At 41.1% G+C, this 136,377-nt stretch overlaps 22 protein-coding genes, 1 long non-coding RNA gene, 3 other non-coding genes and 2 pseudogenes across 30 annotated transcripts; 12 read left to right on the top strand and 16 right to left on the bottom strand.

Moving 5' to 3' along the window:
- Window positions 1–2,509: 2,509 nt before the first annotated feature.
- On the bottom strand, window positions 2,510–8,858 carry LOC120288824 (annotated as a pseudogene).
- A 2,248-nt stretch (window positions 8,859–11,106) lies between these two features.
- Window positions 11,107–14,946, bottom strand: LOC104422799 (la-related protein 1B). Its single transcript, XM_010035225.3, has 6 exons — window positions 14,484–14,946; window positions 13,391–13,793; window positions 13,183–13,312; window positions 12,997–13,087; window positions 12,176–12,247; window positions 11,107–12,060 (listed from the first exon to the last, which is right to left on the bottom strand). The coding sequence occupies exons 1-6, from the start codon at window positions 14,736–14,738 to the stop codon at window positions 11,968–11,970; spliced, it is 1,044 nt and encodes a 347-aa protein (XP_010033527.1). The 5' UTR covers window positions 14,739–14,946; the 3' UTR covers window positions 11,107–11,967.
- A 4,788-nt stretch (window positions 14,947–19,734) lies between these two features.
- LOC104422800 (peroxidase 64) lies at window positions 19,735–21,773 on the bottom strand. The gene is made up of 4 exons (XM_010035226.2): window positions 21,514–21,773; window positions 21,225–21,413; window positions 20,543–20,705; window positions 19,735–20,409 (listed from the first exon to the last, which is right to left on the bottom strand). Exons 1-4 carry the CDS (start codon window positions 21,715–21,717, stop codon window positions 20,015–20,017), a joined length of 951 nt encoding a protein of 316 aa, XP_010033528.2. The 5' UTR covers window positions 21,718–21,773; the 3' UTR covers window positions 19,735–20,014.
- A 1,704-nt stretch (window positions 21,774–23,477) lies between these two features.
- LOC104422801 (aspartyl protease family protein 1) lies at window positions 23,478–28,053 on the bottom strand. Of its 2 annotated transcripts, XM_010035227.3 has the most exons (10): window positions 27,679–28,050; window positions 27,015–27,150; window positions 26,051–26,286; window positions 25,492–25,716; window positions 25,214–25,349; window positions 25,053–25,126; window positions 24,881–24,977; window positions 24,725–24,785; window positions 23,953–24,024; window positions 23,478–23,875 (listed from the first exon to the last, which is right to left on the bottom strand). In XM_010035227.3, the coding sequence occupies exons 1-10, from the start codon at window positions 28,005–28,007 to the stop codon at window positions 23,685–23,687; spliced, it is 1,557 nt and encodes a 518-aa protein (XP_010033529.2). In that variant the 5' UTR covers window positions 28,008–28,050; the 3' UTR covers window positions 23,478–23,684. The 2 variants fall into 2 exon arrangements, with proteins under 2 accessions (XP_010033529.2, XP_039159933.1); XM_039303999.1 differs by having other exon boundaries at window positions 25,053–25,349; window positions 27,679–28,053.
- Window positions 28,054–31,014: 2,961 nt separating this feature from the next.
- On the bottom strand, window positions 31,015–35,007 carry LOC104423993 (annotated as a pseudogene).
- LOC104422802 (NEP1-interacting protein-like 1) lies at window positions 34,875–37,353 on the bottom strand. The gene is made up of 5 exons (XM_010035228.3): window positions 36,679–37,353; window positions 36,012–36,190; window positions 35,811–35,894; window positions 35,540–35,713; window positions 34,875–35,417 (listed from the first exon to the last, which is right to left on the bottom strand). The coding sequence occupies exons 1-5, from the start codon at window positions 36,842–36,844 to the stop codon at window positions 35,295–35,297; spliced, it is 726 nt and encodes a 241-aa protein (XP_010033530.1). The 5' UTR covers window positions 36,845–37,353; the 3' UTR covers window positions 34,875–35,294.
- A 7,081-nt stretch (window positions 37,354–44,434) lies between these two features.
- Window positions 44,435–50,914, top strand: LOC104422803 (aconitate hydratase 1). 2 transcript variants are annotated; one of them, XM_039303245.1, is made up of 20 exons: window positions 44,435–44,803; window positions 44,945–45,052; window positions 45,612–45,772; window positions 45,863–45,955; window positions 46,125–46,301; window positions 46,496–46,657; window positions 46,830–46,974; window positions 47,077–47,219; window positions 47,296–47,352; window positions 47,438–47,517; window positions 47,599–47,674; window positions 47,923–48,108; window positions 48,281–48,348; window positions 48,428–48,546; window positions 48,652–48,773; window positions 49,025–49,123; window positions 49,227–49,706; window positions 49,901–49,999; window positions 50,091–50,333; window positions 50,422–50,914. In XM_039303245.1, exons 1-20 carry the CDS (start codon window positions 44,800–44,802, stop codon window positions 50,500–50,502), a joined length of 2,703 nt encoding a protein of 900 aa, XP_039159179.1. In that variant the 5' UTR covers window positions 44,435–44,799; the 3' UTR covers window positions 50,503–50,914. The 2 variants fall into 2 exon arrangements, with proteins under 2 accessions (XP_039159179.1, XP_039159178.1); XM_039303244.1 differs by lacking the exons at window positions 44,435–44,803; window positions 44,945–45,052; window positions 45,612–45,772 and having other exon boundaries at window positions 45,868–45,955; window positions 46,125–46,311; window positions 50,422–50,913.
- Window positions 50,915–50,950: 36 nt separating this feature from the next.
- LOC104422804 (probable prolyl 4-hydroxylase 10) lies at window positions 50,951–54,931 on the bottom strand. 2 transcript variants are annotated; one of them, XM_010035232.3, is made up of 8 exons: window positions 54,500–54,931; window positions 54,291–54,375; window positions 53,596–53,693; window positions 53,379–53,476; window positions 52,497–52,626; window positions 52,203–52,390; window positions 51,901–51,989; window positions 50,951–51,228 (listed from the first exon to the last, which is right to left on the bottom strand). In XM_010035232.3, exons 1-7 carry the CDS (start codon window positions 54,709–54,711, stop codon window positions 51,916–51,918), a joined length of 885 nt encoding a protein of 294 aa, XP_010033534.1. In that variant the 5' UTR covers window positions 54,712–54,931; the 3' UTR covers window positions 50,951–51,228; window positions 51,901–51,915. The 2 variants fall into 2 exon arrangements, with proteins under 2 accessions (XP_010033534.1, XP_010033532.1); XM_010035230.3 differs by having other exon boundaries at window positions 50,951–51,380.
- A 3,087-nt stretch (window positions 54,932–58,018) lies between these two features.
- Window positions 58,019–59,505, bottom strand: LOC108955808 (probable prolyl 4-hydroxylase 10). Its single transcript, XM_039302991.1, has 3 exons — window positions 59,300–59,505; window positions 59,108–59,192; window positions 58,019–58,132 (listed from the first exon to the last, which is right to left on the bottom strand). The coding sequence occupies exons 1-3, from the start codon at window positions 59,503–59,505 to the stop codon at window positions 58,019–58,021; spliced, it is 405 nt and encodes a 134-aa protein (XP_039158925.1).
- A 1,690-nt stretch (window positions 59,506–61,195) lies between these two features.
- LOC104422805 lies at window positions 61,196–62,046 on the bottom strand. The gene has a single exon (XM_010035233.3). It carries the CDS (start codon window positions 62,034–62,036, stop codon window positions 61,380–61,382), a length of 657 nt encoding a protein of 218 aa, XP_010033535.2. The 5' UTR covers window positions 62,037–62,046; the 3' UTR covers window positions 61,196–61,379.
- A 1,478-nt stretch (window positions 62,047–63,524) lies between these two features.
- On the top strand, window positions 63,525–64,226 carry LOC104423994 (uncharacterized protein At1g76070). The gene has a single exon (XM_010036402.3). The coding sequence runs from the start codon at window positions 63,525–63,527 to the stop codon at window positions 64,224–64,226; it is 702 nt and encodes a 233-aa protein (XP_010034704.1).
- Window positions 64,227–64,925: 699 nt separating this feature from the next.
- Window positions 64,926–68,301, bottom strand: LOC104422806 (pentatricopeptide repeat-containing protein At3g46790, chloroplastic). Its single transcript, XM_039303246.1, has 2 exons — window positions 66,169–68,301; window positions 64,926–65,253 (listed from the first exon to the last, which is right to left on the bottom strand). Exon 1 carries the CDS (start codon window positions 67,973–67,975, stop codon window positions 66,395–66,397), a length of 1,581 nt encoding a protein of 526 aa, XP_039159180.1. The 5' UTR covers window positions 67,976–68,301; the 3' UTR covers window positions 64,926–65,253; window positions 66,169–66,394.
- Window positions 68,302–80,966: 12,665 nt separating this feature from the next.
- On the top strand, window positions 80,967–84,016 carry LOC104422807 (serine/arginine-rich splicing factor SR45a). Its single transcript, XM_010035238.3, has 8 exons — window positions 80,967–81,109; window positions 81,204–81,223; window positions 82,036–82,152; window positions 82,271–82,300; window positions 82,432–82,528; window positions 82,620–82,769; window positions 83,384–83,453; window positions 83,544–84,016. Exons 1-8 carry the CDS (start codon window positions 81,107–81,109, stop codon window positions 83,765–83,767), a joined length of 711 nt encoding a protein of 236 aa, XP_010033540.1. The 5' UTR covers window positions 80,967–81,106; the 3' UTR covers window positions 83,768–84,016.
- A 1,364-nt stretch (window positions 84,017–85,380) lies between these two features.
- On the bottom strand, window positions 85,381–85,575 carry LOC120289268. Its single transcript, XR_005547192.1, has one exon. It is a non-coding gene; the product is annotated as a U2 spliceosomal RNA (small nuclear RNA).
- A 1,965-nt stretch (window positions 85,576–87,540) lies between these two features.
- On the top strand, window positions 87,541–90,563 carry LOC104422808 (thiol-disulfide oxidoreductase LTO1). The gene is given in 8 exon segments (XM_010035239.3): window positions 87,541–87,724; window positions 87,876–88,161; window positions 88,677–88,741; window positions 88,743–88,934; window positions 89,032–89,144; window positions 89,416–89,563; window positions 89,910–90,047; window positions 90,325–90,563. Coding segments are annotated over 8 exon segments (1,137 nt in total). The 5' UTR covers window positions 87,541–87,610; the 3' UTR covers window positions 90,406–90,563.
- A 358-nt stretch (window positions 90,564–90,921) lies between these two features.
- On the bottom strand, window positions 90,922–91,072 carry LOC120289272. Its single transcript, XR_005547196.1, has one exon. It is a non-coding gene; the product is annotated as a U4 spliceosomal RNA (small nuclear RNA).
- A 1,136-nt stretch (window positions 91,073–92,208) lies between these two features.
- LOC120289271 lies at window positions 92,209–92,358 on the bottom strand. The gene has a single exon (XR_005547195.1). It is a non-coding gene; the product is annotated as a U4 spliceosomal RNA (small nuclear RNA).
- A 351-nt stretch (window positions 92,359–92,709) lies between these two features.
- LOC104422809 (putative F-box protein At1g65770) lies at window positions 92,710–94,551 on the bottom strand. The gene has a single exon (XM_010035240.3). The coding sequence runs from the start codon at window positions 94,437–94,439 to the stop codon at window positions 93,255–93,257; it is 1,185 nt and encodes a 394-aa protein (XP_010033542.2). The 5' UTR covers window positions 94,440–94,551; the 3' UTR covers window positions 92,710–93,254.
- A 2,374-nt stretch (window positions 94,552–96,925) lies between these two features.
- LOC104422810 (putative F-box protein At1g65770) lies at window positions 96,926–98,089 on the bottom strand. The gene has a single exon (XM_010035241.3). It carries the CDS (start codon window positions 98,087–98,089, stop codon window positions 96,926–96,928), a length of 1,164 nt encoding a protein of 387 aa, XP_010033543.2.
- An 8,714-nt stretch (window positions 98,090–106,803) lies between these two features.
- Window positions 106,804–107,763, bottom strand: LOC120288893. Its single transcript, XR_005546800.1, has 2 exons — window positions 107,641–107,763; window positions 106,804–107,528 (listed from the first exon to the last, which is right to left on the bottom strand). It is a non-coding gene; the product is annotated as an uncharacterized LOC120288893 (long non-coding RNA).
- Window positions 107,002–108,511, top strand: LOC104422811 (ganglioside-induced differentiation-associated protein 2). Its single transcript, XM_010035242.3, has 3 exons — window positions 107,002–107,445; window positions 107,696–107,960; window positions 108,089–108,511. Exons 1-3 carry the CDS (start codon window positions 107,322–107,324, stop codon window positions 108,306–108,308), a joined length of 609 nt encoding a protein of 202 aa, XP_010033544.2. The 5' UTR covers window positions 107,002–107,321; the 3' UTR covers window positions 108,309–108,511.
- Window positions 108,512–111,743: 3,232 nt separating this feature from the next.
- Window positions 111,744–123,614, top strand: LOC104422813 (putative F-box protein At1g65770). The gene is made up of 2 exons (XM_010035244.3): window positions 111,744–111,933; window positions 122,320–123,614. Exon 2 carries the CDS (start codon window positions 122,334–122,336, stop codon window positions 123,483–123,485), a length of 1,152 nt encoding a protein of 383 aa, XP_010033546.2. The 5' UTR covers window positions 111,744–111,933; window positions 122,320–122,333; the 3' UTR covers window positions 123,486–123,614.
- LOC120289202 (putative F-box protein At1g65770) lies at window positions 111,912–113,702 on the top strand. Its single transcript, XM_039303860.1, has one exon. The coding sequence runs from the start codon at window positions 111,948–111,950 to the stop codon at window positions 113,085–113,087; it is 1,140 nt and encodes a 379-aa protein (XP_039159794.1). The 5' UTR covers window positions 111,912–111,947; the 3' UTR covers window positions 113,088–113,702.
- Window positions 119,181–120,353, top strand: LOC104423995 (putative F-box protein At5g60060). The gene has a single exon (XM_010036403.2). It carries the CDS (start codon window positions 119,181–119,183, stop codon window positions 120,351–120,353), a length of 1,173 nt encoding a protein of 390 aa, XP_010034705.2.
- A 943-nt stretch (window positions 123,615–124,557) lies between the features above and the next one.
- Window positions 124,558–126,728, top strand: LOC120288825 (putative F-box protein At5g60060). The gene is made up of 2 exons (XM_039302992.1): window positions 124,558–124,706; window positions 126,239–126,728. Exons 1-2 carry the CDS (start codon window positions 124,558–124,560, stop codon window positions 126,726–126,728), a joined length of 639 nt encoding a protein of 212 aa, XP_039158926.1.
- Window positions 126,729–128,514: 1,786 nt separating this feature from the next.
- On the top strand, window positions 128,515–130,486 carry LOC104422814 (putative F-box protein At5g60060). 2 transcript variants are annotated; one of them, XM_018864348.2, is made up of 2 exons: window positions 128,515–129,706; window positions 130,085–130,486. In XM_018864348.2, exon 1 carries the CDS (start codon window positions 128,557–128,559, stop codon window positions 129,118–129,120), a length of 564 nt encoding a protein of 187 aa, XP_018719893.2. In that variant the 5' UTR covers window positions 128,515–128,556; the 3' UTR covers window positions 129,121–129,706; window positions 130,085–130,486. The 2 variants fall into 2 exon arrangements, with proteins under 2 accessions (XP_018719893.2, XP_039159706.1); XM_039303772.1 differs by lacking the exon at window positions 130,085–130,486 and adding an exon at window positions 129,887–130,062.
- Window positions 130,487–131,482: 996 nt separating this feature from the next.
- On the top strand, window positions 131,483–132,586 carry LOC104429020 (putative F-box protein At5g60060). Its single transcript, XM_010041925.2, has one exon. The coding sequence runs from the start codon at window positions 131,483–131,485 to the stop codon at window positions 132,584–132,586; it is 1,104 nt and encodes a 367-aa protein (XP_010040227.2).
- A 1,797-nt stretch (window positions 132,587–134,383) lies between these two features.
- Window positions 134,384–135,943, top strand: LOC108955805 (putative F-box protein At5g60060). The gene has a single exon (XM_018864347.2). It carries the CDS (start codon window positions 134,425–134,427, stop codon window positions 135,535–135,537), a length of 1,113 nt encoding a protein of 370 aa, XP_018719892.2. The 5' UTR covers window positions 134,384–134,424; the 3' UTR covers window positions 135,538–135,943.
- Window positions 135,944–136,377: the final 434 nt, after the last annotated feature.

The raw sequence follows: 136,377 nt of genomic DNA on the forward strand, positions 1-136,377 counted from the left end.
TTAATAGTAATTGCACTATTCATTAATGAAAAAATCTAAATATTCAATAATAACTTATATATATTATATAAGTTATCTCGTTCATCATTACATAAATATACTAGTATAAATATAATATTTAAAAACTCATAATTATTAATTAGTTTAATGAAATATATATTTCAATATGATTCCAAAATAAATAACTAGTACTTTTTAAAATTTTAAATTATACTAATTAATTAATAATTATTATCTATGTTATTTTATTTAATAATTTTTTGGTTCAAAAGGGAAAGGAATGGGCATTCCTAAATGAAAAGCCCATTCTTTTCAACCAAACATAACGTATTTGTAGTTCTAGAAACAAGGTCAAGTCGTTTTGAATAAATGTTTAGCTTGTATTTTAAGAAAAACCAAACTTATATTCAAAAGTTATATTTGGAATGAAAAATATATAGTTGTGCAAACAGTGCTCTCATTCTTATTCCGCATAGGTATAAACAGATTCATGGCTTTGATCCTTCTCATTATCTAATATAAGATGATCTTTAATTGATTTTGGTCGACTAATTTTGGAGCTGAATCAACCCCAACGATGAGCTTTTTAAGCTGCTCATTTGGGCCTTATTTGCTATGCACTTACATGATCATGAACGAAGCCCTCGATTTTGCTCAGGTTTTTGAACTAAATGTTTCATAGGGAAATGCCACCTTGTCTCTTAATCAAAAAATTTTGTTTTGACGACAGATTTCATCACCGTATGCTGCACCATTATCGGAGCAGTGTTCCTAGCAGACAGCAAAGGTATGTTTGATAATCATTTTATTTATGGAAATAATTTTTGCTCAGAAATAATATTTTCTGATTTTGTTCTTGGACAGGTTTATGAGCATTTGAAAACTTTAGTAACCATCCAAAATTTTTATTTTGAAAATAGAAATTTTTTTAGTATAACCCTCAAATTTTTTTGTACCTTAGAATTTCTTTTAATTTTTTAATAAATTTTTATTTTTTTTTTTTATTTTCCCTCTCTTCTTCCTCTAACTAGTTGCTGGCCACTAGCAAGGGTCAACCTCATGGTAGCTGGGTGAGGCTTGCCTCACTAGATCTGGCGAGGCTCTAGCGAATTTGCCGAACCTCGTTTGGGCGAAAAAGAAGAGGAGGAAGAGAAAAACATAAAAAGAAAAAGGAGATAAGAAAAGAGAAAATAAAAAGAATATGTTTTGGGTTTGATTTTGGAATAAAGAAGTATTTATTTTTTTTTTTACTTTTTGATTATGTTCTAAATCTATTATAGGGAACAAAAAAAAATGTTATTTAATTTATTTATTTATTTTTTTTTGTTCCTTGGACTGAAAGAATAAAATTAGATATTGTCTGACATGTTACCAAATATACCCAAGTGAGTTGATAGTCTTACCTGGAAACATTTCAAATGAGGAAATCAAATATTCCAATTCACATCTGCTAAAACTTTAGCTAGTCAACCTCAAGAACAAATGAACGTCTATAAACATGAGAATGAAAAAATCAAGTTCAACAACGTAGATTTCATTAAAAAAAGGCATGAATTCCCATGACTCTATCACGAGACAAACTTTTGCGTAGGCAAGTATCAAGATGGGGCAAAGATGAGTAACCCAAAAACTAAACAACACAGTAGAATGACGAAGAATAATTTGAGTGATAGAGACGCTTGATAAAAAACAGAGCAGTTCATTCAAGCGACAGAATGTTTGATCAAAGAAAGAGCAGTTGTGTGCCCTCTTGCAACATGAACTAGAAATGTTCCATCCCTTGTTCTCGTGAAAAAGCATGTATGGACCGCATTCGCAAGAAATGTATGGACCGCATTCGCTTTCTTGCATCTTTTGGCATTGTATCTTCAACTTCAAAACCAGAGGAAATTTGCCCCAAAGATCGAGCAAAGTAACCATCCAAGGGGCGAAAAGTAGGTCCCAAGATGACACATTAACTTCAACAATCATCATCCCAGTATGCATGTCCTCATCACTCGCTTGACCAGCTATTCCTGCCATTGGCCACTGATCCGCAATTCATAAGTCTTGTCAGTCCCTATTCTACCATTCCTTTGTTTGTGTCCCTTCCTAATTAAGCATCCATCCATAAAAGTATCAAGAAACAATATGGCATCGCACAAGCACAGCGATGGTCAGTAAAGCCCAGATCATCGAGAGATATGATTTTGTGAAATGCCCAAGTACTCTACTGGACTGGAGGGCTAGTGTCACTGAAGACCTTGCAGTCCCAATGAACAAGCCATCTCTCCCAGTCATCTCGCTTTCTAACCATTTCGCCCTAAAGAACAACATCGAATAAAAGAAGAATCCACAATTATATCTAAAATGGCGTGTAACTGTTAAAAAAAAATGGCGTGTAAAGAAACGTGGAGGGTTTACTTGAACAGGAAGGAAGCAAACTTCAGATAAGGCAGACCAAGGAAGATGGAAAAAATGTAAATGTACAACTAATTGAAAGCGAATGAATAGGGTAAGTCGCAACAAATCCAACAAGATAGACATTTAATTGGTAAAGAGCTTATAGCCATCCCTAGAACATCCCAAACACTTCAAACCCTAGAAAACGAAATATTTACTTGCCTCCATGTACAGGGTTAAGAAACAGAGCAGCAAGAGATGAGAAGTATCGAATGCTCAGGACTGTTGCTGAGCATCCATGTCCCCACCGGCATCAGCAAGAGCCATCTCTCTCTTAGCCAATTCAATGTCCTCGTCGACCATCATCCTCACCAACTCCTTAAACCCAACCTTGGGCTTCCAACCCAGCACCTTCTTGGCCTTCCTAGTCGACCTCCTCCGGCCCGAGGTACCTCTCATCCAATACCACATGGTGCTCCCAATCCAGCCCTGCATACTCAAGCGCCTCGTCCAAGAAATCCTCCACCGTGTGCGACTCCCCCGTCGCGACCACGTAGCCGTCCGGTCTTTCGTGCTGCAGCATCAACCACACCGCCTACGCGTAGTCCCCAGCGAACCCCCACTCGCCGTGGTCCTCCAGATACTCCAAGTCCTCCACGACCAGCTCGCGCCGCAGCCCCACCTTGCCCTGCCTCGGGGAGTCGTGATTGAACAGGATCGCGTTGCACGCGAACAGCCCGCGGGCCTCGCGGCCGGTAGGCGGTGCACTGGGACACGGCGTAGAGGAACGGGGATGTCTCAGACAGCGGCAGCGGGTTCTGTCCGCTCATCGCCCAGGACCCAGATGCCCTAGACCGCGTCCCGAACATCTCCGAAGACCCAGCCTGGCAGTAACGGATGTGGCCGAGGCCGGTAACGGGGACGTGAGGGCGCGCTCGGCCTCGAGGAGCCGGAGGGCGACATCGGCGACGACGTCGGCCGGCGAAGGAGACCGCCACGTCGGGCTGGGCGGGAGATCGTGTCGATGCAGCGGCCGAGAGAGGGGGCGTCGGTGAGATTGGCGTAGTGAAGCTTCATCCGGGCGTTGTAGGGTCGACGTAGATGGGGTCGGTCCGTCGCCCGACCTCGTTAACCTTTGTCGAGCAAGAACTCCGCGAGGTACGACCCATCCTGGCCGGTCATGCCGGTGATCAGGGCCACCTTGCGGTGGTGCTGCGGCGGCAGGTCTTCAACGATGGCTCCGGATCCGGGTTTTGGGTGCGTCGTTCCGGGTCGCCATTGCTGCGGCGGCGGGGGCTTCGCACTTGGTTTTTTTTTTTTAATGGGGTAAGATTGGTAAGTTTTTGGGAGATTTATAAGAGGCGGGAGAGGAGATTAACGGAGTAGGGGCAGTTCAGTCATTTTAACTGAACCTCCTACCTTTTGCGCGCCTTTTTTCTTGCTGACTAATGAGATCGCGCCACGTCGGTCCGGAAAGATAGTTTTAGTCGGTCGATATGGAGAAGTCGGCGAAGACTCCGGAGATGGGGATCTGGTGTTCCTTGAGGGCCGGATTTACCGTGCGACGGCTAGTGCGGTGCATTGTGAACCGTCGGATGAATGCTTCTGATAAAACAACGGCCTGGTATCCTAGAAAAATCCAAATTTTAGGTGCGGTCCCAATTTTAGGTTAATACCCTGAAAAACGCCAAACTGATACACCTATGACAAATTTACTAAAAATTAATTTTTTGACTAAAAAAAACTTTAAATTAATATACCTTTGACAAATTTATCTCAAACTGATATAATTGTGATAAATTTACCTTTTGTTAGTTTTCGTTAAATTTTATTATTAAATTATTAAATTAAATAACACGTGATAGTTGATTAGTATACTAATTTGGGATTTTACTTTCCATTTGTCACAGTTTACAATTTTTATGATTTTTTTGGTGATATAAATCCAATTTAACATGGGGTATATTTGTTATACATGTACCAATTTGTGATTTTTGACAGTTGAATAAATTAATTTGGGGTAAATTTGTCATAAATATACCGGTTTAGAGCTTTTTATGGTTAGTTGAGGCAAATTTGTCACAAGTGTATTAGTTTTGGGTTTTTCATGGTCAAAAAAATAATTTGGGGTAAATTTGTCACACGTATACTAGTTTTGGGTTTTTTAGGGTATTAATCCCCCAATTTTATCCTATAATTTCTTTTGTCCCATAAAAATCCTAAACTTTGGGTTTAGTTCAAATCATTTTTTAAACTTTTTTTCTGTCTCATGAAAAACCCTCCTCTTTAGGTCATGTCCCATTTTACCTTCTAATCCTAATTTTACTTAATTATTTTTTTCATAATAAATAATAAATTGTTACTTCAGTGACATATTTGCCTTCCTTAGCCCTTTGTTCAAAATTTTTCGTTAACAACCAAGAGATGAAAAACTCTCGAGCATGAGTTATTTGAGTGTCCAAAGGGAAAGCTTTTTGATAGCAAGAAATGGAACACTCTCAATTTTACTATGAAATTTTTTTATCCTATAAAAAACCCCAAATTTTATCAATTCCAATTATTTTCTAAACATTTTTTTTTGTCCCATGAAAATTTTGCAACTTTAGATCATGTTCTAATTCTATCATCCAATCCCAATTTTTATGTCTCATAAAAAGCAACAAATTTTCACTTGAATCACAAATTTTTCGTTGACAACCGAGAGATGGAAAACTCTCAAGCACGAGTTATTCTAACGTCCAAGGGTGAACTTTTTGACCGCGAGGGATGGAGCCCTCCCAAACATGAAAGATTGAAGATTGAGCGCACAACCGAAGATCCTGAGTGATATGAAAGGAAAACTCTCTTAAAATTAAGAGCATATTAATGGAATGTCATTTTGATTATTCTAAGAATAATTAATAGAATGCCATTCTCATCATTCTAGTTTTTATCAGAATATCATATCCAAGATGACGTTATTTGGGCTGGTATAGAAATCCATCTCCAAAGGACTGTTTCTTGGATTTGAAACTTGGTGGAAAAAGTAGAGCAATAAGATCACTAAGGGTGAAGGGTTAATGGGGGCAGAGAGCAAAAACAATCCTATTAATCAACCTTATAAAATTCCTAACACGTGATATCAATTGCAATCAAATTCCTACATATTAATAAATGTAGGAGTTTTCTAGATGTCATACTTAGGTTTTCTCGGATATTCTAGAATATTCTAGGGACGGGTGATACGGTAATTATACATTTATGTAATAAATGCAGATCGTTTGATAGATGGGGATGCAATTTCCGCTGTTAGATCAAGGAATGATCTATGGCTACAATTAACCTTGAACTTATATATATATGGATATCATCCCCTTCATTTGTATCTTTTTCACAAGTGAAATACAATTTAGAGATACTCTAAAATCCTTATGAGCCGAGTTATTAGCCCCATGAGTAAAGAATCGCTAGATTCATCAACCCATCATTCAAGAAATTGAAAAAAGTACCCGTCATTCATGAAATCGACAAAAGTAATAATTCATTTAAGAAAAATATGACTTCCCATGACTCTATTATGATACAACTTCTGAGCAGGCAAGTATCAATTCGGAGCAGGCAAACATCAATTCGGACAGATGAGTGCCTCATTTATGAAATTGACAAAAGCCATTCAATTACATGTGCCTCATTCGGAGAAGGAGTAAAGATGAGTGAATGATAAGCTAAAGTTGGAACAATGAAAGTTATTCAAGTTGACAGGGCACTGCATATCGCTAGTTGTAGCATCCACTGGAACTATTCCATCCCATGTATCAACCAGGCTCGTTATCTTGCATCATTTGGCATTGTATCTTCAGCTTCAAAATTGGAGCAACCCAAAGATCGAGCACAAATAACCAAGAATGAAAACTCGATAACACATTAACTTCCACCACCATTATCCTGATGTGCGTCCTCATCACTCATGCTATCAGTTCGACCAGCTATTCCTTCCATTGGCTGTTGATCCACAATTCATAAACTTGTTATTCCTTTTTTAATTTTCCTTTGTTTGTGTGCTTAACAAGAATCAATGTTCCATACCCTTCGGGCAAGGTTATTTCTAAAAGGTAAATTACCTGCACAATATATTTTTCCAAACTCAGACCAATCAAAACAACCTGGGTCTCTCACATTACAACGCACTTACGATGACTTGGATCTAACAAAGATGATGACCCAGCTGACTTCCATTTGGGTATCGACCCGAGTCCTCATTCTGATGTGACTGCGATGTCTGCATCAACCATTTCGATAATCTCGCTGACCTTGAGTGCATAAATTGCATAAATCGCTCCTCCCTCCAAAGATTTGTGCATCTAGCCTCCGCCCAAATGGACTTGTAGCCTTGTGAGATTATATGGGCAATTTCTCTGGAAGAACCTCTCACAAAGTCTTTTTCGTTCCTTCAGTTCTGTTTTCTTTTTCTTATTTTTGGTTTTTTTTTTTTTTGGTAGAGGTAGACATTTCACGTTGCAAAGCCAGGGATGTGAACCTAACTTACTTTACTGGACGCTGCAGGATATTTTACCAGAAGAAAATGTTCATAAAGGCAACTAAAGAAAGAAAAGCAGAGGAAGAAATTGTCTCGACTTTTATAAAAAATACTGAGGACATTTTTAACTCCGATTTCTTACAATTAAAATTTAGTATAAACTCATGCACATATCACCCGGTCCACATCCCTTGGGTCAAGCTCTTGATAAAGTACCGAGGAGCTGTCGTTTCAATGCGACTCTCAACTTATGTATCCATCCCTCTTCATCCGAAGTAGGAATGGGGATCTAAGAAATTTCTTGCCCCTCCTAAACAGAACAAGGAAGCGCAACCGTTTCAGACATCCTGTACATTAGCTCTTTAGGATAACAAAAAGAGAAGGACACTGTTAATATTCAGTAGAATGCTCGACACTGCTTAATAACTTCAGAGTGAGATGGGATTCTCCAGAAATTTTCTTCCATTAATAGAAGAGCACAAAACAAACCAAGTCTTTTCTCTGTTGATATGAGGATATCTTCCATAGGCACAGCTAAGCCCAGTTTCAAGTTCCATTATCTCCCGATGCTATATATCACCCCGCAAGACAGAAACTATAGAACACAACAATCAATTTCAAACCATCCAAACCATGTCTTTTCTCTTGTTATGAGCACTGGGGTGTCGAGGAAGGCTCGATTGGATAATACTCCGTATCATGTTTGTTCATTCGTGTAGTTAACGGTATTCTTTTCATCGAGAAGATACAAGTTACCCTGACATAACGGTCAGTCAACTTCCTTATTGAAGTAAACGTGCTAATCAGCCTTTGCGAAGACAAAGGATGACATTGGTAAAAGCTTGGAAACAAGAATTGTGTGGAGGTGGTTTTTTATGGTTCGACGAGAGTGGAGACGTTTGGTTTAACTTGGCGAAACTATTTGTGTTTTGTACTTTAGCCTCCTCTCATACTTAAAACTGGTGTTTTCTGGTCCTCCATCAAGACAGGTGCAACAGAACATCATTAATCTTGCGTTTCTTTGGATTTGCATTCTCGTTTGCATCACATTGATTTAGCACAAGAACACATTCATCTTATTATGCTGTCCCTACACCAAATATAGATCAAGGCCAGGCCAAAAACATTTCAAGTACCATAGCACATTCATCTTTTCTTTACACTGTCCCCAAGAGTTAATAAAATCAAATTCATGCCAACCAAAACAATTCCGGGTACTGCATATTTTGTGCAGTCAGACCCCACAGCATAACTTGACTTCTTCGCCAGAAAAGCTAACCAAATGGAAGCATCGTTGAAAAGGCCAAGACAAGTAACTAAGAAATTCCTCAAATTCACCGTGTAAGGTGTAGTTATAGCCTATAGTTCCGACCAAAGAAAAACATAATGTGTACTTATAGGAACGAGGTTAATAAAGATTGTAGTTACAGATTATCACCCATGACAGATAGGTTGGGGACTCAGATTTAATATTTTTTTTGTGGCCTTCCTAAAGGAACTTTTCGGACAAACGCTTTTCTCAGCTCACTAGAATTTAAGCAGATCTAAAGAAAGTAAACACGCAGGCTTAGACTCATCCGAAGCTCATCCGAACTTGAACAAGAAGGTGGCAACTTCAGATGAGGCGAACCGAGGAAGATGAAAATGTCTAAATGTACTGATCGAAAGCGAATGAACAGGGTAAGTTGCAACAAATCCAACGGACATTTGAGCGCATTGGTCTACCCAACAAGATAGACATTGAACTGGTAAAGAGCCAATAACCATCCCAAGAACATCACCAACCCTTTATACATTAAAAAACAAAATATTTACTTGCGTCCAGCTGATCTACTAAAAGCAAAACTAAAATGGAGCACAGGGTTAAAAAACAGAGCAGCAAGAGACAAGCATTCTTGTGCCGACCAGAATCAGCAAGAACCTTCTCTGTCTTAGCCACTTCAATGTCCTCGTCGACCATCATCCTCACCAACTCCTTGAACCCAACCTTGGGCTTCCAACCCAACTCCGTGTTTGGGCGCGTCGTTCCGGGTTGCTATTGCTACTGCCTTCGCAAAATAATTAGAAATTATTATTATTAAATTTTTTTTAACAACAATTAGAAATTATTGTGCAACTTACTTTTTCAAAAATTTTATTGTTAATAGTAAATTGTTATCCTCTACTTAAAGACTAGCAAAATACTGGGACAAGAGAGGTCAGTTTTTGGCAGACTTTTAGGAGGCGGGAGAGCAACGGAGTAGGGGCAGTTCAGTAATTTTAGCTGAACTTCCTACCTTGCGCGCCTTTTTTATTCTACTAATGAGATCGCGCCACGTGGGTATAGAAGGATGGTATAGTCGGTCAACATGGAGAAGTCGGCGAAGACTCCGGAGATGGGGATCTGGTGCTCCTCGATGGCCGGATTTACCGTGCGACGGCAATTGTGGTGCATTGTGAACCGTCCGATGAAGGCTCCCGGTAAAATAACGGCCTGATACCCTAAAAAAAACTTAATTTTCGGTTGGGTTAATACTCTTAAAAACCGCAGGTACACATTTTACCAAAAAAAAAAAAAAAAAAAACCGCAAGTACACGTATGACAAATTTACTCTAAATTATTTTTTTGATCATAAAAAATCATAAACTGGTATATATGTGACAAATTTACCCCAATTAACCATAAAAAATCCATAAATTGATATATTTATGACAAATTTACCACAAACTAATTTATTTGACGGCCAAAAATCCCAAACTGTAACAAATATACCACATGTTAAATTGGATTAATACAAAAAAAATTACAAAAACTATAAACTGTGACAAACAAAGAGTAAAATCCTAAATTGATATATCAGTCAATTGTTGTCATTTAACTTAAAATTTAACGGAAACTAACAGAGGGTAAATTTATTACAGATGTGAACTAGATAAACTAGATACTGATTGGTTTGGTCTAGTTCGGGCGGTTCCTGATTTGGTTGATTTCTCTTGTTTATCCCTAGTTTTTACTTAAATTTCATATTTAAGAAGATGTTATTTGTGCCAATATAAAATCCATCTCCGAGGACCGATTCTTGGATATGAAATTTTGGAGGAAAAGTAGAGCAGTGACGTGAAAATGTCACGTAAGATCACTCAGGAATTTTTTTGAATAGAGTTTTTTTACAAGACAAAAAAATTTTAGAGTAGCATTGAGATTGAATTTTTTTGAACAGAGTTTTTTTACAAGACAAAAAAGTTTAGAGTAGTATTGAGATTGGACTTAAAGTTTAGGATTTTTTATGAGATAATTTTTTTTTTTTTAAAGTAGAATTGGGATTGGACCTTAAGTTTGTGATTTTTTTTTTTTTTATGAGATAGAAAAAAAGTTTAGGGTACATTTTGGTACTGAAGTTAAATTGGAAGTTTTTTAGGATATTAGGCCCGTTTCATAATAAATACTAATTAATAATTAACAATTAATATTGTCTATGTAATTTTTTTATTATAAATTTTTGGTTAAAAAAAAGTAAATGGGAAGCTCGTTCCTTCCAACCAAACATAGCATAAGAAATAAAAATTCCAAGTTTGAAGTTTTAGAAGCGAGGTCTAAGTCATTTTAAATAGATTTTTAGCTTGTATTTGATGAAAAAACCAAAATTAGAGTCAAAACTTACAGTTAAAATGAAAAATATATAGTTGTGCAACGATACTTTCATTCTTATCGTGAACATGTATAAAAATCAAGCTTTTCAAACTTCACAAAGGCTTGATCATTTTTTTTCCTTTCATTGAAGGTATGAATTTTTCCTAAATTTGAATTCCAAACAGATCCGTGGCTCTGATTCTTCTTTTTGTCCGATTTAAAATGATCTTCACTTGATTTTGGTAGAACAATTTTGGACTAAGTAAGAACATTTCATTCAGGGTAATTCCTAGCTGAATCAAACTGAACAATGAGTTTTTTAAGCTGCAAATTTGAACCTCGTTGCTAAGCAATGACATGAACGAATCTCTTAATCCTGCTCAGGTTTATGGACTGAATGTCTCATTGGCAAAGGGCACCTTGTCGCTCAATAAAAAACATTTAGTTCTGACAGAGAATTCATCACTGTATGTTGCACCATTCTCAGAGCAGCAATACCAACAGACACCGAGTGTGTTGATAATCTTCCAGGGAAACATTTCAAACGAGGAAACAATATCCTCCAACTCGCATCAGCTAGAACTTTAGCTAATCGACATCCAGAATAAATGATGTATATAAACATGAAAATGACAAAATCAAGTTCAATTACATGTAACATTTCATTAAAGGAAGGCATGACTTCCCATGACAATTAAAAGACTAACTTTTCAGCAGGCAAGTATCACACAGGAGCAAAGATGAGTACATCATAAGCTAAAATTGGAATGATGAAAAGTTATTCGAGTTCCCAGGGCACCGCACGATCCAAAACATTGAAGTTTTGTTGCCAGTTGTAGCATCAACTAGAAGTGTTCCTCCCTCCTTTTCCCATGAAAAAGGATGTATCAACCAGGGTTCGCCATCTTGCATCTTTTGACATTGTATCTTCAACTCCAAACCGGACGAAGATCACCCAAAGATCGAGTAATGTGAAACTCAATCCCAATATGACACATTAACTTCCACAGTCATTATCCCGATGCATGTCCTCATGTTATCAGCTTGACCAGCTATTCCTTCCATTGGCTATCGATCCACATAGCCTTGTTATTCCTTTTCTAATTTTCCTTTGTTTGTGTGCTTATCAAGAATGAATGTTCCATACCCTTCGGGCAAGGTTGTCTCCAAAAGGTTGATTACCAGTCACAACAGATTCCCCCGAACCCATACCAAGCCAGACCAACCAATAAAAAGCTTCCAGTCTCAGGTCTCTCACATCACAGCGCACTCCCTTTTTCAGCCGAAATACAGTGATTTGGATCTAACAAGGACGACCCAACTGGCTTCCATCTGGCTAGTCTTTACACAATGAGGATTTATCCAAAAAAGTATCAAGAAACAATATGGCATGTTACAAGCACAGCGATGGTCAGTAGCCCAAATCATCAAGAGATGATTTTGTGAATGTCCAGTATATCTACTGGACTGGAGAGCTTGTATCACTGGAGACTTTGAAGTCCTTAGGAACAATCCATGGCTTCCAGTCATCTCGCTTCCTAACCATTTCGCCCTGAAGAGCAATATCGAATAAAAAAAGAATTCACAATTATCTAAAAACGAAACAGATTATATATAATGTACATAATTTAAACTCAGCTCATGCATAGAGAGTTACTGAATTATACCTGTATTTCCAACATGGTTGAACTTCGAATGGCATCTAAAATAAGATTAATATCTCTCGTCATACTTGAAACCTGTACAAAAGGGCACAGAACATACTGTTTATTGACTCAACGTATTGGGAACAGAATGTCATGTGGAAGAGCCCGGCAATATTCATGCATTCATGAATATGATACAGTTTCGCACTTGACTTCACAACATTATCACATCCTGTGGCCTAGATTAAGTGAAGAGTGGGAGTGTAAAATGGAACCCGAACGCGAGAAAAGAGTTTTGAAACTGAATATGTGGGTGGAGCATAGAGTAAAAATCCAATTTCGGTGTCGGAATAACTTTTAAACTCTATGGGATGGCTCTACTGGTAACTGAATCTGACTAGACAAAAGTTGATTGACAAGATTGGAAGGTCTCCTTTTCTCAATCTCAGTTGTTCCCTCAAGTGCGTATTTAGAAAGTACGACAGAACTAATTTCTTCACCAAAAGACATTATACTTAACTACGGGGTTAAAGATCCAGACAATATCAGAATGCATGCTCAAGCACATGTGCGCACGCAAAGGTATCACTCTTTTTCTTGTTAAATTTGTAGATACTTCTGTTTTCATATGATCTGCCTACACATAAATCCGAAAAACCGCAAGTCTGTAAACCCAAAAATTTGCAGAAAACCCATAACAGAGCAACATGATTAACATTTTGCTTCTCCATGCTTATATACCAAAATAAAGAATTGGATCTAAAAGCAATATAAGACAACACTCAGGTAAAAAAGCAGTATAGAACCGTGCAAACAATTAAATCATCCCAAAATAAACTCACCTTCTTAAACGCTGCTATTATTGAAATGTGGACCCAGCCCTGTTCATCCCATTCCTTCCGAAAGTGGAGATCTTTTATTAAATTCTCCTTACTACAAGAACCGAATTGAATGACAAATAGAGTTAAAACAACTCAAAGGAAAAGTACAGCTCAATCAAGAATGATGAAAGAGAGAAATATAAGTACCTGAAATAATACTCTATCTGCTTCAATATCTCAAAATGCAATGGAGAATAGACAGGAGGAGGCGGCGCTGAAAAGGGACCGCTGGCTTGTATATCAGGATGTGGGGTCGGGAAAAAATGAGGTGCCATCTCTGACAAATTATCAAGATATCAATAACCAAACATGTAGCGATTTAGAAGAGAGGACAAAAACAATTAATTTGGCTTACCAGGATAAGCTAAGGGGTTACCAAATGGAAATGCCTGTGGTTGGATTAATGGTTGATAAGGAGGAGGAAAAGGGAAAGGGAGTGGGAGTTGCAGCACCGGCCTCATGAACCTGGGATCAAATCCTCCAACTTGACGAGGATGCCACTCTCGACTCCCTCGCGGTTGGTCATGCCTAAACATTTGCTGGTGAAAACCAGCAGCACGCATATGTTGCCCGCCGCTACGGTTTCTGAAAGAGGAGCTCCGCGGCTGCTGATGCCCATTCCTAGAAGCTGGGCCAGTTTGCTGAAAGTCAAAAGGGCCTGTTGCGATGCCACTGGTCGACGGGCCATTGCGCCTCATCGATCTTTGGCGTGTGGGCATTATGTGGTTTGGAGTCTCGACTTTATTGGTTTCAGTCCCCTATACCATAAAAAGCAGAATATTAACTCAAATAAACCGGACAATACAGCATGGCAAAAGCTACACCCACCTGAATAAACCGATACAGCTGATCAACAAAACCAGAGACAGAAAAAAGATAATAATCCTGGACCACATAAACTGTAATTATGTCTGTCTGTTTCGTAAAGAATGGATTCCATCACCGCCATACACATAGAAATTTGTTTCCATAATTATACATTCCTATAATCAAGACGAAACAACAATCTACCTCCATCTCTCTCACCGCCCCCCCGGGTCCCAGCAAATTTACCAGACAATTCAGAAAAGGTTTGTGACTTTGGTTATGCTTATGTTTAAGCAGTTCAAGAAAAGGGTGGGGGGCAAAACTCTACCTTTTCCCATCCACTGCAACTTCCCATTAATCTGCTTCTATGCATTCAATTCAATTATACGCATTCACCCACGCTCTATTTTAAGACGTACAAGATCTAGAATTCCAGAAGCATATATATCTAAACGAACACACGGCAGAAATCCAATACATCGCATCATGCTCCCACACTCTCCAGTAATAATCCAGTAGCGAAAAGAAGATCGCCATCACGTCCAGATTAATACGAAAACTTGTCCTACGGTAACCAAACAGAGCAGCGAAAAAGACAATCGGAGAGCCAAAAAAAGAGAAGAAAAGAGAAAAGGAATCACCTTCGATACGGACAGTCCCGACAACGCACCAGCTAACTCCTCGGCGTGGGGCTCCGGCGACGACTTCGGCGGGGAAGAAGCGGAAGCCCTAGCGGGCTCCGGGAGGGCGGGCCGCGCGCCCGGCCCGAGCAGGCCGCCCGCGGCCTCCCCGCCGGCCGGCTCGCTCCGCGCCGGGGCGCCCCCGGCATTGCCGCCCGATCTCTCCGGCTCCGCCGCGGGAGACGGCGAGGGGGACGGTGGCGCGATCGCGGCCATCGGCGGCTGGAGCAGGAGCGATCACTCTTGCGGGAAGAGAGAGGGAGGGAGGGAGGGAGGGAGGGAGGGAGGGAGAAGGGCGACGACGACGACGACGACGACGACGACGGAGAGAAGGCGACGACGAGGGAGAGGAGAGTACAGCGGGGCCGCGTCGGGTTTTATATGAACCGCGACAACGTTTGTAGGACGAGGATCGCGACCCTCTGTCCGAGTCCGATTCCGAGTCAGCCTGGTTCAGGATTTTGATGCAAACATTCTTTTTAAACTTTTCAAAATCCACACACACACACACACACATATATTTATATATATTTATATATATTTCATGTTATATAGTTTGCATATATCAACGATGGAGATATAGACTTTTGATAGGTTGAACAAATCTAGAAACAAATCTATGTGAGGTGAAATTTGAATTGATTTTTTCTTTGAAAAATTATATAGTTTCAACATCCGATGGATATCCTTCCTCAAACGGGCGATGTCCATTTAAATGCTGGACGAAAGATTACTACTGTGTAATTTTAAGAAGCGTATACTTACTATCTACGGTTGATTCGGATATTTAAGCCGGTATAAGTATCGGATGTTAAATTATTTTTTGAATGAATTTACTGAAATGTTTTTTTTTTCTATATCAACTAAACCGTTTAGGTATAGGGTGTTGCTATTAATAGTAGCATACCCTATTAATTCATTGTTTAAGTGATATAGAAGATTAAAAAAAAAAATATTATTATTGTTATTATTAGTATTTCATGAAGTAGACACATCATAAAATTTATCACTATTATTTTTAGGAAGTTTTATTTTTGCCGCTTGAAAAACTTGGCGAACCAAACGTTGTCTTATGCAAATTGAAGGATTCAATTTTAGAATATTATTCTTGTAACATGTGCTACACACATATATAAAAGAGATCATGAATCTCAAACTTTTAGGGTGACAATTTAAAAAAAATTCATATCGATCGTGAAAATGATCATAACTATATATCGTAATATAATTGATATATTTATATAATTTAACAATATCAATATAAAAACCATATCATCTCAAAATCTTTCACTTGTTCAAAAATCATATTTAAATTTCATTTTTCGAGTGAGAACTAGTTCTAGAACATTCTTTCCCTAAATTAAATTTAAATCTTCGGACCTTATCTTTTTGGGTACTACTTATTTTCCTTTCTTTTTTCCAAATTCATACTTACATATCGGTAAGGGTGGTAGAACATCTATCTAAATTTATATTGACCCCAGTGAGGTGCATAGTAACTAGGCAATATCACATGCCATGATCTCATCACCATCATCATCTTATGCCAAACTTAGGAGCGGCCTTGGGTTCGTTTGAAGGGTCAAGACCATTATGGAAAAATGGCTTTCTGAAGTTCGTGTTTGCGCCGACCCTCATCATGATCAACGATTTAAGATAGTAAGATTGCGCATTCTCAGGAGGCCTAATCTCGTGATTTGGAGATTAGAGGAGCTTTTTTGACTTTGATTATAATGGGGATTATGCAACCTCTAATCACATGATTAGCAATTAAGACACTGGTGGTGGTGGTGGTGGTGGTGGGGGTGTGACGTTGAGGACATGAATTGAATTGGGTTCAATTGCGTGTAGACTTAGACCACGTGTGTGAAAGGGATTTTGGCGAAATTTGCTGTTGACCGAGACCCCCGGGGGACGATCCGGTCGACGGGCCAAGAGCTAAAAGCTGCGATTCGATTGGGCAGCGAAATTGTCGCTGAAATTCTTAGGTCTTTCGTTCCTACACGTTCTTTTGTTTTGTTTTTTCGCCCATCACCAAACATAAAGGTGCTGAAAAAAATAATAACATAAATTCTAAGAAGAGATGGAAACTCTAAATGTCAATTATTGAAGTTACAGTGCAATTCCCCCGAAAATGCGAAGCTAGGAATACGAATTCTTATGATGTCCCATGTATTCAAATTAGTACGTCTATACTTTTCATATTGACCCGTCAAACGGATAGGTTGAATCAGATTGGATTTGGGTTGTCTCAAAATTGAGTTAAGAAATAAATTGATAGAACTACTTTTTTAGTAAAGTGAAATCCTATCGTGGAACTTAAGGATGACTTGACTTACTAATAGTGATCATTAATAGTCGTGCCGCATGGCTAGAATCAAACCTGCCTAAAAAAAAAGATAAAAGAAAAAGAAAAAAATGCCTCTATAGTAATCGCAATAATTCAATGTACCCCCACTAATCTCAGGTTAATTATATATGTGGCCTCGAACAAATAGTCCAATTAGTCCTCAACCTATTATGCGGATACCAATTTGATCGTCAACTACTCAATTTTGCTAATTTAGTTCTAAAACTTTGCGGAAAGGTCCAATGTATTCATTTTGAAAAGTTCTCACAAAAAATTACCAACATAACGGTGGTCGTGGTTGATGGCCAACAATAATTGGACCGCCAAGTCGGTGATTTCATGTGAAAATTTGTTTTAAGGACTATGTTGGAATTTGGTATAAAAATTTAGGACCAAATTAAACAAAATTAAAAAGTTTAGAACATAATCGACATATTACTAAATTGATATCGTTACAATAAATTCAGAATTGAATGGGAAATTTTCTCCGCATTTTTGCAAACGAGCTTTCGTGATAATTATAAAAGCTAATTTCGATTATATCAAAGTTAATGTGATCGACCGTAAAAAGTGAATCTGGAGTCACACATCGATGAGCTATTTGAACCTTCCTGACATCGAGGGAGAAATCTGAGGTTGGAAGAAGCCCAAAACTATAGAGTTAAATAACTCAGCGGGAAGATTTGACAATCCACGACAAGATTATTTTTCTAGAAAGATAAGGTTAATAAGATTTTTTAGGGTACCCAATTTAAGTAACTAAACTTTCTTATTTTTAAAAATATTGGATTTTTTCCGGCCAAAAAATTATTAAGAAAAAGGAGATGCTGGATTTTCTCCTTTGATATGGCTTGCACTTGAAAATCCAGCGTTTGCTATAAGCATGCTTTAATTTAGTGTTTCTAGGGTGCGATAGTTTGTGGGACATCTGCAATTCGGAGAACTTTTTCCTAAACTGGACCGTAGGTACCGCGTACGAAAATAAACTAATGGCGATTATTTTGATCGTGGACGAAAGTGTTTAACCATAGATCATCGTTGAAGATAAGGGGAGCATTTGTCGACATGATCTGCGCTGGACATGCACGCGAAACGGGGATGCTGTCTTATTCAGGCATTAATGAGGTAAGCATTGACATAATTGGGTTTAAATTTTTGGAATGGACCATTCCAGAGGGGTTAAATTTGTTCCTAGAATAAAAAAAAAAAAGAATAGAAACGCGTTTATTTACAATTTTGTTTCTAAGAACAAAAAATCTATTTTTTTTTTTTTTTGTTCTTGAGAACAGATTTGGAACAAAACAAGAAGTAGAAAAAAATTATTTCTTGTTCCCGGAAACAATTCCGAAAAATACTTCTTTTTTTCTCATTTTTCTTCTTCTTTTTATTATTCTTTTTCTTTGGCCAATTGCCGGCCTCAGTCATGGTCGGTGACCTCGCTAGAGTGTCGTCGGCCCCGGTGAGGCTTAGCCTCGCCTTGGCCGGGTGAGTTCAAGCTCACCTAGATCCGGCGAGACCGAGCTCGCCCAACCACCGGCGAGGCTTGGCCTCATTGGGCCACCGCTAGGTCAGCGTCGCCTAGCGGTGGCCCAGTAAGGCCGAGCTCAAGCTCGCCTAGGCGAAAAGAAAAAAAAAATTAAAAAAAAAATTAAAAGAAATAAAAAAATTATACAAGTTTACCAAACGTGTTTTTGTTCTTTTTTTATTCTAGGAATATAAATTTTGTGCAGTTACTAAATGTATTCTTTTATTTAAAAATTGTTCTCCAGAATAAAAATAGTTTTTTCTATTTCTATTCTCATGAATAATTTTTTGAATAGAATCACCGTCGCAGTAGCTTCACTGGATAAGGCCCCGCCGATAATTTCTTCAAAAGTGAAGGGTTCGAAATTCAGTGGAAGTGCTTGGCGCCTTAACCGCCGTCATGGGGTGGTGGTTTCCTCGTGCGGCCTCGGGGTTTGTCCCGTCGTGCGCCGGTGTACGGGGGTTTTCTGGATCACTAAAAAAATAATAATAATAATAATAATAATTTTTGAATAGAAATGTTACCAAATAATTTTTGAATAGAAATTATTCTCAGGAATATTTTTTTCTTTACCAAAAAAAAAAATGTTACCAAATAAAATCTAAGCAAAAAAGAGAAGAAAAGATCACGTGAGATTCAATGCAGGACTTGACGCGGATGAAAGGACTGTATTCTGAGTGTGGCTTTGCTTGTGAGTCCATTCCCATCATCCTGTAGCTTGTACTCTCTGTCAGCAGCTCTGTTTGGCCATAACAAAGACGGGAAACTTGCAATGAACCGCAAATCAGATGTGTCACTTGTGACTTTCGAAAACCGCACCCAAAAATCTTCATGGCTAAAACCTAGGACATAATAATGGAGAAAAAGAAATTTATGCACTTGATCTGGAATCCGCATAATATATCACTCATACTCCTCTAGATTCTTTAATTCCATGGATGGTATCGCTATCAAGATCAATATAGTCAAATTATGTCTCTCCCAGAAGTTAGTTAGCTACCTTTCATTATGTTCTAGGATTCTTTCTATTCATAGGTCATTTATGGCATGCGGGAAGGGCTTATGCAGTTGCAGTTGGATTTGAAAAATAAATTGATTGTGATTTTGAACTTGTTCTATTCATGACCCCCTTTAATTGAAACATAAGTCCAATGTTTGAAGTCAGAATCAATTCTTGATGTGGATGAGGATCTCAAATACTTTTTCTTTATTGCCTTCTGTATAAATTGTTCAATGAGACCACTCCTCATATTTGTGCATCAAGGTAAGAGGGTAGAGTTGAGCACCATTTATTAAGTCTTAGGCCGCATGCCCTCTCATCACAGATTGAGCTTTTCTTGATCCACACTAGCCAACCCATATTAAAAAAATTCTTACATCATCCACCATTAGAATGAATTTATAGAGCTCATGGAAAAAGATTAACTGCTAAGCTTTCGTAAAATCTAGTTCATCTTCTATAAGACATACTCTCCACTTCCGTTTGAACTTTAGGCCCTTTAGTCTTCAGGCGTATATTTCCAACAAATCTTATACATATGCTTAAGCTGGCTTTTCACCTTAAATTGAACAGAGAAATATGATTATCCAGATCATGCAGCAGATGATCCGAAACCCTTAATTGACTACCCTGCAGTCCTTCCTAACTTCCCCTCCGCCTGTGATGCTGCTCATCTTGATCATGGACTTGACGAATGCATCCGTGAATTCCTTGTGCGAGCCTGCGAACTTCTCGACCAGATCCTTCGTCTTGGGCACTGCCAGGAGGGCCTGGTCCGAAGAGAACAGGCCCTTCCCCTGGAGGATCAGCCTGTAGTACGTGTTGTCGAAGGTGGTCGAGGAAGGGTCCATGGTGGTCCCTGCGTTTTTTGGCCTGTTCTTGCTCGGGCATACGCCTCTTAGGCTCGCTGCCAGGGATGGGTGCATCGATGGGTCGATGTCGTGCGTGGTGTTGAAGTTGCGGATCCTGCCTGCGAAGGAGGAGCAGTGGGAAAATCCTAGTGTGTGGCCTCCTGCAAGGGGAGGGATAGAAGTTGAGATCAGAATCAGCACAGGTGAAAAACCAAAACAAATGAATGAATCTGGCAGAGTGAATTTCTCGACAAAACACCGTCATATATTGGTCCGTTTGATTATTTGTTATACCCGAAAGAGCGACGAGATCTTCCATAGAGAGGCCTCTCTGGGAGAAGCTCTGCTGGAGCTGAGAAATGTTGAAAAGTGGTGCTGGGAGTTGAGTCGTCTCGCTGGCTTTTGATGTTCTTCCATCCTTCCTTCCCTTGGGCACATCCCAAGTCGGACCTCCGGACTTTTTTACGCATCAGAAATGAAAGAAAATCTCAGTGAGATACGCAATATGCTGTGCACAAGGGAACCTTCTAGTCGAGAAATTACGGCTAAAATTGCTACTGGGGGAAGGGATTTGTTCAGTGGGCATTGATTTAGCTTCCAGTAGGCCGACTTCCGTTTGGTCCTGTTTAAACCTATTTATGCACATATTGAGTGAATATGTATCTATCCAAATTCTTGCGGTGCAAGCAGACATTCCCAAGAGTTGGTAGCTTAACACCGTCCTGCTTGGTTTCTCTATTATTTTCCAGGATAGAGACCTGCGTGAAGACTGTCCAGGACATTGCGCAGTAAGCTCAGGATTGGACAGGATCCCTACACTTGGCCCTAAGATGTTTCCAAGACATCAGCGTTTATGTTTTAGACGGTTTAGGGTGGATTTTCAGGACAATCTCAGTGACAAGCTATGCTGGAGGGATTGGTTGGTCGTGAAGAATCGGGATATACACGTAACAAAGTGGATGAGGAGAGATTTTACCAGTATGACGGAATCTCTAGCAGCTAGTGCCAAGATGTCCGCACATGAAACCACGCCAGGGCAAGAAGCTTCCAACTCCTTTTTGGCATTGTCGATTACAAAAAATGAGTGCAGAGAGACATTAGGAGGTCCATCCTTCTCCACTTTGTTGCTTCCTTTGGAGTTTAAAAGCACCGACGCATCGCAACCCTGAAACAGATAGAGAACTATCTGTTGAGTTCTGATAACTAAGGAAGCTTTGTGTAAGAACTCTGAAACAGATAGAGAACTATCAGACACGTTTGCTTACCCTAATGAAACAGTCGTGAAAATGCATCCGCAGAAGAGCAGCTGGAACGGTTTTGTCCTTCATTGCCGCATTCTTGACAGCATTTGCGACGATCAACTCAGCATTGGGACAGGTCTCGTCGTAGTAATTGGAACTTAGTGAAGAGATTGGAGAGACAAATGAAAGTACAAGAAGCGAGCTGAAGAGTGCAACACCGATGGCCATGCCTAGTATACTTCCTAACTTCAACAAGTTCTGTCAGGCTTTGAAGGTAATTTGCACATCGAATGGATATAAATAGTCTGAAAAAGGAAGATTTAGTTGAAACTACAGATAGCGATACGACGGTGGCCACCTAAAGTGGGTGTGTTGAGCAATTGATAATGAAGTAGTGATCTTGAAGCAACCCTGGGACTACAAGAGGTTCCATTTGGGCAGCACTCCCAATTATACGTCTGCCAAGCACAATTTTCCTCACATAAAGTTCAGATAAGAGTGGTGACAACGATATGCCATTACCTTACCTTTCTTTAACATGAAGTTTATGATGGTTTTTGGTACTTGGTGGGCTCGGGTTAATAAGATCTCGGTCAAAGAGTGGATTTTGATGGTAAATCCCCGATTAACTTTCCGCAAACATCGAGCCACTCCGTAGAAGGGACATTGAAGGATGGTCTGCATGTATATTCTGGACTGGACGGGCAAATCTCTTCTGATCGATGATTAATGAAGCTGTGACCATCATATGCTTAAACTAGGAGTCATATGCAATCTAATAAGCTCTTGGGATTCTTCATCTTTTTCTTCTTCTTCTTCTGGTGGCTGGGCCATTCGGAATTGTGTCTTTCACCATGGGATCTACTGAATAGAAAATGGTTTTCTGTTCTGAGGTGGTTAGGATGGGCATGTCAAGGGTGCAATAGCTCTGATAAAAGCTTAATTCCCAAGTTTCAACTTTGTTAGTTATGACGGTCGGATCCCTTTTGATCTGGTGGGGTTACCGTTATAAATTGGTCTGTTGGGGATTCTCTGGAGAAATCAGGGCTCCCTGGCAGAGTGTCGGCATTTGGCTCTTGGTATGAGGTTTTCTCCCCATTGTAAGACATCATTCCAATAGAATGACACGGCTGGTGAATGTTTTCATCTTGTCGTCTAATGCATTGGGATACTTGGAGAAAAATTAAAGTCATGATGTAGGTTGTTAGTAGACCTATTAAACGGATGAGTTGAGTCAGATCTTTTTTTGGTTTGATCCAAATTGACTTATTTAATCTATTTACGACTCATTTATCATAATACAAATTTATCGACCCATATCTAACTCAACATATTCAACTTATCGACCAAACCTATTTAACCAAATTTAGAATATCTTGTTTGTTATGATTTTTTCTGAAAAACCACTATTGCTAATATATTTTCATGCAATTCAAATTTAGTGGGCATTTTTATAATTTTTTAAAAATAATTGAGGTTCTATTTGTTTCTTGGAAAATATTTTCCAACAAAATAACAATATTTTTATGTTTGTAAATAAATATTTTTTTTTTTTTTTAAAAATTGCTTTTTACATTATTTTATATTTTATTATTTTTTCTTTTTCTTCTTCTTCGGCTAGTTAGTTGCCAACCACCAGCCACCAACGAGCTTGACCTTTGCCTAGCCAGCCGATGGAACAAGAAAGAAGAAAGAAAGAAAGAAAAGGAAATAAGTTAAAAAGAAAAAAATTATACTTATAATTGTAATTCGAATTTTTTTTTTAAATTTTTTGTGAGACTGAAGAGGGAGAGTGTGTGTGTAAGCATTCGGTTGAAAATGGGTCATAAACTCAACCCATTCACACCAATTTATTTTACCCTTTAAAATTTTAAACCCATTTGAAGAATGCTCTACAAAATTGAAGTGACCCAGGCCTAATTTAAATCTATTTTGATGGGTTTAAGATCCATTTTGACAGATCTAGTTGCCAACACGAGAAAAAAGGCTTCAAACATAAAAATGTGATGTCGTATAATGAGCAAGCAAGAAATACTTACAGTGGGATGTCCCTCATAAGTATGCCAACAAACCCAATAGGGAGCGCATGTATCTCTCTCAATAATGACGTATTACCTAAACAAATGTCTACTATCGATATACATGATACATAGGATGAGAAGGACCCGGGATGGGGAAAATTGATCAAACAATGGCTATAATGGGAAAAGAATCATCACGAGTGTATAGATAAAAGGAATCAGATGTCGAGAACGGTTCGACATAGAGGATGGAGTGCCTCCTACAGAATTATTCCCACCGCCTGAAGTATCCTGTGGATTGACGGCCATGGCGGGAGGGAATGTTGGGCTGATCGGTAACGTGCTGGAATCTGTTGCATCATAACCTGCGAAATGAAAATACAATGTAAGCACTCTGACGACTGACAGCAAGCAAATCCAGCACAGCTTGTATTCTACTCACAGTTGGATGACTTCCAGCCAAGCACCATTCTCTCTCGATCGAAAACTATGTGATAACCCGTCATGAAGTTCTCTGACAAATAAAAATAAAAATAAAAAAGAGGGAAAAAAGGAAGATGAATACTTAATGACAGCATAGACAAGTAGTGGGAGCAATAAATCTGAGTCCTCAAAAAAAAAAAAAAAAAGGGGAAAAAAGGAAGATGAATACTTAATGACAGCATAGACAAGTAGTGGGAGCAATAAATCTGAGTCCTCAAAATTAACGTTTCACAAGTTCCAATCATATCAGTTCCAAGGAAAAAGGTTCAACACCAGGAAGAAGCAGCCACACCGTGATTGCCATGCCAAACCTTGTTTTCATCTAGATTTTAGAGTTGGACTAAACGTTCCTAGAAAAACAGAGTGGGGTTGCAGCTGTTCTTCTGTGCACGCAGCAAACATGTTGGTTATTCCACAGGAAAGAGCTTAATGTAGCATTGATTTTATTTGCTACAGGCAAGAACTTAATACAGAACGGGTTTTATCTGTAATTAGTATCCAGCCTATCCTCGCAATAGTTACCATGATATGAAAGACAAATCTGTAATGAATTCTTTGATCTGTTAGCATAAAAAAAGGGCAAATCCGCAGGAAGGTGAAGGATGAAAACTGACTGCGCAAAAGCAGAATAAGCACAAGTATGCACTCTGAGTAACATAGAGAACTTGAAGAGGGGGACAACTTTTCTTGGAAATAAGCAAGACAAATATTTCTGATGAGTAGATACTCACGTCCAATTATATTTACATCTCCACTTTTGACTAAAGCAAGACAATATACGTAGGAGGAGCCCTGAAAAAAAAAGAAAAAACTAGTGAGCATGTATTTTACAGGAAGGAACATACACAAATAGAGAGGAAATGTGACAATCTAACTTTTGAAAGTACCTGAGATATTATTTCTATGGGACTGGTGACATAGAACTGATCTCCACCCTTCATGGTCAAATTCAATGTTGCGGTTTCGAAGCTACTCTGGTTTGGGCTGCACATAGATTCAAGTTCAGCATTACAAGGAAAGAAATTCATTGTATACGAGTCTGTCCATAGATGGGCTAACCTCAGATCATAACAGTATTCAAATGGGATATCGGAGTCCGAAGAATGTCGCTTTTCTTGGGCCTTGGAATTGAACTGCACAAAACAAGTACTCTGTAAACATGCTGAAGAGAGGTAGGTATGTCCATATGGTAGTCTGAAACAGAGCAGTGAAGAACTTACAGTCTCCCCAATGAACGTGTAAGCCGGGTCGTTCAAATATGTGAAGGAGGTACCAGAGTCAAAAATTGCACTAAATTCGACATCTTGAGCAGTTCCTCCCACATTTATTTGAGTAAGGGTAATGTTGTAAGTTGGGCTGGTAAAAGTTTCAGCGAGAGGAATCATTAGAACTGGCCAAGAAAGGATAGAAGAGATATGCTGCAACCCCATGCCATGAGTTGGCAACATAAATCTAGGCAATCCAACAAGATAACTTTTCTTCCCACAGAGAAGCTTACTGTGATTCCGCAAGGTTAAATGGTGTCTCTCCTTGGTCTGAGCTGCCTTTGTCTCCAAAACTAATTCTTCCAATACCATCAGCTCCAAAGCACATTGAAAAAGAATTTGAAGTAAACCCATCTTCAGCCAAAATGCTAGGAACAGATATGTTATTCATGCCAAGCCCAAAGAGACCATTTGGCGCAGCACCATCTAAGAAAGAACCAGTTTGAATCTGACCACAACTGCAAAAACAAGCATATCTAGCTCAGACATCAGCCACTGAACTTCTGACTACTGGGAACCTAGTGAAAGCATGAAAAAAAGTAATGCTAAACCAACAGTTAAATTCTTTAAACTTCTCCTCAATTTTTGGCTTAAATAGATCCAAAGCAAAAGCAACAACTTCACTGATCCAGACAGTTAAAAAATGTCAATGTTCACAGTCCGTCCTATAAAACCTAGCTCACCAACAAGGGCAAGTTGAGCATTTCTTTTATTCTGTAATCACACCAACAAAAAATTCCTGAGTTGGTTCCCCTAATTTGCTCAAACAGTGCTGGAAGACAGTATACCTACCCAAATGTGATTTTAGCATCGACAGCCTTCGATTGATCGTCGTCCGTTGTCAAATGCAATACGTCTTCCACCAAAATCCCACTAGATGAGGTACCATTAGAAAGATAAATAATCTGATAGTCACAACTGCTAAGAGCTGAAGAGCATTGCGACTTTTGTCCGCATGTTGTACTGTTGCAGGGTACTTCTGCACTTGTTGATGATGCATTAGGGCTGTAAATGTTGAAATCTATTTTCTGGTTGACAAGAAGAGTAAGGAGAGAAACCTGTTAATTCTAGTGATCTCACTTAGACAAAGGACACAACATAGACAGGCTAACTATAATTCTTTTTCCTGTCTCTTCCTTCCATTTGTGAGAAAGTCTTTCCAGAAGTGGCTAAATTTTTCATGTCATAACAAAGGGAAAATAACAAGATCTCACGGATACACTTGAACATAATGGATGTAGATATAAATGTTGAAATATTGTACAATTTTCAGTTTTTTCCTCCGTCAAAATGGTTTAGTTTCTTGTCTCGCCCATTTTGTCGTAATCACACACATAAGGGCACCATCGACAATATGGTTTTCTATTTCTGACCAAAATTAAAAAACAATATGGTTTTTCAACCTCTAAGACCCTGCCTTGATGCTCGAACAGGATGTCAGATGATTAAATGGCATGATCATGCCTAATTTCTTCATGCACACACCCACGTCAAACTCTATCATATACAACTATCATGTTAATCATGGTAAGTTGCATATAAACTTCTATCCATATTACTCTCTCACATTTAACTTGTCAACCAACAGCTCAAGATGTCAACAATTATCCACCGCATTAACTTCTCCACGACACTAGTCCATGCATTGCATCCGGAGTTACTAGAACTACACTAATGCGCACGCCCCAGATAGCACATTAAGCTTGGACTTTTGTAATAAGCAACAGAGACAAAGCATTCCTATCCAGAAGGATACCTTTCCAGATGATGTCTGTACACCTCGTACGCAACGTGTGCAATCACAGGGTAACCAGAACAAATCACTGCCAGTGTCTAGAGCCACCAAATAGGATAAACTCGGGGTCCCGACTGAAACATTGGCATAGTGCAAACTGAAAGGCCGAGAAACAAAAAGTAGCACTTTATCAAATTTCGTCGATCCACTCGAGCAAAACTTCAAAGATTCTGCCTTGTTTGGTTGTCAATAAACAGAAGGCATTGTGAAGTATCCAAATAACAATAATTCAGGGGAAATTCCACTTCAAAGCCGAAATAAATAAATAAAAAAGAATAAGGACAAATTCAGCTCGCACAGGGTACGGCAGAATAATAAATGAACAAGAAACGAGCCACAGCTGGAAAAGGAAACGCAGTCCCAGATTATGCACACAAGAAAACAGATTGAGCTGATCAGCCTTATACGCGGGGATTGAATGATCGAGCTGTGCACAACTTCCGTAAATCACACACAGCGAAACTGGCGAAAGAGGAGCAGGCAAAATCCGATGCTTCCGTCATGTATCTTCACTTCACTAGCGAATTCAGTAATTGGAACCGCAAATATCTCCAGAAGAGCAATCGTGCTATCCAAGAGAAGGCGAGCGGAAGAGAGAGAGAGAGAGAGAGAACGCAATACGTACTATCCAAGCGAAGGCAACAGAACCGTGTCGTTGCCGCTGGAGAAAGTCAGGACCGTCTGATTACCGGACGACGACGCCGCCGAGGCGAGCCGGCGGCCGTGGACGGCGCGGTCGCGGAGGGCCATGACCTGGTAGTACTCCAGGCTCCCCTTCTCGGGCAACCGATCGACCCCGAGCACTCCCTTCACGGGATCCGAGAACCGGTGGTGGACGTCGAACCCGAACGTCCCGAACCCGCGGCACCCCGGCGGCAGCGAGGCCAGGACCACCGCCAGCGCGGCGAGCGCGGCCAGGAAGGCGGCGCCACCGGGGGCGCGCGGCGGCGGCATGGATCGGGAGGGTAGGGGCTAAGGGAGGGAGGGAGGGAGGGAGGGAGAGGGAGAGGGAGAGGAAGATAGAGAGAGAGAGAGAGAGAGAGAGAGAGAGATGGCTATATAACTTGCCAATGTTGCCATTTCAGTCAAAAGTCCTTCTCAGGTGTAGAGAGAGAGAGAGAGAGAGAGAGAGAGATGGGAACTCGATTGTTTGGTGCGAGGGAAGGTTGAAGGAGACGGGACGGGACCCCACCGCGACAGTTCCCCATTTCCACACGAGTGATTTCAACGGCTCGAATTTAGAAGAAATCCCGGCTTTTTGCACTTTGGCCCTCCGTCTTCGCGGGACTTCCCCTTTCTCATCCCCCCACAATTGACGCTCCCCGTTCCCTACATCCGCACCGCGTGAGTGGGGGCGATTGCGAAGGACGGCAACGGATGCCATCGGAGCGAAGCGAAGGATCCTCTAGGTGGGGAATCGCTCGGATCCAACTGAACTGGTCGGTTCCGTCTGATTGTCAATTCCTATAAGTGGAATTGGTGTCAAGTTGTCCGATTTCTGATGACTGATTAAATATATATGTTTTTTTTTTCAAAAAAAATTAGTGGGTTTAGTTTATTATTTTCGGAGAAATATGAGCTTGTAATTTGACAATAAGATATCTAGATGGAAGCATAGATTTGTCTCGAGTTTTGAATTTGTTCCTAGTCATGCTTAGCACAATAAAATATCTGAATGGTAATATGAAAGAAAATAGTGATCGATTCAATTGGACCAGTCCGATTCTCGATCCTAGGACCAACCAATCCAATCCTTGCTTCCCAAATGTTCCCAATTTTAGACATTAAATTAGGAACCGATCACCTCTAACTCGGGTAGAGCTTGATTTTCCCAAACCTTGCTTGACTGAAGTTCCAATCAAGCGAGCTTTTCAAGCACTTTATAAAAAATGAGAAGTAATTTAAAAGGAGTCTGAAGATCCCTTTTTGTACTTAAATTGAAGAAATTTGAGAAGGGTGGGCAAAAATGCAAGAAGAGAAAAAGTGAGGATGGAAATGCAAAGTGGGAAATTATCGTCAATGATAGGCTTGCTTTTCCAAGACCTCATGTGACTGAAATTCGAATAAAGCGAGCTTTCCAAGTACTTTAAAAAAGTGAAAACTAATTTGCGTTGGCAATAACTTAAAAGGAGTCCAAAGGTCCTTTTTTGCACTTAAATTGAGGAAATTTGAGAATGGTGGGCAAAAATGCAAGAACGGAAAAGTAAGGATGAAATGCAAAATGGGACATTATCGTCAATGGTAGGCTGGATTTTGCAATACCTCATTGTGACTGAAGTTCGAATCAAGTGGAGCTTTTCACGTATTTAAAAAAAAAAGAGAAGTAATTTGTAATAGCGATAACTTAAAAGGAGTCCGAGTGTCCCTTTTCGGGCTTAAATTGAAGAAAATTGAGAAGAGTGGGTAAAAACGCAAGAACGAAAAAAGCGAGGATGGAAATGCAAAATGGGACATTATCGTCAATGGCATGTTGGGGGGAAAAGACCGTTGACGTTCCAGAACATTAACGGTAGCCGCAAGAAAACAAAAACGAGGCGCTGACAAGTGGCGAGATCCCAGCCGTTCATTTCGTGCTACGAAGGTTGTGACCTCCCCACGGTACTTTTCTCAATTTGCTACATATTTTCATGGAGTCATCACACAAAAATAGAAAATTTTCTCTAGTACATCGTGTCTGGGGGCGGTGCCCGAGCTAGTTCAACTAACGCCTCTCTACTCAATCTATTTGTTCTTGCGCATGCACCTCCATCGCATATCATTGCACGACATAAGTCATCGGAATTGTCGTCATGCGAAATTATCGATTATTTCCATTTTTGAACTCCGGCCATTTAGAAAAGCTTCATTACACGGGCATGTGATTGAGTGGAGAGTAGTTGGTAAAGAATTCTTAAAAAAAGGACAAATTTAAATTTTGTTGAAGTCAAAATATAAAAAAAGTCTAAACACGCAGAATTTTGAGCCTTCAGCGGTGGGAATCGTGGACAATTTGGCTTCTTCTTCCGAGCTTTGCTAATCAGTCCCCATCAATTGACGAAGACCTCTGCTTTCCTTTTTGTCTTCGATGATCTCAATTTTTGTCAAAGTCAAAAAAGAGATATAAAGAGGAGGCTGACAAACTAGCCGATTTTGGGCCAAACAAATCAATCGGCAATCAACCGGAAAAAAAAGGGCCCACCTTCGTGTTGATGTTCATAATCCACAAGAAATCGGCAGTGAGTTTTTTGACAGGGAGTTAATAGGAGTAGATTTGAAAATAAAATAAAAATCAGGTTTTTTTCTAGATAAAAAAAAAAAGTTCAGGATAAGATTGGGAGATCGGACCTAGAGTCGGGTTCTTTGTCTTTTTTGGGAATTAGGCCCTTTTCTCCACACTTTTCATGTTCAGAAATTTCATTTTTGCAAAAAAGGCCACGAATCTTTGGCCGGAATCTTTGATTTTTTTGGAATGAAGCCTTTTTCAACACTTTTCATGCCCAAAAATCTCGCTTTTGCAAAAAGGGCCCCGAATCTTTCGATATTTATTTACACTTCTGGCCACGGCAATTTCAGAGAATTACCGAATTCATTAATCAGTCAGGATCGTTGCCGAATCTATCGGCGGAGATGGAGGAGGGATACGTTTAACCGCAGATGAAGGGAGGGGGGAGTCCACATGGGCGCCCTTTCTTCGCCCCCGGCTTCCGCGTTCGACGACTTCCGGGCACGCCGTGATTAGTTGACCAATGTGAAAAGCGCGTTATCGTCAATGGTCGGCGGCGAGGGAGGGTGGAAGCTTCGTCGGGGAAGAGCGTCGAGAAGAATCTTTGTTTGGACAAGGGCTGTGGTAATTTGATCAACATAAGATATCTGTGAAATCATTTGCATGATCAAGCTCACTACCCGCAGAGAGATGACGATTGTAGATCATGGACAGCAAATTGGTCGCCTCCATTCATGGTTAAACTCATGCTTGGTACGAAGTTGGCATTGCCACCAGGACTGTCCATCACCAAATAAACTAGCTTTCAGTACATTACTGTAATGAAATTACACTGACATTGTCTCCGGAAGTCCCAAAACATCACCTCATATGATATTCAATACTCGAAAGGGATTCTCCAGTGATGAAGGCGTCACTTATTGTGTGCTCGTGAGTGAAACTGCAACAGAAACGACAACATCAAACAAAAAATTACATGAGCTAGTCATTTCGCGAGCGATGTGATTCTGTGTCAAAGAATGTAGCTTACTCTTTCTGACAGCCTGGTATAAGCCGGATCAGTCAAGCACATGAAGGAGGTCCCGGAATTGAAAAGAGTGGCAATGTTCATGTCGAATTGCGTCTCTCCTATCTGAATTTGAGTCGCTGTGACATTATAGCTCGGTCTGCAAAAGGAGTTCAGGGACATGAGTTGCAGGATAAGTTTCTTCTTATGGAAAAACAACTCTTTATCATGCTGAGAAGTCACCACTTACTTTGATGGGTTTGGATTAAAATAGGTCTCATCCTGGTCGGGACTACCTTTATCCCCAAAATTGGTCCTTCCAACTCCATCGTGACCGAAACACATAGAGAACGAGTCTGCTATATAGCTCTCCCTCGACAAAATGCCAGGAACTGATATCTTCCCCACACCGAGGTCGAGTAAGCCACTGGGAGCAGCAATATCTAGGAAAGAACCACTCTGCACCTGTCCACAACTGCATTTACATTGCTAATTGAAACCGATATCGAGATATACCTTACGCAAATAAGCAAGCAAAATATGATTGCAAGCTCCTAATAGCATAATCTGTTATATCGATGTTGATCAAATGAATTGAGAGGCTGTGAAGATAAAGATGTGATTCTCAAGAACTTACCCGAAGAACTTACCCGAATGTTCCATACATCTCAGGCTCAATGTATTCATGGCTTTCGTGTCCTGTGACTAAATGTAGGATATCCTCTACTGAAACTCCAGAACTTGAAGTTTCAGCTTATACATAGGACATGGAATATGGGCAACTGCTGAATGCTCTGACACAATCGCCATGCCATGTGCAAAGACTGTTGTTGCAAGTCACTGTTTTGCTTGTCAATGATATCAAAGGGTTGTGAGTGCTGAGATTATAGCCCTGCATCAAAAAATTGTAATTCATATTGAGGTTATGATACAAGGAACTGACAGCTACACCAGCACACTCATGCACTTTGAGCTTGGAACATTGTAGTTCTCCATAATGCGAGAGGACATCTAGTGCCATAATGATCCTAGATTTCCCTGATTAAGAGAAAAGAAGTTCATTCGGTCATTTGCCGGCTTCAGAATCCAATTAAATTTGCTGTTGAAAGAAACATCTTTTGTGTTGTATGTTGGATGGAGCGCACGCACAGGGAAAAGATCCAAAGATAAAGAGGACACAAGAATGAGACCGGCATACTGATGCATGAGCTGTGCCTAAAATAGACGCACATCCGTAGCGATCACATGGAACCCAGAAAAGGTCACTGCTAGTGTCAAGCGCCACCAAGAATTTCACTCCTGGCATACCAATTTGCATTGTCGTGTAATGCAGACTGCAGGTAGCCGCCAAAGAAACCCAGAATAGAACATACTTAGCAAGATTGTACGGTGAAATGCTCTCTATCCTCTTTCAAGAAACAGTTCTATTCAAGTACCAGAAAACAAAATCCTCTTGCAACAGCTAAAACACTAAACCAATTGTTTCCAGAAGCCCTAATACACTGTGTCAATTTACTTGTATACACAATTAGGAGCACCTCTCCCAGCATATCCATACAAGACATGCTTAGGCTGGTCGAGGACCTATCAAGGACAACCAAAGATTGAATTATGTATGACCAACGTCCTGTCTTGCTGCTACTTTTTGCTGTTCTACAAGAGGAGTGAAACAATGTATCGAGTAGTGACGTGTCTGCTTCAATGAATCTGCTAGCAAGGCCTCCGGACTCGGTTGCGGTGGAGACTGAGTTTGAGGAAAGGTACTAGATCAGCGTCGGCAGTTGTATACGTAACCCTCCATTGAATGTATACAAGATGATGTGGAGATATGACCGACGCTAGACGACAGATCGTCAGTCAAGTTATTGCACGGCAAGAATTGAGCAAGATTAGTCAGGGGGTTTTTATTTTCTGGGTTAGGTATTGCCAGTGTCTTCCTTCGTTGCTCCTTCATAAGAGGCAAGTGCCTGCAAAAGCTGGACACGAATGTTCAATAGGTGGGGCAGGACGAGATACTAATAGTGGTGGACAGGGCTGATTACAGAATCGCCAGAGTGAGTGGCTCAAGGGTCATGGCCGTGGCCTTGACGGGGACTAGTCTCTGCACTGTTATTCAGTGTTCAGTGCAGTAAATTCAGGCTTTCTCGGGCCATTGATTTTCTGAAACATTGTCCCTATTACAAGCCTTGGGGCAAGTTCCCAGAACAAGTTAGGTAGTGTAACGATCATTGCAACGTGGGAAATTTACTTTTCTTGTGTACGGAAAAGAAAAGGACGAACAAAGTCATAACTTCGGCGCCGACACTTTTTTTTTTTTGGTCGAATCGGCGCCGACACTAACGTTTTATGTAAATGCAATGAGAAATTATCAATAAGAGGGAGTAAAAGACGTAAAAAAAAAGGGAACAAGTGGCTGATTGCTCAAGAAGCAAGACGTTTGATAACATTTCGTTTAAAATTATTCTAAAAAAAGAAATAAAAAAAATATTTTTGTTGTGAGGAATAATTTTTAAACAAAAAAAGGCATTTGATAAACTCCGTTAGGAAATAAAAATGAACAGTAAAACACGTTTGGTAAATTTGTATAATTATTTTATTTTTTATATTTTATTTTTTATATTTTATTTTTTATATTTTTTTTTTTATATTTTTTTTTTTTTTCTTCTTTTGGCCATCGTCGGCCTCGCCCATGGCCGACAACCGGCCGACGAGGGGCACCCAACCACGGCGGGCCGAGCGACGCTCCGGTGAGGTTGCCGGGGCTGGCGACACACTTCGGTGAGGCCCTCGCCCTCAACGGTTCGCGCCTTAGCCGAGGCAGGCGACCAGCCAAAGAAAAAAGAAAGAAAAAAGAAGAAGAAAAGAAAAACAGAAAAGTGTTTCTAAATTTTGTTTCAGAAACAAAAAATAACTTTTTTTTTTGTTTCTTGTTTCTATTCCACATTTGTTTTTAACAAAAACAAAACGCACACAAACGCGCTCGTTCCTTTTTTCCCAGGAAAAAAAATAGAAAAAGTGTTTAGAAACAGAAAAAAGAAATAAAAACAAACGCCCCCCTAAGGCTACAAATACTTTTGAAGAAAATTTCTTCTGCTAAGAGTTTATCACATGAGTCGGATATAGCATTCCTCAAACAATTTTGGGACAAAAGAAAGAAATGATGCCGTAGTAACCGAGCTTTAACACGAAGCGCGGAATTACATGGTTTCAGTGTCATTTGTCATGTCTAAAATGGTAGTACTGAGCCGACCTAAGTTTCTTCCATTGCCGTGCAGGTGAGAAACAGCATTGAGAGGCTATTGTGGAAGCAATCTTCAATTCATATTCACATGGTGTATTTTGATGGCCGGCCGTAATGTGTCCCCTGAGGTACTCTGGTGGTCAAATTAACATGGCACCACGGGGTTCTTTGGTGGCCAAATGATCTTTTGCTCCCGCCTTCTAATTTTCACCTCACGCCAATTAAGCCCTGCACAATTTTGTGTACATACTTGATTTGCTTCTTCTGGAAAAGTCGCACAAATCCATCTCAGAACAGCACTTCTGTCACAGAGAGCCAAAAAGCTGGTGCGTTCGATACTGATGTTCCAGAAATAAATGAACAAACAGCTTATGCACCATGGCTCTTGTAACATGAAGTAATTCCAACGAACCTCTAAATCGAACATTTCAAAGTGCACGAGTATTGAATCTCAACACACAAAACTACATAATAAAGCAGGTACTCAAATTTCATGCACCGCCATCTCACTATCCAGGTTCATCTTTCAATACATGATTTTCTCAACCATCGGGAAAGGGAGATCTTCACATACCATAAGAATTAGAGTAGGAGATCAAAATTCTGTACATAAGAGTCATCCAAAAGCATCTAATGGTCAGGGTATATAGCATGCTGACACTACCAGAGCAACTCTACAAAACTCGGACCTATTCACTGCCTTGTTAAAGGGTCAATCCAAAACAAGCACTGAAGACAATCAGCGCAGAGGATGAAGATAGCTACCCTTTTGTTGTTATAGAATTTACAAAATTAAAGATCCCTTCGGCACAACGGGCAAGAGCCGTGTCTGATGAGCCACTTATCGATGCAAGGTAGATGAAACATGTGACGACAATGAGGCAAGCACCGAACCATCTCTCCAAGCTGAAAGTCCTGGAATTACATATGACAAGCAGAGTCAAGTTTGATGAGTTCCTTGTGCTGAGGCCCTTCTAACTCTATCTATTTCATGGCCAAAAGCAGAAGGCCCTGCATATAAGACTAATGAGATTTACCTGAAGGCACACTGAACAAGAGACCTTCTCCCCAGAAGAATCGACATTATTTTCATTAGTAATCGTAATTTTGGGTATCTTTTCGACTGAATCTCCAGGCAAACCTCGTGCCCCGTTGCCGCCAGTGTCAAAAATGTTCCGAACCTCCTCAAATCTTGGTTCCACAGCACTCATCTGAATCAAATTCGGCGCCATAATGAGTATGGATTTTGTTATCCTCAGGCTAGCAATTTAATTAATTACCACTAATCGTAAATCTCATCTGAGGTACCTGACTTTGCACGGCACTCAGCATTGCAGGGCCAATGCGCTCACGAACAAGTCTGCCGCTTAAAAGGCTTGCAATGACATCGATCTGCGATTGGAAGGAGGGGCAAGGATGAATCATGGTCAGTGAAATCTGTTTGAGGATGAAATTAAATGGTATAGCTCAATCGTATCTTCAATCCGAGTATGAAGCTAAGTGACGCACCAGATAGAGCAGACACCCCACACCGGATTCATCTGATTGCCAGAGAACAAGAGAATACTCAAAGACTTCAATAGAGAAGACAGCCCCAGAAATGGCTCCAACAGCGGCACCGCGAATGAATCCGCTCTCTGTCTCTTGGCCGATCAAAGCTCCAGTCATCGCTCCAAGTAAGGTACCCACTGCAGCGACAGGGTTTTCATCCATTATAGTGGGCCAAAAAAAAAAAAAAAGGTCAAAACACACGGTGTCGGCATCACGTCATGTTTCGAATTCATTGAGCCACTCATGCTCAGGTGCATCAAGCTTCATTGAAACACCTCCAAGCACTTCTCTTCGTGACAAACTCTTTTCTTTTCCACTGACAACATGAACCAGACTCAGCCTCAGCAAAATTACTATGTATTTAAATCACAAATGTCCCCTTTTAACCCAGACATCGTCGATTAACATCGGAAATGGACACAAAGAGAACTTGCATAAAATCCACCGCATCCCAAAATTACAGAGAATAGACGAAATCGCCAGATAAGCAAACCGCGAGGGGGGGAAGATACAGTCATTGGCCAACAATACAAGAACAAATAGCAAAAATCAAGAAATGCTTCGGTGGAAACAAGGAACCAGAAAAGAAGACGATCCAGAACAAAACCAAGAGAAACGAACTCACCAACTGCGAAGAAAAACGTGAAGATCGCGGAGAAGACGTTGCCCAGAACCGCAGAAACCGCCACGCTGCACATCTCTCTGACCCTCTCGACGAGATCCGCGGCTACGGAACTCGATGGCAGATGGAACCGAGGCCGAGGCGATGATGGGTGCTCGTAAAACGCCATTTGCCCTCGTCGAACATTAATGGGTCGTGCGCTCGTGATTTACGAAAGGGTCGGAGCTTCTTCACATGAAAAGAGAGCTTTTTATATACGGGGAAGACGAGCTCCGCACGCTTAGGCCCCCAAAAGAGACAACGAAAAGAGACCACGTCCGACCTACCCGCATTAAAAAGACATGTCCTCTTTTTCTGGTTATGGTTTCTTTGTCCACTCCCCCGCTCTCTCTCTACCCGTTTTCTTCCAAGAACTGGTTTTTCTACTCCTCCCTCCCTCTCTCTCTCTCTCTCCTCGTGACGATGAATCAAAGAAACACGAGAGAGAAAAAGGGGGAGAAGGGGAAGAAGGAGGAGGAGGAGGAGAAGAAGCTTCCTTTGAAAAGTCGGACGCGCACGCAGACTCGGACGCGACAGCCGACGGATCTTGACTCCTGCGTTATCACCCGTTTTGCAAAGGGAAAAAATGGGAAGCTTTTGTCGACGGGTTTTCGTTTTGGCCCTTTTTCCCGTTTCTTCCGACCGAAGCGATTGGCCGCATGGAAGAGGGGATGCTGCTACATGCCAATCGCTAGTCGTACCAGATTTGAGGCCCGCCTGTCTATCTTCTCACGTTCACTTCCGATGCGGTCCACACAAGTTTTTACTCGGTCCCTCCCGTTGAAAATATCTCCTCTCCCTTTGGCCTTGTGAATTCCCCATTTTGCTCACCCGAATTTTACAGTAGCCGTCGCGAATCGTTACTACCCGACATCTTGAAATCAGTAATTAGCTCCCCACCCCGACCTTTCGAGTTTTGCAATTTTTCTGCTAAAGTTTAGACATTGGTTGCGGCGTCCCTTCTAGCATTGACTTGGGCCAACTTTCGTAAAAGGACTACACCTTTGATAATCCTTCGACTCTTGCCCAAAAATTTAACAATAATCAATCGCATAGCCATACTATCGGAGCTATAATGCGTGATCAACCAAAATTTGTATATTGATTTAAAAAGAAAAAAAAAAAGACTTCTAGGGCTTGCATATAGGGTAAGACGTGAAGCAAATTAAGAAATGCAAAGGAAGATCCAACGTTATGGGACACATTACAATTTGTACGACCTGTTAATTAGCACAATAATTAATTGACGAGTTTGCTTTACAAGCCATCTCTATTTTCTTTTTGTTAAATAAAAGATACGATACTTTAGTGCTAACATTGTTTTAGAAGAAACATAATTCAAGTATCAAATGCTAACCGGACATGATGATGTGTCGAGTTTTTAATTAGAAGCTTCAACCTTAAACATACCTACCTTAAGTTCTCGTGTGAGCAAAACATTTATGAATTAGAAAAAAAAAAATTTTATAAGTTGAGAGAGAGAGAGAGAGATCTCCTGCTGGAAATATAGCCTTGCTGCCGAAGTACAAAGGATTTTGGTGCTTGCCGTGACTGCAAACTTTAATTAAATGTTTGCCATTGGAGCGTACAGAACTTGGTGAGCATGCGCATGCACCGATCTTGCGTTTGCGAGCATTCTTCTTCTTGAATGATTATCATTCATTAAAGATGGAAAATTTTGGTGTGAACCATTCGCGTTGATTTGACACATGATGTCCCACATAAAACATCCCTCCTAATCGCCATAAGCCATAATAGAATACTACAAAGGGCTAAAAGAACATACCGTCTCCATAGGGACTCAAGGCCCGTTATCCTATTCATATAGATCACGATGACAAAGCAATTGTACAGATTCAATTCTTTAGGAACGTGTCATTTTAGATACAAGATAAAAAATCGGGTCTGTTATGATTATCGAACTTGATTTTTCCTAAACCACAGAGGTAAGAATATGCCCCACCACCTTCCTCTAACTATTGTGTCAAATTTATTGAACAAACGCCTAAATTGGAGCATGTGGCTTTCGAAACTTGAACTTAAAAGTCAGTCTGTACTGTCATCAAGTGTGTATTGTGCGATATAATATAAGAGTCACGGCACTTATGGTCCATCTATTCAGTAATTGCTGGTGTGACTAGCTTGGTACAATCAAAAAATAAAATAAAATATATAGATTACGGAGCCTCTGCATGGGGACCTAACTCAATTCAATTGATGTTATTCCAGAGCAGCAAACTCGGAGACATTTAAGGATGAAGAGATGGTACATGATTGTGCCTTGTACAATAAGAAATTGGGGCCACTGAGCAAATCCTCGTGGGAAATAGGATTTGGCCAATTGGTCCCTCTCTCGTCATCCCATGATGCCCCTGATAATTCACCGCCTCAGAGGTTTCTGTTCATTTACATATAAATATATTTTATGACTCTGGCGTCGCTTAAAGGAAAAGAAAAGGATTAAAAAAATAAAACTCTGTTTCTTTCGTTAGAAATTCTTAGTCAATGAAAAATGTTTTTATTATTAATAGTAATTTATATCTAAATGTTTTCATAAACGATAAAAATATTTTACATTCATTTATTATTGTAAACAATACGTGCTATTATTTTTAGGGAAATATTATTCAAATAATTCATTTCTTACAAAATAAAATGGAGCCTGCAAGGTTTAAGAATTCTTAGATGGCTACATTCTTTAAAAATCAAAATCTCAAAGCCAATCTCACTTCTATACCGAACTTCTTTTGTTTAAAAAAAAAAAATCAGAAACTTTCATTGTAATATCAAATTTACTCCCACATCAAAAAATGGCAACTAGTTTCTTCGAAATTATCAATATTAAAACTAGTTGGAGGTTTATTTTCAAGACTAATGTCTTGGCCAACACTCTCACTTTTGTATGGAAGGGAAAAGTACCAAAAAAGTTTTAAATATATGGTTTTGATACCAATTCAATCATAAACCTTTCAATTGAACCAATTTAATTCTAATTTTTTTCACATTGATACTAGTTCAGTTTATCCAGCCAATTTGGCCCGGCTGCCGACTTGGACACTAGCCAACCAATGAACACTAACATGACAATTTTTAAATATTTTTTAAAAAATTTCTTTTTTTCCTTTTCCTCTTCTTCCTCTTGGCCTCTTCTCCCGCAGTGGTTAGCAAGCCTCCAGTGGCTAGCAAAGGCTCACCGGCCCTCACCGGCCCTCACCGGCCACCTTGGGCTAGGCTGCAAAGCCCCACCACCTTGGGCTAGGCCTGCAAAGCCCTCACCGTTGGTAGGCTGCGAGAGAAGAAGGCCAAAAGGAAGAAGAGGAAAAAGAAAAAGAAAATGGAAAAAAATAATTAAAAATTTGAAAATAAAAAATTAGTTAAATATTATCATATCAGCATTTGCTAGCTAGTAGCGACCTATTAAGGATCCAATGTTATAGGACACATTACAATTTGTATGACCTGTTAATTAGTGCAATAATTAACTATTGAGTTTGCTTTACGAGCCATCTCTATTTTCTTTTTGTTAAATAAAAGATACAATACTTTAGTGCTAACATTGTTTTAGAAGAAATATAATTCAAGTATCAAATGCTAACCCGGCATGATCATGTGTTGAGTTTTTAATTGGAGGCTTCAACCTTAAACAGACCTACCTTAAGTTCTCGTGTGAGCAAAACATTTATGAATTAGAAAAAAAATGATTTTATAAGTTGTGTGTGTGTGTGTGTGTGTGAGAGAGAGAGAGAGAGAGAGAGAGAGAGAGAGAGAGATGTCTTGCTAGAAATGAAGTCTTGCTGCCGAAGTACAAATGATCTTGGTGCTTGCCATGATTGCAAACTTTAATTAAACGTTTGCCATTGGAGCATATAGAACTCGGTGAGCATGCGCATGCACGGATCTTGCGTTTGCGAGCTTTATCCTCTTTGATCATTCGTCTTCTCAAAAGTCTATTATTGATTAGAGAAGGAAAAAATTGGTGTGAACTATTCACGGATTTGACACATGATATCTCACATAAAACTTCCCTTCTAATCGCCATCAACAATTATGGAACACCATACACATTCAATGACCCTTCAAAAAAAAAATTAATGTGGAAATAATTTGAAATGACGAGTCGTCAAAGTTTAGCTTTTTTTTAGTGTGAAAATCATTGATATTCCCTACCTCGTGGGGAAGAAAAATATTTACAGACAATTAAAGGTTATAATTTGTGCAGGTATCGATATGCTAAAACAAGAAATGTAGTTTTACTAGGCACTCCACAAGATGAAGACTACTGGGGACAGCCCTTGTAGGTGGTAAAACCTCACCCCTCCTTTCCTAGCACGGGCTCCTCAACCAGCCCAGGAAAAGTGAGGCCCTCGGTTGATTGAGGGGCCCTCTTGATCATTCGTCTTCTTAAAAGTCTATTATTGATTAAAGAAGGAAAAAAAAATTGTGTGAACCATTGACGTTGATTTGACATGTGATGTCTCCCATAAGACATCCCTTCTAATCGCCATCAGCGATCATAGAACACCATAGAGGGCTAAAAGAACGTACTGTCTACATAGGAACACATGGCTGCCATCCTATTCATATAGATCACGATGACAAAGCAACTACATTGACTCAATCCACTAGGGAACGTGTAATTTTAGATACAAGATGAATTCTCTCTAATACGGGTTTATTATGATTATCGACCGCAATTTTTCCTAAACCATAGAGGTGAGAATATGCCCCAACACATTCCTCTATATTGTGTCAAATTTGTTGAACAAATGCCTAGATTAGAGCATATGGCTTCCGAAACTCAAATCTTAAAGGTCAATTTGTACCTTCACCAAGTGTGCATTGTGCGGTATAATATGAAAGATGTGGCACTTATAGTCCATCTATTCAATAATTGCCGGTGTAACTAACTTGGTACAATAAAAAAATAAAATAAAATAAAATATAAAGATTGCGGAGCCTCTGCATGGGAGCTAACTCAATTTAATTGATGTAATTCCAGAACAGCAAACTCGAAGACATTTAAGAATGAAGGGATGATACACGATTGGCCCTTATACAACAAGAAATTTGGGGCCACCGAGCAAGGCCCCGTAGGAAATAGGATTTGGCAAATTGGTCCCTCTCTCGGCATCCTATGATGCCCCTAATAATTGACCGTCTCAGAGGTTTCTCTTCATTCATGTATAAATATATTTTATGACTTTTGGCGTTGCTTAAAGGAAAAGAAAAGGATTAAAAAATTAAGATTCCATTTGTTTCGCTAGAAAAACTTAGTCAATGAAAAATATTTCTATCATTGATAATAATTTATGTCTAAATATTTTTCATGGATGTATAAGGTTTAAGAATTCTCAAATGGCTAATTTATTTAAAAAATTACAATCTAATAGACAATCTCAATTTTGTCCCGAACTTTTTTTGTTTAAAAAAAATCACAAACTTTCATTGTAATCTTAAATTTACCCCCACGTCAAAAAATAGCGACTAGTTTCTTCAAAACGATCAATATTAAAACTAGTTGGAGGTTTGTTTTCAAGACTAAGGTCTTGGCCAATACTCTCACCTTCGTATGGAAGGGAAAAGTACCAAAAAAGTTTTAAACACATGACATTGATATCAATTCAGTTCTAAAATTTTTAATTTGACTAATTTAATTTTAAACATTTTCACATTAGTACTCATTTGGTCCATTCGGTCAATTTTGATCTAGTGTTGACTTGGACATCAATCAATCAATGAACACTAACGTGGCAATTTTTAAATAATTTTTTTCCTTTTCCTTTTATTTTTTCTCTTCTTCCTCTTGAACTTCTTCTCCCACGGTGACCAATGAGCCTCTAGTAGCTAGTAAGGGTTTCGCGGCCCTCGCCCACTACTAATCTAGGTGAAGCTGCCTCACCCACGATGTTGAGCGAGGGTTGCAAATCCCTCACTGTCGGTGGGTTGTGGGAGAGGAAGGCCGAAAGGAAAAAGAGAGAAAAAAAAGGAAAATGAGAAAAAAAAATGTAAAAATTATTTAAAATTTGGAAAAAATAAAAAATTATATAAAAATTGCCATGTCAACATTCGTAGTAGCCAGCGTCCACGTTTGCATCGACCGGCCAACATTGATCGAATGGAGTAAATTTGCATCAATATGAAAAGATTATTGACTAAATTGGTCAAATCAAAATGTTTAGAATTGAATTAGTACCAATGTTATAGATTTAAGACTTTTTTCAAAACTTTTCCCTTGTATGGAACAATAGAAGCCTCTTGATGTGGGTAGATTTGAGACTGGAATGAGACTTAGTGATTTTTTATAAAGACAAAGAAAAGTTTGGGGCACTATTGAGATTTGAACTAAAGTTTAGATTTATTTTAAGGGAATTAGGCCATTTCTTGGTCATTGGTAAAGGCGTGACATCTTTTTTTTGATGGGTTGGGTCATAGGTCCATATAAAATTTCATGGGCGTGGGCTTTTCTCCAACTATAATGTCCATAAATATTAGTCTAAGTGATTTTTCAACTTTTTATATGCCGTAACTTAAAACGTTTGTACTAGTACTAACACGCGCTAGAATGCTTCCTAGATAAGTTTCTTCATTATTATTATTATTTCTTTTTAATAATCAGTACTTGCCAACTAATTAGTCATATGTGTGTTTAAAATGACTTTTACTTCTTTTTTTTTTTGCTTGCTCAATATTTTCTTACTTTTTTTACCCAAAATACCTGTAATTTTTACTATATAAGTGTCAACATCTAAATTTAGATGAAACTTTTTTACGTTTTGAATAATTAAGGGAAAATTCCAAAATGGGACAAAAGTGCTATCTTTTTCTCAAATAAGGACTTGAAGTGGATCTTGTTTCAAATAAGGACTTGAAGTGCCATCACTTTCTCAAATAAGGGCTTGAAGTGGATGTTGTTTCAAATGAGAACCTAAATTGGTTATGTTTGTTACAAATAAGGACATGACTTTTTGGCGATCAAGGATATTTTCGTCTTTTGCCATTTTCCGCCTTTTTTTCTTTCCTTTTTTTTTTTATTCTTCTTCTTCCTCTTCTCTAGTGGCCGGCCGACCACCGACGATGCCCATAGAGGGTTGGGCAAGGGCCACCCACATTGGCCCTTACTAGTAGCTAGCGAGGGCCAACCTCGTAGATGGCCCCTAGGTAAGGGTCGCCACACCCAAGCGACGCCATCCCTTGCCCGTGGCTAGCGTGGATGGTCCTCACCGGCGAAGGCGACCCTCACGCCAGCTCTTTGTGGGCATCGTTGATGGTCGGCAGCCATCGACGAAGAGGAAGAAGAAGAACTAGAAAAAAAAAAAGAAAAAAAAAAGGAAAATGCTAAATGACGAAAATACCTTTGACCGATCGAAAAATTTAAGCTAGTCAAGAACTGGCGAGATCGGGTCTTTATTTTGAAACAACCAAAGCCACTTTAGGCCCTTATTTAAAATAACCAAAGTTACTTCAAGTCTTTATTTGAAACAAAGTCCACTCCGAACCCTTATTTGAGAAAATAAAGACACTTTGGGTTTTTTTTTTTTAAAATTTTCCCAATAATTAATTATATACTTGATTTCGATAAAAGCAAACCAAAGTTATGATGTTGACTTCTGTAAACGGGCTCTAAATATCTTAATTTATGGATATGTTTTATGGCCATTTACGGAGTGTTTTTGCACCGCAAAACAGCAAAACAAGGAAAAAGAACAAGAGAAACAGGGTTTTATTTTTCAGTGGGCTAAATGGCGTCTTGTCTTTAGGAGATGCTTCCCATGGAGTATAATGTGATCTGCATGCAGGAGCAGTTTGAGCTACAGATGTTTGACATAAGGAGATGCCAAAGAGCAGAGCAGAGTACGTTGTCGACTGTGATTTCGTCATGATCAGCTTCGTGTCTCGCTCAGGAAGACCCTCCCATAAAAGCTCAACAAGTCACTCCCGGCTTTCTTTCAGTGCGCCTGCAATGGACATCACGACAAGAACTCACCGCTTCATCTGAAAAACAAAGTTGAAACACACCCAACTTCAACCCCCTCTCTCTCTCTCTCTCTCTCGCAGACCCAGTTGGTGTGTGTGTCGAATTCGATCATGGGTAATCTTCGAGATATATGATCCAACATGCGTTTCAACTGTTGTCTGTCGAGTTCTCGAGACGAATTAAGCGCGTTCGGTCGTGTGATTAACGAGCTCTTTCTTTTATTTGCTTTTGGCCCGTTTGTACTTATTGATGTAGGGAGTGAGAATCCATTCGAGAAAAGCATTTTGAGGACGCTTGAGAAGCCTGACGGTGGTGAGTTTGGCAAGTACTACTCTTTGCCAGCTCTCGACGACCCTCGAATAGGTCGAGTCCCTCTTTTTTCTTCTGTTTAATGCATGTTTTAGTAGCTGATGATTTGTATAGTATCGATGTTTGTATGAAGATCAAAATGACTGTCTTTCAACTTTTCTGTCATAAGCAAACAGGAGCAACAATTTTCTGTCGTTTTTGTTGGGCATCGTTATTATTCTTCACGTCCCGAGTCTTGTCTTTTCATTCTTTATGTAAATAATCTAATTATTAGAAGAAATTATTAGGAATCGAGCTAGGTGAAAGGTAGGCCGAGCGAACCAACTGGTGCAGATTTTGGTTAATCACTTTCCTATTCATTGCAAAAACTCTTATTTGTGTTTGTCAATGTCAATGCCTATTGTATTACATGGAGAACAGAATCATCTGCTTAGCTCTGTTGATTAGCACTCTTAAATAGTAATAGATCAGAACCAAGGGAAGTTCTGACACCTGTTGTTGTCTCCTTTTTGGGCTTTGTACAGTTTACGATATTCTGAAATAGTACCCTTCAGAACGAAGACAGATGTATGCTAAGTCATGTTTTGATGGAGAGTGAGTTTTGACAATGCAGATAGGCTCCCAATATCTATTAAGGTCCTCCTTGAATCGGCAATCAGAAACTGCGATGAGTTTCAGGTCAAGTGTGAGGATGTTGAGAAAATCATTGATTGGGAGAATACTTCTTCAAAGCAGGTTGAAATTCCCTTCATGCCAGCTAGAGTATTGCTTCAGGTGAACATTGTCGACAAATTAATTAAGGTACCTTTCACCTGAGACTTTTTAGTTACCACATTTTATGATAGCCGTTATCTTTTTCCTTAGGATTTTACAGGAGTGCCTGCTCTTGTTGATCTGGCTTGCATGCGCGATGCTGTCAAGAACCTTGGAGGAGACCCAGAAAAAATCAATCCAATGGTAAGCAATGAGTGCATGCGCTAGACCAGTGTTTTGTCTCACCTTGGAACCCAAAAGCCAAAAGGGGATAACGAATAGGGTGATTTTAATAATCGGACATTTAGAGGACAAACTCTATTAGTCTTCATGTAGATACTTAGACAGCTGATGCACAGTTTCTGTTATGCAGGTTCCAGTAGATCTTGTAATTGACCACTCAGTTCAAGCTGATGTGGTGAGGTCGGAAAATGCAGTGCAAGCGAATATGGAACTCGAGTTCGAACGTAACAAAGAAAGATTCGGTTTTCTCAAGTGGGGAGCCATTGCATTCCATAACATGCTTGTTCTTCCGCCTGGAGGTGGGATTGTTCCATCAGGTGATACAAGATAGTGCATGCATTTTCCAGGAGTCAGAAAGAAAGAGTTTATTGTATTCTATACCAACAAGTACTGTGTACTATGTTGAACACACTAGTGATTAGAGACTTAATCTAATCTCCTCCTTTTCTAGCATGTACTTTTGTTTAGACAAAAATTGATTTTGTTATATCTAATGTGTAGGTGAATTTGGAACACCTTGGCAGAGTCGTGTTTAACACCAATGGCATTCTATACCCTGATAGCATCATCGGCACCGATTCCCATACGACCATGATAGACGGGTTGGGAGTTGCTGGCTGGGGAGTTGGTGGAATAGAAGCTGAAGCTGCAATGCTTGGACAGGTGAAGAGTCCTGTGCTGCTCACGTAGAATTGGTTTTTGAAGTCCTTAGTAGAAGATGCAATTAGTCTTGCTAAGTTGATGATTTTTGCTGAAATGTCTACCTTCACAGTAGTTGACTAGTAATTGCTACACCTAGTTTTGCTTGAACCACCTCTGCCTGCTGAATATGCAGCCAATGAGTATGCTTCTTCCGGGGGTGGTTGGATTTAGATTATTGGGAGAACTGCGAGAAGGTGTGACAGCCACTGACTTGGTGTTGACAGTAACACAAATGCTGCGGAAGCATGGTGTTGTTGGCAAATTTGTGGAGTTCTATGGTATACAATTTAGCTATCTAGTCCACTAATGTGCAATTTTTCCTTTCTGGTTATGTTTACGTTTTTCCTTTATAATAATATTAGTGCCACTCCACTGTATAGGAGAAGGCATGAGGAAACTATCATTGGCAGATCGTACCACAATAGCTAACATGTCTCCTGAGTACGGCGCAACCATGGGATTCTTTCCAGTGGATCATGTCACTCTACAGTACCTCAAGTTGACTGGAAGAAGCGATGAAACTGTATGTTATTTCCAAACTACTGTGCGAGAAGCTTTAGCCGTATTTTCTCATCGGGACATCTGAGCTTACTGTGTAGGTTTCCATGATAGAGTCTTATCTGCGGGCTAATAACATGTTTGTGGACTATGATGAGGTAATGAGAAAGCTTTTTATCCAATTTCATTGTGCCACGCTAGTTGATATTGGTTATTTCTGACTGGAGTTCTGTATAAACAAAGCCTCCGGCAGAGAAAGTTTTCTCCTCTTATCTAGAGCTTGATCTTAAAGATGTCGAACCCTCTGTATCAGGGCCAAAGAGGTACAATCCGATGAATGTTCATGAAATGAATGAGTGCCTATTTTGTATCTGTCTCTTCTTGTGAGAATTAGGTTGTTTCAGGCCACATGATCGAGTTCTCTTGAAAGAAATGAAGGCGGACTGGCGTGCATGCTTGAACAATAAAGTAGGATTTAAGGTGCTCTTCTCCATGCTCTTATACCTTCTTTTTGCGCTATTACCCACCATACCGCATAGTTAGCATGTTCAATGGTACTAAGGCCTCTCAGGTTTTCCACGACCTTCACCATCAGGCAGCAGCAAAGTCCTCTTTGAGAAGAATTATGTGGTGTAGAATATTGATATTTCAAACGTTGGAAATAAGCTTTGGTCTTTCATACTTCTTTTCATCTAAAGCTAAGTTGGCCAACTTCAGAGATCTTTCAGGGATTTGCGATACCAGTGGAAGCCCAGAGCAAGTTTGCAGAGCTCACGTTCAATGGAACTCGAGAAAAGCTTAGGCATGGTGATGTTGTCATAGCAGCTATTACCAGTTGTACTAATACCTCGAATCCTAGTGTAATGCTTGGGGCTGCTTTGCTTGCTAAGAAGGCCTGTGAATTAGGATTAGAGGTTAGATGTTGTTCTCATCTAGCTTTTCCTTCTTTAAAATTTTGGCGGAGGAAATTGCCTGATTATGTAGAGGCCCTTGAGTGATTTTACATGTAGAAGGTTACTATGATAAACCATTTGCTCAGAGAACTGAGACAAATCAGTTGGTTTTCTAATTAGAATCTTCTGGCAGGTTAAACCATGGATTAAGACAAGTCTTGCTCCTGGTTCGGGAGTTGTGACCAAATATCTGACAAAGAGGTGCATATACTTCAATCTGCAAATCGTTTCCCAAGATTCTTGGTTATAGACACACTTGACTAATGGCTCCTTGCTGCAGTGGCTTGCAGAAGTACTTGGATCAGTTGGGCTTTTACACAGTTGGCTATGGATGCACCACATGCATTGGGAACTCAGGAGATCTCCATGAGGCTGTCGCTTCTGCAATTACTGATAATGGTGATCTCTCTGCTCATTCCTTCTCTTGGTTTCCACTATTTCTTCACCACGTATGTCCTAGAAAATCCTTCTGAAGATAGCCAGTTGTTGGTCTCCTATGACCAGATATTGTTGCAGCAGCTGTACTCTCTGGCAACAGGAATTTTGAGGGCCGCGTGCATCCCCTTACGCGGGCTAATTATCTAGCTTCTCCCCCACTTGTGGTGGCCTATGCTCTTGCTGGCACTGTATGTATTTTGTTGGTTCAATTCCTCTTTTTTTCACCATGGTAAGACAAAGAATGTTTTAATGAGATTTTGAGCCCCATCTTAACGACTGGCTAAGAGTGGTTGCTGCTGGCCACGCCGACTAGTCCAATGCTTTAATTCACCCACCGTGATAAAAACAAAAGCAGTCACTTTTGGCACATGGTCTGCTGCACTTGACAATCCAGTGGCTAACTGGCCATTGTATCCTGAAGATAATTTTTGTTCGGCAGGTTGACATTGATCTTGAAACAGAACCCCTTGGGCGCAGAAAAGATGGAAGAAGTGTATTTTTGAAGGACATTTGGCCAACAAACGATGAAATAGCAAAAGTGAGCAACTGGCCTGATTGAAAAACCATAAAGTATGGCTTAAGTCTTTCCTCCGGAATTGGCAATGTAAGGGCTAACTTATACTGGCCCTTCTATACTGCAGGCTGTGCAGTTGAATGTGCTTCCAGATATGTTCAGGGCCACGTATGATGCAATAACCGAAGGAAATCCTCTGTGGAATGGATTACTTGTGCCTTCTGGAACTCTTTACGCGTGGGACCCAGCCTCGACTTACATTCTTAAGCCACCTTTCTTTGAAAACATGACGATGACACCTCCTGGCCCTCGCAGCGTGAAGGATGCATATTGCTTGCTCTATTTTGGTGACAGCATCACGACTGATCACATATCGCCATCCGGTAGCATCCACAAGGACAGTCCTGCTGCTAAGTACCTGGTGGAACACGGGGTTGATAGGAGAGACTTCAACTCTTACGGGAGTCGCCGTGGCAATTACGAGGTGATGGTGAGGGGCACTTTCGCCAATGTCCGAATTGTCAACAAGCTCCTGGAAGGAGAAGTCGGGCCTAGGACGATCCACATACCCAGTGGGGAAAAGATGCACGTTTTCGATGCTGCCATGGTAACTTTTCGCTTGCGTGCATCTCTATTAACTTCTTCAGCTTGAACTGATAAATGCTCGATTACCAGGGACTTAGCAGTGAAATCAGTTGACTCAAGCCCATTCAACTTTGTTAATGAGTACAACTACGTTCTCAGCTGTCAACTGCTCTTTTTGGACAGCTTCACTAGTGTTTTTGTTACTTTCTTTCTCAGAGATACAAGAATGAGGGCCAGGACACTATTGTCTTGGCTGGTTCTGAGTACGGTGTAGGGAGTTCCCGGGACGGAGCTGCCAAGGGTCCGATGTTAGTGGTACGCATACCTTCAGAGGACTCTTTTCTTTTTCCTGGTTATATGCTTTTGCTGTCACCACTGATATCCTTGCAACAATAAAAAATTTTAGGGGGTGCAAGCGGTCATAGCAAAGAGCTTCGAGCAAATTCACCGCAGCAATCTAGTTGGAATGGGAATTATCCCGCTCTGTTTCAAACCTGGAGAGGACGCCGAGACGCTCAGGCTAAATGGCCACGAAAGATACACGATCGACCTTCCAAACAAAGTGAGTGAATTGAAACCCCGTCAAGATGTGAAAGTAGTGACGGACAACGGGAAGTCATTTGCATGCACATTGCGCTTTGACACCGAGGTAACTGGATTTCCCAGATTATACTTCAGCCATTCATTTATACTTAACCTATATTCTTGAATGTTGAACCCACCCATGCCTTGTGCAGGTGGAGCTGGCTTATTTTGATCATGGTGGTATTCTGCAATATGTCATCCGGACCTTAGTCGAGGATAAGCACAGAAAGTGATAGCCCCTATGTTACGGAAACTGGAAATTCAACATGGGTATTATATTAGACTTGGGAATCGAGCACGATGTGTGTAAGTTATGGAATGAACATCCATTGATCTTGAACTAAACCTGGGAGTGATGTTTAGCCAAAAGAGAGACAGTCATGAAAAAGTTTCTTGTGCTTGTTAAGGCTATTCACGGTTCCATGGGAAGTAAGTGGAAGCGACCAAATTCAAGTGATTCGACAGAACAGCAAGTATCGAGAGCACAGGGAGAGGCATATGCAAGTTGGTACATGTTTATGGGATCAGACCTGACTATAGTTAGGACAATTTAAGTATTCCATGTACAACGTACTCTTGTTCCGTGCGAATATCTCATTGTATGTGTCTGAACTTGCAGAGTCCCAAGGAAAAAGAAGGTTGATGCGGTCAAACTGAGTAAAATCGAAACAGGTGCTCATGGATACAAAAGAAGAAAGAATATCACACCTCGCATTTGTAATCTCGGTCATTCTCGTCAGCATCTCAAGCACTACAGTTCCTTCTAAGAGAAATTTTTTAATTTAACCAAAAAAAGAAGAAAAAAAAGAAGAAAAAGGAACAGAACTTATCTTCCCTGTGTCTGTTCTACAGCTCTATCTCAAGTTACAACAAGAAAAGTAGTCGCAGTCAGCACAAAGGTAATGAACCAAGATCTACAACATGGAAGGATTGTCTGCTCGCACAGGACCATAAGTGATCTGAGACAAAAGAATGATGATTCATCTTAGACTTCTTTCCAGTATGATAACAGCATCACATCACGAACTTCATTAGAACATGCAAGTGTAGGACAATGTACTGGAGCGGTCAAAGTGATCAGCTGTGCTCTAAGGACCGAAAGTAGTCCCTCCTGTAGGTGAAAGGATGTATAAAAATATGATACAAAAAAGCTGCTGTCATCAGGGTAGCTTTAAAATGCTAAGAAACCAAAGGAAGCAATGGACGAAATTTAATCATCAGCTTCCCGAAATGATCAGTTTTCAGTCTTCTTCATAGTGAAAGAAAAAGAAGTTTTCAGTCTTCTTCATAGTGAAAGAAAAAGAAAATTGACTAAAGAACATTCCGTATCAGAAACTTCTTTTCACATGCCTGGCTAATATTAAGCCTGATGGTTCGAAAAGTCAAGATCGAACAATTGTTCAATCAGATAAGACAAGAATTTGCCAGAAACCGGCAAATCCTGAAATGTGGAAGACTCGAGTTCGGGGAAGGTGGTGAAACAAAGGCGACATCTTTTGACAGCCATTTGTCAGGACACATTGGAAAAGGACTCAGATGCTTTTGCTTTCACCAAATTTTTTTCTGCCAGACAATATGATTATATGACAATGTTAATTAAAAGGTGCATAGATGATAAGCAGAAAACTCACCTTCCGTACGATAATTCAGACCTTGTACTCATGGACACGCATCCATTTGGTAGATGACCACTTATTACCCTTAATCACAGGGCAACCACCTGAAAGCAAAGGGACGAGCTTCTCTCAGTCAGCATTCGACAGTGCCGGGTTTGAAAAATATAACTTTAGGGAAATCCTCGTGCATTCCGGCTTTTAGATTTTTATTAGAAGCATGCCAAAGTACTGGAAAAGAGCCTTCTTCTAGTGTCAGCATTATCGTCATTGGTGATGAAATCATTCTTATAACCTGATCAGCAAGTATTACAACTGACCGTGCAAACTAGATTCATCCAATGTGGCATCAGGTCTCATGCTCCAGAAGAGCAAGGCATCCCCCATCTTTGGTTTAACAGACAAACCCTTCTTCCCACAATCAGATAGCTCATTCCACCAAGGAACAGAACTGAAATTCCCTTTGGCAGCAGGAAATACTGTCTCACCTCCTTCCTCAACATCTGAACTGTACCATAGAGCAAACAGAAAAGTAAAGGATGATGAAATATTGACCTAGACAGCCAGGAAGATCTCAGGATCAACAATACAGTAGATGCAAACAATCTACTTACAGGTACATGAGAAGTGTAGCCATGCGCTGACCACCATTCCTGGTATTATATTCGTCAAGGAAGTAATCGAAATGTGGCTCATACTTCTGCCCAACTTCATAGTGCAGAACTTGAAGTCCTTCTCCATTCTCTGGATTTTGGAATTGTCAAATGATTAAGGCATAAATCTAGATATAGTCCAGAAGATATTTAAGGAGGTATAGAGTGACAAAAAGGAATGCTATAGTAACATCTACTTTAAGACAAATATCAACAAATCTCCTTGGTAACTGTAAAACAAATAGGTTAGTAGGTTCAAACTGTTTATTCTCAAAATTTCTCCACATACAGCTCTATGTACAGAAACAACAGCTACCTCACAATATTTCACAAGTGCAAAATCCTCTAAAACTCTAGAACAATGCTCTAACAAGGCTGAGAACTTACTCTAAATGAAATCTAAACTCTCATGCAACACTCACAAGTTCTACAAGAGTTCTGTATACACACTCATTGAAGCGTTACCCTAATTCTTCTTCATTTGTTTTTTCTTTTTCATTTTTTGTTCTTGTAAGAAACACCCAATGTCAATTATCCTCAGGAGCAAGTATGATCCTTCGATTAGATACACATATTCCTCTCCACATCTGTAATACTTGGGGAAATTGCCAAAATACAGGAGCTTTATTTTTGGCCTGTACCTATATATAGGAGCTTACTATACTCAATTACTCCCACGGTTTCACAAAAGCATATCTTTGTGAAGCTAGAAAAAGGAGCAAGGAAGAAGTGACAACAGAACAGGTAAAAAACACTACTCTGAAACTTGGTAACGGCAGCTGAGAAAAATGTTGAAAATGGGTATCCACCAGAGCAAAACCTTAATGCCGCTGAGCCTCTTACCTACAGGTATGAAGGTGTAATCTGCAATTCTTTTCTCAATGTCTCTAATTATTTTATCACGTCCTCTCGCCAGAAATGTTCCATAGCTCGTGCGTACCCTACATGAGGAAGTAGGAGCTTCTTATGATTAAGTATAGCTAATAATTCAAACTCGCAGTACTTGGAGATTCAAATTTTGTCCACGCGCCATTGAAGATGGAAAATTTCGGGTCCATACCTGCTATCTGTACTCTTCCCAGTTTCACTATCTACCACTGTTGACTTCTCCATGTTAGGCGCTGCAAGTTCAATGAGGTATTCACATTCTTCCTTAGACTGCAAACAGGCAAAGGGTGTAGAGTCGTGATGTGCAAATGGACTTGCCAGCCATAGACCACTATAAAAATGACAATTTCTACCAATTTAAGCAAATAAAGGCAGTTTGCGGCAGAAAATGTAGAATAAAGTATTTTAATTGATCATTAAGTGCACCAAAACCTGGTGCATAAAATGGGGAAAGAACTGAATCATGGGTTGAATGACTCATCAACAGGAACTCTCTGTCTAAAATATTTGTCATTATTGTCTTTTCTTCTGGGAAGGGATCCACTGAACTAGAGAAAGAGAGATATTCAAGAATCTCACGACATTCCGTCACGATGCATCCACAATTGCTTACAGCGATCAAGAGATTCAAGAATTCATACAAGGATTATGCCGATGCACATTTCACCTAAACAGACACGCTAAAAAAATAAACTTTCAGCTAAATTAATTAATTCCACCGGAGTTACTAATAGCTTCTTACACAAGAGCATCGGCATATAGATCTAGCCTTGGCATTGAAACTTTCCTGTTGCAATTGCAATCTAGACCCCCTCAACAAGAAGAAACGATACATTCCCAACAGCGACAAGATAAACAGAGACTCACCAGAAAGTTGTGATATACAAAAGCTCTAGGCTCCCACGATATGACCTCCACCCACTGCTCCGCTCGACCTTCATCCCCCTTGCTCCTGCAAACGCCACGCAACACACAATTCGCCTCCGATCAAATCAACATTCCGCCGCACACCACGCCGCATCAACAAACGCAATCGAAACGCAGTCGCAGCGAAATGCGAGCAAGAATCCCCGCACCTGTCGACGGTGTTCCTCACGATCGAGGCCAGATCGTTGGCCTTCCGCCGGTCGCCGCCGGCGGAGGAGCCGCCGGGCATCGAGAGGATCCCGAGGGCGAGGAGGATCAGCACGACGAAGGAGAACACGAGGAGCAGCGTGAGGATCAGGGTCGAGGACGGCGAGCCCGCCGCCCTGCGCCCCGGGAATCGCGAGGTCCTCTGCTTCGCCATCCGGAAAGCCGATTCGCGAGAATGCCAAGTTCGATTTCCGTAGAGAGAGAAAGAGAGAGAGAGAGAGAGAGAGAGATCTGGGGAATCGAAGACTCGATCGCGCGTCTGCTGTCTGAAATTTTTATTGCAGGGATGTCGCGAGAGGTGGCGCCGGCAGGCCGTTGAAGTTTTGGGGACGTACAGCGTGCTTCTTATCTAATGTTTCCATGTCCCTAACGACTGTTCATGGAAGAGCGGTCGTGCTATACTTTAATTTTATAGTCCTTTCATTGCGTAGATTAATTTATCGTGAGATCTGGTTGCCTGGAGTACTTGGATGGATATGATATATTTGTGAATAATTTGAGTTATTAAAATCGTTTTATAAGTAAATGACATAAAATAAATTTTCAACTTTGACCCGATGTGTAATGCCGTTAATAAACGTTACATTTATTTAATTTGATCTCTGAACTTTCGTTCAATATGCAATGTGACCCTTAAAATTTTAATTTGTTTAATGTGATTCTCTAGATTTTTTGTATATGTGTAATTTAATCCCTAAGCTATATTAAAATGTTCAATTTGTCTATGAATTTAAATTTATGGAAGGATAATATTGAGCATTATTATACAGTATAGGGACTAAATTGAGTATGTAAAAAAAGTCAATGAATCACATTAAGTAAAATAAAAGTGTAAAACACCACATTATATAATGAGCTAAATTTTATGAATCATATTAAATAAATTAAAAAATTTTGAATCACATTTCATATTAAGCCAAAGTTCACGAATATCATCATTCCTTATTTTATCATCTTTCCCGCTTAAAGTCATGACTAACTCACATAACATTATCATGCTCAGAATCTTTGAGACATTTTGCCGTGGAATTCATGATTTTCTAAATTTCTATAGAATGACTCTCGGTTTCGATTTTTCAATCATGTATATGAAGATCACGCATGTCCAAATTCGCATCGACCAGGGACGAACTACGGTGGGATCCATATATGATCCATTCATGGGGAGACGACTTTTTCTTAATAAGCTCCTACCGACAGGAATCGGTATTTAATTGCGATCACATCATCCTCAGTCCACTTCTAGGCCTGCCTAACTATATATAATAAAAATAACAAAAAAGATAAAATGTAAGGAAAAGTCAACGATAACGACTGAACTTTGCGTGGCGTGGTCGTGACAGAGATAGACGCATCCGCCGGGAAAGTTCAAGAGAGATTATTGACCATTCGTTCAAATCTCAAGCCAAAGAAAGTTCACATGATACAAAGCGGACATGCACAGAAGCTATCGAAAATTAAGGAACTTTAACCTCAAAACATAAGAATTACTTCTTCAATTTTTACCATGATCTACGAGGGATCACCAATAGCAATCCGCAAGTGAACATCTTGCCTCCTTTTTTTAACGAATAACTGTTTCTTCTTGTGCTTAACCGTCGATGATGCATCACCAACAAACACAATGAAATAAGAAAAGCCGAGTCTTGCAAACTGCAATCACATAGACCTTGAAAAAAGAATAAGAAATTTTAAATGTGATTTGCGATTGAGAACGCCTCTAAACTTTTTTTATATGTGCGTGATTTATTCGGTTTGGGTCAAGAGCTCTGCCCCAAATAATAGGGAAACGTAGGCAAATTAATTTTCAGATCGACCCTACTCTTAATTTGTAAAATTAACTTTATTTTTTCACTTATTTTCGGCAATTTAAAGTTTAATGAAAAATCTCCCAACTATCACGAATTGCTTAAATACAAGCGAATTCCTATAGAGAGAAACTCTGAATAATACTTGTATTGCTGAAATGTAGTGGATGATGCAAATGAGAGGAATGACACCCTATTTATATAAAAGTCGATCTATTTATAATAGTTGATCTTCTATACAATCTAATGGTAGAGAATGCCAATTATTACCTAATTGATCCGACAATAGAGATGCTTTTGATCTAATAGAGGATATTGATCCTTATTGCATTAATCCGATGGTAGATATTAACTCTATCCAACAATTCAGGATATCAATCATTGTCAAGTAAATCCAATGATAAAAATTGAGTTAACTTCCAAAAAGGTTATAATCGTGCAACTTCCAAATGTAAATAGCCAGAAAAATAGTCCTAAGAGAATTGCGAATACTGCATTGACCGAGAGTCCTCTTCCCTTATAACGACATGCTTTCAAATCATAACCATGTGGGCAATGGTTGGTCGACTCACAAGCTAGGTCACATCCCCTCCTTTACGAAAGCTCTTTCTCTGAGACAAAACTTGAGACCGATGGGTCAAATCGAATAATTTCTCGTCGGCTCACACAAGCGGACAAGAACGAAACTTAAAATAAATAAATAAATAATACTAAATAGCATGGGGGACGCATTTATTGTGAGTTTTCACCAAAATTGGAGCGATCTAATGTCAGAAAGATAAAAGTATCATAAACTCTTCTATTTCGACGAGTCCCCAACGTGATTAGACGTTTCTAAAATCATGGAAAAGTCGGAAATAGTTTTCGAATAACAATCAATCGAGAAAATCTCCACTGCAAGTAAATAGAAGTTGTAATCATGTAAATATAACTCTTGTATTTAATTTGAATTTTGTACACGTCGTAATTTTCAAATTTCAAATTAATATAAGAATACGTAAATTACCCTTGCTGCATCACCGACAGAGTCCATTTCATAATGAATGCATTTTGTCAAAATCATATCCGTTGATCTCGTGTTGATGCCCTTCATGTGATCAATGTACTCTTAAACTCATTAATTGCAAAAATAATAATTTTTTTCCACCAGGGCGATTTTTATTTTTTTCTTTTTACTGTCTTGATGTAAAAGGTGTCAATTTAAATAAGCAGTGTCGGAGTTTCTTTTTCTAGATATCTAACATATTAGAAATTCTCTGTGTTGGTAATGAAAAATTACTAAACAATGTTTTCAAATAAACGACCCATTCATAAAATTTCGAATAGAAAAGATAAAATTAATATTTTATTTTCCCCTTGCTAAAAGATTATTTATGAAATAAGAAAATTTAATAGAGATAAATCATGTACATTATTATTCTCCTACTTGGCGGAGGAACAGGTGCAACAACAGTGAATCCTCAGTTTCGGTTCGACCAAGGCTCTCACGCAGTCTTCCAAATCCTGACCACTCGCTCATGCTAATGGACATTCATCGTTCCTGATTTTTCCAGTCGCCTTTCGGACGTGAGATTGGCAGGTGCTTTCGGCCTTGGTGCTCGCAGACCGAGTCACGGCACCACGGAGAGTTGCATACATTGTCAAAGCCTCTCCTCATTCATCAAAAAGAATGCGCAGAATGTTGACAGAGAGTGGCTTGTGATGTTCCATGGAGACCCATGCATCTGGTGGGCTCACGAGTAAAGCTGAAGCACCCTTTCGTCTCCACTGCAATCAAATTCTAATTCAATAGAAGGGCATATAAAGGCATCCATAACAGAGACTAGTACAATTACACGTACCTGTTGGAACGTTGAACGTTGCAGGAGCAGCTTGAGCCTCCAAAAAGATACATGCCCAGATCATAATTGGGGAATTTGAGCAGAACTAGTTTCTTGCAGTGAAGCTGGTCCGGGCTAATGGCGACTACGGTGCACCGCTGAAGTTGGGAAATTTCGGGTCCATACCTGCTATATTTACACTTGCCAGTTTCGCTATCTACCACAGTTGACTTCCGCATATGAGGTGTTGCACGTTCGATCAGGTACATTCACATTCTTCCTTAGACTGCAAACAGGCTAAGGGTGTAGAGTCATGATGTGCAAAAGGACTTGCCAGCCATCGACCTCAATAAAAATGACAATTTACTGTCAAATTGAGCAAATAAAGGCAGTTTGCGATGGAAATTGTAGAATAAGGTGTACTGTCATCATTAAGTGCACCAACCTGGAGCATAAGATGGGGAAGAACTGAATCATGGGTCGCATGACTCATGAACAGTAACTCTAAGTTCTGTCTCAATATTTGTCCTTACTGTCTTTTTTCTTTAGAAGGCAGTGTCCTTTTAGTATTCCACTGAACTAGTGAAAGATAAACTGTTAAGAATCTCATAGCATTCCGTCATGATGCACCCGGGATTGCTTAAAGCAATTGAGAGATTCAAGAAACCATACAACAATTATGCCAAAGCTAATTTCACCTAAACAACATGCTGCAAAAAGAAACTTTCAGCTAAAAAATTAATTCTACCAGAGTTATTTTAAGAGCTTCTTATACAACAGCATCGGCATATACATCTAGCCTTCTTTAAGCCATTGAAATTCTCACGTTGATGCATGTTCCAACGACCCAAAATTGCAATCTAGACCCCTCAGAAGAATAAAAGAAACATTTCCAACAGCAACAAGATAAACAAAGACTCACCAAAAAGCTGTGATATGCAAAAGCTCTTGGCTTCCATGATATGACCTCCACCAACTGCTCCCTTCGACCTTCATCCCCCTTACTCCTGCAACGTCACAGAAACAATTCGACTCCACTCAATCACATTCTGCCACACATCACATCACAACGCAATAGAAACCAAATCACAGCGAAGTATAAACAAAATTCAACCTATCAACAGTATTCCCTACGATTAAGGCCAGATCGTTCGCTTTTGGCCTGTAGCCAGAGGAGCTGCCGGGCATCAAAAGAATCCCGAGGGCGAGAAGGATCAGAACAACGAAAGAGAACATGATGAGCAGCACGAGGATCAGAGTTGAGGACAATGAAGCCGCCGACTTACAACCTGGGAACTGCGAGGTCCTCTGCTTCACCATCCGAAGCCAATTCACTAAAATGCCAAGTTCAATTTTGGTGGGTGGAGAGAGAGAGAGAGATCTGGGAATCGAAGACTCAATTGCAGTCTATAAGGGGCCAATGTAAGATAGTGAGGAGATGAAATGGACCAAGACGCACAGACTGTTTACCGCTATGCAAAAGCCATTCAGATAGATATGCTGCAGCAAGCGTGAGAAATTTGACAGGAATTGAAGATTGTAACGGTAAATTACCATTTCACAGAACTGACATTTGCTCAGATCAATTAGTAACAAGTAAAAAATTATCCCATTCGATCCAGTTACTTTCTGGTGAATCAAACCATGGTTTCAATTGCTTAAGCACACAAGAAGCTAAGATGAAAAGCAGATCTGAACATTGAAATTACTTGAATTAAATTCATCAAGTCTGCTTCAGTACTCTGAGATAAACCATATTAACTGGTCCATAACATTTTTGTATTTTGGCCAAGACAGGCTTCAATGGAGTGACTTCATTGACCTTAACAGATCTTTGCCAAAGCAAGGAATAGGTACAGTGAAGCAAAATGATGTATGAGCAGTGTGTAGTATTTGACAGTAAATTGAAGATCAACAACAATGATCGAATTTGACCAAAAAAAGAACAACAACGATCAAACAATATTGAGGTCACACATGAATAGCAATGCAGGAAAAACATGATGATCTTTCAATATATTATATGGGATTGGGGAATGTATCAACAACAGCAGCTATGCCTTCCCCAATAAGTAGGCTCAGCGACAAGGATCCTCTTATGTCATTACATTTTACATATCATGATATCAACATGAGAAAAACAGGTGAATGGAATAAGGAAAAAGGAAAAAAGAAACATGATTTGAAGATTCCAATTTAACATGTCGTCAAGCACCTAAGCCCAACACAGGTACTCAGAATCACATCAAACACTCCCACTAACTTAAATCAAATCAGATGCGGTAAGAATTTTCAGCTGTATCCCCCTGACTATAAAGGGTTTAGTTCCCAATCTTCCATTACTTCACAACGGTCCCTTCTCCACAAATCAAAAGAACATCCTAGAACAAGTCAAGCACAAGATGCAAAATTATCAGATTCCACCTAGAAATCTATCTATATGCGTGTATATAAAGGATAAAGATAATCAAGCACTTCCCATTAGTATTATGAGTTTTCTGAATTGCCAAGGGCAACAGAATACAGGGCTTGTTTTTTCTTCAGTTCTATGTGATCTTGTATTTCAAAGTCAATCCACAACATGGTGTTGTATTCACTTAAACGCCTCTTGCTCCAGAGACCTCCCACAGAAAGGAAACAATATACAATCTTGTATAGAGAAATGAGAGACAAACATCAGCCCAGCCTCCAAATTATTGACAATTCACCTCAAGAATGGTTAATGGTACAACAGTGCCCCCAGGGTAGCTCACTTTAGAATGGATTTCTATCACAAATAGAACATATGAGATTATACATATTTTAATGCATACTATTCACCCACCATGCCTCCCAGCAGCATAATAATAATCTAAACCGATCCCAGGTAAAGCAAAAGCTGAAATCAGATAGCAAAACTCCACCGAATTAAAAAGCATACATTTCACCCACCATGCTTCCTGACTGCAAGATAAGAATCTAAACCAATCCCGGGTAAAGCCAAAGCAAAAATCAGATAGCGAAACTGCACTGAACCAAGAACTTAATTCATAATTTTATTGAACAAGTATAGAACAACACCATCCCGGGTACTCTGTTTTACACATTCCACTTCTATGAGACTATCATAATCCGTATACAACACAATCAGCCAGTCCACACTATCAAACGTATACCAATTCCCCCAACAACAAGAACACGCGGAAACTCTCTCATCAAGTCTCGGAAGTCACGTGCAGAGCCTTGTTCTTAAACCGATACCTCGGCGCCCTGGGGATCACCTGGCTCGGCCCCATGTGGAACTGACCCGTGCCGCTCATCATCGGGGGCCCGTCGTCGTAGACATGGCCGACGAGGCGGCCGCAGGAGTTGCAGATGATCTTGGTCCGCTTCCGCTGGATGCCCCAGTAGTCGAGGGTCTCGAAGAAGGGCCTGATCTTGTCCTCCTTCTCGAACCGGAACTTGGAGGCGTCGACGGCGGAGAAGGAGACGGAGTCCTTGTTCCCGGCCTCGAAGTAGAAGTCCGGCGGGTAGAGGTGGTGGGCGCTGAGGTTGAGGTTGGCCCCGCACTCCTTGCACGTGTAGATCGACGCCATTGACGACGGCGGCGGCGGCGGGCGGCGATGAAGGGCTGAGCATGCGAAGAAATGTTGACTTCGCCGGGGGCGGACGGAGATCGAATTGCCTTTCGTCTTCGGCGCGTAACGTCCGGACTGGTTTATTATAACCGAAGACTCTTCTCGGAAGCGGCCGTCCACCCACACGACGCCGTCGGAACCGTCTAGAAGATTGGAACGACGTCGCATTGGCCAAAAGAAAATTCCAATTGGCAGTGGGATGTGGTGTGGTTTTCTCATGAGCAATACCCCCATTGACTTTCAATTTGAACCGATTTCTAGAGATAATTTTTGTAATTTGTATTGAAGTGAAAGCTTATCCAAGGCTCCAACTATTAAAATATTTGATTGTCCTAATTCAACGAAATCTAACAATTTCGAACTCGAATCAACGCCGAATCTCCAATTAGAGATAATATAACTAATGAGTTCTCAACATCATGCATATGTCATTATGACGGTATATAAATATAACTAATGAGTTCTCAACATCATGCGTATGTCATTATGACGGTATATAAATTGGTCAATTTGTTACAATAGGAAATATAGGTATACCTTAACCCTGCGAAATATTTCACTGGCACCACTAATCAGGCAGGTCATGAGCAAAAACCCATGTGGGTAAAGTCGAACGCGAATTCGTATGCATTTTTTGTATTTTGGGGATCGAATCCTTACATGACCCGACCCGACCCAGCCCGGCCCGGCCCAACCCGCCAAACACGGACCGACTTTGGGGCTATGCTTTTGGTGGCAAAGGAAAGGACGAAACGACATTGACAGAGCAAAATTCAAATGAAAGCGGAAGCGAAAGGGCTTTTCACTTGAGGGACGGCTCGCAATCTGGCGGCCTCCCCAAGCCGAAGCTTTGCAGATCCAGAATATGACAAAAACAGACGGCTGGCTTGTCTAGACGTCCGACGTAAGATTCAAGGCCTGTAGATTTGAATATGAATGATGTCAAAGAACAAGAAAAACGGAATCTCTCCTGGTTTTCGCATTGGTGATTGCTCTTAGACCACGAAACGATAAAAAAAACATAGGTGCTGCATCGGAATCTCCAAGATACTATGGCAATCCGGGCTATACGACGAGGGGGTCGAAATGACGTATTAGGCTGGACGCAAATTAATGCACACGAAATGACTCTTCGAGAGCCCATAACGAATGGCTTTGGCGACATGTAAAAGAAGTAATCATCCCGGATCATCATTCGCTATAGATTCAAACGGCCATCATTCGCTCCAGATTCGAATGAGTCAAGCGTGGTCCGGAAGGATTTGTTCTGTTCCGAATCTACGTCCAATCTAAGCATGGGAAACTGAGTGATTGGTCTCCAATGAAGCATGCTTTCTCGCTTGATTCCTAAGTCGTTACCTGGACCTGAACGAGCATGGTCTGCTAATTTCTTATCTAATTTCAGACACAATCATCATAAAGAAGGCCAGGTCAATCCTTACATACCTACCCACAATGATTGGTGAAGACCCATTACTCAATCCCGGCCGGCCAAAGAAAGGTCATTTAGCTGTGGAATTATTATTCTGTCAACCACTCCAATTTTCTCTTTTTTCCTCTGTCATGCCTACTTAATGAAAAGGTCAACTGACTCGTTCTCCTACTTCCTAAAGCCTTAGCTCTCTTGTTACCGCATTCTTCATATATATATACATAGTCTGTCTAGGACAAGAATCACGGATTCAAGAACCATAAAATTGCCTGACCAATAGTGCAAACCTGATGGAGAAGGGGAAGCCATCGAAACTGAAAGGCATGTTGCTCAAGTTCCTGCCGAAATCGCCGACTGCAGTTACATTCCAGAGTCCGCCGATCAGTCCCAGAAAGGCCACTCCGGGGAAAGCGCTCTTGATTCCAGCTGCGTCGATAATCCCAAAGGATGCTAGAAGAAGAATGAAGAATGGAAGCTTTGATGCCCGAGAACCTGGCTCACCAATGGTCTCGTGCATAGGACAAGTGAAGAACAAGAAGAAAAAGACGAAGCTAAGGCTCAACAGGCAGGACTTGCCTCCAATGGGAGAAACCAGATTGGAAGAGAAACGTCCCAAAGAGGTAAAGAAAAATAGTCATTCATCTTCAAAATTTCAGCTCTTCAAGACAGCAAAACGCGGGCAAAAATCTGATATTGCTGACAAGAGTAAGCCTTTGGGTCTGGAGAAAGTGCCCTCCCTGGCTGATGTGAAGAAATTTGCAAGTGGACGCGGTGTACTGACCAACTTCGACTGGAGGGATCACGGTGCAGCAGTGGTTCCAGATTGTTCGGATGATGAAGAAATAGATGGGGTGAAGAAGAAGATCATACCCCATTCTGCACCCATTGTGCTTGGCAGAAATGAAATTGTACTAGAGCCCAAGAAAGAGATAAACTTGTGGAAGAGAAGAACCACGGCTCCTCCACCACCGCTTCAGCTGAAAATCTGTTAGATGATTTGGTGAATCTGGACCATATCACAATATGTATACTTGTTAACATTATATTTGTACAAGAATTTGCAAGAAGGCACAATTAAGTGTTTGGTATGATCATCTCAAGAGGTGCACATACCATGCTTTTTGTTTAGTTATACTTATTAGAGCAGTCCAAACACTTTCTTTAAACTCAGAGTAGCATGAAATGTTCTTAAGTATATAACTTACCATTTTTCTTTTTTGCTGAAAATAGTAGCTTTAAAGTTACCACCAAAACAATGCACCCAGATATTAGCAGCATAAAAAGTTTATTTCAGCCAAGCATTTCACAGAGTGAAATGGAATAGAAAGCATTTTGGCCATGCTTTTCACAGAGTGAAATTGCATAAAACTCAATATCAGCTGCAACCAGCAACTTGACGCATAAAACTCAATCCCATTGCGAACTAAAGTGTACAAAATTAGTCCGTGCACATGATCCAACTGTTGCAGACATTACAAAAGCTCTCCTCTTTAATTGTTCTCAGAACTAACTAGGATTTGATTACAGCTTGGTTCGCCGGTGAATAAGTAATCAAGCTTCCATAGTCAAGTGAAAATCCAAGCTCAAAAAGTATATAATTGAAATCAAAAGTAAAATATCCAGAGGAAGTCATAACATGTGAGTTGACACTCTAACAAACATTGATCCGGCAATATAAGAGAAGCTTTGAATGAGTTAACTATGAATATAATATTTTACTCTGATTTCATCATCTGAGGTCATAATATGCAAGATAGAAATTGGAAGTCCCATGACCATTTAAACAATAGATAAATAAATAAGAGATTTGGTGCGATGCAATACGTTCAATGATGAAGTTGAAAGGAATATATCAGAACTTGAAACTGTCTCAAAGACATAACTTTGGCAGGGCTTCCAACTAAGAAAGGAGTGATGAACAAAAATAACTGCTGCGGAAAAACATTTCTCCGAAGTACCCAGGAGGAAAGCACTATCTTCAGTGTTTGCTTTGCAAATTTCTGCTTTACATTTCTTTACCTATAAAACAATAAAAATAGAAACATGAGGTACAGACCAGATCTTAGAAAACTGACAATGTTTTGATGATTTTTTTAATGCATCAGAACTGGTAAAGAATGCAAGAACCTTTCAAAACATAATGTGCTGAGGTGACTCATTAACTGTTTATAACTATCCTTCCAATCACATGCTTTTGACAAAACTTTTTAAAGTCCTCAACTTCAGCTGGGCAAATAACGGATCAAATTTACTAATATTAAATAATGGAGGTAAGGTTGATGAGATTAATCACAGAGTGTCCAAAACGAGGTGGGTGAAGTAAACCAAAATAATTGGGCAGAATTCGTTGACCAAAGGATGAAGACCAAGAAGAAAGACTGGATCAAAAGTCAAAAGACCTCACAAATAAACAATAACAGGAACCAGAGTAACCAACACAAGAAATAGATGAGCAAAATCCAAGGTTATATGCTGATGAGGTCAACAGGGAGTCAGACATGATGGTGCTCATGTCTATTTTTTGTTGGTCATACCCAAAATTCCAGAGTTTGGATTGCGATACAGGTGCACAGAGGAAATGCAAAGGTTTGAAATGAGATTCTTTTGCCCATCCTTCACTATTTTGCTTAGTTTTTGGCATGATTTTCCAAAAGGAAGTTGAAGTTCTGTAATCCTCAACAGTAAAGTCCATTAATGTGCAACGGCTTGATCCTGACCAATATGTAAAACCAGCAGACACTTTTGCTCATCCTTTACTATTTTGCTTAGTTTAGTAAGGAATTACCATAGGAAGTTGAAGTTGTGTAATCCTCAAGAGCACAGACGTGCAATAGCTTGATCTTTACCCGTGTGTAAAACCATCAGACAGCATTCAATATTTGCCAACTAAAGATGACAAAAATAAAAGCCAAAGAAGAAGATGTTGAAATAAACCTCAAATCGAGCAACCGGGTCATTTGTTAAATGTCTCCACTGTATCCGCATATGCATAGCGGCGATGGTGAAAGGGACAAACCAATCCTTTTAGTCATGTATGATCGAAACAAAGACATATAGTACTCTGCTCTGTCTTGCTCATTGAACGATGAAGCACGAAAAGTGGTTTGAAGTGATTGTCTCTTGATCTTAGAACATCGGTAAGCCTCATTTTCCCGTCTAATCACATGTAAGTCATAACTAATTCTTCATCTTCCATTCCCTCCAAACTCCTGAGAGTTTCAAAGATCTCCTGCGCACATGGGTGGGACTCGTCCTGAACACCAAAAGTGTGGTGAAAGCTCTCGATCTCAACCGAACTACAACCAGTTGGCTTCCTAATCTCCTTCTCTTTCACCAGCTTCCTTGCTCTGGCAACATCCTGCCAACGCCCAGCATCTTCGTACATTTTTGCTAGTAGTATGTACCGGCCAGCATTATCAGGGTCCAGCACAAACAATTTCTCTGCCGCTTTTTCCGCAAGTTCTATATTATTATGCACCCGAGAAGCACCAAGCAGAGCACCATAGACATGTTTCCCTGCAGGAATGGGCATAGTTTCTATGAGTCTGGCCGCTTCATCAAGTAACCTGGCCCTGCCCAAAAGATCAACCATGCAAGCATAGTGCTCCTCAGCCTTTTGAATTCCATATGCTTCCATACTGTGAAAAATTTCCCAGCCTTTTGAGACAAGTCCTGCATGACTACAAGTAGATAATACACACAAGAACATCAATCCATCAGGGCACAGGCCAAGCTCTACGACTTTCGAGAACATGTTGAGCGCCTCATCTGTGCGACCGTGCATACCATAGCACCTTATCATAGCATTCCATACAACAATATTCTTGTCGCAAACTTGATTGAAAACATCTCTTGCAATTTTGACATGCCCGCAATTTCCATAGATTGAAATGAGCCCACTAGCGAGAAAAGCATTTACTTCCATACCCGACTTCATAATGTAAGTATGAATCCAAAATCCTATGTGTATTGCTGCTGCTTGAGCACATGCAGGTAGAATTCCAACAAGAGTTGCGTTGTCAGGCATAAAATTGTGCTCTTGCACCATTGCACGAAAAAGCTTTATTGCTTCACCGGCATATCCATTTGAAGTATAACCAGAAATCATGGAATTCCAGCTGACAATGTCCTTCCGAGGGATTTCACCAAACACTACTCTAGACATTTCAATGGCCCCGCACTTGGCATAAAATGCCAAAAGAGCATTCCCAACATATAAATCCAAGTCAAACGCCAACTTCACGACGTGGGCATGAATAACTTTACCTCTCTTCACGCATTTCATGGCACCGCAAGCCTTCAGCACGAATGGAAACGTGTATCTGTTAGCAGAGACACAACTTAACCGCATGTGGCGGTACACGTTCAATGCTTCCTCGAAAGGACCCAAGTTCGCATAACCCCGGATCATCACATTCCACAAGAAAACATCTCTGTCCGACAATCTATCGAACACCTTACGCGCGTCGCCCATGTCCGGCGCGCCGTAGTCGCCATAAGCCCCGACCAGCTTCGCCGCGAGAAATGGGTTCTGCTCAAATCCCCCGATCACGATCTGGGCGTGTATCTTTTTGAGGCACGAGCTGCTCCTGCAACGTTCCAACAGGTGCGTGTAGTCATACGAGTCTCTGTTCTGGATGCCTATAGATGCCCTCCCATTGAAGTAGAATCTGATTGTTTCACGCGTCGCAGTGGAGCCGAACAGATGCTTTAGCATCACTCGTGAGCCCAGCAGATGCATGGGTTCCGATGGAACATCACAGGCCACTCTCTTTCGACATTCTGCGCATTCTTTGCGATGAATGAGAAGGCTTTGACAATGTACGCAGCTCTCCCTGGTGCCGGGCTTCGTTTGCGAACACCGAGGCCGAAAGCACCCGCCAATCTCGCGTCCGACAGGTGACCGGAGAAATCACGGACGATGAATGTCCACTCGCATGAACGCGGGGTCAGGATTTGGAAGACGCTGCGTGGACCTTGGTTGAACCGAAGCTGAGGATTCACTGTTGTCGCACCCGTTCCTCCGCTAATAGCGATGCTTAGCCCTGTTTGTTTGTGTTGTTTTTTTTTTTTATCGTCATGAACACAATTCCTGTTCTTTTTTTGTTCTTTGCTTGCGTTTTTGTTCTTGGGACTTATTTATGTTCTAGAGGATAAATTTAGAATAAAAATAAGAAATAAAAAAAACTTATTTTTTATTTTTGAAAACACTTTCGAGAAACAATTTTTTCTCTCCTATTTTTTTTCTTCTTTTTATTTTCTTCTTCTATTTTTTTTGGCCGGTCGCCGACCTCTGCCATGGCCAATGATTGGTCGTCGAGGGTCGGCGGCCTCACCAAAGCGTTGCTAGCCCCCGGCGAATGAGACGTTTTAGGTATAACTCACGCTAGCTACTTCTTGATTTTGCCATTCACATCCCGAGCACATTTGTTTTGCCTGGTTTTTTTTTTTAAAAAAAAAAAGAAAAATGCTTGATGGCTCATAGAGGTGCTTGAAAGAGACGGTGAACGGGGTTTGGTCGTGGATGGTGATTGTGTGGTGGTCGCTGGATGTAGCTTGTGGTTGTGCCTGGTTTACTTGTAAAAAAATGTTTTAAAATAACCACACAAAAATAAGAAAAAAAATGCACATAAGAGGGGGAAAAGAGGAGGTTCGTGATAGAGCAGGTGAAGATTGAAGTAGCTTCGGGTCAACAAGTCAGTCAAATGTATTTATATTTGTATCAGGAGTTAATACCCTAAAAAATTCCAAACTGATACGCCTGTGATAAATATATTATAAACTAATTTTTTGATTACAAAAAACTCTAAACTGGTACACATATAATAAATTTACCCCAAATGATTATAAAAAACCTCAAATTGGTACATTTGTGAAAAATTTACCTTAAACTAATTTGTTTGACCCCCATAGACCCTAAACTGGTATATTTGTGATAAATATATTATCTGTTAAATTAGATTAATAATACAAAAAACCACAAAAATGATATAACTGTAATAATCATATAGTAAAATCCCAAACTAGTATACTAGTTCATTGTTTTATTTATTTTTATTTTGGTAAGGTAAGATATGTTTTGACTTTTAACCAAAAGGCTTATACAACAAGGGGTCTCAGCATCAAAAACTTACACTTATGATGACAAACATGTCATAACAAGTAGAAGGGTGTCAAGAAAAAGGGAAAAGAAAAGCCAAACAATGGCAACCAAAATGCCAAATGGCGGCAACGAAGTAGCCAAATAGCGGCAACAAACAAGAAAAGAAAGAGGAAAATGAGGGAAACCAGACAGCAAACAGCGGCAACCCTCACAGCAATACAAGTAGGAAACCGACACCTTAGAAAGGAGGAAATAAGTCCTCGACTTTTGTAAATCTTCCTGAACTTCAGAGTGTCTACAACGCGATTAAAGGTCAAATGATAGCAACCTCCAAAGAGAAAATAGTTGAATCTAGCCCCCAAGTTCGCTAAGTTCTCCTATTTCTTAGTGTATTTACAACCTGGCTGAAAGTGAGAGCCTTGTCCTTTATGACTTTGAAGAGGTGATTTTCCAAAGCAGGCACAAAAAGAGCTTGGCCCCGAAATAAAATGTTGTTCCTCGTCTTCTAGATTAGATAGCAAAGGGCTCCAAAAGAAAATATCGCAATACATTGTGAAAAGTCAGTGCCTGAGAGACAATCTAAGGTCCAGTGTAAAATATCAAACCATGACCTATTTTGCTAAGTAAGATTGCATTTCGCAACCCAAAACAAAACGAGGCCAGCAGTAATCCGGCAACCAAAGAAAAGATGATTAATAGAGTCCGGCTGGCCTCGAATTACAAAAAGCACATAAACCATCCACTATCCTACCATAGGAGAGTAAAAAAACCTGGGTAGGAAGCTGGTTCCTAATGATGAGCCAGAGATGGATCTAGTACTGTGGGGTAAGCGTTTTGTTCCAAACAAAAGAGAACCATGGAATCAAGTTTATTTTTTGGTCGAATGGCTTCCCAAGTTGAAGTAGTCGAGAAAATACCTGAGGTGTATCCAAGCCATTGGAGACGGTCATTCTCATGGTTGAGCACCGGGAGAGGATCTCCCCAGTTCGCAAGAGTGATAGAAATAAGTGATAAGGGGTCAGAAAAGGAGAGTCCAATAGCAACTGAAGCCAAGCGCGATTCTCCAGACCAGTATATTTCCGTATTAGAGAAAAACCTGTCGAGCGAACCTCTGGGGTGCCAATGATCAAACCAAAAGGATACTAAGAGGCCATTACCAATGTGCCACAAAAAAAGCTACTAAAAATTTTCACAAAAGTCAAGCAGCTTCTTCCATGCCCAAGAACAAAAAGTAGGACACGAGACAATCCAAAAGTTTTTCTACTTTAAGGAAATAGAATAAATCCACTTGCAACCATAAAGACTCCTTATCAATAAAGAGGAGCCAAATATGTTCGAGCATAGCAGCCTTATTACTTTCACGTAGTGTATGAATACCTAGGCCACCCTCATTTTTTTGGCAAGTAGACATCATCCCAAACAACTTTAGCACCCCCAGAACCTAAATCCGGGCCTTTTCATAGAATTGCCGGAGTATCAGTTTTATACGGTTGAGAATCGAGCAGGGTAGAATAAAGACGCTAGCTCAATAAACCTGAATTGAATGAAGTACTGACCTGATAAGCTGCAAATGCCCCGCAAAGGAAAGGAAACGTTGAGTCTAGGATTGTACTCTAGTAGTAATAGCATTTACCAGGGAGATACAATCAGCCTTCCCTAGTTTGGTAGCAATAATAGCCACTCCGAGGTAACGAAATGGCAAAGACCCCAACTAGAAACCCAAAGTGACTAAAATATTGTCTCGAAGAGTAGAGGGGCCTCCAGATAAGAAGATTTCACTTTTCCTTATGTTTGGAATAAGGCCACTCCAATTGGAAAATCTGTCAATCCCTGCCTTGAAGAGATTGACCTTTGCAAAAAGGAGCACATCTTCTGTGAAGAAAAGGTGAGAGAGCCTAGTGGACTTACATCTCCAAAAGAAAGATGTAAGGAGAAATATGGTTCCTTTGTCGTATACCCGACCACTAGGAAAGAAATCACGCAGTTTATCATTAAAAAAGATGGAGAATTAGGGAGAATGTATGCACACCATAATACGATCGATAATCTCAGAAGGGAAGCCAAAAGCTTACATGGTTAACTTAATGAAATTCCAATCAACCGTATCATATGGTTTTCGAAAATCAACCTTAATGACACATTTCGGTCGGTATGGTTCATGATGAAAGTCACAAAACAACTCATGGGCTAACAAAATGTTGTCACTAATACGCCTATCTTTAACAAAGGCATTCTAAGGCAAACTAATAATAATGGAAAGCACACAAGATAATTGGTTGGCCAGAATTTCGGTGATGCACTTATAGATAGTGTTGCAACAAGCTATAGGCTGGAACTCATTAACATTAAAAGCGTTGGGGATCTTGGGAACTAGGGCTAAAATAGTGGAATTAATCTCCCACAAAAGTTTACCAGTCACAAAGAAATCTTTAATCGCCATTATCACCGAAGGTCCAATAGTACCCCGGGATTTAAAAAAAAAAAATCCACATTAAAGCCATTTGGTCCAGGAGCTTTACTAATCGCAAGAGAGAACATAGTATTTCAAATCTCCAAATCAGAAATAGGGTGAGAGAGAAGCCACGCCTACTCATCATCAAGTGTTTGGTCCAAAACCGCACGGAGCTCCTCAACAGGTGGCAGAACATAGGGAGTAGAAGCAGCCAATAAGTTCTGAAAATGCGTGACAAAAAGAAGCCGCACTTCACTAGGGTTAGAAATAATATTGTCACCATCAATGACGGAGATAATTTTATTTCGAAGGTGCCTTCTATTTACGGAATGATGAAAGAATTTAGTGTTGAGATCACCTTCCTTTAGCCACCGTACCCTGGATTTTTGTTTAAAGAATGATTCTTCTTGGAGGCGCAGATTAGAGAAGATCCAGAGGTGTTCTTTTTTGTTGTCAACAAACAACTGATTGAAGGAATCCTATTGTAGGGCATCCTAGGTGGCCAATAGAGCAAGCCTTGCATCAGTAGTCCTAAAAAACAAATCTGACAAAAATTCTTTGTTGAGCTATTTTAATATGCATTTGAGGAGTCGGAGCTTACAACAAAGAACGTACATTGACGTTCCAACGATGGTTGTGTCCCAAACCCGAGCAACCAAGGTGAAGAAAGTCAGATGAGTCATCCAAAAGTTGAAAAACTTAAAGAGTTTTGGGTATTAGAGGTAGACATGATCTTGACAATTATAGGAGAGTGATATGAAATTCCGAGAGCCATGAAGGAAGCTTAAAAAAAAGGAGAATTCAACATTATAACAAGAATTCACTAGGATTCTATCAATTTTCCTTTGCTTTCGATTGTACCCCGAGAAGGTCACCTATGTGAATTTGTGGTCGATATATCTAAGATCATCCAAGCTTGCTTGGTTCAAATAGTCACCAAATTCGTCGAAGGCCAAGATCCAAGAGTTTAAGCTCCCTACTCTATTAGATGAGTCTCGAATAGCATTAAAATTGTGACATCCCGATTTTTCTCAATTTTATTTTCAGTCAATTGAGTCGGGCAATTCATCTATGCATGTAATTCGTCCCTCAGAGTTGGCCACTCACGAGGGAACTAGTCTATTGAGCGAAGTAATTAAGGAATTTTACCGCGTTAGACTTGGGGACTGATCACCCTCGGGTCGGATGTAAGAAAATTTCCCCAAAAGCTACTCAGTGGATTAGCGCGCTGAAATCGCACCAGATTGAGTTCAATCGTAAAAATTGAGATGGAATTTAGAAGTTGGAAGCCGGTCATGTCACATACCTTATTAGGAACATTGGATTAATTTATGGGCTTTAGTTTGGACTCAATTGGAAGAGAATTGATGGAAATTGAAGTGATTGAATGTACAAGAACTTGGACCCCGGCGGAAAATGAAATTGAACCTATTGGACTAAAGTTGTGGAAGGTTGGAGTTAGTGGATGATGACATCACATGTGAGGTCATGAATGAGGCAAGATTGGCTAGGGTGGTGACAAGTGGAAGGTGAGGATGAGGCCTTGGAAAGGTGGGATGTCACTTCCCCATTGTCTCCATCATCTTCAAGCTTGGGAGGAGAGAGATTGGGAGGGAAAAAGCAAGAGGCAAAACCAGCGAAACCGAGCTGCTCGTCCGCCTTCGCCCGCTCAACCGCCACCGCTCGTCGTTCGCCGCTAGAGCTCGCCGTCGCCGCTCGCCCACGCGCGACCGCTCGCCGTCCCGTTCCGTACCGAGCTGCCTTGTCTCCGTCCGCCGAGCCTCCCGCATCATCGTCTCTCCAAGCCAGCAGCTGTCCGATGTCGCCGCGCCTCACCGAAGCCTCCATCGCCGCCGTCCGTCGCCGTTAGCTGCCATCCCGAGCCCTAGCTGCCTCCGCCGGTTTTCCTCCGCCGTTTCTCCGCCCGTTCAGCCGTCGTTCCATCACCCTTCAAGCTCGGTTAGTTGCTGGAAAAACCAGCAAGAACCAGCTCCTTCCAAGCTCGATTTGGCTCCCTTTTGGTCCTCATTTGGTGTTGATCCGTGCAGGTTTGTCGTCGGCGTCGTCGTGCTCTTCGCCGGAGACTCGTCGAAAAGCGATTCCGGTGAGTTTACCTCACTAAACCGTGATTAGCGAGTTAATGACGCCTTAAGTATGTTTAGTTTAAGTTGGTTGAGATTAGGTGGTTAGATTAGTTTAATTAGTTATGGATTAGATTAAGGTGATTAATTAAAAGAAAGAGTGTTTAGTTTAAACGTTAAGTATGTTTATTTTAAAATAAGCCTTGATGTGACTTAAAGGAGTTTATTTATGATTTAAATAAATGCTTCGAAATTATTGGATTATTTAATAATATATCATATTCCGAAATTCATTAAAATATTATATATAAAAAAAACTTGAAAAATTAATTTTGATCCTAGTTGTTCAGAATTTTGTGCCGATCGTTGCTATGCATGTAGAATTTGAAATTGATGATTTGTTGTGGCGAATTGAGTGTGATTTCGATTTGTGAGGATTCCTTATAAAATCCTAAGTGTGGATATTCCGCTGGCTGTGATGAACGTCATTTTGGGTGAAGGCGTGGCGGATCTTCCTGGTGGTGGAGTGATCAATGCCTCGCCTCCGGCCTCTTGGGTGACAGATCCTGAGGATGTGGGATCGTCGAATGGGGCTGACCAGTAGTCTTAGGACTGTTGATTTTCTTTTGGCGGACTGATTCATGTTATGTATACCAACCCCCTTTTTAATGCACATAAACTCTAACCCATTTTTGGTGCATATAGTCTCCGGATCTTGTTGGTGTATGTAAGCCCTGGATTGATAATGATGTATGAAAGTATGTTTGAATATGTAATTAATTTTCCTGCTGTCTTATCCCGTACGTTTTTGTCAGGGGTTTCTTAACACGTTCCGCATTCGCATAATAATTTTAGAATTGGGGTCGGCGACACTACCTGGGAATGTCGCATTTACATGACCATGGTGGTGAGTTGTTTCACGTGTCTCGGGGTTCAGGGCGTGACAAAAATTGTCGGCAATAATCCATGGGACGTTTGTGCAAGCAAGGCTAGATGAATAAGATTCGCCCATAAAGAGCATCTCAATACAAATGTGTGCTCAATGTAAACCACTGTAAGGTAGAAACTCTTTTTGATGGTGAGTCATACTAGACGACTATGGATAGCTGCGTCGAGGATGAAGACATAACAAACGTTATAGTCAAATGGTTCCAACTCACCCAAATTCTTCCTCTAGGAGAGTGATCATAATTAGTACACCAAATCCAACCAGAAAGTAAAATATCAGACACCGAGTGAAACAAAGAAAATGAAATCTTCTTATCCAAGACACCAATACAACTCAGGTTATTAGTTTTAACAAAAGTTCTTACTTCCGTCTGTTTAAGAGGGTGACCAATATATATATATAGAGGAAGGAGAGCGATCACCGTTTTTTTGCACCTCGCTTTTTCCTAGAGGTGGGTTTGGGCTTAAGGTTGGAAGGAGGACTACTAATAGGGTTTGCAACTTGTAGAATTTCTTCTTGTTGAGGAAGGATAGCCGAGATGGTAACGGGAAATATCAACACCTCTTGGGGCTGGGGGACTTCCTCTAGGATAGATGAAGGCACCAGGGCAAGGGAATCAACATTACTACCAACAAAACTAGCTTCTTCCACTGATTCTTCCTTCGAGGAGGAAGGCACCATTGGCACTGGATAGGCTGGAATCAGAGCGGGCATGCTGGAGTTTGGTAAGGTGTAGTACCTAAATGAACTTGCAAATAGGAACGAGAGAGTCCACCATTTTTCGGTAAAAGATCTCTTTAAGTGCTATAACTTGGCATAAATGGATACTTAAATGCCATAATTTACAAAATGTACATTTAAGTGCCACATTTAAAAAAAGTGGGACACCTGAGTGCCACATTCGGTGAAGCCGGCCGGAAATCATACGTGGTAATTAAATGTTTATATTTCTCGCCGAGGTGACTTGCTTGGGAGAGCCGATTCAGCTCTAATTCACAAAAACGACGTCGTTTTGGCATAATTTGAATTTTAATATAATATAAAAATTAATTAAATTAAATTTAAAATAAAATAATAATATAATTTATATTTATTTAAAAATAATTTAAAAAGCAGAGAGAAAAAGGAAGGAAGGATCGGACGGCGAGGGCCGAGCCCTTGTCGCCGCCGCCTCTCTACCATCGTTAGAAGATGGGGGAGGGTTGGTTGGGGCCGCCGAACCCGGCCGAGGGCGGCGGCCCCAACCGATTGGCGGCGAGGGCTTGCATGCGCTCGCCCCAGATCTAGGTGAGGGTTGCAGCCCTCGCCGAGATCCGGCAAGGGTCGTCGACCGAGCGAGGGCATGCAAGCCTTCATCGCCGGTCGGCTGGGGGTGGGGGCATGCAGGCCCTCGCCGTCGGTTGGCTGGGGCCGCCGGCCCTAGCCCTCGTCGATGGTTGCCTCTCTCCTCGAGGGACGTCTATGCAAGCAAGGCTGGATGAATAAGATTCGCCCATAAAGAGTATCTCAATACAAATGTGTGCTCAGTGTAAACCACTATAAGGTAGAAACTCTTTTCGATGGTGAGCCATACTAGACGACTATGGATAGCTTGCGTCGAGGATGAAGACATAACAAACGTTACAGTCAAATGGTTCTAACTCACCCAAATTCTTCCTTTGTGAGAGTGATCATAATTAGTGCACCAAATCCAACCAGGAAGTAAAACAGTAGACACCAAGTGAAACAAAGAAAATGAAATCTTCGTCTCCAAGATACCAACACAACTCAGGTTATTGGTTCTAATAAAAGTTCTTACTTCCACCTGTTTAAAAAAGTGACCAATATATATATATATATATATAGGGGAAGGAGAGCGATCATCAGTTTTTTTGCACCTCACTTTTTTCTAGAGGTGGGTTTGGGCTTAAGGTTGGAAGGAGGACTACTAATAGAGTCTGCAACTTGTAGAACTTCTTATTGTTGAGGAAGGATAGCCGAGATGGTAACATGAGGTATCAACACCTCTTGGGGATGGGGGACTTCCTCTAGGATAGATGAAGGCACTAGGGCAAGGGAATCAACATCACTGCCAACAAAACTAGCATCTTCCATTAATTCTTCCTCTTAGGAGGAGGGCATCATTGGTACTGGACAGGCTGGAATTAGAGCAGACAGGTTAGAGTCGGGTAAGGTGTAGTACCTGAATGAACTTGCAAATAGGAACGAGAGAGTCCACCATTTTTTTGGTAAAAGATCTCTTCAAGTGCTATAACTTTGCACAAAATGACACTTAATGCCATAACTTATAAAAGATACATTTAAATGCCACATTTTAAAAAAAGTAGGACACTTGAGTGCCACCTTCGGCGAAACTGGTTGAAAATCATACGTTGTAATTAAATACTAATATTTCTCGCTGAGGTGGCTTGCCGAGAGCCGACTCGGCTCTAATTCACCAAAACGACGTCGTTTTGGCATAATTTGAATTTTAATATAATATAAATTAATTAAATTAAATTTAAAATAAAATAAAAATATAATTTATATTTATTTAAAATAATTAAAAAAATAGATGAGAAAGAGGAAGGCGACCGGCGGGCCGAGAGCCGAGCCCTCGTTGTCGCCGCTGCCTCCCTACCATCGTTAGAAGGTGGGGGAGGGTTGGTCGGGGTCACCGAGCCTTGGGCGAGGGTCGGCGGCCCCAATTGATCTGGCGGCGAGGGCTTGCATGCCCTCGCCCAAATCTAGGTGAGGGTTGCGGCCCTCGTCGAGATCTGACAAGGGTCATCGACCGGGCGAGGGCACGCAAGCCTTCACTGCCGGTCTACTGGGGCGAGGGCTCGGTGGCCTCAGCCCTCGTTGATGGCGCCTCCCTCCTCCTCCCTCCCCCTTTTTCCCTCCTCTTTTCTCTTCCTCAATCCCCGCTATCTCCCTTCTCCTCTTTGCCCCCTGCCAGATTTGGGCGAGAGTTGACCCCCAATGGGTGGTAACCCTTGGCCCGGCCGAGAGAGGGCCGCTGACCCTTGCTAGATTTGGGCGAGGACCGTGACCCTCGCCCTAGATTGGGGCAAGGGCTCAGGCCCTCACCGCCGGTTGACACTTAAGTGTCTATTTCGCAAGTTATGACACTCTAAGGTTTGCATATCTTTTTGAACAGAGGTTTGGCGTTGCACCACAACAGGAGGGTAGGCATCTATGGGATTAGGTAGAGAGGATTCAACATTTTGAGGTCGCTATGAACTTTGCTTCCCACAAACTTCACACCATTCACCAATAGGCCGGGTAGGAGGAACTTTAGTTGCCACTGGTGGAACATTTAAGGAGCTAGGAGTAATGGAGGCATCCACACATATGTGGCCAAAGGTACCACAAGAAGGACAAAGAGTCGGCTTCCATTCATACTGAACTACAACAATTTGAGCTTCCCCATTCAAAGCAACATTAATAGTATCTGGAAGAGACTGTTTAACATTAATCTCAATGCACACACGAGCATAAGAGATCTTATTCATATGCTCAGTTTGGCTGTCAACATACAGAGGCTTTCGATGGCACTCGCAACCATACTAATACCCAAAGTCGACCATAAAGAGTATGGAATGTTTCTGAGTCTAACCTAAATGGGGACTAATTTATGGCTACCTCTCTTTAGTTCCATCATAGGATGCCATTGTTGGAGAATGAGGGGAACTTTGGCAATGGTGAGCGGTCCCCCATCCAACACCTTCCTACGGAATTCTTTATCAAGTAAGTGGAAGAAGTAGAAATCTAGATCATTAGCCAGAACATCAATCAAATGGTGGCCCCAAGCATGCTTGAGCACTGACTTTATAAGCTTAAATGGGAGTCTTTTCCCAATATAGTACCCCACTAGGCATTCATTCCACCTGGGGTCCCCGGCTTGAAGGATTTCTTTAGAGATTTGAACAACCACTTTATTATCGATAATCACTAGCAAAACAAAAGATAAATTATACCCCTTTGCAGCAAATCTGGCAATCGCTGCCCAAGAACGAGCAAGGGGATGAGCAGCCTCACGAGGAGGCTCTTTTTAAAGTGGAGGAGGCTTTGTTATGTATCGTTTAACTCAATATTTTGATGGTAAAATTCAAAGAAAACTAATATATGGTAAATTTGTTACAAGTGTACCAGTTTATGGTAAATTTGTCAAAGGTATACTAGTTTGGGATTTTTTGTGGTAAAAAAATTAATTCATGATAAATTTGTCATAAGTGTATCAGCTTAGGTTTTTCAAGTATTAACCCTTGTATCAACACACTCCGAATAAGCCTATCTATTTGTGGAGGTTTTCGCGATCGACTCTTATTCATAAAATTACTTTAGATTACTTATAAAGTTTGATTCCATAAGTTTAGAAATGTTTAATGACATTAGTGACTTGGCAAAATAAAGAGTGTTTATTTTTTTTTTTTTTTTTTTATCTTTCTTACATAGATCACTCTTATTTTAGCAAAAGCTTATAATAAATATATTATGAATGCGCGTTTTTTTTATATATTTAAGTTATGTTCATGTCGACACTTGCTAGTTTCAATAGGAAATTGTTCAATTTGACCAATTGAACTTGTCCAAGAAAAAAGAGTTTTCACAAGGGAGAGACTTAGGTTCGTTTTCTAATGCTTCGCTCTAGATAACAATTTTTTTTTTTCCAGAGATAATCTTTTCTTATTTCTATTCTTCAAAAAAAGAATTAAATAAAAAGAACGTGTTTGGTAACTATATAAAATTTATATTCTTAGATGAAAAAAAAAAAACTGAATATATTTGGTACAATTCATAAAATTTCTATTTCTTTTTAATTTTTAAGATTTTTTTTCTTTACTTATTCTTCCTTGTCGGCCATAATTTTGGTTGGCGACCGGCGATGGCGATTAGAGGTTGGCAAAGTGGCGGTCAATGGTCAACTAGCGTGCAACGGGTGAGTGATGGAGAGTGGCGCTAGCGGCAGAGGGCAAGAAAGGCGGTTGGCTAGTGGCGGCAATGGCAAAGGGGTTGGCCGGGCAATGGTAGTGGCAATGGCTAGCAATGGTTGATAGGCAAGTGATGAGCAGTTGTGGTGGTAGGTGATCGGTTGGGGAGTAGTGGTCTGTGGTTGGTCGATGGTGGCGGTTGGCGATCGGCTGGCGAGCGGCGGTTGGTGGTAGTGGCCGAATAGCAAGGGGTCGCAGTGAGGGGCAAGGGGCAGTAAGGTAGAAGAAAAGAAGAAAAAATAACTCATTTTTAGAAATTATTTCCCGGGAACAAAAAATTATTTTTTTATTTCTTATTTTTGTTTTAAATCTATTCCCGACCGTTTTTAATTTTGGGGAATAAAAAAATTAGTTGACGTTACTAAATGGATTTCTATTTTTTTTTTTTCTATTCCAAGAAACAAAAAAAAAAAAAAAAACAGAAAAATCAAGGAATAAAAATGTTCCCAAACGGCCTCGCAGCTTATGAGTCATGACCACCTAGTAAGGTTGGGTTTTGCACGTCTTGTCACATGATATTATCCTTTAGCCTCACGATTATGATTTGAAATAATGCCCTTATAAGAGAAGGGGATAAGAGCTTTGTAACAAGACACACGCTGTTGACTCTCAATCAACTTAGTATTTATCTTTCGCTAAATACTAACTCTTATGGTTATCTACATTTAGTAGTCGCTTGATTATAACCTTTTAAGGTTGGCATTATTTGTTGGTGTGGTAGCAGATTTTTCAATTTAAGAATCTCAAAAGTCACTAGCTCAAATTTCAAAAGTCGCATGTAAATTGTTTTGGGTCAAAATTATATATATATATATATATATATATTATATAATATGTTACGAACTTATATTTAACTAATTTGAGAGAGTTAGAAGGGGTTTTGTGAAAAGTTAAATAGTCGAGCCTTTAAGGTTGTGCCAGTGTTCTAGAAGAAGGGAAGTTGCTGGACCATCAGTATGATCCTTTTGACTTTACAAATAAAAACGCTTCAATGTTATTTTTAGATAAGATAAAGTGAAAAAAATAAAGTTAATTTTATAAATTTCAAGGGCAGATTTGTCAACGTCTCTCCTATATTTGGGGCCCAGGGAGGCAAAACCGGTCGGACCGACCGAGCTGGATCCTCTAGAACGCGGAGCCCTTGACCCGACCCGAAAAAGTCACGCGCATATAAAAACTGCTCCATCGCGATCGAGCCTTTCCTCTCTCCTTCCTTTACCCTTCCACTCTGCAAACCCTAGACTCCGCATCTTCGGGAGGAACGTCTCGCTCCTGCGAAACCTCGTACCGCGCTTCGGCCTCGCTTGCTCGATAATGGTAACGCTCTCTCGCTCTCCGTGTGTGTGTTTTCTCGATCTGTTAAGTGGGATCTGCGAGCGACTGAGCGGGCTTTTTGTTTTGTTCATTGCAGGCAGATTCTCCTCGCAAGAAGTAAGCTTCGATCCGCCACTTTTTTTTTTTTTTATCTCCGTCCTTTGATCTGCCGACAAATTTAATTTCTTGATGACGTCGTGCGTGCTGCGTGCTCGCAATAGCGGTGTCGATTTGGCATGTCTAGGTCAAGAATTGCGCGTCTTAAGTTTTTGTGGGTCTCCATCGAGACGTCCGGTGCTCATTTGTGGCTTTAAACGAGTGAATGGGTAGATTACTTTTTTCGTTTTTCGTTTGTTATTTTGTGAGCTGATGTTCCGGCGAGAGCAGTCGGGAACCTGTTTTTCCTTCCTATCGATGCGTTTCAACGTTGTCATCTTGATGTCCACGGCAAGAAATTAGCATTTGGAGCTTTACATGCCTTTTCAGGTCTACTGGGAAGGCACTTTTCCAGAATAGTTGGTGTTTAAGCTGCTGGATTTAATTGTTTGAATCATAAAATTCATGTGTCCGGTCTCCCTGTTAATGCTCCATATCTTGAAACGTATGTATTAAGGCAAGCCCATCTCATCAAAAGCGGGTTATACTAATATTAGGTATATCACGAACGAGTTTATGATGCCTTCAAGAAAATGCTTTGCATAGTTTATGATGCCTTAAAGAAAATGCATTGCCAGTGTTCGCTTTATATAGTCTTGCCTCCCTCACATGTCAATAACAAGGAGTAGAGACCTTATAGCGGTAAAATCTTTTTGGCTACTTGGGCAATGTGCATTCATCATGCTTTGGTCAAATGATGGTTCGATCCTCAACATGGGGCAAGACGTATTGCTTCCTTTGATATGTTGACTTCATATTTGCTTGTTGATTAGGTATTCAAGATCCCCCTCACCTTGGAGAGAGCAATCAAGGTCTAGGTCGAGATCCAGGTCTAGGTCCCCAACCTGGTACAAGCACCGGCCAAGGTCACGGTCCAGAAGCCATGGCAGGTATTGGAAGGGTTTGAATTCATTAGTTTATGGCATTGTGAGTTGCTGCACACTGGTCCTTCCAGAAACTGAAATCTGGTCTTCTGTTTTTGTGGTATGCTGGTGTATTCTTATCCAGATCAAGATCCAGAAGTCATGGCAGATCAGTGTAAGGATTTCATTCCCTATACTTTAATAATCACAAGCGTTTGTGATAATAGTCAACAATGATCTTGCTTGCTTTAGTCTGTCTTTTACTGCCGCTTTCACTTATCTACTTTTGTGGAATTTGTATTCTAGGGATGAGAACAATCCTGGAAACGCACTTTACGTGACCGGTTTATCCACTAGGGTCACTGAAAGGGACCTAGAAGACCACTTTTCAAAAGAGGGGAAGGTCAGTACTTTAATTGGACTGTTCACATTTCACATGTTTGTGAACATTGTTTTCCTGTCTGGCATTGAATTGAGTTGACTTTGAATTTAAGGTTGCTTCGTGCTTTCTCGTGGTGGAGCCTCGCACACGCATCTCCCGTGGTTTTGCATTTATTACCATGGAGACTGTTGAGGATGCTAACCGCTGTGTCAAGTATCTGAATCAGTCTGTTTTAGAAGGAAGGTACATCACTGTTGAGAAGGTAATGTGATGTTACAGATCTTGGCAAGTAGTGAGATTTTTTATTACCTAGCTTTCATCTTAACTTAAAGGTTTTCTGGATACATTCAGAAGACTTTGCGTCAGCTATGTTGGCAGCAACCAAAGATGATGAGTTCATCCATGTCAACTTAAGTGAAACAGCTTGATCAATGGCCAGCTTTAACAGCTTTTCAAAAGCATGTGATCAACTAAACATAGCAACTATATTGCAACAACCATACCACCTCAGCATTCACTTTCAACTCTCAACTAATCAACGGACATTAGCAACAACTTTCTAGTCAGAATTATATGGTATCTCATATCCAGCATCCATTTGTTGGAAAACTAATCTTAAGTGTGTGGTTTTTATTTCCTTTTATTTCTGTTAACTTCTTTCACACAATTTGAGATTTTTTATTTTTATTTTTATTTTTTAAATTCTTTTCCTTTGGATAGACTATCTAGAAGGATGTACTTTCTTCAAGTTTGTTTGGTGATTGAAATTGGCAACGGAGCTGGTAGCAGAAGTGATTTGGATGGCCAACCTTTTGAATGATGGCTTTATTATCTTTAGTTGGGTACTTTCCATTGGTAATGCATTGTTTATTTCAGTCACGGAGGAAGCGACCTCGGACTCCAACTCCTGGGCAATATCTTGGATTGAAGAGCACTAGGGACCACGGTTAGGATTTTGCTTCCCATTTTTCTGACAGTGGTGATAAGTGTCTTTTGAAGGTTCTGAGATAAATTTGTACTCTTGCATTGTGAACAGGCTATCGTGGCGACCGTGGTGGGGACCGCGGTGGGGACCGCGGTGGTGACCGCGGTAGGTTTCGTGGTGGTGACCGCGGCCGGGATGACTATGGGTACCGTAGATCCCCAAGGCGCTCACCATATCGAGGTGGTCGTGATTATTCTCCTCCCAGGCGCTCACCTTATGGTGGAAGGTCAAGGAGGGAGAGGTCACCTATCTATTCTCCTCGTGGTTCTAGGTGATTGTTCTTCTTAGGAAAAAGTGTGACCAATCGCCAAGGGATATCTTAGTTGGAATAGCTGTGACTTGTTACTGGGCGGTCTTCTAGAGGTGTATGAAACAGTTGCTTTTCATATCTCTTTGTTATGCTCATGCGTCGTACTTTGGAACTTGTTGATCAATGATCTGTAATGTGAAGTTGTATTTTGCTTTATGAGTGTTTGGCATGATGTTTTGCGATAATATGCTGTTTCCAGATTCTTTTTGTTGAAGTATGAGAGCATAGTTTGCATGCCAATTATCTCAGCTGTTGAAGACAGGCCATATTATTATGTCTTGGTGTCGATGACAGGATTGAGGTGTTTTCTAAAGCTTATTAATTGGATATATGAGCTATGTTTGGGATTGTCTACCGAGTAATGGGAGGCTCTTTGTTTTACCAATCGAAACTATAAAGGTCCTGAAATGATCCTTTTGTAGTCTATTGCCTCCGAGGCAGTACACAATGGTTATGCTTAGTTGTCTAGATTTTAAGTCTGGTTTAAGGATTTTGATAAATACTATTGTTTGGTGAATTATAGTAATAGAGTTGGGTATTTACGTATTCTATTCATTGTTAGGTAGGAACCGCCATATTACTATAAATACACTAATGGAATTGGTAAGAATCTTAAGAGATTCACTGCTAAGAAGACTTGAAATGCACAAACGGAGACAATTCAAGATTGCTGTATGATCTAAACCTTAAAACAACAAAGGAGCTCATTTATAGCATTCCTGAGCTATGGAATCAACTTAAACAAGATAGATCAACCATGATGAGATGGATCAGCCAAGGAATACTAGATTTTTTGAGAGAGAAAGCATGATCATTCAACTTTGATATTTCAAAAATTATAGCGCTTCAGCTCTCTTGCTGCTTACTTGAAACTTCAACATGAACTAGAGGGTTACGAATTCGCTTGTTGCTTTCATGAAGTTTTGACAGGAATCAGAGAACTACATAACAGTTTTTTGGTTGGGTCAGAAAATAGCTTTCATACTATTGACAAAAGAAACTTTATCTCACCTCCACATGGGATAATTTATATTCCTGTTATATTCCTGTTATGTTCGGTTTTATTCTATCTTAGAGAGTATCTAAACATAGTCTATGTTATCATGACTTCTAGTTTAGCTACCAAATGTAGTCTCTGTAGATAGTTTCGCCTTTGTGTCCTGGAAGCATATCACATTTCATACATTGGACCTGCAGAATGAGGTTCTGGGAGTGCAATTTGGAATCCGAAATAAGAACAACTGATAGGTCCAGAGTAGGGATGCGTACTCTTGCATGAGAAGGGAATTAGTCTCCTTCTCGAGGGGTCAAATGATTTTTTCTTGCTTTGGTTCGTCGGCGGTGGGGAAGATGCTTCATGTACCAGCCCCTAGGTTATTATATGACGTGCCAAAAGAGCACATCAATTATCGACATTGCAGATTATAATCAAATATTGGATCATTTTCTTGTTTTTAGACAGTGAAGAATAGAAGAACAGAAAAATTGTTTGGTTCCGTTTTCATAGTGTCGAGAAAGAAAGTAGTACAGTAATGGATCAGGGAGGGAGTTGGCGTGGTAAAACTTGAGACTGAAATGGAGAGGTTCGTCAGGCCCGTGCAGTAGTGCATCACAATGGGCAACGAGCGAGAGGCCGCAGAAGTAAGCTGCCGTTATGAGCCACTCTCCCTTGAAAAATTAATTTAACATCATGCAGATCAATGGCCCCGGGTATTAAATATTAAATGATAAGAACGGATGTCACACTTGATCTTAGCCAAAAGGCCGAGAAATGTACGCCAATTCCGATGTTTCGACCTCCCTTTTGTCTCTCGCGCCAGAGCCCATGCTTGCACTCCTGAACCATGTGGGACTCGTGCTATATTGCGAGGACGTTTTCGTGGGTTTTTTCCTTCTTAAAGCTGTGCTTGAGGTTGGGCAGTGGCACTGAATAGCTGAGATCCTTTAAGACCTGTATGTGATTGATTGGCTGTGGTGGTTGCTTTCACTCAATGCTCTTGCGCAAGGCATTGAAGAAAAGATTTCTCAGGGGTCTTCTTCAGTGCTTTTCCCAAGGTTTTGCTGGCCAAAACTCTCGTTATGCGGTTCCCAAATCTACACTTTGTAGACGATTTCCAGATTTATCTCGAGCTTGGGCATATTTGCGGTTATGATGGACTCGTTCACTGGATAGTCGATACTCTATTGGCATCTTGAACCAAACATTTTAAGAGCAAGTAGGGTATTCTCAATGCCATCCGAACCCTACATTATCTAACAAAAATAAAAGACCTAAAAGATTAAATTTGTGACTTACGCCGTTCTCTAAGATAATGTAAATAAGAAATAAATAATGGACTCTTATGAGTGAGTAAAATCTTCATCTGAATGCGACAAATCAACTTCACGTAACTTTAATTACCATGTATGTTTTCTATGAATAAAATCCTTTTTAATAGACAGATAGGACAAAAATGGGGTTCGAGAGCAATGGGTTACAAATGTCATGCCAATTGGGGAAAACGGTCGTAAGTTCATCGTTAGTTGATTGTGACAAGATCAAATGTCAATCCAGCAGTATGTATCTCGTGGATGGTTAACGTCAAGTTGCACCAATATTTTCTTATATTAAGGTTATGTTTATTTCACAAAAAATAAATAATTTTAAAAAATTCTTTAAAAATAATTACTTATATTACTTACAATAATGAAAGAAAAATATTTATTATCTATAATGAAAATATTTTTGATCAATTGAATTTATTTTTGCAAAATGAACCGAGCCTAAATCACAGTGCAATTTGCAAGGGGAAACAATAATACCTAATTGTAAATGTTGAACATCGTGAATTATAAGCAATGGCAAAAAATAGTGCATTCAAAAATTAAAAAAATAAAAATTGTTAGGTTAGATTAGGGCAAGAATGGTTCGGGTTGGAGCCAATTCAACACCTACATAATATTGGTTCTCAATTTTTGGGATCGAGGATCGACCATGTTCAATTTAGGACTAAAGATTGGATCGACTCTATGAGGCAAGTCTAGCTCTAGGGTCAACTCGGGACCAATGGAATATTTTTTTATTTCATTTTTTTGTATTTTTTAAAAGAACAAATATATTATTTCAAATTATATATCCATCAATAATATGACATTGAACAACTAAACTACAAACACCAATACGATATAAAACATAAATATAGGATAAGGTAATAATAGAAAATTCACACTTATTATAAGCAACAAACCATAAAAACAAACACATGAGGTAGGCGGTGAGCAAGGTGAGTAAACAAGCAAGTGAAGCCAAGGCAAGTGAAGATGGTTTCTTTGCTTTTTTTTGGTTGAATTAGGGTTGTTTTTTTTTTTTCTTCCTACTTTCTAATTTACATGGCAAATTGTGAGATTTAGAGCATATAAAGGCATATAATATATAATATATTAAATATAGTACATAATATGTTCAAGATTGAGTCAACACAGACCAATCTTAAACTTCTAGAATCGAGGATTAATCCACAAAGTGTAGGATCTGAGGTTCCAAAATCAAAGACCAAGTCAATCTTCCTGAAAATCGGATCAGAATCAGCCGAATTGAGCTGATCTAGGATCGGTCCAGAATTCACTCAGATCAATGCTTACCCTTAGGTTGGACCAAAGTCAGATCGGTACTTGAACCGACCGGATTGGACCCCCCAACGAGTTAAGGACGGGCCGCGGTTCGACTCGACAGTCTTGTCCCGCGAGGTGAACCGGATCGACCGAGAGTCTGGAAAACCGAAAACTGAGAAAAAAGCAGAGGCCACAGAAGGAAGGAGTCAAAAACACCATGGCGCGTCTCCTCAACGCGCCGCCATCTTCTCCGTTCCTCTCCAGCCTCGTGGCCTCTCTTCGCCTGATTCCTCCGCCCTCCTCCGCTCGCCGGCCGCCGCTCCAATTCAAGGTGAGAAGCGGGGGCGGCGACCTCTTCCTTCGCCTTACGTATTCCGCCAGTTTATTTATTTATTTATTTTTTGTCCTCCTTTCCCGTTCTCGTGAATTGCTTGAAAATCGCGTCGCCGAGAGGTTGGAGCTCAGAGCCGCGTGTGGTTCAGGTGAAGTGCTCGTCGTCCGGAGAGAGCCGGGAGCCGGAATCGGAGGCCGGAGCGCCGTCGCTGTCTTCTGCTGCTGCTGATGCGGATGCGGATGCGGATGCAGATGCTGGTGCTACTTCGTCGTCGAGCGGCTTGACTTACAAGTTATACGCAGGGATTGGAGGCGTAGGGTTCTGCGAGACTGCGTACTTGACGTATCTCAAGCTCACAGATTCCGACGCGTTTTGCCCCATCGGCGGCGGCAGCTGCGGTGACGTGCTCAACAGTGATTATGCTTCGGTTTTTGGTATTCTCTTCAGTCTCCACTTTCTGATTTGTGTTGTAACGTTCTACTGCTAAATTTATCAATAGCTTTCTTGTTTTCCTTAATTTTCTTGCTACTGATATCCAAAACTTATGTGATTTTAGTGTCCGGAGTGCGAACTATAGAGAAAAAACCCTTTTTTCCAATCGCCTTGCTTTGTTCGATAGTCAGTTTTTAGCGGAAATTGGAGAGAAGGAGCACATGATGAATTTCTGCACTCTTTAGCATATGTTTTTGCTGTTTAGGCATCGTGATCATTTCGCAATGTGAAGTTGAAGCAATCATACATTTATCACTTCTTCGATTCAATATGCTGGTATTTGGCATTTGGGAACGGGATTTAACTTCTGCATTGATGCACCGGACTGGGTTTGCTGGCACTCTGCTTTAGTTATCAAATTAAATAAATTGTGACAGCATCCTACATGATGCATCTAAATTTGCTGATGGAATTGTATTCAAATTAGATTTTGATCACAACATATATGCCTTGACAGGCGTTCCTCTTCCGTTGATTGGAATGATTGCATATGGAACTGTTGCTGCTCTTGGTGTAAGGCTGATCGGGAAAAGATTTGCCCTTTGGACTCAAGGAATCTAATGGTCGTCTGGTTTTGCTTGGGATCACAACATCCATGGCTACTGCTAGTGCATACTTCTTGTACCTTTTAAGCACAAAATTATCTGGAGCATCGTGCTCGTACTGTCTATTGTCAGCTTTGTTGTCATTCAGTCTAGTCTTCATCACCATAAAGGTGTGCTCGCTGAAGTTCCTATTTTCTTTCATGTACCACTGATTAAGTTGGTGGTTCATGGAGTAAGACCAAATGATTCTGTCAATTGCCTACTCAGGATTTTGGGTTTGAAGAGATACAAAAGACGTTGGGACTACAGCTGTGCATGGCGAGTTTGGTGGTAGTTACGCTAAGTACTGCGTATAGTACTTCTCAATCAATCCCTTCAAGGTAACTCTACATCGTCCATTAGTCTCTAGTCCATCTGCTTTGTAGATATGATTTTTTTGGCTAAATTAATGAAGCATTATTCACTCCATTTTGATTGTTTAGATATATTATGTTTCTTGGAAGGAGTTGTAATAGAAAAGCTTCACTTGTGAATTTCTTCTGGAATAACCGCCGTATATCTCTTGAAATTAGAAGTCGCATTTACCAAATTTGTATTGTAAGGCATGCATATGCCTGATACTACTTTCTCTTCTTTTCTTTATTTGAGCAGCCTTGCAGGAACAGAAATTCCATTTTTTGCAACTGAGATTACAACACCATCAAGTACTTTTGCTGTTTCTCTTGCAAGGCATTTGCACTCTATAGGTGCAAAAATGTACGGTGCTTTTTGGTGCTCTCACTGTTTGGAACAGAAGCAGGTAATTGGTCCTCTGCATTATCTATTCTCTGTCTTATCCTAGGGAACCATAGTGTGGTCATTAGAGAAGTGCACATCTTCTTCAAAGTGATCTCACTCAGAATGTCTGAAGTTTGGAAATTAGGTTAGAACTATGCTCATGGCAATTCATAGAAGAAGATATACTTTAAAGAAACATGTTCTGTCTAATTGTCGGTGAGGGAGCATAGAGAAGTAGAAGAGAGGAGCTTCTCTTTGTTTGTTAATGAACATGTGGTTCTGACCAGCTGTGAACTTAGTCATAGCTGACATAATGCTAATGAAACTTTCAGTGAAGCAAGCATACTGATTAAACAATTTGCATTCAGATGTTTGGGCGTGAGGCAGCAAAGATATTGGACTATGTGGAATGCTTTCCTGATGGATACAAGAAAGGAACCAAAATAGCCAAGCAATGTGCTGATGTTGGAATAGAAGGCTTTCCTACATGGCTGATAAATGGCGAGGTATGGGGATTCCCTCATTTTGGTTTTCTGGCTTGTCCTAGACAGAGAATGGCTTTGTTCCTAGTCAAAAACTGTTTAGTCTGCTTTAACTCAATTACTCACCAGCATCTCTGGGCATTGACTTATTCTGTTGTACTTCTTGATGGCATGATCCATCAATAATAAAATGTTGAAAGGGGCACAGAATTACTTTCTCTAGTTTGCTGCAAAGCATTTGGAGTTGATGCGTCTCTTCTGGGAAAGAAAATGAGTTCTCATCGAATTGCATTCATCGCAGGTTTTGAGTGGAGAGCAAGAATTATCAGAGCTTGCCCGGCTGTCTGGATTTGAATCTGACGGGCTTAGTGGACTTACTTAGACGCTTCATCCCTCTAATCTGCATGACTTCCATTTTCCAAGCAGTTCGAGTAGTACAGTGGCACACATTACAAATAAGTCTGATGGGGCTTCTCTTTTACTCGTTGCTCTACAAATCATTGGGCACCAGAAAGCTTTTTCTTCTTTTTTTTTGGGCGGCGGGGGACGCCGTGGGGTTATGGGGAAATTGTAACGTTTTTTTGGTGGAATATCAGTTGCTTTAGATTACTAATGTAATCTTTTTTTGTACATATTTAATGCGATGTCTTTATGAGAGGACTATGCATTGTTCGGTCCATTGATATGTTTTTGTTTTTGATGCAACATACCTCGCAGTCAATAAATATATATTAGGACGATTATGAAGATAGCAATCCATCAAAACAAGTTTCAGAATCGCAATTCTGATATGTAAGAACATTCTCCGACAAACCACAATTGACAAATTTGTCGACTTATTGCAAAAGAAATTTGTTGACATATTGCAAAAGGTTAAGGTTTTAACTAGAAATTGTAGGGCTTTACCCCATGGGGAGCCCTTCCAGAAATTCTCAATGGCCTGAGCTTAACTCAGGCCAAAGAGGGGGTTTGGAAATAGTTTTCAACCAGCAATAGACGCGCCTCGGTTAGTACCTCACTAGCTGCGTCATTGCCCCAAGCGCAAAGATAATAAACATTTGAGAAAGTCATTGCTTTTATATTACTGATTGGGCTTTTCTTGTTCCTATAGGTCAATGTGGGACACCTTTCATGCTGCCAAGCCATTACCAATTTTCTGCAGTCCTCTCTTTAGACATTTTTCTCCTCCTAATTTGACAACACAGGCAAATCTTCACATATGGTTGTGTTGGCACTTCAAGACTGAAAAACAATCAAAGCTATTCAAAGGATGAAAGCCAAGGTGAGGCAGGGCCTTTGGAAAGTTGAATGTCCACGATGCTTGAAGTATATGCACATGATGAAAATGATCTTAAATACAGTCCATTATGCCATAACTAGAAAATCTCCATTTGATTCTTGCTTTCACATACCCAAAATTGACTAGGATGAGGTTGACAAAGATGATAATGAGACATGGCACGGCGAGAGCATAGAGTAGTTGGGCAAACTCAAAAAACTACATTGTCCCTGCAAAACTCAGCCTAAACGACAAAAGAAAGAGAACTTCAGATCTAATTATCATTGACACATATCAGATCATGGTTGCATGAGAAACCTCTTTTAGAGAAGTGTGAGAGGTTCCATCCACGAGCATCGGCATTAACGCACGAGTAGTGATGGATGTTCCATGGATTACCGAGGATATTGCCCGAACAAGTGAGCTGTTAATGGTCCACAAAGGGAGCAATGGCCTCCGAAATAAACAAGGGCCTTCTTTGATTTGTCACTACAGATTACTAATGTACCTATCATTTTCTATACATATTGGTGCGATGTCTCTGGGAGTATTATGCATTATTCAGTCCATTATGATGCAACATACCACGTAAATAAATAAATATATATTTGGACAATTATGACAATAGCAATCCCGGAGACCAGGGTCCCAGAATTGCCACAATGATCTGTAAGAACAGCCTGACATCGCAGTAAACAGCAAGTAAACATCACCTCATATCGCAAATGTCTCAAATCTAACAAATTTATTACCTAAAACCAGTTTCTCTAAGACAATTGAGCTTGCTTTAGCTTTAAATTGACAAAAGTATCCCAAGATTAAGCTTTGGACTACACACAAGCAAGTCCAACATTTAGCTTTGAACTGAAAAAAATAGGCAACAAAGCTTTAAACTAAGAATTGTAGGGCTTTTACCCAGAGGGAGCCCTTCCAGAAATTCTCAATGGCCTGAGTAAGCTCAGGCCAAAGAGGGGGTTTGGAAATAGTTTTCAACCAGCAATAGACGCGCCTCGGTTAGTACCTCACTAGCTGCGTCATTGCCCCAAGCGCAAAGATACATAATTACTAAGGAAATCCTTGTTCATATACAGCTGATTAGACATTTCCTTGTTCCAACTAGTCGATGTGGGACATTTATGCCACTTCCTACTTCCGATTGGCTTCTGTGCTCATGGACCATGTCATAACCCACCCCCACACTCCTCCCTTCAGGCATTTCCATTCCTAACTAGACAGCACCGGTAAACTTCACACACGGGTGTGTCGGCACCACCAAGACCAAAAAATATAATCAAAGCTATGCAAAAGATGAAATTCAAAGGCGATACATTGCCTCTTAAAAATCCATGTCCATGATGCTTGAAAGCATACGCACGTGATGAAGAAGATTTCCGACACAATCCACTATGAGATAACCAAAATAATTTCCAGCTGATTTTGCTTTCACATATGTGCCCGGAATTGACCAAGTTGACAAAGATGACAACGAGACATGACACGGCGGGAGCAGAGACTAGTTGGGCCAAATCAGTAGACTACATTGTCCCTTCAAAACTCAGCTCGAATGACAGAAGAAAGAGAACCCATCTAATTATAAGAGAGACACGTGTTGGATCATGGTTACATGAGAACTCTCCTTTAGACAAGTGCAAAAGATACGAGGCAACAACTTTCATTAGCACAGATAACCTGCAACAGGTTCTATCCACAAGCATCGCCATCAAACATGATTATCCATCCACTCATGCCTCCCTCGGTCACCAAGATAACATTGCATTTTATCAGAAGGCCAAACAAACATGCAAAGCCGGTTTCACTCTCAAGCGCTGGCGAGCACACAGGTAAGTGATTATCAAGGTTGTGCGCAGGTGCAAGTTTGAAAAAGATGAACTCTTTCTACTGTCTTTTCAACTAAGCAATTACAGACCAGTTCTCATGGTATCTCATCCAACTCACAAGCACTCCGCTGAATTAACTAGACCATCGGCTTCCTTAAGCGAGCGAGGACTTAGGGCGAACCCATTTGGGGCGATCCAAGCCGGAGGCGGCCACAGGATCGTCAAGTGATCAGGCGAACGCGATGCCCACCTGATGCTGCGATCCTCCATATTGAAAACTTGAACATTCCCTTCGCAAGTCCCGTCAATCTCCGTGAAATATACGCAGTTCCCCTGGCATCCTCCGAATCCTTTTACCGACACCGAGAAGCAACTGTAATCGCCCAGGAAGATGGCAACATCACCGAGATTCCGTACCTCATCCCATTTTCCCCATTCTTGATTCAGCCGATGAACCTTAAAACCAGCCGCCCCCTCAGCGTCTTCCCGAATCCGTCTGAAAAATTTACTCTCCTTGACGAAATATCGATCCACCAAGTGGAGATCTCCTCCCAACTCCACCAGATGCTTCCGGTCCCCGCCAACGCCGTCGCCGCAAGCAGGAGGCGAGAACTGCACGATCTTAAAAGAAGGATCGATCCACGACACGATCCCAAACCTATCAACAACATAACACTGCCCTTTGTAAGCAATGAGATCGTCGTACTGGCAATTCGGACTCTCCAACGCGGTCCAATCATCGTCCCCATGTTTCCAACACATCAACCTCCCTTCCCCGAAAATCCCGACGACCAAAGTCTCCTCTAGAACAGCCCATGGAGAATCCGGAAGCACGATCACCTTCCTTACCTCCCAAGGATATCTTACTCTGAGCTCGCGAATGAAATAATGTTCTACAAAAATCTCAGTGACCCTATAATCCATCGTACACAAAACCTTAGGAAAGGTCCCGCCTTTGAGCGAGATGGGTCGGCTCGAGAGCGGATTGAAGAGCTGAACCCTGCCTCCACCACCAAGATCCTCCCTTTCTGCGATCTTGATCAACCAACCCTCGCGGGGAGACGGGGGACACTGCGAGTCCCTCGGAGACGTTGGTGGTGGCTCGAGAAGATAGACCGTGCGCTGACCGATGAGGGGCCCTCCGGTTCCTTGTTCGAACTCCGGGACGGGAGGTATCAAGGAACGCCACGACGAGCAGACGCTGCGAAACCGGCAGACGTCCATGTGGGTGTCGAGCTTTTTCCCGATCATCGACCACAACTCCGTCGGGAGCTCCGACCACGAGACCGGTTTCCCCATCGGGCGAGGGTCTGTTGCTCGCACAGAGACGCGAGGGCAGTTGGGATTCGAGATTTCAATCGGAAGACAGTGGTGATACAAGAAACCACCCAGTGATCGTGTCGATTCGGGCCCCCGTGGTTATTCAAAATTTAGGGAAAATTTTAAAGAAAAATCAAGGAACTTTGCTTTTTTCAGTAGAAAATTTAAAGTGAAATTGTCTTAAATAAGAACTTAAAATAACCATTTAATCTCAGATAAATGCCTTACTCGCGGGCCGGTAAATAAATGCATCTTCAATGCGTATTCCAACAACCTGGTCAAGAGTTTTCGTCCAAAAGCTTTTATTTTTTATTTTTCACTTCATCTTCTTGGTTAAAAAAAAAACACTTCTTCTTCTTTAGGCATTAGAGTAAAGCCATCCAAATTGAGGCCTTATAAGGTGGTGCTCAAGGGCAGAGGGAGTAGCCGAAAAAACCGTTCGATTTGAGAGCCATGGTGAGAGGAAGGGACAAAGAAGGTGGCGTGGGCATCCCATTCGTAGTTGTGGTAGAAGATGAGGTTGTTGGTGGAGCGGCAGGCAGAGACAAGGGAGGTCGCCCCTTCTCGGCCCCAAGTGAGGCCACACGCTAGATTCGACGAGGGTTGGTCATAGGCTAGGCAAGCTCTTGCCCATTGCCGGTGAGTGCTTGTAGGCCCTCGCTGACCCTTACCGGTAGCTGGCATCATGATGCCCTTGGCAACTAAGGAGTGTTGCGCAGCCCTCGTGGGCCTTTGCCTGTGGTCATTGAAAAATGAAAAGGGAGAAAAGAGAGAAGGCAGATGGACATGATAGTTCCTGATTAGCATCAACAAAGAAGATGATGAATGGGGACAAACATGAGTGGGATCAAGAAGAAGATGAATAGGAGAAAAGGAAAACAAAAAAAGAATATTTTTTTGACAAAAATTCCCCTAGTTAGGCATCTATTCATTGGCCAACGAGCTAAGTCATTCTTTTGAGATTAAATGACTATTTCGTGTTTTACTTGAGACAAGCTCTATTTCAGATTTTTTTGAAAAAAAAAAGGGAGCATTTTAATCTTTATTTGAAAATTTTCCCAAAATTTATGGTACACCCTCTCTCCCCTCTCTCTCTCCTCTCTCTCTCTCTCTCTCCCTGTTAAAATGGCTCTGGAGACGGAAAAAAATTGGCGAATTGGTGCCCAATACCTTTCCACTCATTCTTGGTTTTCCTCACTTTTTGCAACCTCCACTCTGCTCAGTACTCACTCTCCTCCATGAAGACGCCTCTCTGCTCGTGAATCACTCCGCCCCCGCCGGTTGCCTATGCTGTCACCTCACCGGGTCCCGCCATTCCTTGTCGAAGCCCCATTGGCGGCTTCGATCCGTCCTCTACCACTCTCTCTCTCTATCCCGAGAAACGACTTAGCCCTACCATATTGCCCGGCAAACCACGCCTATGCCATCGCCTCCCGAATGCCCATTGGCAGCTCCAATTAGTCCTCCTACGGTGGTGGAACTCTGCGGTCATCTTGAAGTTTTGCTTTTTCTCTGGATAATAGCAAGAATTCTCCAGTGGAGTTTGATCAATGAGGTCCCTCCCATTAAAGTCGAAGGCAGGATAGTTGGTTGGGAAGGAGGTCAGCCATGGACGGTGCCTTTCCTATTTATTCTTAAGTCATATTATGTGAAATCCATGATTCGTTTGTTCTCCCTTACAGGCGGCAACTCATACACCAGGTCACCACCCTCTCCCTACTGTCCTCTCTTCAGGGCATTTTCCTGCTACTAGCTTGAAAACACTGGTAAATCTTCACACACGGGTGTGCTATGCAAAAGATAAAATTCAAAGGTGAGACACGGCCTCTTAAACATCCAATGTCCACGATGCTCGTAAGCATATGCACATGATGAAGAAGATTTTCACACGGTCCACTATGCCATAACCTAAAATTCTCCACCTGATTTCGCTTTCACATACGTGCCCGGAATTGATCGAGTTGACAAAGACAATAACGGGACATGGCATGGTGGGAGCAGAGACTAAATAGGCCAACTATATAGAATACATTTTCCCTTCAAAACTCAGCTTAAATGACAAGAAAGAGAAGCCATCTAATTATATAAGGGACACACCTATTGAATCATGGTTACATGAGAACCCGCCTGTAAAGAAGTGCAAACGACACAAGGGCAACGACTTTCATTTAAGCATATAACCTGCAACAGGTTCCATCCATGAGCATCGCCATTAAACATGATCATCCATCCACTCATGCCTCTTATCAGTCATCAAGATAACATTGCATTCCATCAGAATGCAAAACAAACATGCAAGCCCGCACAAACACACCCATTCACACTCATTCACACTCAACAGTGATCATTAAAGGTTGTAAGCAGATGCAAGTTTGAAAAAGAGAAACTCTTCTCTCTCTTTCCAACTAAGCAATTACAGGCCAGTTCTCATTGTATCTCATCTAGCTCACAAACTCTCCGCTAAATTAACTAAAACACCGGCTCCTCAAGTGAGCAGGACTCAGGGCGAACCCATCTGCATCTGGGGCGACCCAAGCTGGGGGCGGCCACAGGATCCTCAAGTGATCAGGCGAATGTGATGCCCTCTTGATGCTGCGATCCTCCATATTGAGGACTCGAACTTTCCACCAAGCGTTAATCTCTGTGAAATATATGCAGTTCCCCTTGCATCCTCCGAATCCTTTCACCGACACCGAGAAGCAACTGTAATCGCCCAGAAAGAGGGCAACATCACCGAGATTCCTTATCTCATCCCATTTTCCCCATTCTTGATTCAGCCGATAAACCTTAAAACCAGCAGCCTCCCTCACATCGCCTGCCTGAATCCCACTAAATCTACTCTCCTCGTCGAAATATCGATCCACCGTGTACAGATCTCCGCCCGACTCCACCAGATGCTTCCGGTCCCCGCCACTGCCGTCACCACAAACAGGAGGCGAGAACTGCACGATCTTAAAAGAAGGATCGATCCACGACACGATGCCAAACCTATCAACAACATAACACTGCCCTTTGTAAGCAATGAGATCGTCGTATCGGCAATTCGGATCGCCCAACCTATGCCAAACCTCGTCCCCATGTTTCCACCACGTCAATTTCCCTTCCCCGAAAATCCCGACGACCAAAGTCTCCTCCCGAACAGCCCGGGGAGGATCCGGAAGCGTGATCACCTTCCTTACCCGCCCAGGATATCCTACTTCGTCCTCTTCTATGAAATGACGTTCTACACAAATCTCAGTGACCCTATAATCCATCGTACACAAAACCTTAGGAAAGGTCCCACCTTTGAACGAGATGGGTCGCTTCGAGAGCGGATTGAAGAGCTGAACCCTGCCTCCACCACCAAGATCCTCCTTTTCTGCGATCTTGATCAACCAACCCTCGCGAGGAGACGGGGGACACCGCGAGTCTCTCGGGGACGTTGGCGGTGGCTCGAGAAGACAGACCGTGCGCTGACCGATGAAGCCCCCTCCGGCTCTGAGTTCGAACTCTGAGACGGGAGGTATCAAGGAACGCCACGACGAACAGACGCTGCGAAACCGGCAGACGTCCATGTGGGTGTCGAGCTTTTTCCCGATCATCGACCACAATTCCGTCGGGAGTTTCGACCACGAGACCGGTTTCTCCATCGCCTGAGAGGGTCCGGTGGTTGCAGAGAAACGCGAGGGCAGTTGGGATTCGAGTTTTTTTTTTTTTGTCAATCTGCTCTATTCTTATAATAATTCTCTCAGACTTTTTGTCCTATCTCTTTCCTTGCAGGTGAGAGTCGAAACCTATTTCTAATTCGTCCTCACTTCAACCTTGAAAAGATGGGAATTTGAGATTTCAAGTAATACCTAAAATATTAAGTGACTTTTAATATTGCACATGAGATATACGATAAACCAAGCAGTGATCGTGTTGACATGGGGCTCATACGCAAGATTATTCAAAGTTTATGAAGGACCATCTCTCTCTCTCTCTCTCCCTTTAAAATCGCTGGGTCACGGAGACACATAAAAAATGGCGCCCGGTACCTCTCCACTTAGTCTTGGGTTTCCCTCACCATTCACGACCTCGGCTCTGCTCCTTCTCCTCCATGAAGGTGCCTCTCTACTCATGAATCACTCCGCCTCTGCCTCCGCCGGTTGCCTATGCCGTCGCCTGCAGGTTCGATACGTTCTCTGCTGCTGTTTTGAGAATGACTCGGCTCTACTCTCCTGTCTGGCGAACCACGCCTATGCCGTTGGCTCCCGAAGCCCCATTGGTGGCTTTGATTCGTCCTTCTGTTGTGGTGGAACTCTGTAGTCATCTTGAAGTTTTGCTTTTTCTCAGGATACTAGTAAGAAATCTCCAGTGGAGTTGATCAATGAGATCCCTCCCATTAAAGTAGAAGGTGGGACAGTTGCTTGTGAAGGAGGTTAGCCATGGACGGTGCCTTTCCTATTTATCCTTAGTCGTATGATGTGAAGTGGATTCATCTGAACCCATGATTTTTGTTCTCCCTTACAGACAGCAATTCTGCCTTGACTTGGATGAGCGTGCTGTCTGCGAGTGTTGGGGCCTGCACTACATTTAGGAGAATCATCACTAGTAACCCTTTCATGTTTTTTGATAGCCAAAACAACATCCCTGCATGGATGTCTGGTATTTGTCTTTGGATGGTGCGAACTAGTGCATTTGTATTGACAATAAGGGTCGACCCCCACAGGGATCAACCTTGTAATTGCATTTGTGAACGGAATTGTCTTGCTATTTTCTTATTAGATCAGCAATCTTCAGATACGACAGGAGGACCACCTCCATCATGAATCTTTTACATTTCAAATGCAACCAGAAATCCAGGGGCAAGAAAGATGAAGACAGATGCAGTAACAATGGCCCAAATAAACGAGTGCCAACAATAGCTCACTACTAATTACTAAAATCCATATAAAAACTCTCCTACTTACAAGGGGAAAAAAGGAATAGTAATATCTCAGCCCCTAAAAGAATTACATAAAGTAGAGCTCCTCATAAGTTAGCCATGTTAACTCCAAACTAACTGAAAGGCGCCCCCATCCCTTAAAGTTCTCGCATTGACCCGAAAAACGCTTGAATTGGTCAGAGCAAAGAATGGTGCTCTTACCAGTCATATCAACTCTACTAGACTGCAGCTGTGCAACTGCCGACCTGAAAATTGACAAAGCATGTCATGCGCCAGTCGTCTCTTCACCAGCTAGTTTCCTTCTCTGTTCATGTTCCGCAACCTTATAATCCACTACTTATTGGAACAAGGCAGGGTCGAGCACACATTGCTCGCTCCCATAAATAGCAGCTTGGACACTAGCCGTTAACTTGGCCATTTCTCTACCTGAAATCCTTCTGTTTTAGCTGCGGCTTCCCTAATCACATCATCAGTCAATCCTTTAATCTCTATCTTCTGTTGTTGTTTCTTGAACAAATTCCTAAACCGTCCAGATTTTCTCGACCCAGCTTGAGCAATATACTCATCTATATATAGCTTTAGAAACTTAAACCGTTCCTCCTCCCCTGGTAGAGGGAATTCCAGGACTTCATCAATCCAGTCTGCTACAGCTGAATCAAGATCGCCGAGACGGTTTGTGGCAAGAACAAGAACAATGTCCTTAGACTGATCGCCTGTTCAAAATAGCGTTGCATTGAGTGCACTTCTTTGTGCTTCACTCATGTAAGTTATATTCCTCCTGCAATTATAATTTTGAGATGATCACTTGAGTTTGCATCATACACACTGATGCGACAAGTGAATGTCAATTCTTGAAATGAGCGAATACTTCAAGATCCTGAAGTTATGAGGATCGGCGGTGCCCAAGTTTGTAGAACATGTCGGTTAGTCTCCTGAATTCATTGGACGCAGAGGATGAATCGGAGCAGCCAATGCGGCTTCGGGAGGCTACAGCATAGGCGTGGTTCGCCGAACGAGAGAGTAGAGCAGAGTCATTTCCCGGAGTAGGGAGAGAGCGGCAGAAGACAAGTCAAAGCCGCCAGTGGGGGCTTCGACTGGGGACGCCGCGGGCAACTGGCGGAGGCGGCATCGTTCATGAGTAGAGAGGCGCCTTCGCCGAGGAAAGGGAGAGAGAGAGCGAGGGGAAAACCTGAGCGTGAATGGAGAAGCATCAGGTGCGATTTTTTTCCGTCTCCGTAACACAGCGATTTTAACAAGAGAGAGGGTCAGTAAAAAAATTTGAATAGTCTTCCGTGTGGGGCCCATTTGACACTTTTCGATTGCTGGGTGGTTTATTGTATATCCGCGTGGCATGTTAAACTCATTTAATATTTTCTTGTGATGCGTTTGCCATCCCAATTAAATAAGATCTATGCTCTTCACTTGTACCGACAATTTCCGCAACTTTTCAGAGAGCCAAACTGGATAGCCATTGTCTTTTTTTCTCTGTATTTTGTTGTTTATGTGATTTCATCACGAAACTTTTTTCTTGCAATCAAGTATTGTCAGCTACTGTTCAAAAAAAAAAAAAAAGTATTGTCAGCTAACATGTAATATCTTGTGTCTTCAGCCACCAACGAAATGGGAAGTTTAGAACTACTATGGTCTACCTAGTTGACTTTTCAAGACACTGTTTCAAACTTCATTACATTCCACCGAAAGCAATGCAATATGATGATAGGAAAAAAAAAGGGAAAATTAGTATAAATGTTTTACGAACTTTGATTTAATGTGAAATTTGGTTTTTGAAATTTTAATTTGTTTAATATGGTCCATGCACTTTAGCTCAATGTATAATGTGGTCCATGAACTTTAAAATTATTTAATGTGATTCCTGGACCTTTGATATATTTTCAAATTAATCCCTGAACTATATAAAAACGTTTAATATTGTTTATGAACTTGAATTAGTGGAATAATAACATTGAATATTTTCATATAGTTTAATAACTAAATTGAACATGTACCAAAGTTTTAGGAATTATATTGTATATATTACAGTTTTAGAAGAAAAAAAAGAAAAAATGCATAATATCAATTTTATGAATTTTTTTTCTAATAAGACGATTTAAAATGCTTGACATTATGATGTTTGGAGCTCTCTAATAATTTAACTAGGTCAATATTGGATTTTAACCAAATCAATGGTGCATTCCTTCAGCAAAGCGAATTTTTTTTTTACCTTATTTTGGAACTTTTGATTCAAAATAAATGCTATTCGAATGAATTCATGAGCCCTGACAACTTTTAAAGTGGTAGTAGTAAATAATTGATGAGAACTAGCAAATTCATAAGGCAATTATATTTTGTGCAATGACATAGCTTATGATTGTAGAATTTTGAAATTGAAAACTAAAATAACTCTGAATCAGAACTCATCATTCAATTTGCATTATGGCAAATTCCTTACATTAGTTGTGCGCTCACGCATAGTACACGTGGAACTTTCGCACTTTCAATTCTATCCAACTCTTGAAAATTCACAATCTTGACAATTTTTTCAAATTGAACCATGTTTTTGGACAATCAGGTCACTAATTTTCTGTAAGTGCAAAAATTGAGTTAATGGGACACCTGATGGAAAAGTTATGGCCAGTCAAACTTTGGCCAAATTTGAGTTAAAAAATGTATAATATTTTTTTTCCCAAAAAGAAAATTTCGTGTGAGATGATTTGAAATGCTTGACATTAAAATATTTAAAGATTTTGAATATCTAAAATTGACCAATCATGTCAATCGAATTCTAACCGTAGGTAATATTGTGATTGTATCGTTTCGATTTTTTTTTTTTAAGTCGAACTGTATTTTGGGAAGGATTGGGTCACGAGTTTTCCATAGTCACAAAAATCGAATCAGTAGGAAGAAAAAGTTATGATTAGTCAAACTTGGGCCAAATTTGAGTAAAAAAATGCATAATGTAATTTCTTTTTACATTTTTCCTAGTAAAATAATCTGAAATGCATTATGATATTTATAGATTTCTAATATCTAAAATACCATGCACGATAATGGGATTCCGATAGAACAAAATATCATAACCATTCGATCATTTCGTTCTAGGAAATTTGCAATCATAACACTTGTTCTTAAATTGAATTGTATTTGTGGAAGAATCAGGCCACGAGTTTTTCTTAGTTGCAAAAATCTAGTCAATGGTACACTGAATGAAAAAGTTATGACTGGTCAAAAAGAGAATATGTAATCGAAAAAAATGAAAAATTGAAAAAGTTGGATAAAAGGATGAACTTGAGGGACGGTGGAGACACCTAATCAAGGGTGGTGGTGAGGTTGACAAAGAGATTCGGACCTCGATATCAGCTTCTCCACATCCTAAGGTAGTTAACTATCTTGCACTATGTATAGTGTATGTTCCCATTTTTTTTTTTTCGAATAAATCATGTCTAGGACCTCGGAACGCACCCTTATTATAGAGAGAAAGGCGCTTTCTGCCACGACATTTGCACATTTAGATGCTACTCAAGATCTCTGTACTTGCAACCTACTAAATTTAATTCAATCTCTTTCGACCTCTTTAGATTTCTATTGATGATCATCCTTTGTTGTTGAAATTGATGAGGTAATTTTTATGTTTTGGTTTGGACGGATAAATAACTACCATATTCATTGTGGATATGACTAGCCGATTGTCTAAAAGAATTTTGCATTATGTGAGAAGAGGATATGAAGTTTGGTGTAGTTCATTATAAATGTAGAACTCAGGCCCGTTTGATTGCAGGTTGTTGACCATTCAGTTGTGCCTCCGCATAGAGTACTCAAGTGTATCAATAGCGTTAACACATGGTCACTCTCATGAACCCATTGGTTTTGATAAGTACTCAACGTTACTCAATTGTGCATATGCATTGGTCAAGTAATGGATGCAGTAGCTGACAATATTATTTAATCAATGCAGGATGAGAAACATGTGGAACTTTTTCACTTTCAATTCAGTCCAATTCCAAAAAAGTTAACAATACTGATCTCTTTTTTATAAAATTAAATCGCATTTTGGAACAATGATATCATGAGCTTTCTATTGATGCAAAAATCGAGTCAACAGGAAGCTAGATGGAAATGTTACGGCCGGTGAAACTTTGGCCAAATTTGAGTAAAAAATGCATAATATCATTTTTTTTATAAATATTCCAATAATATGATTTGAAACGCTTAACGTTATTATATCTAAAAATTTCTAATATCTAAAATAGACCATGCATGATTCTAATTGAACAAAATATCGTGATTTTTCGATTGTTTCGATTTAGGAAATTTGTAATTAAAAAAAAAAAAAAAACCAAACTGTACTATAGGAAGAATCGAGTCACGAGTTTTCGTAGGTGCAAAAATTGAATTAGTGGGACATCAAATTATGATCAATCAAATTTTGGTCAAATTTGAGTTAAAACGGCATGATATCATTTTTCTAAAATCTCGTTGATCAGATTTTTTTTTTTTTAAAAACATATCCCGCCATATGAATTGCACCTAAGAAAGCAAATCTCGAAATTTTATTTCAATAGAGATGTTGGGAGATTGATAGATACCAAAATCTAAATTCAAACACGAAAAGTTAGCATGTTATTACCATATAGTTCAAGTGAAAATTTTAGGTAATTTTCTCTTGAAAATCCCTCCATCCCTACAGCTTCGTTCTTAAAAGAGAGAAATTTGATCTTGCTTATGAAAGATGAAGGTATTAAAAAAAAATCATTTATTGAAAGGAAGGAGTTGAATGTGATAAATATATTTTCCTTAGGAGCAGTTGAAAATACTTATCCTACACAACAAAGAATCAAGTCTAGATTCTCTCCTCTCTTCCGCTTCTCAATCTTTCTTTATGGCTTTGATCAACCCTCTTCCGCTTCATCTTCTTTTCTTCCTCTCTTCTTCTTCCTCATCTTCCTCTTCTTCTTATCAGCTCATTAGCAATTCTTAGCAGCAAAAACCTTATCTTTATCATCCATTTTCAGTCGCAAAAGAGATCGACCTTGACCCCATAACGAACATACATTCTCTCTACGTTGGATCAAGAATGGGGTCAGAGGGATAAAAAACTACTAATTCATATAGAGTCATCAAATCGGCCCAACCAACAACCAAAGCTCTATGCATTGTTCACTATCAATAATGTACAATTAGATTTCGTGTATATTGCACCGGGAAATGCTTAAGTAATTGTCATTGTTGTTATTGCTGAGTAATGGTGGCATACATGCCACGGGATCTAATTGATAGAAAAGGTAAGAAAAAAGAATTCATTCCCTCCATTATTATGCTAGCATGAAGAGTGACCGTTATGCTATTGTCATCCTATTACAATGTACTAGATTTAATTAAATCTTTTTAGCTTCCTCGAATTTCTCCATATCGCAATCTACTAAATTTAATTCAATCTCTTTCAATCTTCTCGAATTTATCCATCTTATCCCTCACCATTTTTTCTGAATTTGATGAGGTAACTTTTATGTTTGGACTTAACAAAAGGGTTTGAATATTATGTGTGGAACTTTTTTACTTCCAATGCTAGAAAAAGACACCTTTTTAGAATTAAACAACATTTTTGGAACAATTAGGTAAAAAACTTTCCGTTGGTGCAAAAATAAAGTCAATGTGAAATTGGATGCAAACTTAGGTCAGACTTTGGGCAAATTTAAGTAAAATAATACATAAAATCGTTTTTCTAAAAAATTCCAATAACATGATTTGAAATATTTGACGGTATTAGATCTAGAAATTTCTAATATCCAAAATTGATCATTCACCACAATGGATTATAACTGAACAAAATATCATGATTGTCCGATCATTTCAATCTAGGAAATTCGTAATCATAACACTTTTTTTATAAATCAAACCGTACTTTTGGAATAATTGGGTCATGAGGTTTTTGTAGATGCAAAAATCAAGGTAATAGGATATCGGATTATGATCAATCAAATTTGGCCAAAATTTGATTAATCATATGACCTCTCATTAGAAGGATTTGATATTATGAGGTAATTTTTATGCTTTGACTTAACAAAAAGATTTGAATGGAGAGATGACTACCGTATCTGTTGAGTGCTTTGGGACCTTTTCATTGCTAATTTAGTCCAATTCTAAAAAAATGAACAATAATAACACTTTTTAGAATGGGATATGTGCAATGGAAGTTCTAAAATTTATCGGGAAAGTGCAATTAAGTCATAAAACTTGCAAAAAGTGCAATCAAATCCTAAAATTTATCAAATTGATTCAATTGACTTGATTTTTGCACCAATGGAAGTTCTAAAATTTGTGTAGCCACCTGTCTACGATTGGACACCGTAGATCTCGCCGTTGGGAGAGAGCTTGGGCGATATATTCAAAAGCCTCGGGATTACCTCTTAATCCTTAGGCCCACTACTTCTTCATTCATGGCCTATTTTTTTGTTTGATCGATCTCCCTTTCGTGTTCATTCATTTGACCTAAGGCAAAAGAGAAGTCATAGAAAGAAAGGTTCTTTCATGCATGCAGTGGATAATGGGCTGGCCTCCTAACTGGTCAAACTTTCAGCATAGTTAAGTAAAAAATGCATAATATCATCTTCTTTTATAAAACATTTCCAATAAGATGATTTAATAGAAAATGAACTAGTTAAGGAAAACCTTTTCCACTATTAGAAAAAGCACATTCAAAAGTTGGGAAAATATTTTTCACTTTTCAGAAAGTGAAAAGCATTTTCATAACTTCTTCCATTTTACTTTCATTCACCAAACATATTTTCCTTTTATTTTTATGTTTTCTTTTTAAAATTGAGTTTTAATTCTTTTCTTTTCTTTTTCTTCTTTCTTGACTTGTCATTGGCCACGGCAGTGGTCGGCGTCTGACCATAGACCAACTCGAGCCTTGCCTCAAGCCAGCGAGGCTCAAGCCTCGCTTGAGTTCGCCAAAGCCTTGCCGACCTCTAATGACCTTGGGTGAGGCTCGAGCCCTGCCCAACTCGCCAACCTCGAGCTAGGTGGGCCTCGAACGTTGCCATAATCTAGCAAGCTCGAGCCTTGCTGGCCTAGGGCAAGGTCGAAGCTTGCCAATGGCTGGTCACCGTAGTCGATGATTGAGCCAAGAAAGAAGAAGAAAAATAGAAAGAAAAGAAAAAAAAAGGAACGGAAAAAATAAAAAAATTAAAAGTTGATTTTAAAAATAAAAAAATTAGGAAAAGATTTTCCTTACCCAAGAATGGAAAATATTTTTTAGTTCATTTTCAAATTTCTATCGAACATCCGAAAATATGGTTATACTTCTTTAAAGTGGTGTCTTGAAAATGCCACATTTTATTATTTTTAGGATTCATATGAAAAATAATGTCTCTAGATTTAAAAATATGTCAATTTCTTAAGAAAAATATCTCGAGCAATGTGATAGAGCGGACACATCGGTAAGAGCCCAAACACTTTTCTCCATCTCTGCTTTCCTTCTCAACTTCAATTAGTCCTAAAACTACGGGATTAAAGTTGATAAAATTGCCGAACCATAATTACCCTCAATTATTTTTATAAATACGTATATGTATGTATGGATGTACGTACATAATCGTTCATTCACGTGGATGCATCCTTTGCGAAGTGGTGTTCACGGACGACGATGCGCCCCCACCTGACTCGGCCAATGATGGACGATCACCGAGATCGCGCCGCGGAACACGACGGCAGAGCACATCAACAGCGACCGAATCGCACTGGCCACAGTCGACCCAGAAAAAGGAAGATGCTTTCGCATATTCCTGTCTGCTCCGACAAGTCCTCTCTCTCTCTCTCTCTCTCTCTCTCTCCATGATCACATCTCTCGCACTTGTCGTCTCGCGTATGAATGCACCAGCCGCTCCTCGCACTGTTCGCCTAGCGCTCAAATTCACTTCCCACATAGCCCAAGAAGTCCAAGCAGCAGAGAAGCAACGATGTGCGCGGTCCTGTCTCGGGCCGAGCAAGAACAGCTGATCGAGAAGCTCCAGATCTTCAAGATCAATGGCCGGGACAAGCGCGGCCGCAAGATCCTCCGCATCGTCGGGAAGTTCTTCCCAGGTAAAAGATCCCCCTCGTCTAGTTCCGGCGCTTGGTCGAATTCAGGTTGTAATTCACGGCATGCATCTTCAATTATTCGCTATCTAGATAGGAATTGGATCCCGCAAAAGCAGAAAATCGTGGGTATTCAATTGCATGATGAACCGGAGGTCTCCTTAGTGAAGTTATGAGGAACTAGAGCTACTGGAAACTTACTAACGCGAGCGAGAGACATATTAACTGTTGGTGTTGATTGGCGTTTGGTCATTAGCTCGGTTCCTGAGCGCCGAGGTGGTGAACGAGTACCTGGAGGAGAAGATCTATCCGAGGCTGAGCAAGAAGCGGTTCAGCGTGGTGTACGTGCACAGCGAAGTCCAGAGGAGCGACAACTTCCCCGGATTCTCGGCGCTCCGATCCATCTACGACTCGATCCCGGCCCAGATCAAGGACAATCTCGAGACCGTCCACTTCGTCCACCCGGGCCTCCAGGCCCGCCTCTTCTTCGCCACCTTCGGCCGCCTTCTCTTCACCGGCGGGTGAGTAAAGAAACGGAATGCATTCCAATTATGCCCGGTCGAAGTCGAATCGGTTTCGAATCCCGATTTGCTTTGTGTTATCGAATGAAACATGAACAATTGGGTTGGTTCCCGTCGTGCGGTGGCAGGTTGTACGGGAAGCTGAACTACGTGAACCGGCTCGACCAGTTGTGGGACCACGTTAGGAGGGGCGAGGTCGAGATACCAGAGTTCGCCCGGGAGCACGACGAGGATTTGCAGTACCGTCCGATGATGGACTACGGCCTGGAGAGCGACCACGCTCGGGTCCACGGCGCACCGGCAGCAGATTCCTCGGTGTCCATGTACTCCATGCGGTGTATCTCGTGATCTTAATCGTGTCGTGCCGTGATGAACAAACAATTGTAGGTGCGGATAAGTGATGAAACAAATTCGGCCGATCCCAATCCTATCTTCTATCTCCTAAAGGCTATTGGGGGAGGCCACGTCTACTGCGTTTAAGCCTTATCCACATCTCGACATGATTTGTTAAATGACGTGAAATTGATAATGAAGTGCCTATTACACGTGTCCTGATGAATTTCATTTTAATTAGCACCACGGCTATAATATAATCATGTGATGTGACCATCAGATAAAAATATTTTCTTTAACAATTAAAATCCCGACCCTTATTCATTGGTTACTCGACTAAAAAGAGAATCTAGGCACGTTTCTCGTCCTCCACAAGCCTCGCATGATGCCTCGAGTTGAGTGCCGTGACTCGGGCTTATTTGAGGCGTATTATTTACAGTGGTGTTGGTCAAACGCACGTCAGCATAAAGTAGGGACATTTTGGAATTTTTATATTTTTCTTATTTTATGTAATTTTTAGATGAAGACAATTCAAGCAAGTCTACTAATGCTAGAATGGATGACAATAGTTGTGCCACCATGGCCGCGGGATTCAGCGCTCGTGAGGCACCATCAAGATCGGCGTTGTGTGGAGAGATGTGGCATGGGAAAAAGACTGGGAGAAGATAGTTGCGACGGAGGTGAAATGTGGCGTGCCCTGACAAGCGACGGCAGCCCGGTCGAATGGTGCGGTGCTGATATTGCCAAAGGGGACGGTGGGGGAGGGTTGGCGGACCACCGGCACGAGGCTGCGGGGGTCAAGAGGCGAAAGAAGAAAGGAGGCTGCGTGTGAGGGTTTGGTGGGATCTGGGTTGGGTTTGGTGTGGTGCGACCAATAATTGGTGGAACATGACGTGGGTCACAATTTCATGGATGAAACACTGCAACTAGTCTATATCAAAAACTAGTGTCCCAGTCGAATTAAACCTAAATTAACATGAAAAGGATGATTATTTGTGGGAGTGAAAAGAAAAAGAAAAGTCAAATTGCACTTATAACTTTGTCTGTTACCCTTTCTTTTCTTTACGTGGGGGCATTTGCCAAATTCCAAAGAAGTCAAGACCAAAAGATATAGGTTAATCAGTGCCTTCTTAAAGCCTCTCAAGGATGTCTTATCATCACCGCACTCTTCAGCTCATCTAAGTCTTTCGAAAGAAGGCGGTTCATTCATCGGCTCGGAACGGCACAAGCAAGAGCCAATTTGTTCCCCGTCGCGTTTCTTTTTCCAGTTTCGATGAGCTTGAGGCAGCAGACAAGGGCAACAATCTAGTGGTTCCTTGATGCTAAGCTTCTCTAGGATTGAGCAATAACTGGTTTTCCCACACCCAAACTCGGCGACTTTGCGCACAAGACGCCGATCATAGTCACTTGGGAAGATAGAATCCTCAAAGGGCCGAAAATGGCAAGGACGTCATCAACTGCCGAATAGCCGGTTTTGTGAATTAACGTAGGATTGCCTGGGCTTTCGCTTTGAACTCTCGGACCAGCCAGGCCATTATTCATCATCTTGACTATGAACATCACAAGATGGCCAAGTACAAAGTCACGAGAAAGGTGATGCCCATCAATTACCGACCCCACGGGATGAACATATTGGGACTTTTGTTCATAGCTGGCCAAGTCCTATTTGTCTTAGGACAAGACGTTAAGTCAAAAGAAGCTGGGAAGGAACAGATTAGTGTACAGTGTTTGTTTATCAACATCCTCATTTTTAATCGGAGATGATTTTAAGTAATTCGTTATCAGTTGATGTAATGTTAATAGTAATGGTAATGACAATCTTTTATCCCCTCGAGAAAGTCTTAGGTACATTGAATAATCAGCAATGTTCCGTCGGAATCTTTTCATAACGTCAATGATATTTTGACAGGGTTCACACTGACTTTGTAATATGTCTTTTTGATCTAGTTTGAGTTCGTCCGGAACATTATGCGAGCCCCAATCGCTTCCGCTCCAAAGCCCGCACAAATGGGCAGGGCGCAGGGCAAACTCGATGGAAAAATCGTGCAATACCATTGAATTAATCACCTGACTTGGCTTGAAGTAGGGCGCTCTTGGTTGTAGCCTGTGCCTCTTGCGATTACGATCCCTGGGGCTTCGATGTAATTCCGCTCCCAATTCTCATACAATCAGACCAGACACCGAGGTGGACCCATTCTCGCTTCTTACTTCAATGATAAGAAAGCTCCGATAGCTCTCGGACCCAAAAAGTCCAAAGAAACCTTTGGCCGAGAGACTTGAGGATGAAGTTGGATGACTGCTGTGATATTAGTGCGAGAACAAATAAGAGATTGTAGATAAATTAATATAAATTTTTAGAAAAATAAATGAAAAATAATAAAGACATTAAAAATTTATATAATTTGGTTAGAGTGTGGATACTTATATTTATGAAAGAGTTAGCAGTAATAATTCATTATAATTAGAGAATCATTATTCGAAATCATTTTTACATTAGGATGTTCCTCATATTGAAATTTAAGTCTAAATTCAAAATATTTATATATAAATAACTCAATTTAAATATAAACTCATAGCACGTAAATCAACGTGGCTATAATTCTCCTCGTACGGAAAAAATGAGGACGTCGGCGTTCTTCGCAATGCGGCTCTTCTCCAAGGAACGTACGTGTGCGGCTCAAAAGGGAAAAACCCTATTACCGTTGCCCTTCTCACGCCACTTCTACAAATCTGCTGCGGGAGATAGAAATAAAAGCAAAAGAAGAAACCCTTCTTTGTTTCTTTCTCAGGCAATTCCCTATTTTACCCACAAGCCACCCTGGGCAGCCCACTCTCGGTAGGGGCTGTCCGAAGCCCTTCATTTCTCGAACCCACCCAATATCTTGAAGGACTTCACGGAGATCCGAAAGTGGGTCCCCTCCCTTGACGGGAGTTGGCAGGGATATCCAATGGAAACTCTATCCCGTAATCCCAATTAAACCCCTATAAATAGGGCTAACTGGGCACCCGAAATGCCCGATTCAGGGTAAAACAGTTTTAAAGATTTGCTCAAATCCAGAAAGTGAAATAGATGTAAAAAAAAAAAGCGTGCCCTCTTATTTTGTCTTTTAGTGACAGACTTTTCAACGGAGAAATTCCAAGTCCCGTTAGTGAATGAATAATTGGACAAATTCCAAGTCCCGTTAGTGAATGAATAATTGGACAAGCTACATAATTATGTATATTGATTTTCCTCCTCCTTTTTCGAGGTCGGGAGGCGCCCGTCGGCCCTGGTGAAGGAGCTGGCCGCGGCAGGGAGGCCGTGGGAGGGAGAGATGAACACAGCGGCACTTGGGACAAAGGCAGGGCTGCGCTGGTGGCGGTGGCATGCAGCGAGGTGAGCAACAACAACCGGTCAGGAAAGAAAGAGTTAATATTATGGTTGAAAATAATGGACGAACACATGTCATCCGCAGGCGGAAGGTGATAGAACCCGGTCAAAGGTCAACTTTTTTACCATATGTGATACAACTAACAAAAGTCCCTCTGTCCTTATATACTGAGCGCAGAATAATCCAACAGAAGGCAAGGAAAAAAAGCAAGCCGCCAGTTAGGACTGCTTATCTGCAACTCTGCTGTTCTTGGTCCTCGGATGATCGGAATTCCCCTGCAAAGATGGAGAACACCGTGCCATGGTCCGATCTCCCCAAAGAGCTCTGGTGTATGATCGGGAAGAAGCTCGACACCCCTACCGACGTCCGCCGGTTCCGCAGCGTCTGCTCTTCTTGGCGTTCTCTGATCCCTCCGCTGCCCCATGGCAATAACCCTCCTCTGTTTCCCCTGCAACTCCCTCTCCGGCCGGGCCAAAAGCCCGCCTTCGTCACTCGATCCACGATCTACCGCCTCCAGCCGCCGGAAGAATCCGGCCCGGCCTTTGCCTGGCTGGTCAAGCTCGAGGGATCCGGCGAGCCGGGCCGCCCGCTCCGCCTCCTGAGTCCGCTCTCGAAGGAGCTGATCAAGTACAAGCCCGGTTCTTTTCCTAGCGTGTTGAACACTTTGGACTTCAGGGTCACCGAGATTGTTAAAGAGTACGCTGTCGAGGTCGATGACGGGGCCAATTTCCGCCGTGTCGCGAAGGTAGCTTTGTTCCCTGATTCCGCGTGGGCCGATGCAGGGGAGTGTGCGGTGGTTGGGATTCTTGAGGGAGGGAAATTGGGGCATTGGAGATATGGGGATGAGGAATGGAGTGTGATCGAAGGCCAAGATTGTCATTTTGATGATGTCATGGTCTACAAAGGGCAGTTCTATGCTGTGGATAGGCTTGGGACCGTATCATGGATCGACCCGTCTTTCCGGGTCGTGCCATTCTCACCACCCATGTGCGGTGGCGGCGACAGGAAGCACATGGTGGAGGCAGGCGGTGACCTCTACGTGGTGGACCGGTACCTCGAGAGGGCCGCTCTGACAAGGTACCGGAACAACCGGGAGGTCGGCTCGGAGACGGTTAAGTTTAGAGTGTATAGGTTGGATCAAGAATGGGGCAAATGGGATGAAGTGAGGAGGCTCGGTGATGTGGCCCTGTTTCTGGGTGATCACAGTTGCTTCTCAGTGTCTGTGCAAGAGTTCGGTGGGTGCGTTGGGAACTGCATTTACTTCACTGAGTTGAGTAATTTTTATGGTGTTGAAGTCCATGTCTTTTGCATGGAGGACCATAGCATCAAGAGGGCGGCGTTCTCGCCGGACTACTTGAGGATCCTGTGGCCGCCCCCGGCTTGGATCAGCCCGAGCCCATGCCCCCTCGATCCGAAAACATGAGGACAGTTTTCTAGTTCGATCTGGTACGGATTCAATCTCGAGCAGAATTGGGTTTGTAATTCGGTTTTCAGTATGAATGAAAAGTGGAAGTTGTAATTGCTTTGTGAGGCATTGAGAATCCATGTTCTGTTGGCTTTGCTGAATTTCTTTGTGCCTTGGTATGCTCTGAACATTGGAACCTTATTTATTCCAAATTGACTGAAAAAATTGGGGGTTAACACTAATCAGACAGAAAACTCATACAAGCAGAGAATGCTTGATGCATAAAATTGCTCACTCGAAACTAGACGGATATAGTGGAGATGGATTGGGGAAATATCATGTAGTTATCCTCAGTTTTATACCGTGATCAACATTATAAGCAGATGTGGAGGGGGTTATGGTTTGAAGTATCTCTCATGAGCACGAACGGCAAAGGAAAAATCACGGAGAAGGTGCAAAGAACAAAACATGGGTGATGGTCACCACCAAAGTCCTTGCCTCCTGGACGAGAAATATATGAAGCGGGTATTCAAGTGAGTTTTGGGACACATTCGATTTTGACAAGAAAATGGATCATGATATGTAATCTACCTGTTTTGTGACTTGTGAGATAACGAGAAATTTCCATACTAATAGCTTCCTCAATTTCATCATACATATGTTCTGAGTTCACCAACTAGATTCAAATTGACTGATAACATGAAAAAATTGCACAAGCAGAGAATGCTTAATGCGGAGAATTGCTTGCCTGAATGCGAGACGGTATGGCTATCACAGAAAAGTGTCGGGCAATATCAGCAAGTTTTCCTCATTTTCATACCATGATCAATGTAATAATCAGTTACAGATTGAGGTTGTGGGTTGAAGTATCTCTTAATTAGCATGTGTGAAAATGGAAAAATGGCGAAGTAGTGTAGAGATGAAATGGAGGTGTTTCAGTATCGGAATTTTCACTTCTTATTAATAGAAAGTTTGAGCTACACCAATCCTTCTGCTGTTGCTTTTTCTTTTTACTGTAAGAAGGTGTGTTTAATGATATAAGTTTGACTTACATGTAGTTTTGTGGAGTTATAATCACTAGAAGCTCAATCATCTTTATTGTTAAAGTCGATTGAAATCGATCGATGGCCAATTAAAATATTAGATAGGACTTCAAATCAAAGGTAGATAGATTTTAAAATCTCAAAAAATTTCTATATTTTAAATTACACAGACAAACGAGCTCAAGTTCATATCAAGCATGAGAGAGAGAGAGAGAGAGAGAGAGAGAGAGAGCAAGGGAGAACCATTATTTAAATCGGATATTTCTTCAGTCTTTCCTTCCGCGGGCCCACATGAGTGCATTCTGTCTTGAAGCCTGGGCGGCGAGTGGACCAAAAGGGTCGATCTGGCGAATTAAAATCTGATTCTGGTGGGCTCCAGTAAAGGTGCGAATAGTAATATTTCTATTCTTTTTTTTGTTAGGGGAACATAAATAAAAAAAAAAGTGTTTATGTTAGGAAATAATTTTTGAACAAAAGAACGCGTTTGGTAACGTTTGTTCGGGAATAAAAAATGAATAGAAACACGTTTGGTAAATTTTATTCTTTTTTATTTCTTTTAATTTTTTAAACATTTTTATTTTATTTTTCATTTTTTCCTTTTTTTATTTTCTTTTTCAGCCGATCACCGGCCTCCGACGATCGGGCCGACGGGGCCGGCAGCCTCGCCGTGGCCATGGGGAGGCTCGGTCCGCCTCGAGGCCGAGCCTCGCCGTGGTTGGGTGAGGCTCGGCGACGCTTGGCCTCGCTGGGGCGGAGTGAGGTCGCCCCCCTCACCATGGTCGCCGCCATGGCGAGGCCGGCACCGACCAAAGAAAAAAAGAAAAAAAGAAGAAAAGAAGAAGAAAAGAGAGAGAGAAGAAGCGTTTCTTCAAAATTGTTTAACAAGAAGCAACTATTTTGTGTTTTTTTTTTTTGCTCCAATTTTGTTCCAGGAACAAAAAAAAAAAAGAACAAAACGCACGAATCGAACGCGTTTTGCTTTTTTTTTTCCCGAGAACAAAAAAGTACAGAAATGTTCCAAACGTTTTTTTGGAACGTTTCCATGCAGGGCCTAATAGACCTGGGCTAGGTTGTCGCTTCGCTGATGGATTGTATGAATTGGACCATAACTCTTTTCATTGTGACCAACTATTGGACTCCCCATTTTGTTTGTTTTCATATGTTGATGTATTTTATTATTGGGAAAAAATCACGAAAAACTCTAAACTTTGCTCAAAGGAACAGATTTACCTAATTTTTTTTTATAACGTGAAAAATCTTGAACTTTGCCAACCGTGACACATTTATCCTAAACTTTTTTTTTGTGACGCAAAAAACCTTGAACTTCTGTCGTATGATGCATTTATCCTAAATTATAGGCATTTTGGTCTTTTTCACTTTTTTTTATTTTTCTTTTTTCCTTCTCTCTTCCCTCCATCGAGGAAGTCGGCGTCCGGCGTCTGGCGAGGATGGCCCTCGGCTAGGTCGGGCGAGGGCCTCCCTCGTGCCCTCTCCCAAATCTGGCGAGGGTGGCCCTTGCCCGACACAAGCGAGGGTAGCCCTCGTTGGTGTCAGGCGAGGGCCTCCCTCACCTAATTTGGCGAGGACACCCCTTGCCCGAGTCCAGTGAGGGCATCCCTCACTAGGCCCTTGCTGGCGTTGAGCGAGGGGTGCTCTTGCCGGACACCGACGGAGAGAAGAAGAAGAAAAAAAAAAAAGAGAAAGGAAAAACAGAAAAAATAAGACAAAAATGCCATTGATGGGGTAAATGTATTACGATTTGAAAAGTTTGGGGTTTTTCATGTCACAAAAAAAAAGTTTGGGATAAATGTGTCATTTGGGATAAAGTTTGGGGTTTTTGGTGGTCTTTTCCCTTTATTATTTTGTCTAAATTTTTTTTACAACTTGATCTGTAGATAAAAAATTCTAGTGTCAAGTACCAATTCAATTCTAAACCTTTAAATTTGATCAATCTAATCCTAAACATTTTCATATTGATATTGATTCAGTTAATTCAACCAAATTAGGATGAATTTAGCTTATGTGGATGCTAGCGGTCATACATGGCATGATTGATATTGATGTTGATGTTAACATTTCTATAAATTTTTATTCTTTTTTGAAATTTTCATTTTTTTTCTTTCTTTTCTTTCCCTTCTCTTTCTACATTAGATGGTTGACATGGCACACTACAAATTCTTAGTGTGGATAATCTTGTTTCTGTAGAGCAAGCCTTTATATAAATTGTACATGAGGAGAAAAAAGTGACCCCTTTGACTATAAGTTTGGCACTATAAGGTTTAGCATACAAGAGAGCAAGAGTTAGGGGGCATAGTGTCTTGATTTAGAGAATAGGGCCTTACGTGTGAAAGAACTAGTATTTAGGGGAATACAATGAAAATATTTTAAATTTAGAGTTTAAGTTATAAGACAATTAGAGTTCCGAGGTTAAACTGAAAATTTCCTTAAACTTCATATTCCAAGTTTATATAAGAAAAATCATGGAGCTGACTTGAGAATAGGCTCTGCTCGTGTTTGGTGGGCTTAGATAAAGGAAGTAAGGAATTGAAGAGATTGTTTGTTATATCTCATACAATTCAATAATAGGATGACAAGCCCTATTCAATTGATATATCTATTAGCAACCACTCCAAGTAATCACCTCTTGATGTTGTCTCCAAGTTTTTGACTTTTTCCATTTTTCTTTTGGCTCCGACCACTACCACTGCAAATTGTATTAGAGTAGGTTCCAATCTGGTAATTGATTTGTGTTTCATGAAAAATTGTGAAGCTCATGAATCGACTAGGCTTACTCAATCTCAATCATATGAGGATGAGGAGTGATTGATGAGAAATATGAGGAGGCCAATTCTTTTAGTGAGGCAAAACGCTTTGAGCTCTTACACCAATTCTTTACACCTAGTCTGTCTATGACCCGTACATCTACTATAGGAAGCGTTGCTTTTGTACCGCTTTGAAACGACCTGACCAGTTAGACACGTGCCAATCCCCTCGTCCAATGCAAGAATTTTTCGGATTTTATATGTTCTCAGTGCTTTCAATTCATTCAACTTCCAGGCACATTTGCACACAAATGAACCGATGGAAGAGCAATGTAGGAGGCTTTACACTCTTTCCGTGTTCAAAGTTTTTCCAGAAAGGAACTTTTACAAAGCTACAGTATCTGAGTGCTAAGATTCATGAATAATGGGCCATTAGCAGATATTTGAATAGAAAGTGCGGCAACAAGAATGAAAAACATTTCATTACCTTTTGTTTGTCCCTCAGTCGATGGATTCTTCTGAACTCATACTTCAACATCCTTCCATGTCTCAAGTCCATTGATATTTGCTACATTTTATAATTTCCACTTTAACTTGCCCATCGAAAAACTCACAATCAACAAGACCTTCAGACATCCCATTGATGAAATTGTGGATGAACTTTATAATCGACGTTTTGTTTAAGATTATCGAGTAGTCTTATGGCTTGAGCGTATTGTTATGATATGGATTGAACCATTTGATTCTTTATATTGGACTCGGTTTTTGTGCCCAGTATCAAACAATTTCAACATCTCACTAGGATAATGGTGCAGCGAAGATCTCTCGTGCATCGTAATATGCTTGAGATCACAATGCTTGTTACAACAATCTTAACCACATCTTTATGGAGAGTAATCCCACTTGTTTGCTACATAAATCGGTTATTACATCTCAAACAAGGAATAGAAGAATTCGTAATAGATTTATGTACTATTTATTTCGCGAAAAATAAGAGATTTGGAAAACATTTTCCTAAAAAATAATTTTTATAAATGATAAGTGATCATTTTCTTAGGAAATTAAGTTTCAAATCATTCATTTTTTTTTTTTCACGAAACAAATCTATTATTAAAATCCATTTCCCAATTTATATTAGGAAAACAAAAATTATGTTTTTTTTTTTTTATGAAATACAAAAATTATGTTGATATAGATTTTCGCCAGTAAATGTTATGAATGTAGTTAGTACAATCAATTACTTATGATAACAGTTTTGCAGGAAAAAATATCCAAAAAGTTCTAAACATATTGCACTTTTGCCAATTGATTCTTAGCATTTTCATATTTTGATAATTGAGTCTATTTGGTCAATTTTGATCGAAATTGCTAACATGGATATTAATCATCCTATGTGGTACAACTAATAGATGTTTACCTAAACAATTTTTAATAATATTTTAATACTTTTTTTGAATTTATTATTACTTTTGCTTTTTTTTCTTTTTCCCCAAGCCTCGTCAATGATTAGCGAAGGTCACTTGCTCGAGTGAGGGATGCTTGGGCCTAGCCTAGTGGCCCTCACTAGGTTGATGACCTCTGTTGACCATTAATGAGGTAAGGTGATGGCGATGGGGAAAAAAGGAAAAGGAAAAAGAAATAATTAAAAAAGAAAAAAAAAAAAATTATTAAAAATGAAATGATTTATGATTGAATTGATAGGAGAAAATTAAGTTTAAGACTTTTTAAATAAGTTTTCATATTTTTTCCTCCAATATTGATAAAACAAACATTGATGAAAAAAAAAAATAGAGTAATGGAAAATGATAAAATGTTATTTTGATTACTATAAGAAATGAATGGAAATTATTACTTGGTTAAGATAATTTAATATAAATTGAATTTGAAAAACAGCCAGCACATTTATGGTATATGATGAAGACTTACTTTGGCACGAACGCAAAAAGATTAGATTTTCCAAGATTCTCGATCAAAATTGAAGGGAAAAGTATGAAAGATAATCAAGTGAGAAGATTTGTTTTTCAATTTTGATAGAGTAATGGAAAATGATCAAATGTCATTTTGATTACTATAAGAAATGAATGGAAATTATTACTTGGTTAAGATAATTTAATATAAATTGAATTTGAAAAACAGCTAGCACATTTATGGTATATGACGAAGATTTACTTTGACACGAACGCAAAAAGATTAGATTTTCCAAGATTCTCGATCAAAATTGAAGGGAAAAGTATGAAAGATAAACTAAGTGAGAATATTTGTTTTTTAATTTTGATAAATGAAAAACAAATATTTTAATTTTGGCAATGACTTTCTCCTCCTTCCTGCAACGCCTGCGATCACCAGTGCAGGCTCTCATGGAGGGAACCGGGAAACGTCCATGGTCCGATCTCCCGCCGGAGATTCTCTCCATGATCGGCGATCGTCTCCACACTCGCATGGACGTCCTCCGGTTCCGCGGCGTCTGCTCTTCGTTCCGCTCCTCGATCCCCCGGCCCGGCCACGACGCCTCGCGGTTCCCTTTCCGCATCCCTACTAACACGCCGCGCTCCGCCCTCTTCCTCCGCGCGAGCACGGTCTACGCAGTCGAGACGCCGGACGGAACCGCCTCCTCCGGTCGCGCGCGGTGGCTGCTGAAGCTTGAGGAGTCAGAGCCCGGGCGCATGCGGATACTCAGCCTCTTCTCGCGGCAGCGGATCGCGTACTTGCCCCACGAGTTCCCGGAGGTACTCGATTCTCTCCAATTCCGAATCGTCGAGATCTGTAGAGAATACACGCTCGAATATGGCGGTGGAACCGGAGGCCTCGTTCAAGGTGTACGGAAAGTAGTAATGCATCCGGATTGTGTAGGGTCTGATGTGGACCGGTGTTCGGTTTATTTCATTGATGGAAAAGGGCGATTAGGTTATTGGAGGTACGGGGATGAGAACTGGAGCCATATAGATGATTCACAGGGCAGTGGTTACGACGACATTGCAGTTTATGACAGTAGAGTTTGCGTCGTCGATCAGTTTGGGTCAGTTTCGGAGATCGATTCATCTTTCGGACTTCAAAGTCTCTCACCGCCAATATACAGTGGCAACCACCGCGGCAGCGGTGGCTTTTGGAAGCAGTTGGTGGTGTCAAGTGGTGATCTTTATTTAGTGGACAGATACACCGAGAGCATCGCGTACACTGAGAAAACACGGCCGACGTGTGATTTTAGGGTCTATAGGTTGGATCGACAATGGGGGAGATGGGAGGAGGCGAGAAGCTTGGGCGATCCGGCCTTCTTTCTTTGCAAGCACTGCTCGTTCGCGGTCTCGGCACTCGAGCTTGGCGGGGGCAACGGGAATTGCATCTACTATACGGAGGACACTTATTCCCATTACTCGATGGAAATCGTTAAGGTGTTCAGCCTGGCGGATCGCAGCATAAAGTGGTTGAAGTATTCCGACTGGTGTGCTAGACTATTCCAGCTTCCTAACGGGCATGCCTGACTCGATTAAACCTAACCCCGGACATCCGCTGGTAGGTTAGGTCAGTAGCATCTGATGTCCTTTTTCACTAGCAGTATACAATTTCTGTGATACCTTATTATATGAACTTTAATTGGTCAAAATGTTTATTTACAGAATTGAAATGGGTGGTTAGTGGATATATGATAATACAAGCAAAAGAAGGTACCCACATACACACAGAAGTTTGGTGAAAAAAATGTCATTAAGTTTACTCTTGAAAATGAATACGAAAATGCTGCTTATATTTACCTTACCGGAAAAAAAAAAAATGCTGCTTATATTTAGAGGAATGACACAAATAATCTCTAGACTTGAAACCAATGTGCAATGTTGTTGTTTTTGGAATGTAGTTTCGAATGTTCAATTATTTGATTGAGTCATTCTTATTTAAACATAACAAGGGAAAAAGTTAGCACAAGTGCCTAACTATCGGGTAATATGCTATCTATTCTCTAAATTTTCAATTTGTTTAATTTAGCCCATAACTTTTCAAAACAAAATGTAATTAGTCAATTCGCAAGTTTTCATAATCGCAGGGTTGCATAGATTTTAGATTTTTTTTTTCCTTTTGTCTATCTCACAAAATAATGAAAAATTTTAAAATGGTTGTCTGCATGCATAGTTGGGGTTTCGCAAGAATTGATTCTGGCCAAATGTGCTCGATGCGAACATCGATGCATCATTTAAATCATAATAAGGGGCATGGCCTGGAAAGCATTGAATTCTTTAGACATTTTATTGGGGGGAATTCCTTCTTACCTATCATTTGGTCATTTATTGAACATTGTAATTTCTCTTGTTCAAATTTGAAGTCGTACTCGCATTTTATTCGTGTGTAATTTAATGAGCATTTTTCACAAATTTATCTCAATTCCATTTTAGATTATTTTAAATATTTTAAAAATATAAGAACATAACCATTGACCAACGACCACATTCATTGTGCTCTTTCGTGATGGCCACCACCAAAAAGAAGAACCTGTCCACTAATTTCTGCGTGAGATGTTTCGTCGGAATCTTTCCATAAAGTCGATATCATTCGGAGGAGGGTTCACACCGACTTTGCAATATGTCTTTCTAATCTAGTTTGGGTTTGTCCGGAATATTACGCGAGCCCCAATCGCTTCTGCTCCAAAACCCGCACAAATGGGCAGGCGGAGAGTTCGGGGCGCAGGGCAACTCTTTTCAAGGAACTCGATGGAAAAACCGTGTGATACCATTGAATTATTCACCTGACGCGGCTTCAAGTAGGATGCTCTTGGCTCTAGCTCGTGCATGCTTCTCTTGCGATTACGACCGGACCAGACACCGAGGTGGGACCCATTCTCGCTTGTTCCTTCAATGGCAAGAAAGCTTTGAAAGCTTTCGGACCCAAAAAGTCTGAGGAAACCTTTGGTGGAGAGACTTGAGAATCAAGTTGGATGACTGTTGTAATATTAATGCGAAAATAATAAGATATTATAAATAAATTAATATAAAAATATTAGAAAAATAAATGATGAATAATAAAGATATTAAAAATTTATATTATTCGGTCGAAAGTAATAATACTCATATTCATGGAAAATCAATAATAAATAATTCATTATAATCGAAAAATCAGAGTTTATAATTATTTTTATATTAGGATGTTCCTAACATTTAAATTTAAGTCTAAATTCAACATATTTTATAAATAAATAACTCAATTTAAATATAATCTCGTAACACGAAATCAACGTGGTTTAAAGTCTCCTCGTACGGCAAAAATGAGGACGTCGGCGTTCTTCGCAAGGTATGCGGCTCTTCTTCAAGGAACGTGTGTGCGGCTCAAAAGGGAAGAACCCCGTTGCCGTTACAGCAACGCAAGTATACGCGCGGAATAATCCAACAGAAGGCGAGGAAAAAACGCAAGCCGCCAGTTAGGACTGCTCATCTGCGACTCCGCCGTTCTTGGTCCTCGGACTCTCCCCTGCAAGGATGGAGAACACCGTGCCATGGTCCGATCTCCCCAAAGAGCTCTGGTGTATGACCGGGAAGAAGCTCGACACCCCTACCGACGTCCGCCGGTTCCGCAGCGTCTGCTCTTCTTGGCGTTCTCTGATCCCTCCGCTCCCCCATGGCAACAACCCTCCTCTGTTTCCCCTGCAACTCCCTCTCCGGCCGGGCCAAAAGCCCGCCTTCGTCACTCGATCCACGATCTACCGCCTCCAGCCGCCGGAAGAATCCGGCCCGGCCTTTGCCTGGCTGGTCAAGCTCGAGGAATCCGGCGAGCCGGGCTGCCCGCTCCGCCTCCTGAGTCCGCTCTCGAAGGAGCCGATCAAGTACAAGCCCGGTTTTTTTCCTAGCGTGTTGAACACTTTGGACTTCAGGGTCACCGAGATTGTTAAAGAGTACGCTGTCGAGGTCGATGACGGGGCCAATTTCCGCCGTGTCGCGAAGGTAGCTTTGTTCCCTGATTCCGCGTGGGCCGATGCAGGGGAGTGTGCGGTGGTTGGGATTCTTGAGGGAGGGAAATTGGGGCATCGGAGATTTGGGGATGAGGAATGGAGTGTGATCGAAGGCCAAGATTGTCATTTTGATGATGTCATGGTCTACAAAGGGCAATTCTATGCTGTGGATAGGCTCGGGACCGTGTCATGGATCGACCCGTCTTTGCGGGTCGTGCAATTCTCGCCACACATGTGCGGTGGCGGCGACAGGAAGCACATGGTGGAGGCGGGTGGCGACCTCTACGTGGTGGACCGGTACCTCGAGAGGGGCGCTGCGAGGTACCGGAACGACCCGGAGGTCGGCTCGAAGACGGTTAAGTTTAGATTGTATAGGTTGGATCAAGAATGGGGCAAATGGGATGAAGTGAGGAGGCTCGGTGATGTTGCCCTGTTTCTGGGTGATCACAGTTGCTTCTCAGTGTCTGTGCAAGAGTTCGGTGGGTGCGTTGGGAACTGCATTTACTTCACTGAGTTGAGTGATTTTTATGGTGTTAAAGTCCTTGTCTTTTGCATGGAGGACCATAGCATCAAGAGGGCGGCGTTCTCGCCGGACTACTTGAGGATCCTGTGGCCGCCCCCGGCTTGGATCAGCCCGAGCCCATGCCCCCTCGATCCGAAAAACATGAGGACAGTTTACTAGTTCGATCTGGAACAGATTCGATCTCGAGCCGAATTGGGTTTGTAATTCGGTTTTCATTATGAATGAAAAGTGGAAGTTGTAATTGCTTTGTGAGGCATTGAGAATCCATGTTCTGTTGGCTTTGCTGAATTTCTTTGTGCCTTGGTATGCTCTGAACATTGGAACCTTATTTATTCCGATTTGACTGAAAAAATTGGGGGTTAACACTAATCAGACAGAAAACTCATACAAGCAGAGAATGCTTGATGCATAAAATTGCTCACTCGAAACTAGATGGCTATAGTGGAGATGGATTGGGGAAATATCATGTAGTTATCCTCAGTTTTAAACCATGATCAACATTATAAGCAGATGCGGAGGGGGTCATGGTTTTGAAGTATCTCTCATGAGCACGCACGGCAAAGGAAAAATCACGGAGAAGGTGTAGAGAACAAAACATGGTCGACAGTCGCCACCGGAGTCCGTGCCCCCTAGAGGGGAAATATATGAAGCCGGTATTCTGGTGAGTTTCGGGACACATTTGATTTTGACAAGAAAATGGATCATGACATGTAGCCTGCCTAGTTTGTGACTTGTGAGATAACGGGAAATTTCTATCCTGATAGCTTCCTCAATTTCTTCATGCATATGTTCCGAATTCACCAACTAGATCCAGATTGACTGATAACACAAAAAAGTTGCACAAGCAGAGAATGCTTAATGTAGAGAACTGCTTGCCTGAATGCGAGACGGTACGACGACCACAGAAAAGTGTTGGGTAATATCAAGGAGCTTTCCTCATTTTCATACCATGATCAATGTAATAGTCAGTCATGGATTAGGGTTGTGGGTTGAAGTCTCTTAAATCAGCATGCGCAAGAATGAGAAAATGGTGAAAAAGTAGAGAGATGAAACGGAGGCGTCTCAGTTCCGGAATTTTTAACTACTTATTAATAGAAGTCTGAACTAGACCGATCCTTCTGCTGTTGCTTTTTCTTTTTACTGTAAGAAGGTGAGTTTAATGATTATAAAGATGATTGAGTTTCTATTCACTATAACTCGACAGCAGCAGTGGTGGCGCGGAGGTGCGGCGATGGCGTTAGGATCCCGCGGTGGCTCGGGGCTGGTGCTGCGGCGGGGCTGGCTCGGCACGGCGGGGACCCAGACACGGCGGCAGTCGTCGGGGATGGCGGAATGGCTCGCGGCTTCGAGCTGGGCGACAGCAGCAGTGGTGGCGCGGAGGTGCGGCGACGCGGGTTGCAGGCGTCGGGCAGAGGCTCGGCGACGGGCAGGGCGTCGGCTTGGCTGAGGGCTGCAACGGCAACGGCGTCCGGAGCTCCGGCGACCGCGAACAGCAGCTGTGGTGGTGAAGCTCCCGGCGTCGCTCGAAGGGCGGCGGCTCGGACGGCGTCGGGCAGCGTCGGCGACGTCTCCTCTCTCTCGGATCCTGCCCCCCTCGAGCTCTCTCTCTCTCCCTGTCTCCTTCTCCCTGTTCCTTCCTTCTCCGGAGCTTGAATACGGCGACAATGGAGGTTCCGGCGAGCAAGATCGGCCGCCAAGAAAAGCGTCGCTCCTTCTGCTCCTCCCTCCCGCTTTGCTTTCTCGCACCTCTGCCCTTATCTTCTCTGCTGCCCGATGCTCTGCTGCTGCCTTTTATTTTCCCCAGGTCCCCCCGCGTGCGAGGATGGCCAGGAAGGAGGAAAAAGCTAGCGTGGGCCGGGCCCAAGGGGAAACGGCTTGGGCCGCGAGAGAAGAGAGAGGCGGGCCGGGCCAAGGCCGGATCCAGCCCGACCCGACCCCTAAGCATTTTTTCTGTTTTTTTTTTTACTTTTTGTTGTTTTGTTGTTTTTTTTCTTTTCTTTTATTTTTGTTTTTGTTTAAAAATAGGTGTCAACATGCAGCATAGCTGATGCTGTTGTGGACATTTCTATAAATTTTTAATTTTTAATTTTCTTTTGCTTTCCTTTTCTTTCCCTTCTCTTTCTACATTGGACAGTTGACTTGGCACGTTACAAATTCTAAGTGCAGAACAAGCCTTTAAATAAGTTGTACATGAGGAGAAAAAAAGTGACCCTTTGACTATAAGTTTGGCGCTATAGGGTTTACCATACAAGAGAGTGAGAGTTAGAGTGCATAGTGTCCTGATTTAGAGAATTGGGCCTTACGTGTGAAATAATGAGTATTTAGGGAAATACAATGAAGATATTTAAAATTTAGAGTTTAAAGTGCAAGACAATTAGAGTTCGGAGGTCAAATTGAAAATTTTCACAAACTTCATATTCCAAGTTTAAATAAGAAAAATTATGGAGTTGACTTGAGAATAGGCTCTGCTTGTGTTTGGGCTTAGATAGAGGAAGTAAGGAATTGAAGAGATTGTTTGTTTGTAATATCTCATACAATTCAATGTATCATCTTATGTAAAATCCAGTTTCGATTATTAAAGCCATTGAAAAAAAAATAACAAATTTCCAATGGAGGAATAACAACAAAACAGCTAGTCTACATTGGAGAAGATGGGAAGTTTTGAAGCTTAGGAAGGATGAAGGAGGTATTGGTTTTAAGGACCTACTCACATTTAACAAAGCTACGCTGGGAAAACAAGCCTGGCGAATTTCCCAGCATCTGGAGACTCTTTGGATAGTGTTTGGTCTGATTTAGATCAGTGTTCGGTTTATTTCATCGTTGAAGGTGGTCAATTAGGTGACTGCAAGTACGGGGATGAGAATTGAAGCCATTTAGTTGATCCCCAGTGCTCTGGTTATGAATGATGACAGTGGAGTCTATGATGGCAAAGTCTGCATCATTGATGGGTCGGGGTCGGTTTCGCACATCGATTCTTCTTTCAGGCTTCAAAGTTTCTCGCTGCCAATCCACGACCGCCGTCGCCGCGGCAGCGGATATTGGAAGCATCTGGTGGTGTCGAGTGGTGATCTTTATGCAGTGGACAGATTCGTTAGACAGGGTGTGTATGCGAGTGACCCAGAGTACATGAAGACCTATGGTTTTAGAGTCTATAGGTTGAATCACCGATGTGGGAGATGGGAGGAGGTGAGGAGCTTGGGCAATTCGGCTTTCTTTCTCTGCAAGCTCTGCTCGTTCGCCGTCCCGGCGCGCGAGCTTGGCGGGCGCGACGGGAACTGCATTTACTACGCGGAGAAGACCGGTTCCTTTTTCTCGAGGGAAGACCTTAAGGTGTTCAGCTTGGCGGACCGTAGCATCAAGTGCCTGGGCTTCTCTGACTTCATATGGCGCCTCCCGACTTGAGTAAAGTGAAGTCGACCACGCCTTGCAGACCCGAATTGTTTAGATCATGGTAGAGTCTGTGATCTCCTTTATTCACTAGTAAATACACACCTTTTGTGATGTCTTTCTGTAGATCAGGTTTAGCTGCTGACCTCCATTTTCTTGATTACTGGTATAGAATTTTACTCTCTGGGAAGCTCCTGGTTGAGGTTCAGTGTTCATATGGAGTGGACTGGTTTGTCATTTATCGTGTCTTTGAATTAACTTCAATCAGTCAAGACACAAGTATACACAAGTAAAATGAGTGGTCATTGGATACATTTACGACATTGGCTAAAGAAGTTACCCAAATTTGTTATCGCTGACAAAATGAATAAATAAATAAATAAGAAATTGATGAGAAAATACATTTTCTAGGCTTCACGATACAATTTATATCTGAGAAATGATATTAATAATCTTCAAATTTTGGCTCAACAGTCAACATGTAATGTTATTCTTGAAATTTTAATTTGATTAATGTGCTCATTGAATTATGTTTAAATGTTCAATGCAGTCTTTTTATTTGACCAAACTAGAGAAAAAGTCACCGTAAATCTTTCATTATAGCTAAAATGTGTAATCTAATACCAAAATTTTCCATTTGTTCAATCTGGATCATTACTTTTCATAACAAAGTCAAGTCAGTTTTTCAAAGTTATCCACAAGTTTTCATGTTTATACAGTTGCCTAGATTTTAGAATGTATTTTATTTCAATCTATTTATTAAATTAACAAAAAATGTAGAAATGGTTGTCTACGGGCATGATTAGATTTTGCAAGAATTGTTTCTAGCTGAATATGCCCAACGCTAGGAAGACGACATCGATGGCACTGTATCATCCGAACCCTATTGCATAAAAGACATTTAGACATTTTCTTGGATGTAATTTGTTTTTAATTGTTATTAGGGAACCTATAATTGTAATTTTTCTTAACGAATTTGAGATGTACTTGTATTTTTGAATCGGTGTTTTTCCCAAATTTTTCTCACTTAATTTTTGGATTATTTTAAATTTTAAAAATAAGAAACGTAACTATTGACTGACGACTACATTATACAGCTTCTATTGAAGGCTGCAACAACAAAGAACCTGGCTAGTCAACTTATAAATAGGGCATTGATTATATACCTGGTATTCATAAATCACAATCCATACATCTCTGGTAAATCGACATTCGCAAGTTCATAAACTATTGCATTCTTTACGAATGGTTCATTGAACGTCAATGCACTTTAGTCGGCTAATCAACCGAGAGGATGAGGCACCGTCAAATAGGAATTGTTCATGATTAAAGAAATCTTGGACCATAGCCGTTATGCGGGTGATGCAAACAACGCGACAGGGCATTTTCAGTGGCACAAAAAGCCTAAGTCCATCAAGAAGGGTGCATGGATAGACTCGCGGCAAAGTATATTTACACCCAATTAATTTTAAGTATCATTGGCATATTATTGCATTGCGTTATGAATACATTATGCATTGATTAGTAATCATAAAGTATTATTATATTCATATTCCTTGTAATTTTTATTGAATATGGCGATCTGCGAATTGAAATTTTTGTTATTATTTTTCTGAATTTTTCTTCACAAAATAATTCATTAATTTAATGTAAAAGAAAAACCAGCTTAGGTCAACCGGGCCCAGGCTCAGGCCCAGGCCCGGAAAGTGGGATGGCCTGGAAATTTCCGTGCCTGGGCCCATTGGGCTGCCGCAACGCTGGCCCCTTAAATTGCGATGGAGTTGAACTTCGTACTTGGAACTTCTTCTTCTTCACCGATCGAGCGTGACCGCCGGCGGCCCCGATGGATCAAGCCGAGAGATGTCGATGGTCCGATCTCCCGCCGGAGATCGTCTCCATGATCGGCAAGCGGCTCCACACTCGCATGGACGCCCTCCGGTTCCGCAGCGTCTTCTCCTCGTTCCGCTCCTCGATCCCTTCGCCTCGCCGCGACGCCTCGCGATTCCCTCTCCGAATCCCTTGCTCCCGGAGCTCCCACTCCGTTTTCCTCCGCGGCAGCACGGTCTGCGTCCTCGAGACGCCGGAAAAATCCTCCGGTTCGGGCGTCCCGAGCCCTCCTCGATCCCGGTGGCTGGTGAAGCTCCAGGAGTCGAGCCTCGGCGACTTGCAGCTCCTCTGCCCCTTCTCGAAGCGGCGCGTCACTTACTTGCCCCGCAATTTCCCCAAGGTAATCGACTCCCTCGAATCCAGGATCGTGGAAATCTGTAGGGAATTCAGGATCGAGTGCGCTACGTTGGGCATCGCTCTCGGTGTAAGCAAAGTAGTGGTGTCCCCAGATTGTGTATGGACTGATCTAGATAAACTTGAGGTCTATTCCATCAGAGAGCAAGGGCGGTTAGGTTACTAGAAGTATGGGGATGAGAACTGGACCTATTTGGATGATCAAAATGGGTGTTCTTATGATGACATCATAGTGTATGAAGGCAAAGTCTGTGTGGTTGATCAGTCCGGGATGGTTTCGCTGATCGATTCGTCATTTAGGACTCTTCAAAAGTTGTCGCCATCAATCTACACCGGCGGTGGTGGCCACAGCAATTGCAAATATTTGGTGGTGTCGGGTGGTGATCTGTATGTTGTGGATAGAGAGATTGATGTATATACACTTGGTTTTAGAGTCTACAGATTGGATAGACGATGTGGGGAATGGGTGGATGTAGTAAGCCTGGGCGACATGGCTTTCTTTCTCGGTAAGCACTGTTCGTACGCCATCTCTATGCACGAGCTCGGTGGATGCTACCCGAATTGCATCTACTTCATGGAGAACACCGTTTACCCTTACTCGAGAGACAGAGTTAATGTGTTTAGCTTGGAGGTTCGTATCATCGAGCCGCTGGACTTTTACCCCTTCCTAGTGAGCACATGAGGCACCTTCAATTTGACTCTAACCGAAAATTGACGCCTTCCAGGTTCCAAGAGGACATCAATTAGACCAGGTTAGTACTGAAAATATGATCTGAAATATGTGAAGGCGTAATTTCTCTATATTGGAGCATGTCTCTGCCCTGGGATCTTGGGTTTTAGCTTCTTCCTTTCCCTAGTTTTGTAATGGCACATCTGCGTGCTTGAATGTTTCTAATCTCCTTCGTCCTTGAATGATTTTGAAATATTATCAGCACAAGAAATTCGGTGGTGCTTTTGTTAATGGTCTTCTGCTTTAGCTGCCGACCTCCATTTTCTTGATAATGGCGGTTTGGGATTCAGGCATTCTCAGTATGTGCATCTGATCGTCAGTTTTGTCTTAACAAACATGCCTGAGTTAAATTCTTAGTATCGATGATGAGTTTATCTCGTCTTCTTCTCTCCCACTGCAGCATCATAGTTTCTTTCCACAGCTCGGGTGTCAAGAATTGCAGCTGTTCATCCATGGATCGTTTTTGCCCCTCCTCTTGAAATTGCACACCCAAGGGGTCACGGCATATGGTTCCCTAGAAATTACTAGGTAGGATGGCTCCATAAAGTCAGAAACTCTCGACATGGCGCACAGCATGAAGTTAATTCTTGACATGGCGCACGATACGTTATAGCAACCCACCTCTTAATGGCAATTACAATCTATTACTTATCATGACATTTTTTCAGGGAAATTATCCAAAAAGTCCAAAACATATTACACTTTTACTAATTTAGTCTTGAATATTTTCACATTTAATCAATTGAATCTATATGGACATTTTTAATCAGAAATCGCTGACATAAATGTTGTTCAGCGCTGTCCTACTTGATATGATTGACCGATGTCGATGTGAATAAATTTTAACTTTTTTTGGATTTTTTTTTTCTTTTTTTTCCTTCTTCTTCTTGTATATTCTTCTTCCCCCCTTGGTTGATCATTGTCGAGCTTAGTCTATGGCTAACGGAGGTCACCAACCTCAAGTGAGGGATGCCTGAGCCTAGGTTGGCGAGGTAGACCTTGGCAAATAAGGTGAGGGTCATTATTGCTCTCTTAGCGCCAACCATCAACAAGGCCAGGTGATGGCTAGTAGAGGAAAAAGGCACCAAAAAAAAAAAAAAAAAAAAAAAAAGAAGAGAGAACAGGAAAAAAGAGAAAAAATAAAGAAGGAAAATAGAAGAAAAGAAAAAGAAAAAGTATTAAAATATTATTTAGAATTATTCATATTAATACCGACTATGCCATAGTATCCTTGCCAGTGATTTTTAGTATCTTCATCAGTGATTTTCGATCAAAATTGACCAGATAAACTAAATTAGTAAAATATAAAAATATTTATGACTCAATTGACATAAGTAAAAAATTTAAAATTGAATTAGTAAAAATGCAATTGACTTAGAATTTTTTGAATGATTTTTTCATGTTCTTTCTCTAATATTAACAAAACAAACATGGATGGAAAAAGATATAAATTAAGGTAACAAAGGATAATCAAATGTCTTTTTGATTACTTTAAAAAATAAATTGAAATTATTGTTGATTGAGATAATTGAGTATAAGTTGAATTTGGATAACACCCTAGATATTTATGGTATATGATGAAGACTTGCCTTGGCATGAACAAAGATTGGAATTTGCAAGATTCACGATCAAAATTGAACGGAAAAATCTAAAAGATAATCAAGTGAAAAGATTTGTTTTCAATTTTAATGAACTTCATCAAAAGTGAAGAACAAAAATTCCCCTTTAATTTTGGCAACGACGATTTCTTCCTCTTCTTCTTCCTGCGACGTCTGCGATCACTAGTGCAGGATCTCGCATGGAGGAAACCGGGAAACGTCCCTGGTCCGATCTCCCGCCGGAGATTCTCTCCATAATCGGCAATCGTCTCCACACTCGCATGGACGTCCTCCGGTTCCGCGGCGTCTGCTCTTCGTTCCGCTCCTCGATCCCCCGGCCTCGCCACGACGCCTCGCGGTTCCCTTTCCGCATCCCAACTAGCACGCCGCGCTTCGCCCTCTTCCTTCGCGCGAGCACGGTCTACGCCGTCGAGACGCCGGACGGAGCCGCCCCCTCCGGTCGCACGCGGTGGCTGCTGAGGCTCGAGGAGTCGGAGCTCGAACGCATGCGGATCCTCAGCCTCTTCTCCCACCGGCGGATCGCGTACTTGCCCCACGAGTTCCCGGAGGTACTCGATTCTCTCCAATTCCGAATCGTCGAGATCTTTAGAGAATACACGCTCGAATGTGGCGGTGGAACCGGAGGCCTCGTTCAGTGTGCACAGAAAGTAGTGATGCATCCGGATTGTGTAGGGTCTGATGTGGACCGGTGTTCGGTTTATTTCATTGATAAAATAGGGCGATTAGGTTATTGGAGGTACGGGGTTGAGAACTGGAGCCATTTAGATGATTCACAGGGCGGTGGTTACGACGACATTGCAGTTTATGAAGGTAGAGTTTGCGTCGTCGATCAGTTTGGGTCAGTTTCGGAGATCGATTCATCTTTCGGACTTCAAAGTCTCTCACCGCCAATATACAGTGGCAACCACCGCGGCAGCGGTGGCTTTTGGAAGCAGTTGGTGGTGTCAAGTGGTGATCTTTATTTAGTGGACAGATACACCGAGAGCATCGCGTACACTGAGAAAACACGGCCGACGTGTGATTTTAGGGTCTATAGGTTGGATCGACAATGGGGGAGATGGGAGGAGGCGAGAAGCTTGGGCGATTCGGCCTTCTTTCTTTGCAAGCACTGCTCGTTCGCGGTCTCGGCACTCGAGCTTGGCGGGGGCAACGGGAATTGCATCTACTATACGGAGGACACTTATTCCTATTACTCGATGGAAATCTTTAAGGTGTTCAGCTTGGCGGACCGTAGCGTCAAGTGCCTGGGCTTCTCTGACTCCTTATGGCGTCTCCCGACTTGAATAAAGCGAAGTCGACCACGCCTTGCAGACCCGAATTGTACATCTGCAAGTGGGTTAGATCACGGTAGAGTCTCTGATCTCCTTTATTCACTAGTAAATAGTAAATACACACCCTTTGTGATGTCTTTCTGTGGATCAGGTTTAGCTTCTGACCTCCATTTTCTTGATTACTGGTATAGAATTTACTCTCTGGGAAGCTCCTGGTTGAGGTTCAGTGTTCATTTGGAGTGGACTGGTTTGTCATTTATCGCGTTTTGAATTAACTTCAATCAGTCAAGACAGAAGTATACACAAGTAAAATAAGTGGTCATTGGATACATTTACGACACTGGCAAGAAGTTACCCACATTTTTATCGCTGACAAAATAAATAAATATATAAAAGAGAAGTTGGTGAGAAAATATATTATTTAGGCTCCACGATGCAATTTATATCTGAGAAATGATATTAATAATCCTCAAATTTTGACTCAATATGAAATGTCATTCTTGAAATTTTAATTTGATTAATGTGGTCATTGAATTATGTTTAAATGTTTAATGTAGTCTTTTTATTTGACCAAACTAGAGAAAAAGTCACCGTAAATCTTTCATTATAGCCAAAATATGTAATCTAATACCAAAATTTTCCATTTGTTCAATCTGGATCATTACTTTTCATAACAAAGTCAAATCGGTTTTTCAAATTTATCCACAAGTTTTCATGGTTATACAGTTGCCTAGATTTTAGAATGTATTTTATTTCAATCTATTTATTAAATTAACCAAAAATGTAGAAATGGTTGTCTACGGGCATGATTAGATTTTGCAAGAATTGTTTCTAGCTGAATGTGCTCAACGCGAGGAAGACGACATCGATAGCACTGTATCATCCGAATCATTACGAGGGATATTGCGCAAAAGACATTTAGACATATTCGTGGGTGTAATTTGTTTTTAATTGTTATTAGGAAACCTATAATTGTAAGTTTTCTTACCGAATTTGAGATGTACTTGTATTTTTGAATCGGTTTTTTCCCAAATTTTTCTCACTTAATTTTTGGATTATTTTAAATTTTAAAAATAAGAAACGTAACTATTGACCGACGACTACATTATACAGCTTTTACTGAGGGCTGCAACAAAAAAGAACCTGGCTAGTCAACTTATAAATAGGGCACTGATTATATATCTGGCATTCGTAAAACACAATCCATAAATCTTTGGCAAATCGACATTCGCAAGTTCAGAAATTATCGCACTCTTTACGAATGGTTCATTGAATGTCAGTGCACTTTAGTTGGCTAATCAACCGAGAGGATGAGGCACCGTCAAATAGGAATTGTTCTCGATTAAAGAAATCTTGGACCGTAGCCGTTATGGGGTAATGCAAACTATGGGACGGGACATTTTCAGTGGCACAAAGAGCCTAAGTCCATCAAGAAAGGCGCATGGATAGACTTGCGACAAAATATATTTATGTCCAATTAATTTTAAGTATCATCAATATATTGATGCATTGCGTTATGAATACATTATGCTTGATTAGTAATCATAAAGTATTATTATATTTATATTCTTTGTAATTTTTATTGAATATGGCGATTTGTGAATTGAAATTTTTGTTATTATTATTCTGAATTTTTCTTCATAAAATAATTCATTAATTTAATGTAAAAAAAACCCAGCGTAGGTCAACCGGGCCCAGGCCTAGGCCCGGCAAGTGGGATGGCCTGGAAATTTCCGTGCCTGGGCCCATTGGGCCGCCACAACGCTGGCCCCTTAAATTGCGATGGAGTTGAACTGCGTACTTGGAACATCTTCTTCTTCACCGATCGAGCGTGACCGCCGGCGACGCCCATGGATCGAGCCGAGCGATGTCGATGGTCCGATCTCCCGCCGGAGATCCTCTCCATGATCGGCAAGCGGCTTCACACTCGCATGGACGCCCTCCGGTTCCGCAGCGTCTGCTCCTCGTTCCGCTCCTCGATCCCTCCGCCTCGCCGCGACGCCCCGCGATTCCCTCTCCGAATCCCTTGCTCGTGGAGCGACCACTCCGTTTTCCTCCACGACAGCACGGTCTGCGTCCTCGAGACGCCGGAAAAAGCCTCCGGTTCGGGCGTCCCGAGCCCTCCTCGATCCCGGTGGCTGGTGAAGCTCCAGGAGTCGAGCCTCGGCGACGTGCAGCTCCTCAGCCTCTTCTCGCAGCGGCGAATCACTTACTTGCCCCCCAATTTCCCCAAGGTAATCGACTCTCTCGAATTCAGGATCGTGGAAATCTGTAGGGAATTCAGGATCGAGTACGGTACGTCGGGCATCGTTCCCGGCATAAGGAAAGTAGTGGTGTCCCCAGATTGTGTATGGACTGGTCTAGATGAACTTGAGGTCTATTCCGTCGAAAATGAAGGGCGGTTAGGTTACTGGAAGTATGGGGATGAGAACTGGACCTATTTGGATGATCAAAATGGGTGTTCTTATGATGACATCATAGTGTATGAAGGCAAAGTCTGTGTGGTTGATCAGTCCGGGATGGTTTCGCTGATCGATTCGTCATTTAGGACTCTTCAGAAGTTCTCGCCACCAATCTACACCGGCGGCGGTGGCCACAGCAATTGCAAATATTTGGTGGTGTCGGGTGGTGATCTGTATGTTGTGGATAGAGAGATTGATGTAAATATGGATGAATTTCTTGTCCCTCATTTTAAGGAGACATTTGGTTTTAGAGTCTATAGATTGGATAGACGATGTGGGAAATGGGTGGATGTAGGAAGCCTGGGCGACATGGCTTTCTTTCTCGGCAAGCACTGTTCGTACGCCATCTCTGTGCACGAGCTCGGTGGATGCAACGCGAATTGCATCCACTTCATGGAGAACACCGCTTTGCCTTACTCGAGAGACAAAGTTAATGTGTTTAGCTTGGAGGATCGTAGCGTCAAGCCGCTGGACTTTCTCCCCTTCCTAGTGAGCACATGAGGCACCTTCAATTTGACTCTAACCGAAATTGACGCCTTCCAGGTTCCAAGAGGACATCAATTAGACCAGGTTAGTACTGAAAATATGATCTGAAATAAATGAAGGCGTAATTTCTCTGTATCGGAGCATGTCTCTGCCCTGGGATCTTGGGTTTTAGCTTTTCTCTTTGCCTAGTTTTGTAATGGCACATATGCGTGTTTGAATGTTTCTAATCTCCTTCGTCCTTGAATGATTTTGAAATATTATCAGCACAAGAAATTGGGTGGTGCTTTTGGTGATGGTCTTCTGATGTAGCTGCCGACCTCCATTTTCTTGATAATGGGGGTTTGGGATTCAGGCATTCTCAGTATGTGCATCTGATCGTCGATTTCGTCTTAACAAACATGCTAGAGTTAAATTCTTAGTATCGATGATGAGTTTATCTCGTCTTCTTCTCTCCCACTGCGGCATCATAGTTTCTTTCCACAGCTCGGGTGTTAACAATTGCAGCTGTTCATCCATGGATCGCTTTTGCCCCTCCTCTTGAAATTGCACACCCAAGGGGTCACGGCATGTGGCTCCCTGGAAATTACTAGTCAGTAACTCTCGACAAGGCGCACAATATGAAGTTAGGCGCAGGATACCTTATAGCAATCCACCTCTTCATGGCAATTACAATCGATTACTTATGGTGACGTTATTTCAATAAAATTGTCCAAAAAGTCCAAAACATATTGTACTTTTACTAATTAGTCCTGAATATTTTCACGTTTAATCAATTGAATTTATTTAGATATTTTTTATTGGAAATCATTGACATAAACATCGGCTAGCGCCATCCTACTTGGTATGACTTGCCGA

Source organism: Eucalyptus grandis, chromosome 10 (genome assembly GCF_016545825.1).
Source record: "Eucalyptus grandis isolate ANBG69807.140 chromosome 10, ASM1654582v1, whole genome shotgun sequence".
Classification (NCBI taxonomy): domain Eukaryota; kingdom Viridiplantae; phylum Streptophyta; class Magnoliopsida; order Myrtales; family Myrtaceae; genus Eucalyptus; species Eucalyptus grandis.

What these genes read in the sequence shown, in the direction of transcription:
- LOC104429020 (XM_010041925.2), top strand. Translation starts at nt 131,483, where the DNA reads ATGGAGGAAACCGGGAAACGTCCCTGGTCCGATCTCCCGCCGGAGATT.
- LOC104423995 (XM_010036403.2), top strand. Translation starts at nt 119,181, where the DNA reads ATGACTTTCTCCTCCTTCCTGCAACGCCTGCGATCACCAGTGCAGGCT.
- LOC104422800 (XM_010035226.2), bottom strand. Translation starts at nt 21,717, where the DNA reads ATGGCCATCGGTGTTGCACTCTTCAGCTCGCTTCTTGTACTTTCATTT. An exon ending in TTCACGACTGTTTCATTAGG is followed by an intron (nt 21,414 to 21,513) that starts GTAAGCAAACGT and finishes TATCTGTTTCAG; the next exon opens with GGTTGCGATGCGTCGGTGCT. An exon ending in CTAGAGATTCCGTCATACTG is followed by an intron (nt 20,706 to 21,224) that starts GTAAAATCTCTC and finishes TGCGTAAAAAAG; the next exon opens with TCCGGAGGTCCGACTTGGGA.
- LOC104422811 (XM_010035242.3), top strand. Translation starts at nt 107,322, where the DNA reads ATGTGCGCGGTCCTGTCTCGGGCCGAGCAAGAACAGCTGATCGAGAAG. An exon ending in CGTCGGGAAGTTCTTCCCAG is followed by an intron (nt 107,446 to 107,695) that starts GTAAAAGATCCC and finishes TTTGGTCATTAG; the next exon opens with CTCGGTTCCTGAGCGCCGAG. An exon ending in CGCCTTCTCTTCACCGGCGG is followed by an intron (nt 107,961 to 108,088) that starts GTGAGTAAAGAA and finishes GTGCGGTGGCAG; the next exon opens with GTTGTACGGGAAGCTGAACT.
- LOC104422814 (XM_018864348.2), top strand. Translation starts at nt 128,557, where the DNA reads ATGGATCAAGCCGAGAGATGTCGATGGTCCGATCTCCCGCCGGAGATC.
- LOC104422810 (XM_010035241.3), bottom strand. Translation starts at nt 98,089, where the DNA reads ATGGAGAAACCGGTCTCGTGGTCGAAACTCCCGACGGAATTGTGGTCG.
- LOC104422803 (XM_039303245.1), top strand. An exon ending in ACCAAATATCTGACAAAGAG is followed by an intron (nt 48,349 to 48,427) that starts GTGCATATACTT and finishes TCCTTGCTGCAG; the next exon opens with TGGCTTGCAGAAGTACTTGG. An exon ending in CCAAGGGTCCGATGTTAGTG is followed by an intron (nt 50,000 to 50,090) that starts GTACGCATACCT and finishes AAAAAATTTTAG; the next exon opens with GGGGTGCAAGCGGTCATAGC.
- LOC104422802 (XM_010035228.3), bottom strand. Translation starts at nt 36,844, where the DNA reads ATGGCGTTTTACGAGCACCCATCATCGCCTCGGCCTCGGTTCCATCTG. An exon ending in TGGGGTGTCTGCTCTATCTG is followed by an intron (nt 35,895 to 36,011) that starts GTGCGTCACTTA and finishes TTCCAATCGCAG; the next exon opens with ATCGATGTCATTGCAAGCCT. An exon ending in TGAGTGCCGTGCAAAGTCAG is followed by an intron (nt 35,714 to 35,810) that starts GTACCTCAGATG and finishes AATTTGATTCAG; the next exon opens with ATGAGTGCTGTGGAACCAAG.
- LOC104423994 (XM_010036402.3), top strand. Translation starts at nt 63,525, where the DNA reads ATGGAGAAGGGGAAGCCATCGAAACTGAAAGGCATGTTGCTCAAGTTC.
- LOC104422805 (XM_010035233.3), bottom strand. Translation starts at nt 62,036, where the DNA reads ATGGGGGTATTGCTCATGAGAAAACCACACCACATCCCACTGCCAATT.
- LOC104422809 (XM_010035240.3), bottom strand. Translation starts at nt 94,439, where the DNA reads ATGGGGAAACCGGTCTCGTGGTCGGAGCTCCCGACGGAGTTGTGGTCG.
- LOC104422806 (XM_039303246.1), bottom strand. Translation starts at nt 67,975, where the DNA reads ATGCATCTGCTGGGCTCACGAGTGATGCTAAAGCATCTGTTCGGCTCC.
- LOC104422804 (XM_010035232.3), bottom strand. Translation starts at nt 54,711, where the DNA reads ATGGCGAAGCAGAGGACCTCGCGATTCCCGGGGCGCAGGGCGGCGGGC. An exon ending in GTGAGGAACACCGTCGACAG is followed by an intron (nt 54,376 to 54,499) that starts GTGCGGGGATTC and finishes TGGCGTTTGCAG; the next exon opens with GAGCAAGGGGGATGAAGGTC. An exon ending in GGATGAATCTAGTTTGCACG is followed by an intron (nt 51,990 to 52,202) that starts GTCAGTTGTAAT and finishes CTTTGCTTTCAG; the next exon opens with GTGGTTGCCCTGTGATTAAG.
- LOC108955808 (XM_039302991.1), bottom strand. Translation starts at nt 59,505, where the DNA reads ATGGTGAAGCAGAGGACCTCGCAGTTCCCAGGTTGTAAGTCGGCGGCT. An exon ending in GTAGGGAATACTGTTGATAG is followed by an intron (nt 59,193 to 59,299) that starts GTTGAATTTTGT and finishes GTGACGTTGCAG; the next exon opens with GAGTAAGGGGGATGAAGGTC. An exon ending in TTGCATATCACAGCTTTTTG is followed by an intron (nt 58,133 to 59,107) that starts GTGAGTCTTTGT and finishes ATTTGATTGCAG; the next exon opens with TGGAGACGAAAGGGTGCTTC.
- LOC104422813 (XM_010035244.3), top strand. Translation starts at nt 122,334, where the DNA reads ATGGAGAACACCGTGCCATGGTCCGATCTCCCCAAAGAGCTCTGGTGT.
- LOC104422807 (XM_010035238.3), top strand. An exon ending in CGGTCCAGAAGCCATGGCAG is followed by an intron (nt 82,153 to 82,270) that starts GTATTGGAAGGG and finishes ATTCTTATCCAG; the next exon opens with ATCAAGATCCAGAAGTCATG. An exon ending in ACTTTTCAAAAGAGGGGAAG is followed by an intron (nt 82,529 to 82,619) that starts GTCAGTACTTTA and finishes TTTGAATTTAAG; the next exon opens with GTTGCTTCGTGCTTTCTCGT.
- LOC120289202 (XM_039303860.1), top strand. Translation starts at nt 111,948, where the DNA reads ATGGAGAACACCGTGCCATGGTCCGATCTCCCCAAAGAGCTCTGGTGT.
- LOC108955805 (XM_018864347.2), top strand. Translation starts at nt 134,425, where the DNA reads ATGGATCGAGCCGAGCGATGTCGATGGTCCGATCTCCCGCCGGAGATC.
- LOC104422799 (XM_010035225.3), bottom strand. Translation starts at nt 14,738, where the DNA reads ATGGCCGCGATCGCGCCACCGTCCCCCTCGCCGTCTCCCGCGGCGGAG. An exon ending in CAGATAGAGTATTATTTCAG is followed by an intron (nt 13,088 to 13,182) that starts GTACTTATATTT and finishes CGGTTCTTGTAG; the next exon opens with TAAGGAGAATTTAATAAAAG. An exon ending in TAATAGCAGCGTTTAAGAAG is followed by an intron (nt 12,248 to 12,996) that starts GTGAGTTTATTT and finishes CCTTTTGTACAG; the next exon opens with GTTTCAAGTATGACGAGAGA.
- LOC104422801 (XM_039303999.1), bottom strand. Translation starts at nt 28,007, where the DNA reads ATGCCGCCGCCGCGCGCCCCCGGTGGCGCCGCCTTCCTGGCCGCGCTC. An exon ending in TACAGACATCATCTGGAAAG is followed by an intron (nt 26,287 to 27,014) that starts GTATCCTTCTGG and finishes CTTGTCAACCAG; the next exon opens with AAAATAGATTTCAACATTTA. An exon ending in CCATAGAAATAATATCTCAG is followed by an intron (nt 24,786 to 24,880) that starts GTACTTTCAAAA and finishes TTTTTTTTTCAG; the next exon opens with GGCTCCTCCTACGTATATTG.
- LOC120288825 (XM_039302992.1), top strand. Translation starts at nt 124,558, where the DNA reads ATGGCGTTAGGATCCCGCGGTGGCTCGGGGCTGGTGCTGCGGCGGGGC. An exon ending in GCAGCAGTGGTGGCGCGGAG is followed by an intron (nt 124,707 to 126,238) that starts GTGCGGCGACGC and finishes GAATGATGACAG; the next exon opens with TGGAGTCTATGATGGCAAAG.